Genomic DNA, 144,179 nt, shown 5'->3' with positions numbered 1-144,179 from the left:
TGAGGAATACAATTTACACATATTAGTTTCCTAAGATTCAGCCATCATCTTTAAGCACAGAAGATTAGTTTAACACCTTTGGCATGTATTCCAAGCAACAGAATATACTCTAATTAGAGCTGCAAAAGCTATTCCCTTGATTACCAGATATGCTAATTATCTTGTCAGTCATTGATCTTATAATTATACGGGAGGATGCTGTTATTTTCAAATGATCTGGACTAAATTCTGTCCTTGAGTTCAGGGGCCTTAATTGAGTCCTAGCCCAGTAGATGTTTACCTTATCCTTGTATACACAGTAATTAGCTGCAATTCTTTATCCTACAGGCTTTAAAATTAAATACTTTACAGTTATACCAAAAAGGTTCAAATCACATAATCCCACCACCCTAACATAATTATTTAAATTGAAATCCATAAGTGATGAGAAAAAGATTTATATTCAGTCCCTGATTAATTAAATTACCTTAATTTTAATCAGTATACATTATGTGTAGATTTTTCTTAATGTCTGTCACAATTTGTACCAAGGGTTCTATATTGTTGATTGAAATGATAATAATCTTTATTTTCCCTTGTACGGGCTAAATAAAGAAGTATATTTAACTCTATTTTGCTGTGTATTTGCTTTTAGAACATCACATGTGCAATCACTTTCTGTGGGTAAAGATTTTAACATTTTACCATATTCAGCTTCAAGGTAGCAGTTAGATCTTTTTCATCTTTGCAACATTCACAGGCCTTACGGCTGTACTTCACATTATTAGGTGCAACGCATATCTCCTACCTCTTTATAAAGCAGGAGTGATGACTGGACCCTTAGAGACAAGCTACTGCAATGGCACACCTAATCTTCTTATTCCTCAGTCATCTTCCCTGAGCTCCTTTCTCCTTTCTCCGGCCTACTGGCTTTCTGGTCACTATCAGTAAGCGGCCTATTGCAGGAAGACCTCTTGTTCAAGTCGTTTTTTTATGTTGAGCTGAAAATCTGATTTGCTACAACTTTTACCTGTTGGACTAATGAACCTAATATAACCCCAGTGGAAGGACACAGTTCAAGTCTAAATCCTCTTCATACTACATTGTTGGTGTAGAAAGGTCATGAATGTGCTTGTATTAGATTTTTAAAAATGTGATATTATGAACAAGCCTGAGATGAGGGTTCAGTGATCTGGACAGAAGCCCTGCCTCTGCCACTTCCCCCCTGGGGTGGTTAACAGACCATTTAGACATTTTTAGCCTCAATTTCCTTATCTGGATATTAAAGCAGTATGTCTTTTTTTTTTTTTTATCTTCTAGAGGTTTATTTTAACTCATGTTTATGGTTGTATAATTTTCATGCTGAAAATTTCACCCTCGAAAAGTAGAGTTTATCAACTTTTGACAACTGTAGAGCCATGTAACTGCCACCACAATCAATATATCATCTCAAAAAGTTCTCGTGTCCTTTGAAATCAATTCCCTCTACCAGCCTCAAGCCCATAGAAAAATGACTAGTTCTAGGGAAGGGACATTTTGGGGGGTGTGTGCGCCATAAAATAAGAAAGTTCTCAGAAAAATAAAGTTCTCAGAAAAATGTCAAAAGGGCACAGGAGCCAACATGGAGTGGCTCACTAAGGCCAAATCTGGGACCAATTTGTCATCTAAATGATGATAGAGAAGCATTATAAACCATTGAATAAAATAAAATTTGTGATTCCCACAAAGAAACACATACATACATACTTACTTACTTACTTACTTACTTACTTACTTAGGAAAAGCTCTTTTAACAGTAGAAAGCCAGCCAACAAGTGAGATATAGGGGCCCCTGGGTGACTCAGTCAGTTAAGCATCTGACTCTTGGTTTTGGTTCAGGCCAAGGTCTCGTGGTTTGTGAGTTCAAACCCCATGTGGGACTCTGTGGTGACAATGTGGAGCCTGCTTGAGATTCTCTCCCTCTCTCTGCCCCTCCCTTGCTCGCACACATTCTCTCTCTCAAAATAAATAAATATTAAGAAAAATCACCATTTGGCAATCTTCACAATAATATTTGACTCAGTCAAAAATCAGTTGATATTAATTAGTGGTTAAAAGTGTGAAAAGTACCAGGATATTTACAGAGCCTCAACTTATGTTCCCACAAGATATTTATTAATTAAAAGACCAAATATAGTAACTTTACACTGGGGAAACTCAACAGATACTACCTGAGGCAAATGAGAAAAATTAACATCATCAGCAATGGGACAAATTGACATCATACGCCTCTTCCTTTGTGTGTTGTACCTAAAAGAACAAAACACTTTTATGATATTCTGGCCCCAAAATACATGTGTTGAATCTAATCATAGAGAACTATTAGATAAACCGAATTTGAGGGGCATTTGTGAGACTGTACTTTTTTAAAATATCCCTGAAATGAAAGAAATATTACAACTGAATATAATATATAAACTGGGATTTTTCTTTTGCTGTAGGCAACATTGTTGAGATAACTGGTAGAACTGAATGAGTTCTATAGATTATATGATAGTATTTTATTGATGTCAATATCTTTACATTGATAATTGTACTGTGACTATGTAAGACAATAGTCTTGTTTTAGGATATACACAGTGAAATATTTAGGGGTATATACAATATCTTGTCTGAAACTTACCTTTAAGTAGTTCTAATACACCCATTAAGAGTTGGGACGATAAGGTAGATATGATAAAATGTTAATATTTAGACAATTTGGATGAAGGGTACATAGGAATTTTAACTCTAGCTACTATTCTTGAAACCTTTCTGTAAGCCTGAATTTATATAAAGAATGAACAAAGAAAAATTGTTTTCTGCCTAAAAGAATCTGGGAAACGCCTCTATTCTCTACATACGAAAGTAACAACAAAGAAAATACTCATGCTTTCTATTTATGCTTATGAAATAATAAAACACGTATATTATCAATATCCAATTAATGCAAAGTGGTATTTTAAAAAATAATCTCATTATAAAAGAATATTCATGTTATGTCTTTGCCACTTTTAATAGCATCATTAAGGAAAGACTGTATTTATTGCTTAATATATTTTCTATTTTCTTGACTCAACACATTTATTGTTTCATTTTATTCATACCTTTCAGTGATAGATATTGACATTGGGTCAAAAATCTATGGGTTTTTCTCTGAAAACTCTGGACTGTATTTTGAAAAATATATCAATTTAAGCACCAAGGAGGCAAATGGATTGCTTAGTTGTTAAATAATCTTAATGAGATGTCAACAGCAGAAAAATATTCTCAGTCCTCAGCAAGGTCTTCAGGTAATGAAACATTGATTTTTTTTTTAAACTCTACAGCCATTTTGCTTACTGTATGGGAAGTAAATGAAAAATAGTTATTTGTTTCCAAGAGCACAATACATTTTAGATACTTAATTTAATATTTAAAATTATTTCTAATATCTGTACCTTCATTAACTATATTTTTAGTTTACACCATTGCCTTTTTGATTAAACATCCTGAGTTCATTCTCAAAGCAAGTCTCAGACTAAGATCCTGTCTTAAATCATTAGGGAGATTATGCTTGTGGGGAAACATCTATATTTTAGTTAGAAAATGCTTTAGGAAACCAATAAACATGATGTAAGAATGTATTGTCCAAACTCATTTATTTTTCTTTCATGCACAACTGAAATTACTTTGATATGTGGATCAAAAGTTTATAGTATTCGCGAGAACTATTCAGCATCCAAGATCTCTTGTTTACCCCACTTGAATTTCTTAGCCTCTGTTCTAAGCATTAAAACAAAACAAAATAAAAAATATCCATTATTTAGTAATTTGGAAGGATAGTAGTTGTCTATTGACTATCTTGTCTATGTTGTTCAATAAGAATCACACATCTTATTTTTGGGCAATAGCATTGTGTCTAAGTGAAAGATGCATATTAGCTAAAACGGGTATTTTCAGAATGGTAAGGAGCCTCTGGTCTCTAGAGAAACATTTCCAGAGTATAAACTTTGGAACTACTACTTCAGCAGGGATGGGAAGCCATATTTTTCTCAGCAAACTCAACAAATGTGGACCATTTTCACCTACTCTCATTTCCAAATAGAAGCATTTTCCTCTGTATTTGAGGATGATAAGCACAGTAAAATATGGCAGTGTTTTGTTTGTTTGGTTTGGGGTTTTGCCTTGTTTTGGAGTCCAGGAGAAATCCCACATATATATTTTTAGCTAGTCTTGTTCCTCATTTTCACAATGAAAGGCCAATGAACCAGCTAGCTGTTGTTGAATGAGAACCTACTTCAAAATGCAGTGGCTTTAAACAAGAATCATTATCACCCCTGTGTCTCTAGGACTTTGGGAGTTTGGCTGATATAGGCTGGGTTTGGCTGGGCAACTCAGCTTCAGATTGCAGAACCAGAGCCTGCGACCCCACCCTCACTGTTTCTCTGTGGGTCAATGGGGGAGGTTCTGGTCTTACCACCTGTCACTCCTCTTCCTTACGTGGGCTAGCCAGAGCAAGCTCTTCTCATGGCAATGAAAAAAGTGGTAAAGAATGACTGGAAAATTGTTTTTACTCATATCACATTGGCTAAAATAAGTCACGTGGTCAAGGTCAAGGGGCAGAATTGCAAAATCACACGATAAACAGCATGGATACTGGAGGGATGAAGAATTGGAATAATAATGCAACCTATACTAACATGAAGAGATATCTGATACGCTGCTTTAGAAACTATTCCTGTTGCACATATTATTTCCTATCAGTGCTTTTTGATCATGAAAAAGGAGTTGCCTCACCAAGTTACAATTATGTCACCTTAAGAGAAAGATAAGCTTTTGTCTTATTTTAGGACTGTTAGGTATATCAGATTATTACTTCGTATTTGATATTGATTTGATGGCCACATTTTATGATAGATTCAGTTTTAATACTTTCAGAAGAAAGGATTTTATAATTCATTTGGAGCAAAGAATATCAAGAAATGGTGAATTGGCAGGAAAACCATCAGCTCTGTATTATAGAGGTGGTAGGCAACATGAGCTTCTAAAGAAGCTTTGTCTCCTTACATTTAGAACTCACACAGCCTGGTTCTTGTGATAAGAACTGTCCTCTGTTACCATGGGAGAGAGGAATATTCACTCCAGGGGAAACAGAAAGACAATGACAAAGTGAAATAGCTTCAGGGGGCAATAATTCTGATGGGTTGTTATATATACAGAGAGAATAAAACCATTCTTTCGGGATTTAGTGACGATTTTAAAATTTAAATATATTGCAAAATAATTTAAGAGTGATAAACATCCCCTTTCTTGTTTGATAAAATGTTGTAAGTGCCTGAGATGGTTTTGAATTATCAGCAAATCTTTCTAAATTCTTTTTATTGCTGAGCGTTTTTAATGCTTCAGATGTCTGAATATGAACAGAATGCTTATGAGCCTGTTATAAACACCTGAAGATAGAGTGTTTACAGTGACAACACCTAAGGAATCTTAACAAAGGGGCTAATATCCTGCAATGACAAAAAGCATCCATTTCCAGCAGTGGTGCCATAGTGATAGCATGAGTTCACAGGATCTGACTGGGGTAACTGCTAACATGTCATCTGTCAAATCTGAGTCACAGTTACAGTTATTCACAAGACATTGATTTTTCTCCTGTTGACAGAAGCATTTATCATTTTTCTCCCAGGATGGATCTGATTTAAGCACATACATTATATTCTTGATTATGCTGGAAATCAAGATCCTTGTGACCTGGGATCTACTCTTTACTTTCCCAGCATCTATCTATGTGACCTGTGGCAAGCCCAGTTTTCAGTTCCTTATCTAGCTAAGGACGGGATGGGAAAAGATCATTTTTTAGATCACTTTCAGCTGTAATATTTCTCTAAATCTGTGCGGGCTCAGTGTTCATGGAGGACTCCCTCTGGACCTACATGGGAAATCTTCCCTAGACCCTAAGTGCTTCCTCAAGTAATATGTAAATTGTGACAGAACTATGATCTATAAATGGGTTCTAGTGTCATGGAAATCCTATCGAGTTAATGTTTCAAACATTTGGGAAAAACATGAACTATATTTCTGATAATGAGAAAAATACAAGGAATATTCTTGTGGTCTTTGAACTCTAGTTTAATAATGCAAAACACCCTCTGTAGTAACTGATCACAAGGGGAAGGACTGAAGAGTCACTGAATTTCAGGATCAACTGAATCACTCCTCATTTGGGGGGGATGACAAAGGTAGTAGCTATGTTCTGTGACTTTATTTGCTAAAATGGAGAAGAATGTATTCTGTGTAACTGGTGTTCAGGGCTGGCACATGGGGATGTGCAGGTGGTATACCACAACATTCCCAGAGGATGCAGTTCTCTAGCCTGTGACATGCATGCCCTTTTGTTGTGTGTTCTGTTGAACTGAATGTGGAGGCCCTGCTGGGTAATAGCTGGAAATGGCATTTCTGTGCGCTTGACCTCACCAGACTCTATCCAAATAGGTGAAAGTGGAGCTGGCTTCATGACCAGGTAACACATAATTGCAGAGGCCCCTGACTTAGACGGGCTCCATAATTGGTTTGATGCTCTTTTGTCACCATCTTGAAATCTAGAAAAAGTTTTAAACAAAGAGCACCATATTTTCATTTTGTACTTGGTATAAAAAATTGAGGGGCGCCTGGGTGGCGCAGTCGGTTAAGCGTCCGACTTCAGCCAGGTCACGATCTCGCGGTCCGTGAGTTCGAGCCCCGTGTCAGGCTCTGGGCTGATGGCTCAGAACCTGGAGCCTGTTTCCGACTCTGTGTCTCCCTCTCTCTCTGCCCCTCCGCTGTTCATGCTCTGTCTCTCTTTGTCCCAAAAATAAATAAACGTTGAAAAAAAAATTTAAAAAAAAAAAATTGTGTAGCTGGTACCGAATGGTTGTAGGAGTGGGTTAAGACTGTAATAGCAGAATACAATTAGTAGCAGCAGAATACAATTTTAGGCTGTAAAGAGGAAGAAATAATTACTTTTCAACCTCTGCCATCCAAAGTAGAATTTTTCCACTGAGGCAATTGGCTCGAAAGCCAGGCTTTTTTGAGATAGTAAAATATTTTTCTAGTTTCCTTTAGTATGTCGTAGATTAAACATGCAGGATTCAGATTATAGAATCTCTTATAAATATAGAGAATATGCCCATTTCACATATGAGCCATGTCACAAATGTTAATTGTCAATGTTTACAATTATTTTATTTTATGTTTTAGTGTAAGTCGTAACTTACCTGGACCAGAGAATACCTTGTGTTTGCCTTTGTCACAAATTTACATATAGACTTATACTCTTGCAACTGGGCTCAGCTGAAATAATCCACAGATGTGAAACCCAATAAAAAATTTTCCTATATGATTCTTTGTATTCAAAAAATATAAGTACTGTAAATGTATTTTTTAAATGTTTATTTATTTTGAGAAACAGAGAGAGAGAGACGGAGAGAGAGAAAGAGAGAGAGAGAGAGAGAGAGAGAGAGAGAGAGAGAGAGAGAGAGAGAATATGAACCAGGGAGGGGCAGAGAGAGGGAGAGAGAAAAATCCCAAGAAGTTTCCATGCTGTCAGTGCAGAGCCTGACATGGGCTCAATCCCACAAACCATGAGATCATAACCTGATCTGAAATCAAGGGTCAGATGCTAACCGACTCAGCACCCAGGTGCCTCTGTAACTGTATTTTTTACATGTGTACAAAGAAACTAAAATCCATTTTCATTGTTGGCATGAACATTTTCTTTCTTTTGTTTTTTACCCGAAATGACTTGAAAGTGAGGGACTTAGGTTGATCATATTGAGTTGTGTAATAATATATTAATATGGCCAGCTCAAATAATTATGGCCCAAAGTGAAATTTTAATCTGCATTATTCACTTACCTTAATGACCCAACTCACAAGAAATTCAAATACTAAGACATTTTTAAAAAATGGCCAAAACTAGTCATATTTCTAAAGAGGACTTGGCTGTGATTGCAATATTTGAATCATTCCAGTTGGTAACTAAGTAGCCAGTCTTCCGTATTTAGAGCAAAGGAGTGAGGGAGGGATGAAGGGAGGAACACTGGGAGGGAGGGAGATTGGTGATGATAAAATTAAATATGTTGTTGGCCCTATACCTGTCAGTGACATTCCAGTCCTTGTGGGCTAGATCAACATTTCTGAACCTCTGCACAATTGACATATTGACAGTGAAACTGGACAATTCTTTGTTGAGAGGGAGTGTCTTCTGCATTATAGGATATTTAACAGCATCCTGGCTTCTACCCACTGGATGCCAATGGTATATCTTCTCTTCCTTCACTTGTGATAACCAGATATAAGTCTGGGCATTGCCTAATCACCTTCAGTTAGGAACCAATGGGCGAGATTTGACTAAGGATATCTTTGAGACGACTGCTTTTCTTTAATTAAAGTCCAAAAGCAGGTCAAGTAGTTGTCTTGGTTTCTTTCTCATAATCTCGTATCTTGATATTATACTTAAAATGTTGAGGAGGTAGCCCAAAGAAAAATAAATACATTTCCCTAAGACTTAGAACAGCTGATTAGCGCTGACTAATGATATGTAAAATTGCTGAATCACTATATCATACACCTGAAACTAATATAACACTGTATGTTAACTATAGTGGAATTAAAATTAAAAACTTAGGGGCGCCTGGGTGGCTCAGTTGGTTGAGCGGCTGACTTCAGCTCAGTTCATGATCTCACCATTCCCAAGTTGGAGCCCTGCGACAGGCTCTGGGCTGACAGCTCAGAGCCAGGAGCCTGTTTCAGATTCTTCGTCTTGGTCTCTCACGCACTCTCTCTGCCCCTCCCCCACTTATGCTCTGTCTTTCTCTCTCAAAAATAAGTAAACATTAAAAATAAAATAAAAAAACTTAATTTAAGAAACCCAGCTGAACTCGACTGGCTATCCCAGTCTGGGCTTTCCCAGAATACGTGTGTGTGTGTGTGTGTGTGTGTGTGTGGTCGCGCGAGCGCGCGGGCGCGCTTGTTGTAGGGAGGGTAAGAAATGACTCAAAGCTGCAGGCAGTCCCCGTCTACCTATTCCTACTTTATTTACACGGGAACAAGTGACCATATAAATGACCATGATCTTGAAGAGCACTCTGACCCAAAATGCACTGACTTAATACCATATTAACATAAGTTTTCAGCTTTGTTAGTGATTAAATAAAAAGATCAATTTCCTAGGGTTTTGGTTCTGCCTACATTGCCATCCTTTCTTTGCAGAATGCTTGGTTCATAATGTTTGGAAACATGTGAGTACTCCACAGACCTTGGGGTTCCTGAGAACTTGAAGATATAGCCTAAAAAAAAGTGAATCTTTCTTTCCCTAAGTCTTAGAACAGCCACAATCAATACTAACTGTGCTTAGTTACCTGGAAAATTTGAATTTTCTGCTCCACTTTAATTCATTCAAAGTCTAACAATTAGTTTGTTTTTTGATTAGTAGCATTACTATTAATTTTTAGGGCCTGTAATTATTTACTATTGGTTCTATGCTTCTCTGACATTGGGAAAATATACAGACCATGTCATATTAAAAAAAAAAAAAACCTGGGGCGCCTGGGTGGCGCAGTCGGTTAGCGTCCGACTTCAGCCAGGTCACGATCTCACGGTCCGTGAGTTCGAGCCCCACGTCAGGCTCTGGGCTGATGGCTCGGAACCTGGAGCCTGTTTCCGATTCTGTGTCTCCCTCTCTCTCTGCCCCTCCCCCGTTCATGCTCTGACTCTCTCTGTCCCAAAAATAAATAAACGTTGAAAAAAAAAAAAAACCTTCTGGCCAATAAAGAGAAGAGAGGAGGCATTGTGTATATCCCTTTAATGTCATAGGGTGTTCTAGAAAAATAACATTTTTCAGTGGTTTAATCTAGGAGTCGAAAGTGATTGTATACCACTTTATGAAGGAAGAATACATATCTTCAGTTGCTTAACCATTTGTTGTGAAATATTTGACTAACTGCTTGATGGATAAAAATACTGTTAAAATAGATATTGCAGGGTAATGCAACATAATTACTCAAATATTCCAGAAACAGATGAAAGCTTGCTATTAAGTAACAGCACATGCTATTAAGTTTCTGTTTTTTCTTATTTTATTTTCTTTGTGGGATATATTATTTTTAAATAAGGGTTTACTATCTAGAGGCTTGGCTAAAATTTGCTTCAAAACCTAGAATAAGCCTCCTTGTATGTGAAAGTTACTTTTCCATTTTACATATAAGGAAAGAAAATGCAAACAGGCAAGTGGAGAGATTTGCCTACATTTGTAGAGTGAGCTAGCGAGCTCTGTACCAGGCTGATGGCACCTTTCATGACCATTCTCCGTGTTTAATCTCATCACTTTGGCCCATGCCCTTATGGAAGCAACAGGAGAGGAGGGCATGTAAGAGTTCTACCCCTCTCCACTTGCTGAAACGCTGAGGTATTCCTCACATTTTACACTCCGTATTTGATCATACTGCCTACAATTAGGGTCATAGAAGAAACATCAGAATGCTAAGAGATTAAAAGTAACTAAGTTTGGCTGAAAGATAACAAAATTTTTATTTTGATAAAAAAATGAAAACTGTCACCCTAGGTCGTTTTCAGGTTGTGTCTTCACATGTTGTGTTCAGGTTGTGTTCGAACAAAGGAAATAAACATTGTGAATTAGAAATCCACAGTTCTACCCTATGACCCAGCAATAGCACTGCTAGGAATTTACCCAAGGGATACAGAAGTGCTGATGCATAGGGGCACTTGTACCCCAATGTTTATAGCAGCACTTTCAACAATAGCCAAATTATGGAAAGAGCCTAAATGTATATCAACTGATGAATGGATAAAGAAATTGTGTTCATATACACAATGGAATACTATTTGGCAATGAGAAAGAATGAAATAAGGCCTTTTGTAGCAACGTGGATGGAACTGGAGAGTGTTATGCTAAGTGAAATAAGTCACACAGAGAAAGACAGATACCATATGTTTTCAGTCTTATGTGGATCCTGAGAAACTTAACAGAAGACCATGGGGGAGGGGAAGGAAAAAAAAAGTTAGAGAGGGAGGGAGCCAAACCATAAGTGACTCTTAAAAACTGAGAATAAACTGAGGGTTGATGGAGGGTGGGAGGGAGGGGAAAGTGGGTGATGGGCATTGAGGACGCACCTTTTGGGATGAGCATGGGTGTTGTATGGAAACCAATTTGACAATAAATTTCATATTAAAAAAAATTAAAACATACATCCAAACAAAAACTTGTCCATGAATATTCATAGCAACATTATTCATAGTAGTCAAAAGTGAAAGCTACTCAGATGTCCATCAGCTTATGAGTGGGTAAATAAAATCTGAAAAAAAAAAAAAAGAAATCCACAATTATTTTACCTATTCTGGCTTTAATAAACTATGTGGTCCTAGGAAAACATTTATTATGGAGTGGTCTTTATTCTTCAGCCCTGTTTCTTCTGGAAAAAAATCCTAAAGCATATCATGGTTACTATCAGAATGTTCATAAGTGATCGTCTCTAGTGCTGGTGGGTCTGTGGGAAAAGAGATTCTTATTCACTGTTGGTTGGACCACAAACAACCTTCTTAGAAAGTTATCTGACAGAATTAATTAAACTTTAAAATATATGCCCATCTGAACAGCAATTCCACTTCTAACCACTTATTTACTAGATATAAAAATACCAAAGGAACATATATAAGAAATTAATAACATGGTTTTTGGCAATGAAGAATTGGAGGCAGCCTCAATTATTCTCAATAACTGGATAATTAAACAAATTAGGCAGTTCATATTTTGAATACTATGCATATTTTGAAGGGGATAGATACAGATTTATATAAATTGACTTGGAAAGATATCTATGATGCATTTATAAAGTGAAAAAACAATTTATAAAATACAATATAGTATCATCCCATTTGATATTAAATCCTTATATTTATGTATGTTTTATATTTGTGATTAAATAAGGAAAAAATGAATAAATACCTCCTAAATTAACAATAGATAAATCAAAGAAAAATTATCTTTTCTCAAGATGTATTAGTACTCTTTGTATATTTGCAAGAAGTATATTACCTTAAAATTTTTTTTAATGTTTATTTATTTTTGAGAGAGACAGACAGAACATGAGTGGGAGAGGAGCAGAGAGAGAGGAAGACACATAATCCAAAGCAGGCTCCAGGCTCCGAGCTGTCAGCACAGAGCCCGATGCAGGGCTGGAAATCATGAACCGTGAGATCATGACCTGAGCTGAAGTCGGACACTTAACTGACTGAGCCACCCAGGCACCCCAATAAGCATGTTACTTTTAATGAGCAATATTTTATCCAGCATTTTATTACAAAAAGTTTCAAGCATAGAGCAAAGCTGAAGTAATTTGACATTATGGAACCATATACAAATCTCTTGGAATCTATCCTGTTTATATTTACTATACTTACTTTATCATATATCTATCAATTTGTCTATTCTTCAATCCATTCCTCATTCTTTTTTATTTTCTTGATAGGTTTTGAAGTAAATTGCACACATTAGTCCATTTTCTCCTAAATTCTTCACCTTATATAATAATGGTATTTTGATTTAAATTTAAATACATTTTAAAGAAACTTGCCATGGAGCTCTGTTGTGGCTTCACTCACTAGGCATCTTGGATCCCTCCTCCCTGCCCCTGAGATAACATCTTCCTGGGGGTCTACAAAATAAACATCAATTAGGTATTGAGGTTTGAGAGGATGTTAGAAATATTAGAAAAATGAATACTCTTTCCTATGCTCTTTGGGGATCCATAGACTGTCACATCTCTTAGTAAATGTTCCTTGGAACTCAAGGTAAATTATATATGCATCACGAAAATGTAAGCCAGACATGTTCAAGGAGATTTCAGGCTTTTTGTGACATAGAAAGTGTATTGCTCATGAAACAAACCAGACATAGAAAGACAAACACTGCACAGTATCATTTATATGTGGAATCTAAAAATAAAAAAGTGAAGCTCAGAGAAACAGAAATTAGAAAAGTGGTTTCCAGAGGCTCAGGGTGGTGAAATAGGGAGAAGTTGGTAAAAGGGTACAGACTTTCAACTATAAGACGAATAAAGTCTGAAGATCTAATGTAAGCACATAGTGACTATGGTTGATAACACTGTATTGGATAATTGCAATTTGCTAAGAGGGTAGTACTTAAGTGTTCTGTCTTTCACACACACACATATAGAGATACACACACACACACATATGATAGGTACGTTAATTAACATAGATGGGGGAATCCTTTCACAATGTATATGTATATCAGATCACCACAACGTACATTTAAACATCTTACAATTTTATATTTCCATTATACCTGAATAAAGCTAAAATTAAAAAAGAAAAGAGTGTATTGCTTAGAATTCACTTGCCAAAGATAGAATCCATTCTATCTGAGCAGACAAGGAGTTATTATGTGGTACCATGTGACTTACAGAACCACTATATGGGCTGAAGAAAAACCCTATGTTGAGATCAGGAACCATTTCCAAATCCATGTGACAGAATCAGGCCAGGAGACATGTTGCTTCTGCCATGATCGGAAACTTCATTATACAATCAGAAATATGTTATTGTGATCATTGGTTCCAGAATGATACCTTAGTCTTTGCTAGAAATCTACCAAAGGAGGAAACTACCAGTGGAATCAGGAAATCATTGCTGTAGTTGCCTGTTCCAGAATTAGCCTGCCTTTGTCATACTCTATGTCAGCAACACAGAAAGATCTTTTCCTGAAATGAATCAGTATCCAGAGTAAGATAACAATCTGAAACCTTACTGTAAGGGACTGTAGGAAATGTTTTATGAAAAATATCATTCTTGATGAAAATAATTTTCTCCTTGAGTGCATGGCTAGACTATGTTTTTCTTTCTTTTTTTTTTTAATTTTAAAGTTTTTTTTATTTGAGAGAGAGAGCGAGCGAGCATATGAGTGGGGGAGATGGCCAGAAGGAGAGAGAGAGAGAATCCATGCTGAGCATGAGCCCAAGGTGGGACTTGATGCCACAACCCTAGGATCATGACCTAAGCCAAAATAAAGAGCTGGGTGCTCAACTGACTGAGCCACCCAGGCACCCCTAGACTGTTTTTCTTTTCTTTTCTTTTTTTTAATTTTTTTTTCAACGTTTATTTATTTTTGGGACAAAGAGAGACAGAGCATGAATGGGCGAGGGGCAGAGAGAGAGGGAGACACAGAATCGGAAACAGGCTCCAGGCTCTGAGCCATCAGCCCAGAGCCCGACGCGGGGCTCGAACTCACGGACCGCGAGATCATGACCTGGCTGAAGTCGGACGCCTAACCGACTGCGCCACCCAGGCGCCCCACCCCTAGACTGTTTTTCAATCTCCCCACCAGTTATGTGTGGCTGTGTGCCTATGTTCTTTTTTTTATGTTTATTTATTTTGAGAGAGTGCGTGTGTATACACATGTGACTGGGGTAGGGGCAGAGACAAAGGGAGAGAAGGAATCCCAAGCAGGCTCCCTGCTGTCAGCACTGAGCCCAACAGGGGGCTTGATCTCTCTAAGTGTGAGATCATGAGCTGAGCCAAAACCAAGAGTTGGAGGCTTAACTGACTGAGCCATCCAGGCGCCCCTGTATGTCTATGTTCTTGCCTAGAGAATATAAGTGGAGATAACATACACCTTAAGACAATGGTCATACCTTGTCCACATTTTTTCTCTTCATTGTTGGCTGGAAACTGACGCACCGTCAACTATGCAGGTGACAATGCCAGAGGGTGTGGAGTTACATCACTACCCTGGGTTCCTGGATGATTTTGTGGAGAAAAGTCCATTTAACCACTTTGGATGATTACACCAGTGAGAAAAAAACTTGAATCTTCTTTAAGTCCCTGGAGTATTGTTTGGTCTTTCAATTGTAACAGTCTAGTCTTACCCTACATAATGCATGTGGATTTTAGCTTCTTAGCTTCTGTACCTGGAAATGTTGATTGGGCTCAATGTTGAATAAGCCAGTTCACAGTGCCCTCCAAAACAGGACTCCTCTCCCTTCAAAACACACCCTGACTCTTCTTTTCTCTCTTTCCTGTCTCTCATCGCACATAATCACACACACACACACACACACACACACACACACACACACACACACACACACAATCTATCTTGTTCATTGTTGAATAGTTAGTGCCTAACACAGGACCTGGTATATCCTAGATGTTCCACAAATATTTGTTTGATGAATAAATAAAAAATCTTAACAATTTGAGAAATCATATGGGTCCAGTTTAAAATATTGCCTTTGATATACGGTGGGAAGTGTGATTTGAAGCTTGGAAAGGATTTCAGCATATAGAGATGGGGTAAAGGGCATCTGGGTAGCACAGAAGTATGCCTGGACTATGGCAGCACAGAGGGGTGAGGGGAACAGGGAGCTTGCCATTGTGTCTGATGGGAAGGCTGAAGAGAAGGGGCTTGGAATTGAGGTTAGATTCTGATTGGGTAAATTCTTGAATGCTATGCTTGGGTAATAGTAATTCTGTAAGCCAAGAAAATATCAAAGGTTTGTTTTGTCTCTGTTTTTGATTTTTGCTTTATTACTATATTAATACACTTGGCTCTGTCTTTTAGAAAACAAAGTGCTGGGAGTATGGAAGAGAAGATTGGAGGTGAGAGAGACAGAGGCTGTTTTAATTGCCAGGGAAGGAACCATAGATATTTAAATTAGGCAGAGGTGAAGGATAGATTTGAGGGATACTTTGGAGATAAAATTAAAAGGACAGGATGACTTCTTAGACAATGAAGAGAGCGAATCTCTTGTTTCTAGATTGAGATGACAATACGGTTTTGACATAAGACAGGAAATATAAGCAAAGAAGTAAAATGGGGGGATGAATTAAAACTTATCTTTCATACTGTTACGTCACATTTTCGGTAATGGGAATATTAAGTAGCTAGATGGAAATAAGGGTTTAGAAGTCAAGAGGCAGATTAGGATACCTTTGACTTGGAAGCCATGGGCAGGAGACATTAGTGTTTCTCAAGATGTGATCTGAGAACTTCTGCATGAGAAATACTTGTCTCAGGGTGCTTGTACAAATGAAGATTCCTGGGTCTTATCACAGAATACTTGATCACATTCTCTGGAGGATGGGGTCCTGGATCTGTTTTCTAGAAATATTCTTGGGTTATTTTAATGCATTACAATTTTTGAGAGCCATGGATAAGGACGACAACTGAAGCCTAATGGTATGTAAGATTATCTGGGAGAAAGTGAAGAGTGAAGAAGGAGCATGGGGCAGGACATGGATGAGAATGGTACTGGATTACAGAAACTGCAGAGTTAAAAATTCTGTTCAAAGAGGAGAAATGAGATTCTTGAGAGCATGAGAAGTAGCAGTGGGAAAATAAATGTTTTAGGGAGGTGAGGTGGGGGGCAGCTCCAAGGAGAGCAGCAATATCTGTAAAGATGTCACCTGGAATGAGATGGAGAGAGGGATATTGGTCCTGTCAATGTGTTGATCATCACTGATCCCTGAGGCAGCAATTTCAGTTCACTGATGAGAGTGGAGTCATATGACACCAACAAAGCATTGAAGGAACTGAGAATTCATATAGATAGACTACGTTGAGAGTATTTTCCTTTTATAAGGGGTAATATATATTATTTGTAACTCCGTGTAGTTTCTAGTTCAAATTCTCACGGATGAGAAAATGTCATATAAATTGTACCTCTTCCTCCTAGGATGTGCGACCTCCCACTTTGTGATCAGGTGGGTGCAGGCGGGTCATTGCTGAGATGTCTCTAGGTCCATCTTCAAGGACCTTCCAACCTGGCAGCTTTCTCTTTCCTCCTGGTCATACTTCAGTTGGGGAGTCTGTGGGGCAAGCACAGCCTGGAGTGCACAGTTGCACCAAACGGACATTTTGTCTCCAAGTGAAGCTTCTTTGGGGTTTCCTCTTGAGCATCACACACCCATCCTGGAATTCTGTTCTGCACCAGGGCTATGGTGAGACACATTTCCGACACCAGTCCTGGAGTGCCTGCTTCTTCCCTTGGAACCCTCCTCCTCTTCAGATGGCACTTCACATGTGTTACACACACTATTCACCACAGGATAGTTTCTATTATCAGTAATTTACATGTAGTGAGAGTCAATAGCCTTAAGCCAAATTAGGATTGAGAATTGTGTGTGCTGAGTGCACCTGGAAAATGAGGAGGTAGGCCTACTTACCAGGGGAAGGGTGAAGAGAGGGTCTCCTTTTAAGGGAAAAGAGTCAAAATGTAACTTGTGGAGAACACATGGGAATGATTCCAAGGACATCTTAGTGTCCGTCAGATGGTCCCCAGTTCAATCCCCATGCAGCCTTCCAAGTCCTAGAGTGAGGGGCATAATAACAGAGCTATGTAAATTAAAGAGTCATTTCTCTGGAATCCTCCTGGGACACTGATGTGCATATTGTCAACAACATTGGGAATCACTGGTCCCTGGAGAAGAAGCAGTAACATGGGAAGTAGCAGGTTGGCTGTGGTGATGGCAGTGACATTAGAGAAAAGTATCTTTCTCTTGATGTCTTCTGTGCCTTTGGCTTTGGCAATCAGCAGCCTTGCTACAGATATGGATGCTTTTGAGCCTTGGGCATTGGCAACCTTACAGGCTCTGGAAGGCAGCAGTGGCAGTGCTGGCATAGATGCCACCTTCAGAGTCCTCAGAGAACACAGATGCCACTCTGGCGGCTAGACAAGGAAGGGAGGGAGGATGTGAGTGCATGCCACAGGACAGGCAGGAGGAACAGGTCCCAGAACACTGCGCCACTTGTAGGACGATCCTGGAAGCGTTAGATACAGGATGGAGCTCTCACAAATCAGGTAAGGGGTGCCCTCACAGGGTTACTACGTTTTTTGTTTTTTGTTTTTTTTTACCAATTCTTTTCTCTTTTTACTCTGCTATTTACTTATCTAGGGTGTAGTGAACAAAATAGATTAAGTTGAGAAAACTGAAGTTCAGAGAAGTGAGATAACTTGTACTAAATTCTGTACACGGCCTTGGAGTTGTGGGATGATGTGACCACCCATGCTGCCATCTTCTATTTGGGACAAAGAGAATACAACAGGGGAGAAAAACAGGATTGCTGTTATCTGACAATAATCGATGCCAGGGTCTTGGATAAATTAGAAGAGGATAGGATTAAGAGTATTGCTGGAGGAATTAATTAAAGGCATTTAGTAAATGGGATGTAAGAAACTCAAGCAGAAATATTTCAGGCGGAAGATTATACACATATGGAATCAGATAATAAAGCTAACTGAATCAACGTGCAGACAAAGTAATTAGTTAAAGAAAGACATCTGTAAGAGGAGATAAATAAGAGAAGCAGTGGAAACCTACTGGTTTGAGGTAAACTAGAATATTTTGGTAAAGTCAGATGATTTTTTTCCTCCTTTGCTTTACATATATTATGCCTTTCTTAACCACAATCCCAAATATTACACAATTCAACATGTTATATTTTTTTTTCTGGAAATACCTAGGAACTGCATAAATACATCTGCCAAAGCAAATGATTCAAAGAAGATCAATGTTTTTCATGGCTAACTTAGCATGTGTATAGCTTCCCACAAAAGTTTAGATCTTATGTTTGTGATTACATATTTGGGGCCACAAAAATAACAAAAATAGCTACTTGACACCGTTTTCTATGGCAATAGGAAACCGTATCCAGTAAAGTCCCACTACAAATATCTTTCATCATGCTCTTCTCATCATGTTAAGACATGGAGCGAGGCGATTTTGATGATGAGGGATTGAGGTGCATTATCCTTTTGTTTTCTGTTACTCCGGGAGGTAATCACATCTGTATGAATGATGAGAATATCTCATTTTACATGCTTGCTTCTCATTTGCGTTTGAAGTGTAATTTCAGTGTATGGAATGTCTTTGGTCATAGCCCATGCTGTGTGGTGGCCAGGATGGCTGCAGATGTGATGTGACTGGGAGGAGGACTGAAGAAAGGCCTATGCCCCCAAACATTCTTCCCTCTAGCTGATGGGATTTCAGAATCACTGATTGTTGCCATTTTCCAAAAGGACAAGAGACACAGCAAATGAGTAGATCTTTATGATAAAATATATCCTATTTGCCCTGTTTAAGAATCTATTTTTGGGCACCTTGGTGGCTCAGTCGGTTAAGTGGCCTACTCTTGATTTTGCTCATGTCGTGATCTTATGGTTCATGAGTTTAAGCCCCACGTCATCAGGCTCTGCACTGACAGCAAGGAGATTGCTTGGGATGCTCTCTGCCTCTCTCTCTCTCTCTCTCTCTCTCTCTCTCAATAAACAAACAAACAAACAAACAAATAAATAAATAAATAAACATCTTAAAAAAGAGTCTGTTGTTGACTCACAGGGAGGTTGGGATACCAAGATTGGACGATTGTATAGCTAAATTTTCTTTGGCACAAAAAAGCAACAATACAGAATTACTCTGATCAGAGAAACAGGTTGGAACAAAGGGATCTGTGGTTGTGAGCTCTGTCATTTGCAAGGTTTATGATGAAGTATGTGTGGTACAAAAGGCTATGACTCTGAGCAAACTGTTGTCCTCAGATTGGTTTCTGAGGAAAACGATCTGCTCAAAGCATCCTTTATTGTGGATCAACACCAGATTGTTTTCTTTTTAACTTCTCAAAGACTGGATATCTTGAGAGAACTAAGAGTACTTCAAATTCACATTATTATAGCCTATAGTTGTGTATGTATATATACATACACACACATGCATATATATATATATATATATATATATATATATATATTCAGTAAGTACTTATTGAGCAATTACTAAGTGCCAGTCTCTATGCTAAGTAGTGGAAACATAAAGACAAAAAAAGCTGACTTCAGTTTTTGAAAATCTCAGAGTTTAATGGGAAAAGAAAGACATGCAAACCCCCAAAATAATTTTTAAAATAAAATAATAAAATAAAGTCTTATATGCAACAGCATAGACTACCTACACAAAGTATTATGGGAGCATAGAATAAAGGGTAATTATTCCTAGGAGGAATTCAGAAATCTTCAAAGAAATTAATTTGAGGTGGGTGAGTTTAATTTTTCAAAGGAGCGGAAAATGAAGAGCGTTCTAGTAAGAGAGAGAAAGAAAGCTCATTAAGATAGTTCAGTCTACTGAACTTTTGCGTTGCTCTTAAATTCATGTGTTAATCCCTAATGTGATGGTATTTGAAGGGGAGGCCCTTGGGAGTAACGAGGTCAAGAATGTGGAGCCCTTACAAGAGTAGAGAGATATTGCTTCCTCTCTCTTTTTCTCTGCTCTTTGCCATATGAAGATACAGCAAGAAGATGACCATTTACAAACTAGGAAGTGCCCTCACCGCATGCCAGATCTGTGGGTTACTTGACCTTGGAATTCCTAGCCTCCAGAACCATAAGAAATAAATGCCTGTCATTTAAGTTACATAGTCTATGGTATCTTGTTATAATAGCCTGAGCTGATTAAGACAAGTGCTTACTGGCCCATCAGAATGGGTGGTATAAATCATAGTGGTTAATCATTACTAAGCAAAGGCTGAGAGATGGCTACATTCAACAAATAAATCTCACAAGGCTAGAACATGAAGTATTTTCCAGGGAGGCTGGTCCAGCATTAATCGGGGCTCTAAACATGAAGGCATTAGGAAACCTGGTGGGTGAGAGCTGGCATAGGAGAAAAGATGCTGATGAAAAGATGGGGAAGGCCAATATAAATAAATTTTGCCTTCTTAATAATTTTTCTTAGCATCAGTCCTAATCAGTTTCAGCCCACAAGAGCCCATGTATCCAAATCAAGATGACATTAAAAATATGGAAAGATCAAAATCAATACCCATGGCTCTAATAAAGAGCTGAACTCAGCATGTACCATAGAGGGTGTCGAGATCTAACTCCAGGCCTTTTAAATTCTGCAAAGTGATGAGGTTTGAAAGCATGCTGTGTCTGCTCCAGAATTTCAAGTAACTGTTGTAAAAGTCAGAGCATGCTCCTACTACTCTAGTTTTGTCTAATTTCTCACAGACAGTGTTAGTTTATGAAGCTTTGTGTGTGTGTGTATACATGTATTTGCTTGCTTTGAGCTTTTTGGATTGTAATTGCTTATAGACATGAAAGGTCACATTGAGGCCATTGAAATTTTGTCTTAGAAAAGCAGCGACTGACTATGGACAAGCTCCCAGAGGACATCTAAACAGTAACACACTGTTAGGGTTTTGTGAGGCATCATAAAAATATGCCCCGAATTCTCTGTTTCAAAGGTGCTATTTAGATGCCAAAAGTAATACTGCATTTCTCAGAATTAACAGAATTGCTAGACACTTCTCTAAGATAATAGGTAGGTGTAAACTTTTTTTAATTAAAAAAAAGTCTTAACATGAGAATTTGGCTATGTATGTGGAAAGTAAATGAGGTATAAAATAGTAGTTTCATGAGAGGTAAAGGGATTTTTCAGGTAGAGAGCAAGAAACGGGCCTTTTGTTCAGAGACAGAGAATAAGTGTATATCACACAGTGCCCTGCTTTCTGAACAATTCAATTTCTATATATCCTGGGTATAAAGAGAACCTTTGATCATGTTATCATGGAATGAATCTTAGTTTCTGATAAAGGGATGTCTCTCTTTATTGAGCACTTTGAGGCGGAGAGGCTCTCCCTGGGCCCTAGAAGTTACACCATAAGGGCCAGGCCTCATTCTCCAATCTTTGCGACAATCCTATTCTAAATTTGAGACCACTGAGGTTCTGAGAGCTGGAATAACTTGGCAGATGTGGAGTCGAGCTGACCTCTGTCTGTCTAGTGCTCCAATTTTCTGCCCCATATTGCAACTTCCCTTGATGACTCACCCTTCTGCTTGGAAGCTGACCTTGCCATATGTCTTCTGTGTAGAACCCTGAGGATGCCAGAGGCCAGATTCTGGGGAGTGGAGAAAGAAAACCTGAGAAGTGAAAGCAAACTTCTCCCATGTGATTGAGGACTGTGATAGGTTCTTGAGGCACATGTCAATGTGCAATCTGTTTCAAATGCTTTACATATATCAGCTTGATTAATCTTCACCCAATCCTGTGAGGTAGGTGCTATGAGTATCACTCTCATTTTGAAGATAATTTTCCCAAGGCCGTACAATGAGTATTGGTGGTGGCGGCATTTGAAACCAGATAGTCTGAGTCCAAAGCATGTGATTTTCACCATCATGCAATACATACATACATATAGGCAGCGTGTTTTTATTTCCTTCTCCTGTAGAGTACGAAAAGGGCCATATAATGGTCTACATAAAGTCTAGAGTAGGGGCACCTGGGTGGCTCAGTCGGTTGTGTCCAACTTTGGCTCAGGTCATGATCTCACAGTTTGTGAGTTCGAGGCCCACATTGGGCTCTGTGCTGACAGCTCAGAGCCTGGACCCTGTTTCAGATTCTGTGTCTCCTCTCTCTGCCCCTCCCCCGCTCACACTCGGTCTCTCTCTCTCTCTCTGTCAAAAATAAATAAACATTGGGGCGCCTGGGTGGCGCAGTCGGTTAAGCGTCCGACTTCAGCCAGGTCACAATCTCGTGGTCCGTGAGTTCGAGCCCCGCGTCAGGCTCTGGGCTGATGGCTCAGAGCCTGGAGCCTGTTTCCGATTCTGTGTCTCCCTCTCTCTCTGCCCCTCCCCCGTTCATGCTCTGTCTCTCTCTGTCCCAAAAATAAATAAACGTTGAAAAAAAAAAAATAAATAAATAAACATTAAAAAAATGTTAAAAAAATAAAATAAAATCTAGAGTGGATCAACTGAGTGAGAATATCTTCTGTGAGATTAATATAAGGGCTAAGAAGGCTCTAGTGTATCAGAAAGATTTTGACAACAAGGAGGGCCTTGAATGCCAGAATGAAGTGGCTGTATTAAGTTAGAAGGGCTCTTGGGAAAAGACTACTAGAGGAGCAATGTGGACATTAGCTGAAAGCTCAGCAGGAGGCAGTGTAGAGGATGGGTTAACAAGGAACATCTATAGGGCTCCTAGTAGCCATATAAAGACTATTCAAAAACATAGTCCTTTCTCCTACTGTATCTGTATCAGACAGGCTTCTCCAGAGAAATAGAGTAGTAGAATATGTATAATATTTTAATTTCATTTTAATATATTTATATTACATGCAGTGTAAATATATTTTATATATATAAAAGAAATTTGTTATGATGAATTGGCTCACATGATTATGGAAGCTGAGAAGTCCCATTATCTGCCATCTGCAAGCTGGAGACCCAGGAAAACTGATGATGTAATTCAGCCTGAGTTTGAAGATCTGAGAAACCAGGGGAGCCAATGGTTTAAATCCTCAGAGCTGGAGAAAATGAGATGAGATGTCCCAACTCAAGCAGGGAGATAGGAAGCAAAAAGAGGCGACTTCCTCCTTTTTCCACCTTTTGTTCCATTCAGTCCTCAACAGATTGGATAATGCCTATCCATACTGCGGAAGGCAAACTACTTCACTGAGTCCAGTTCATATGCTTATCTCATCCAGAAACATTCTCACAGACACATCCAGAGATAATGTTGGACGCGGGCACCCTGTGGCCAGTCAAGTTGATACATAAAATTAACCATCACTACATTCTTTTTTTTTTATTTTTTTTATTTATTTATTTATTTATTTATTTATTTATTTTAACCATCACTACATTCTAAGTTTCCAAAAGATGAGGGCCATGTCAGAATATTCCCCATTCCCTTATCTTCATGCCATGTGGGTTGACTTACCTTCTATATAAATTTTCCAAAGACAAAAACTAGTAATCCCAACCACCTGTCACTTAAGTAGTGATTTATTTTTTATAACTAAGGAACCCTTGTTACAACAGGATACCAATTATGTCAAGGGGAGATAAGGAGCAAGCTGTGTCCTCAGCCGACTGTGCAGGACGCTCTGAGCATACCTCCTTTCCATCACTGTTGCATTATCATTGCTGCTCTGACATCTAAATTGCAGCCAAAAAAGGGCCTCATTGATAGGACCTCTGTTGGTGAAAACCCAAACTACAGAGACTCCAAGTCAGTTCTTCACTTCATGGTTCCAGTTCCTTTGAAGTTGACTCAATATGATTTCTGTCTACATATTCATTGGTCAGTGTAAGAATGGAATAATGTGCATTACTGTAATCCTAACAAGCATGGACGGAGGCCAAGCCTGCCCTCTTTTGAACTGAAGTCAGAATGGAAATCCAGAGATTGGATGCTGCCACTGTTATATCAGTTGCTGTCACAAGGAGGCATGGAAAGAGGCAGGAAGTGAAGGTTACATGAATTATACAATGACCGAAGGGCATAGGAGAACATTACAACTGTCAGCTTTATCATTTTCATTGATAATCTTCCCAATATCATTCGTCTGAGAGTTAGGGTTGATTTTTTGTTTATAAAGACTATTTGCTAGGGTAAAGGTTACAGAAGAAAAGTACCCCTGCAGGCACTGAAAATGGCAAATTGCAAAATGGTGAGGCTATGAGTGTGCCAGGAATTTAAAACATTCCTTATAGACCATTACTAAAAAAATGAGAAACTGAAGACATAAAGGCAAATTAAGAGCTTATGCCAGTAAATAACAGCTCGTATGGGGATGACAACTGTGAGCATGGAAAGGAAGAGGCATATGTGAAGATGCTCGTTGAGACAGAGCAGGCAAGATTTGCCAAATGGTATAACGTGGCAAACAAAAGAATTGAAGGATGCAAAGGTGATTCTAACATTCTGAGCCGGGAGAAGGTGATAACTTTGATAGGAAGTAAGACCAAAGAAGGAGCAAATTGAGATGAGAATGCTGACACCAGAATGAGACTGATTAAGTTCAAGGTCGTGAAGAGAAATCCAGGGACAAATGCCTACGAGGGGCTGGCAGTGTGACTCTGGGCTTGAGAAGGAGATTCTCTCTGTAAGGAAATTAGAGCGTTTTGGAAAAGCCTTGGGAAGAGACTGGAATCTAGATCATTTGATGCCATGATATTAATGAGGAATGGACAATTTAAGCAAGATGTCAATAACCTCAAATCCTGCAGACAAATAAGGGCCTCTGAGGGGATAGGAAACCTTACTGGATTTGATCACAATAAAAGAGGTATCTGCGTGGAACTAAAACCAGACTATAAGGGGTTAAGGAGTGAAACCAAAGCCTCAGGGGCCATAGGTGTAGACTAATTTTCAATATTTTGACAGTGAAGGAAAGGAGGGTTGTTAGGGTGACTGCTTGATGGGCCAGCTCTACAGAGGGAAAGATTTTAGATAAAGATCTAAACATAAGAGGATGGGACTATAGAGATGAAAAAACAAGAACATCCAAAATACACACAAAGAGAGGGGAGCCTGGGTGGCTCAGTCAGTTGAGTGTCTGACTCTTGATTTCGGGTCAGGTCATGATCACATGGTCATGGGATAGAGCTCCGCACCAGGCTCTGCACTGACACCAGAGCCTGTTTGGGATTCTCTCTCTCTCCCCGTCTCTCTCTGCCCCTCCCCCACTTATGCACGTGTGCTCTGTCTAAAAATAAATCAACATTTAAAAAATATATACATGAAAAGAGAGAATTATTCATGAAAGTTGCTTTAGAATTGGCATTAAAGCAGTAAGATAAAGACCAATATTCACAATTAGAGTAGAGTTGATTCTTCCTCTGAGTCAGGAGACATGAGATAAAATTGAAGGAAGATACAAAAGAGTTGGCAGAGAAGAAAAGTAATATGAAAAAGTTTGCACTCAATTGTCTCAATCATATCAGTAATAGTAATCAAAACCATTTTTTCACAGCAAACAAATGCATTTCATGCTTTTAGTAAAGATGGGTGAATAGTTGCCTTAACCACATCTTTTATTTTCTGTATTGTAATGCTTTGACATCAGAGCTTTGCTGACCCCGGAGGGACTTCCTTTCTCAGGGTTAGCTAATTCCTAATAAAGATATTCCTAGACATAGATATATATAAGCCAGTGTGAGTGCTTTTCAAATGCAAATCAACCAATCCAGAGCCAGCATCCCAGCCATCCTTTATCAGGCTCTCATCCACCTGCCCTAAGCATTGCAGGGCCAGATACCACACAATTAGGGATAGCCACCATGCTTCAGAGCCCACTAAAATTATTCAAACTAGCCAATTGCAAGCCTGTTTACCCTGCTTCATTCACAACCTTCCTGTGGAAGCCACCAAAAAGGCTCTTGCCTCCTGACTCACTCTGGCTTCTCCTCCTTTCCCATGTGGTCCCCTGTGGTGTTCTGTGCCCCTTCCACTTGGGAACTGTGATCAACAAATGGAAATCCTTAGTTGATCTCTTAGCCTTACCATATCTAAATCATAAATCCAGTTTAAAAAATGCCTTGTGAAGTGCCTGGGTGACTCAGGCAGTTGAGCGTCTGACTCTTGATTTTGGCTCAAGTCATGATCCCAGCATTGTGGGACTCAGCTCCTCCTCAAGCTCTGCACTAAGCATGGAGCCTACTTAAGATTCTGACTCTCCTCTCTTTCTCTCTCTCTCCCCCCCCCCGTCCCTCTCCCCTGCTCTCTCTCAAAAAATACCTTGTAATTATGTACATTATACTAATATTTGATGCACTTAAGTTATAAAGCAGGTAGGCTTAAACAGTGGCTTGCAAAAGGATGAGGAATAATTGTTCCCCAATTTAGGTTTTAAGAATTGTATTATATCATTGTGGGCATCTTCCTGGTTGTTTGAACAATCATAAATAACATCAATTTGAGATGAAACATATACACATTTTGAATTCAGGAGTTACAGCATGTGCTAAATTGGGAAATATCCATGCAATCCATGCATCACAGTTCTTAGGTTTGCAAGAGAGTAGTTGTACTAATGGTAACAAGGAAGCTAGATGTGACTTTCTACATAAAATAGGACATCATTTCCACCAACCCCCCTGTGTACAGAGTCAACAATTGAGCAGGGAGGCCATCAGTGGGCCTCTCAAATTACAGCAACATCCTTTCTCTCCACTTCCATTTGCTCTTAATTCATGGCACCAACCCCATTTTGAAAGCAATCTTCTTTTTGATGGATTGAAACACAAACTTGTTTCACACTGATTCTGAGTAAGGGTCTACGGATGTTACTTTTTCTATTGCATCTGACATCATCAACTGGTTGTCTTAGACAGACCTGAACTAGCAGTGAAGATGTAAGCACTCAGTAAATGATGAGCTTTAGACTGAACTGAAGCATTGCTTAGTGTTCTGCAAATGGTAACAGAAGTGATATGGCCAAGCCATTTATACAATCAGCCTATTATATTATGTTACATGTATTCCCTGTCTCCTCTGAGTAGCTTTGTCATAATGAGTGGAGACTTCTATAAATTATATAATTACTGCTTACTTTAAAATATTGTACCAATTACACAAAAGGTTACCCCCAAAGCTCTAATTGGAAGGTTAGTGGTTAATGGGGTGACTCAGCTTGCAGCAGTATTGTATTTTGAAGCTATATGGGTGAGACACAGCATCTGAACCTTTCACTTTAGCTTCACTCATGGTTTTTATAATTCTGATTATTTTTATATTGTTTAATAATTGCTATTTTACTTACCTAAATGCTCTAAGGGATGGGTTCTGTGGAGTAATCTGTTTAGAAAACAAACAAATGCACTGAGAGAAAAAATGTCTTTGGCTTTCATTTTCCAGTATCAACCTCATGCTTCAATTTCCATTGTTTATAGAAACAATAGTCTCATCTACATAAAACCCAATAAATGTGAATATAGAAAAGAAAGCTTTACAAAGGCTGCTGAGAAGGTATTTGATGCTATAGTTGTGTTGAATCTTTACCATTTCAAAAAAAAAGAAATATTACTTCTATATTTTTCTAGTTGAACTTATATGCTGAGTTAATGAGATTTCCTGTATAATTCATAAAGTAAATTTTAGTGAAGTGTTCAGTTAGGCTTTTGGAAAAGACTGTAATTTTAAGTGTACATTATTTCTGTGATTTCTGAAATCTTCTTCCTATGCTTGTAAACTATATGAAAATCACATGGCTAAGCAACATTTTTTCCAAGTTATTTATCTTCTGTTTTGGAAATTCTACAAAAACTTTTTGGGTTGAAATTGTAGCTGCTTTACCTGGCAATGCCTCCTGCTATGAGCATCAGAATTATTCCCAAGGTGGGGCTCCTGGTGGCTCAATTGGTTAAGGGTCTGACTTTGGCTCAAGTCATGATCTCGCGGTTCATGAGTTACAGCCCCGCGTCAGGCTCTGTGCTGACAGTTCAAAGCCTGGAGCCTGCTTCAGATCCTGTGCCTCCCTCTCTCTCTGCCCCTCCCCCACTCACACTCTGTCTCTGTCTCTCTCAAAAATAAATAAACATTAAAAAAAAAAAAAAAAGAATTATTCCAGGGGTGCCTGAGTGGCTCAGTCAGTTGAGCATCTGACTTTGGCTCAGGTCATGATCTCACAGTTTGTGGGTTCAGGGCCCCGTGTCAGACTCTGTGCTGACAGCTCGGAGCCTGGAGCCTGCTTCAGATTCTGTGTCTCCCTCTCTCTCTCTGCCCCTCCCCTACTCACGCTCTGTTTCTCTCTCTCTCAAAAATAAGTAAACATTTAAAAAAATAATAATAAAAAAGAATTATTCCAAAGGTAAGCATGAAGATCTCAAGGCATTTGTGAAAGCTCTCATGTATTTTCATTTAGCATAATGTTTTGCTTAATATCCAGAAAGGGCTTTAGTCATTCAAGAAAATTTAAAATATAAGCTGAATAATTAAGTCTTAATTGTATTCCTGCCTTGGGTGTTTATCTGAAGAAGATGGTTTTTCCTTTGGTTTGGTGATGTATCAGTCTCTAGAAATGTTAAGTGTAAACACGAGAAGCAAAAATGAAATATCTTTGGCATTTAAAGTGGTTTATTATTCACTCACTCATTTACCACTTTTTTTTGTAACCAAATAGAGATGAAATAACAGCAGGATGATGGTCTGGGTGCTGTTGTTTATAGGTCAAAGAAAATCTTTAAGAAATAAAAAGTCAGACTAATGCATCATAGACTACTTAGGTTCTGGAACAGCACTATAATGGGGCAAAGACAGTAAGGAATCTAAGGCGGGGCACTGGAAGAGTGACATCCTGACTCTTTGGAAATACCCTATATCTTTCAGACCATGAGGATCAGTGTAGGGAAAAGCACTTTTCTCTTTTAATAAGCAATTCTCTAAGTCAGGGTTTGGCAAACTTCCTGGAATGGGCCAGATGGCGAATATGCTGCATTCAGTGGGCCATACAGTCTCTCTTGCTACACGGAACAACTCCACCATTGCAGAGTGAAAGCAGCCATGGATAATACATAAATGAGTGGTGTCACTCTTTCTCAATAAAACCTTATTTTTGGACTCCGAGATTTAGATTTCAGGTACCACAAATATTATTTTTAAAATTTTCTTCAATCATTTAAATACATAAAAACTATTTTTAGCTCACTGGCTATACAAAAACAGGGAGTACTGGATTTGACCCTTGGGCTGTAATTGTATGACCTCTGCCCTAAAAAATAATCTTATTTTTATTTGTTGTTATTATTTTTAGAGAGAGAGAGTGCACGCAAGCGGGGGAGAGGGACAGAGGGAGAAGGCAGAGAGGATCCCACACAGACTCTACGCCCAGTGTGGGCTCGATACCATGACCAACTGTAAGATCATGACCTGAGCCAAAACCAGGAGTCAGATGCTCAGCTGACTGAGCCACCCAGGCACCCCAATAATCTTATATTTAAGACTTCCAAATATATCTACACATGTATACATATATATTTGCACGTTCTAAGATTATGATTTTGTGAAGAGATTCAATCCTAATGACACATCTGCTTTTGTTAAACACATGCTTGTGAACATGTTCAACTCTCAGCTGGAATAACGACTCTAAGTCTTTCACTGTGTGGTGCAAGGCAAACAAGGAGCAATGGATTAAACTAGTGTTTGGGAGTTCCCCAAGCCCTACCTGAGTTTCTGTGTGTTATGCATGCGTAAGATTTATTTGTAGTTTCAAATTCTTAATTCACTAGAGGTATGTGCTATAATTCCGCATCCTCTTTACCTCTTCCCTCCCCCTTCTTCCTTTCCAAAGCTTCTTTCTTTCCCTATTTATGTCTTATTTAGGTTTCACAGGACAAAAGGGATTTTGATTTGATGCAACACAGCAAGAGAGACAATGGCAGAGAGAAGGGAACTAATGCGGCCAGAAAAGTGAGAGATGAAATAGAGACGAGCCCAAAAGGGTTTGTTGCATCAGGAAAGGATGTGTGATTAGTGGGGGATCACTTCGCTCCTCACACTTTCCTCTCCCCATTTCTCCTGTTTCACCCCCACGGGCTCAGTTGCCCATTTCTTGCCTGCATCTAATTCCCTGCTTCTTTCTGACCTTCTTACCAGACTCTTTCATTTCTACTTCCTCCTTTACTGTTTGCTTCCCAGCACAAACCTTGGGCTCATCTCCTTCAAAGTACCGCTACAACTTGCCTTTCACCTTGTTACTTCCAGGCACTGCAGATAGCTACCCTCAGCCTCCACAGGTGTGATGGCGCTCTGCAGACCAGTGTCCACACTCTTGAGCCAGGCCTCCCACTTACTGAGGCATCATGGTGGCAGGGAGAATCTTCCCTTGTGCATTTGCAGAAGAAATAGTACAACTGAGCTGAGGCATTTAGGAGGCAGAGTACTATTCTGCTCCACTAATTTGCTTTTTAAATGCAGAATTTAGCTCTTAAAACCTTTTCCCACATACTTTACTGGCGTGTCTGAATATTGGAGAACTTGCATGCATTTTTGGTACCACTTTAGAACTCAAATTCATGGTTTCAGTTATACTAATTTCTTTAAATAAATGGACTCACTAATGAGGATTTCTATTTTACTTTATTTTAAAAACTATTAGGCCTCAAGTAAACATACATTGCTCACTGTAAAAAATTTAGGGCATAAATATTGGCAAAAAAATGTCAACAATCACTGCAAACTGCATTTCTCAGACGCAAATGTTAAGTATATGCCATTTAACATTTTGGCATATACTCTTCCAGAGTTTTATATAACCCTAAACATGGCTTACACATCTATTAGTCACAGTTTGATCAGAGAAGCAAAACCATTTGGAGATATACATAAAATAAGGGATTTGACCTTTTTCAATAATGACAGCTGATGAAATACTCTCCCTATGCTGGTGTTTTTGTGTCTAGTGCTAGAGTTTGAAGACCTTTATCAAGCTAGATACAATCTCTGAACTTCAATTTTTTCATTTGTACAAATGGAGATAGTAATACTTACCTAATGGGGCTATTATCAATATTAATATCATTATTAAATGAAATGATAGAGTAATACGCTTTACCCTAGTTCCTAGTTTGCAGAAAGAGCTCAGTAAATTTTATCGATGATGATGATGATGACGATTTTTAACTTTTAATGTTTTTTTTTTTTTTTTTTTTTTTTTGATGGGGAGAGAGACAGAGTGCAAGCAGGGGTGGGACAGAGAGAGAGAGAGAGGGAGACACAGAATCCGAAGCAGGCTCCAGGCTCTGAGCTATCCACACAGAGCCCAATGCGGGGCCCAAACCCACAAACTGTGAGATCATGACCTGAGCCCAAGTTGGATGCTCAACCGACTGAGCCACCTAGGTGGACTTATCAATGATTATTATTATTTTTTTTTTAATTTTTTTTTCAACGTTTATTTATTTTGGGGACAGAGAGAGACAGAGCATGAACGGGGGAGGGGCAGAGAGAGAGGGAGACACAGAATCGGAAACAGGCCCCAGAGCCTGACGCGGGGCTCGAACTCCCAGACCGCGAGATCGTGACCTGGCTGAAGTCGGACGCTTAACCGACTGCGCCACCCAGGCGCCCCTCAATGATTATTATTAATAATAATTATTTTTATCATGTTTTCCATCCCTGACACTATCTGTGAACCAGTTATGTAGGTTTTCTGGTGCTCAGTTTCATCACCAGTGAAATGGAACAGTTAATACTTCAAAGTGCTATTGTGAGGGCTTAGTGGGAAAGTAAATCTAAAAATACCTAAGACAGGGGCGCGTGGGTGGCTCAGTCCATTGATTGGAGTCAGGAGTCTGACTCCTGATTTGGGCTCAGGTCATTATCTCACAGTTCGTGGGGCTGAGCCCCACGTTGGGCTCTGTGCTAATAGTGCTAAGAGTGTGAAGCCTGCTTGGGATTCTCTCTCTCCTTTCTCTCTCTGTCCCTCCCCTGCTCATGCCTTCTCTCTCAAAATTAATTAATAATTAATTAATTAATTAATTAATTAAAATAAACAAATACACAATTAAAATTCCTAAGCGTACTCAGTGAACATCTGTGGTTCTGCTAATGCTAAGATTATTTTAGCATTCATTAGCAGCACCTCCGTGTCAGTATCTAATGTTGAGCTTGTTGTCATTTAGATGGTTGGGAGTGTCACCTGCCCGGTAAAATATCTCTGGCATTCTATACGTAAAAAATGTTGTTTATCCTGGTCAATATAAGGTTTTACATGTATCTTTGTTCTCTTTCATTACAATAAATTTCTGTCCCATACCTCAGAATGCCTGGATATCTTTCAAACTTGTTTCTGGGTCCAACATATTATTCTTCCTAGTTTTTCATGCTTCCTACCAATTGGTCTAAGATATTAGGCTGAGTCTTGTATATATTGCTGTTTTTGTAGGTCAAAAATGCTACACAGTGGCAGTTGTATATGGTGCAACCTAATATTTATTACAAAGTTGAATAGAATCAAGCACATGAGTGTGAACTAACTCTTTATTAGTAGTTTTGACCTTTTTTGGGGTCATAAATCTCTGAGAATCTTATGAAAGCTATTTGTTTATTTTCTGGAAAAAGACACACACACACATACTGTCTTTTATTGCATTGGATATTCATTTCCTTCATGGAGACAGAATGTAAAATAAATTTTCTTAAAAAAAGGCTCTAATTCTCAACCTTAAAATTTTTTAAAAATGTTTTTTATTTATTTTGAGAGAGAGAGAGAGAGAGAGAGAGAGAAAACGCATGAGAAGGAGAAGGACAGAGAGAGAGGGAGACAGAATCTGAAGCAGGCTCCAGGCTTTGTGCTGTCAGTGCAGAACCTGATACGGAGCTCAAACCACAAACCATGAGATCATGACCTGAGCCGAAATCAGACCCTTAATTGACTGATACACCCAGGTACCCCCTTTTTAAAAATTTTTAATTTTTTAAAAAATTTTTGTAAGAGAGAGAGAGAGAGAGAGCGTGAATGAGGGAGGGGTAGAGTTTATTTTCAACTTAATGTGAAAAATATTACTTGCTTTAAAAATTATAGCAATACAAATTGTGTATAAAACTAAAATGTAAACTCTAATCATGTTTAAATTTCAATGAGAACACAGTTTTGTTTTGTTTTTTTTTTTTTTGGTTTGAATAAATAATGAACTTGAATGAACTTGTATGACTGTAAAAAGCATCTTTTGGTAACCATTTCTGAGTTTTCATTTCTGTGCTTACAAATGCTGGAAACTCTGACTGAAAAATATCTGGAATAGCAAAACAATGGAATCAGAAATCCCATTACTTGTTTTGCTAGATGAGGGGTGCCTGGGTGGCTCAGTCAGTTGAACGTCTGGCTTCGGCTCAGATCATGATCTCACAGTTCGTGGGCTCAAGCCCCGCGTCGGGCTCTGTGCTGACAGCTCAGAACCTGAAGCCTGCTTTGGATTCTGTGTCTCCCTCTCTCTCTGCCCCTCCCCCACTCATACTCTGTCTCTCTCTGCCTCAAAAATAAACATTAAAAAAAAAATCAAACACTAGTTTTGCTAGATGAAAGTAGCCTTGTTTCAATGAGGAGCAGAATTTCCAAGGTCTTCAGGTAGAATTTATATCATATCTCGTCCTTTGTCTCAGGTCAAGGAGATGCCTACAAGTCAGCAAAATAAGGATTATGAATCCACATTTCATTTTTAGGTTATTTGAAGGGATGTAGCCTTCTAAAATCTCTGTGGTATTTCCAAGTGTCTATAGGTTTTGGTTTGCTTAAAAATTGACAGGGCTTTGTTGGTTTTGATTTTAGCCTACAGCATCACTTCCTCCAGCCAAGGGAAGTTTTCAGAATTGTCTGTCTCCAATCTTTTGTTCCAGAATGTGTGTTTGGCTGAAATGTCACATAGTTTCAAAACAGTATTTATAATGCTGAATATAGGGCCTTAATGTAAAGGTTTACATTATTCCTGTGGCTGAAAATATTTGTCAGTTGAGCCAATCTAGAAATCCATGCTCTGTGCCAAATGATCTTATGAGTGGATTTCTTCTATCACATAAAAAGAGCAGTGGGTGGGTAGAGGTTGGAGGCTCTATCCAAAGTTAATCAAGCTCATATTAAAAACACTTTCTTCCGTATCATAAAGAACTCCATATTCTGTTCCTCTGTCTTGGCAAAACTTTTTGGCAAAGTGATTCACTTTCCTGGCATTATCCAAATATTTTAGGCTGTTGACCAATTCTGTTACATTAATGCATCCTGATGTGCAACACTACGATTGTTATTATTGGTAGAATTTATTTTGTTGTTCCTTTTTTAATCAACTCACCTGCTAAGTGCTGCTGAAAGACTCTCAAGGACAAGTATCATGCAGAAGTGACATTGACTTGCCCTTATTTGTTACTTTTCATAGAGAGAGATGACCATGACTCACCTTCTCAGGACACAAGGATAGCATAATTATTATGTATGTTATCATAGTACTTGAAAGATGAGCAGCAGCATGCATGTTTTAAGTAAAAATCTTTAATTGATAAAACATAATCATATTTCATTATTAATAACAGGTTAGTTTGCAAATACTTCCATTAACTGTCTTATCATTATTATAAATTATCGTGATTATTGGTTAAAAAATTATGGCAACTTTGTTCAAAATGTATCCTTTAAATTCCCACAATCAATGGCACTTAGCCAATTCCCCAGTTGGTTTAGCCTTCACCAAGATAGTTCTTCTTCCATTCTATATTCATTTTTATTTATGATCCCGGCTTATATTGTGGTTATATGTCTTGTTCCAAATTCTTTCCCATAGGCCAAGCTAATCTTAATATGGTTATTATTTCCATCTGGTTCTTACCTTCATTGGACATCTCCCATTGTAGAATTTATCCTCTTTCCAGGCTTCTTCCTCCTCCTCATTCAAATGTATTATTATCTTTGTCTAACCACCCCAAAAAGGACATTGATCAAGGCTTCTATCTGGCCAACTGCCTGTAGTACACTTTCACAAGATACTCTGTTCATGAATTTCCATTATCAAGTTCAGACATTTTTCTTGAGAATAGAATTTGATGTATAGTACCATTTTTTAAGTTTTTGTTTTGTTTTGTTTTGTTTGAGAGAGACAGAGACGGTATGACTGGGGGATGGACAGAGAGAGGGGAGAGAGAGGGAATCCCAAGCAGGCTCTGCACTGCCAGAGCAGAGTTCGATGAGGGGCTTGAACTCACAAAGCAGCAAGATCATGACCTGAGCCAAAACCAAGAATCGAATGCTTAACTGACTGAGCTACCCAGGAGCCCCTGGTGTATAGTGCTATTAATTACTCCCCCATTAGTAGATATGTTTGTGTCTAAAAATGATTCTCTCTTATTCTGCATTCTTATCCATGAATGCCTACTATAAAGAATGAGTGTTACATAAGATCATATTTACTTGTTAGTATCTAAAATTTAATTTTGACTATTTAAAATATTTATTCAGTGAGTAGCTTCTAAAAATTAGAGACAATGAGCATTTCTTATTTTCTGTTACTATAAATCTCCAAGTAATCATCTTTATTTATATATCATTCTTGTTGCTCACCATAATATTTCTTTTTTCTCTCTGTCCTGAAAATATTACTTTAATGCTGTCTTAATCAAGTTAGTGAATTTCCTGGAACCACAATTTTCTTAGAAATTTTAAAATGTTCTTTGTCCCTTTTTAGGGGATCAAATTTAATTATTGTAAGAATACAATTTTCAAAAGTTTTAAGTCATGGAAACCTTAGTTCCTTTAAAGGAAATCTCATTCGGGCCCTTACATATAAAATATATAGAAGTGCAGTTCTTCTAGTTGGAGGGGGTACGTGTGTGGGGAAGATACGGGGAAGGTATGGGGAAGGAGGCCTTCTCTAGGTGACACTTCTGTGGCTCCAGATCCAGATCCAGAGCACAGCTTGAAAACCAGCGTTGCAAGCCATGGTCAAGTTAAGCAAAATCTTTTTTAATGTCAATTCCTTTCTTCTCTGAATATTTACTGAGCACCCACCATTTGCAAAGCACTGTCCTATGCGTTACTTATATCCTACTCTCATTTCCAAAGCGATACTTTTTATTTTTCTTCTTCTTTTTCTTCTTTTTCTTTTTTGGGAGAGAGACCAAGGGGGAGAGGGGCAGAGGGATAGATAGTAAGAATCCCAAGCAGGCTCTACACTCAGCATGAAGCCCGATGCGAGGCTTGATCCCAGGTCGATCTCATGCCAGATCATGACCTGAGCTGAAATCAAAAGTCAGGCACTCAATCGACTGAGCCACCCAGGTGCCCCTGAAGTGATACCTTTCTATCAAGAGTAAATGAAGACACAATCTACATCAAGTATCTCAGAAATCATCAGGAATATGGGGCATCTAGGTGGCACAGTTGGTTAAGCGCCTGACTTCAGCTCAGGTCAAGATCTCACAATTTGTGGGTTCAAGCCCCACATCAGACTCTGTGCTGACAGCTCAGAGCCTGGAGCTTGCCTCAGATTCTATGTCTCCCTCTCTCTCTTCCCCTCCCCAACTCATGCTCTGTCTCTCTCTCTCTCTCTCTCTCTCTCTCTCTCTCTCTCTCTCACACACACACACACACACACACACACAAAATAAATAAAAACATTAAATAAGACAGAGAGAGAGAGAGAGAGAGAGAGAGAGAGAGAGAGAGATAGCACCCAGGAACCTATTCTGGGAAGCTTCTGGTGATTACAGTGTTTTCAATATAGATAAGCACACATGAAAACCTATTTTTCCCTTTTAAAGATTTTGGATACTAACCATCAAGTATCAGTTCCATTGAGCTGGAGGCATGGCACCAAATGTAGTGAATATAACTGTCACAGAGGAAAGCTCAGGTTCTCTAGTCATATTTCCTTCAGTGACCAAGATCCCATATAAGAGGACTCATGTGCCCTTTATACACTGCACATCCCACCTCTGTTTCTTTATTCTGTTGTCCATTCTAGTCCACTCTCAATGGGCTGCTGGTTCACTTTTCTTTGTTTAGTACATTTCTGGCTTTCAAATCTTCAACCCAGTCTGCCAAAAATAGTTGTTTCCTCTTCTGTACCACAAATTGCATGTCTATTTTAAAATCACACATCAGTCCTTTTATTACAATTATTTTTATATTTGTTACACCTGTCTTCCTACAAGATGATAAATGTCCCAAGAACAGAAGGCCCTCCCTCTAGGACCTAACTGTCAGAATCAAGTTAAATAGGGACCTTGTTTATTTCTTTTAACTAAAGAAATTAGGGGAAATAAAAAGGTGCACAGAAAGAAGAAAAATAAGGCCAATGTAGGTATCATGTTTGGGGTTTCTGGATGAAATAGTGGGTGTCAATAATACAGAGAACCGTATCCTTTTTACCAAATGCCAACATACTCCAAGCACTGCAAGGATGGAAAATTTGGGGTCCGTTGGCAGCGTAGTCTCAGCATAGCACTTGCATTCTCCTGGCAGGCTACACAAGCAATGGCAGAGATCAGGCATGCCAGAGTCTCAGGAGGAAGAGATATTGACTGAGAAGAATTAGGCGAGGGCAGGAGGAATGCAGAAAACACCACATGGTCCAGTGTTACTGTGGCCGATGGCCCAGTTCACGAACACATAGGAAAATCTGCTAGAGCTGATAGGGCAGATGGAGAAGAATCTGCAGGAGATCACAATCCTGGTTAGCAGATGAGGACAAGACATGTCCTCAAATTAATGATTAATTTGCCCTACATCCCAAAGCTGGTGAGGTCCAGAGATATTTGTATATTAAATGCAAAGCCATTTAATTTACAATTATTTAAAGGCTTTTAAATGCAAACATCCATTAAGGCTAAGATATAAGTGACTTATGTAATTGTATATACACACTATATGCATATTATACACGTGTGTGTCTCTGTACTTCTTTCCTCAAGAAGAGGTTTTGCTAAGAGGGCAAAACTGGCTAGCCAAAATGGAAAGAAGACACAGAAGAGAAAAACAATGGATTTTCTGGGGACTCTGAAGAAAGGGAATGAATCCTATGTTTCAGTTTTGACCATGATTACCTATCTTAGTGAGCAATTTGTTTCATATTAACTTAGCACTTTGCCCAGCTCTCTACAAAATATAGATTGGAAGGAAGAAAATATATTTTGGCCCCCAAATTTAAAGTAGTTGTTCTAAACCTATAAAAATAGTGAGTCTATAAGGATGACTATAAGCAGATGTCTCTGAAAAAAAAGTGTAAAACCCACAAAAATTCTAATTTCCTTATATCACTGGAAAACTCCCTTTTGGTTTTTAGGCTGTCATCTTTAGACAGCCAGGTGGACTTGGAGAAATGGCACATATAGATTTTCCATTTGTTTAAGTGCAAGTATTTGGAAGCTAGTGAACATCTGAATCATCCCTAAACCATCTTTCACCCAATAAGTTTTTGGATCATGTTAAGCCAATTTCTGCAATCTATTGTCCATGGAAGTTATTTCTGGCCCTGAAATTTTATTGAACTATGCAGATCATCTTGCATTTCAAACTGAAATATCAACTTATTATTGCCTTATTCTTCTCTTTGATTCCATCATTTTCGGACACTTGGACATTCACTTTCGGACGTTTGGAGGGGACTGACTTAAATCAGTGTTATCTATGCTCTCAGTGACTGCTTTGACAAAATATAATATACAAAGATGTCTGAGCCAATAAAACCATCTGGGGCTTTCATGTTTTTAAGACTCAAAATCTTTTAGGTTTGTGAATTGTGCCAATAAATTTCAAGGCATTTGAATTGAACCAGGTAATAAATGGCCTGTCTCTGGGTCACATTTTTTCTTTTCTTTTCTTTTTAAATTTTATTTAAATCCAAGTTAGTTAACATATAGTGTGATAATGGTCAGGAGTAGAATTTAGTGATTCACACTTACACATAACAGCCAGTACTCATTCTAATAAGTGCCCTCCTTAATGCCCATCACTCATTTTAGCCCATCCCCACCTAACACCCCTCCAAAAACCCTCAGTTTGTTCTCTGTATTTAAAAGTCTGTTATGGTTTGCCTCCCTCTCTGTTTTTATCTTATTTTTCCTTCCCTTCCCCTATGTTCATCTTTTTTTTCTTAAATTCCACATATGAGTGAAATCATACGATATTTATCTTTCTCTAAGTGACTTATGTTGCTTAGCATAATACATTCTAGTTCCATCCACGTTGTTGCAAAATGGCAAGATTTCATTCTTTTTGATTGCCACATAATATTCCAGTGTGTGTGTGTATGTGTGTGTGTGTGTGTGTGTGTGTGTGTGTGTGTGTGTGTGTACACACCATGTCTTCTTTATCCATTTATCAACATATGGAAATTTGGGCTTTTTCCATAATTTGGCTATTGTTGACAGCGCTGCTATAAACATTGGGTGCATGTGCCCCTTCAAATCAACATTTTTGTGCCCTTTGGATAAATACCAAAAAGTGCAATTGTTGGGTCATAGGGTAGCTCTATTTCTAATTTTTTGAGGAAGCTCCATATTCTTTTCCAGAGTGGCTACACCAGTTTGCCTTTCCACCAGCAGTGCAAAAGCATTCCCCTTTCTCTGCATCCTTGCCAACATCTGTTGTTTCTTGAGTTGTCAATTTTAGCCATTCTGACAGATGTGAGGTGGTATCTCATTGTGTTTTTGATTCGTATTTTCCTGATGATGAGCAATGTTGAGTATCTTTTCATGTGTCTGTTAGCCATCTGGATGTCTTTTTTGGAAAAGTGTCTGTTCATGTCTTTTGCCCATTTCTTCACTATTTTGTTTGTTTTCTGCGTGTTGAGTTTGGTAAGTTCTTTATAGATTTTGGATACTAACCTTTATCTGATATGTCATTTGCAAATATCTTCTCTTATTCTTTTGGTTTCTTTTTAGTTTTGTGGATTGTTTCCTTCTCTGTGCAGAAGCTTTTTATCTTGATGAGGTTCCAATAGTTCATTTTTCTTTTTTAAATATATATTTTAAACTACAAATATTTAGGTTGGATATTCTTTCATGAAGTAACTCTTATTTATAACTTCACAGCATTTGATATTTGCACAATTAAAGCTAATGTTATTTAACCCCCAAGGGAATAATGGCAATATAAATATGTACTAGTAGTTTTTAATGGTATTCTAATTCTAATGGGCCAGCAGTTGTTCTTGGAGTTCCTTGTTGCTGGGGCCCTAGAAAGGTAACACTATTCTCTCATTACCAAGTAGTCAGTTGAGCTCAAGGTGGTATACAGAAGTATAGATGGGTGGGTATGACCAAGGAACCAATTAACTGTGTGCTTAATACTCAGATGGTAGGATACTTAGAGCAAGTATTATTGGATGCTGACCAAACAGCCATTCCTCATTTCTTTCTTGCTGAGGTGGCCCCAGTTCTGTTTGTGCTCCATAATTTACTCAGAAATTAGACCACAGACTAAGAATTTTAGACCTTATTGTTTATTAAGAATTCATTGTGGGAAGGATGAAGGGAAATGTTAAACTAGCCAGTAGCTGGGCATTCATCAAGTACACTTCTTTTAAGACATCAAAATTACAGACTTTCTTTTGTACACTGGTACAAGCTAAGACCTCCTCTGTGAATTGTCTTATGGTCAATGCCAGTGAAGAGCTTTGTGGCACTCAGATAGGAGAAAGTAGAAACTTGTGGCAGGAGGGGTGAGGACAGACCTTGTAGTGATAATTAAGAAGATTTTAAAAAATAATATTTGAATAACATGATTAGAAAAATGTGAAAGGAATTGGCCCTCAATTGGCTCAGTAAGATATTAAGAATCAATTATTTTCCTGAGATTTGAACTTTTCTCCTTCAATTACAAAGTTGTAGTAATAGCCGATTATGGAAGGTCTGATTTTTTCATGACAGGAGGACTTTTTCTTCTTTTATTATATGATGTCATATCTGCACGGCATATGTATGACCCTCAGATCAGCTGGCCTTTGACAAAGTGGCAACGCTGAAGATGGAATAACAGCAAGATGGAAAGATTCCAGATTGTTGATGATGTCATAGAGCTGAAGAATTAATCATGACTAGAATCACTCTGCCTCAGGATTTCTTGCTTTGTGGGGTAATAAAAATTCCTTAATTGCTTAGGCCACTGTGAGTTGAGATTTTTCTTATTTACAGTCAAAAACTCTGTAGCCAACACATTGTTTAACCCAAATTTCTTTGTTTAGTGGAAACAATACCTGGTATATATAATGTCTGGTATGTAAAACATGTGGATCGGATGAGACTAAACATTTCAGGTAGAGAAATTATTTTCTGAAGGAGTGGGTAAGGGATATGGGATTGTAAGGCAGGAAATATTTACAATGAGTCAGTGCTGCCTTTGTATTAGACAAATGTTTCCAGGCATGGATGGTTTAGGATGTTAATATGCACTAACATTCTAGATTCCAGAGATTCCAGCATCAGTCAAACAGACTTAGTAAATAATGGTTTAAATAAACTTACATTTGTTTGTGGCAAAACCACTTGGAGCCTAGACTATGCTTATGTGTTCTTTGATCTTCCAAGAGGGAGTATAATATGTTCTGTTTACCCATTTAAAAGTCAGAATATTTTATTTTCAAAATCTGTATGGAGATAAAATTATTCATTTCCTTTAGTGAAGAGAATTAAAAATATCTAAAGGTACAGTGTTTGTACCCACTGAGATTATTGAAATGTATGTTACCAGGAGCTCCCTGTTTTCTGCTCCAATTTCTTCTTTGGTCCTATGTATGGAGAAAGGAAGCTTCTGGGAGAAGTGTGTATACATATATAAAATGCAGAAAATGGGAAAAATCAGAATAGCTTTTGAGACATTCCAGTCTCAGGATACAAAAGAAAAGCTAGAATCTAACTGGATTCAACTTAATTGGAAACAGGACTTGGGAGAATTTTGTAAGGTTCTGGAATTTAATACTTCCTCATATTCGTCCTCTTTGTTTTCTTAAAAGCAAAGTTAATGGCGATGTGGGGAATGCTGAAATACTGTGGCAAAGTTTTGAGAAACGCAAAAACCAAAGGACAGGGAAGGGTGGGAGCAGATTTGAGGAGGGCAGAAGAACAGGACAAAAGTAGGAAAAAGATGGATTCCATACAAAGAGTTGCTCTGGGTGCTTCTCAGGAGAATAACCTGTGTAGTTCCTAGAAGAGAAGACATGATGGGATTTCTGGGTTTATCAGTTTAGATACAAGAGAAGATGAGAGAAAGCTGAATGTATGGGACATAATAGGAACCTAGAAGCTCTGTGCCCATAGTGTTCATCAAGAGTGATCAGGGAATGCTACAAAAAGCTGCATCAGCAGGGAGGGACAAGTTTGTGACATAGTCTACCGAAACAATCTGGATCTGTCTGGATGGAGAATGGGCTTTCTAGGACCTTGGCATCTCAAAGCAGTTCTGTTCCTAATAATTGTCTGACTATGTTGAGGGTAAATCTTTATCCTTCCTGAATTTTAGACTCTTAGATGAGAAGTCTCCAGGACTCTTTCCAACACCTAATGGTCTGTGATACCCCTACTTCCCTTAAAACAGAAGTTGGCAAGGGGATTATGGAGAAAAAAAAAAAAAACAAAGACAAATGGCTATGGGAACACAATTATATAAATTATCCTGGAGACAGCAAGATTTCTTTTGTCCCTGTACAGACTAAGATTGCACTTTAATGATAGAAATAAGAAAGAAATAATTTTGAGTCTGCTGTATGCTTGATGAAGCAATTTGGGACTACACAAAAGCACTTCGCTTTAGGGTAGAATAAGATCAGAAGTTTCCACTGGAGAGATTGGTCAAGGCTGGGGAAAGGGAAGAAAATCTAACATACATGACTGTCCTTGACGTATGACACAGGTTTAGATGTTGGTCTTTGACTGAACCAGGAATTGAAAGGGTGGATGGAAGAATCTCAGATCACTCCATTTGTCTGAAAGAAGAAGGAAATGTGAGTGCAGAGCATAGGTGCCTGGTGACAGCCTTCCCTGGGACCTCTTCTGATGCTTTCATTGAGTTTTCAATAAAGATTTATTTTCTTTTTTTAAATTGTGGTAAAAACATTTAACATGAGATCTATCCTCAAATTTTTAAGTGTACAATACAGTACTGTTAATGATAGGCACGATGTTGTACAGCAGATTTCTGGACTTATGTAACCTAAACTATACCTCTTGATTAACAATCCCCAATATCCACTTCCACCCAGCTCCTGGCAACCACCATTCCACTCTACGTCCATATAGTGTTTATTTTTGGGAGGGGGTATGTTAAACTTAATTTGCTTCAGTTTTCTCTTCCTTTGATATCTTCAGTTATAGGTGCCAATACATTCATTTGGGGCTAGGTTTAAGGCCACTTGCTGCTAGAAGATTCCTTAGTGGAACAGGCCCTTTAAAGCCTCTCCAAGTCCTATAGGACCATCCAGAATCTCATCAGTGGCTCCAAGAGTTGGTCGTTCAACCTCCATGCCTCCGCCCCTATCCCACGCTCCACGTGAGCACCAGGAAGTCCCCTGGAGAGCTTTGCCATCAGACGGTTCTCACTTCCTCGCCTTTCTTATGTTGTCTCCAGGCCAATAGTTCCCTTTACTCTTCATCACCGCCTTAGTTCTTATGCATCTTCAAGTTCCATCTAGTGCATTGTCTAGCAAAACACTGAGGGCTGGACTGGCTGTGGTTTACTGAGTTCAAATTGGACTCTGTGAACCCTCATGGGACCTCATTGTGTTTATGTGGTATGTCCTATTAGTCTGCCCTGGAAAGTGACTTCATGGAGAACAGGATCCTTGCCTTTCCTCAGAGCCACACATAGGGCTAGGTGCTAGGCAGGCATATAATAAGGAATACTCCATTAAAGGCTGAATGCTCTTCTGTGTTGTTTCCCTGTTTTTACACCATTTACCATTCTGGTTTGAATACCATATCCCACCCATAGCCTGATAGTCTATAAGTGGCCAACACTTGATTTGTAACTTCCATAACAAATGATTAGCAAATATTATGTCTCTTTGAAAACCATCCCTTCTACCATAGTCCCCTTTATCTTTTTTTTTTTTTTAGCTTCATTGAGGTATAATTGACAAAACTGTAAGATATTTAAAGTATACCATGTGAAGATTTGGTATCTGTTAACATTGTGAAAGGGTTTTCTTCCATCAAGTTATTTAACACATCCATCACCTCACATATTTACCTTTTTTTCCCTTGGTGAGAACACTTAAGTTCTACTTTCCCTGCAAATTTCAGTTATATTATATAGTGTGATCATAGTCACCACGTTATACATCAGGTCCTCAGACCTTATGCATTTTATAACTGAAAAGTTTGTGCCCTTCTACCAACTTCTCTTTATTTTCCCATCCCCATCCCTGGCAATCACTTCTCTTCTCTATTTCTATGAATTCAACTTTGTTTTTTAAAGGTTTCACATATAAGTGATGCCATGCAGTATTTGTCTTTCTCTGTCTGCTTATTTCACATAGCAGAATACCCTCCAGTTTCATCTGAGCTGTCACAAATGTCAGGATTTCCATCTTTCTTAAGGCTGAATAGTATCCTATTGTATACGGTTGCCACATTTTCTTTATCCATTTATTTGTTGACAGACACTTAGGCTGTTTTCATACTTGGCTATTGTAAATAACACTGCCATGAACATGGCAGTATATATATATCTTCAAGTTGATGGTTTTGTTTCCTTTGGATATATACCCAGAAGTTGGATTACTGGATCATATAGTAGTTCTGTTTTTAATTTCTTGGGAGTATCCATATGTTTTCCATAGTGGCTACACCAGTTTACATTTCCACCAACAACATATAAGAGTTTCCTTTACTCCACATCTTCACCAGAATTTGTTCTCTTTTGCTTTTTGATAATATAACAGGTGTGAGATGACATCTCATTGTGGTTTTGGTTTATATTTCCCTGATGATTAGTGACTTTGAGCACCTTTTCATGTACTTCTTGGCCATTTGTATATCTTCTTTGGAAAAATGTCTGTTCAGGTACTTTGCTAATTTTATATTGGGTTATTCGTTTATTTATTTTGCTATATGAGTTCCTTGTATATTTTGGATATTAACCTATTATCAAATATGTGGTTTACAAATATTATTCCTCATTCCATAGGTTGCCTTTTCATTTTGTTGATTGTTTCCCTTGCTGTATAGAAGCATTTTAGTTTGATATAATCCTACATGTTTATTTTTGCTTTTGTAGCCTTTATCTTCTATGTGTTTGACTACTTTAGATACCTCGTATAAATGGAACCCATGTTGTTGCACACTGCAGGATGTCCTTCTTTTTTAAGGTTGTGTAAATCTGTTGTATGTATATACCACATTTTCTTTAAAAAAATGTTTTAATGTTTATTCATTTTTGAGAGACAGAGAGAGACAGAGAGTAAGTGGGTCAGGGGCAGAGAAACAGAGAAAGACAGAGACAGGATCTAAAGCAGATTCCAGGCTCTGAGCTGTCAGCACAGAGCTGGACGTGGGGCTCGAACCTACAAACCATGAGATCATGACCTGAGCCGAAGTCAGACGCTTAACTGACTGAGCCACCCAGGCACACCTATGCCACATTTTCTTTATTCATTTTCCAACTGATGAACATTTGTTTCCACATCTTGGCTATTGTGAATAATGCTGCAAAGATATGGGTCTTCTGGAAGACAGGGATGAACCAGGAACCATATCTTCACTCTCCTGCCTGTCACACTATTGCTGAAAGTCATTAACACAGAGGCCATCTACTTTTCATGAGGCTGCCCGTATAATTCATATAGAGACCCTGAACTTGTTCTCCGTGTAATGTTTTGTTCTAAGCCCTTAATGCAATTGAGAGTAAAACAAATGACTTTTTTTAATGCTTCATACTCTAAGCAACAACCTTCACCCCCAATTAAGCAATTTTCTACAGGAAATATCTGATTATTCAACCCCAACCTCAACTCAATCCAGTTAATAAAATCCAGACTATTTTGAACAAAAAAAAATGAGGTCTGAGGATCAACTAGCCAGAAGCTATAGAACAGACTCAAGAGACTGGTTTTGAAGGGAATATAACAGTTTGGACTGTTCTGTGAATACTTTGGCTTCCTTTGCATTGAAGCCTTGCTATAGTCAAGGCACAGGAAATACTCCACCTAATGTGCTGCTGAATCCATGAGCATTTCATCTCTGCTAGTATGTTCTTAATTTAAGGGAAAGTTTTTAGTTCTGTTGGCCAACTGAATTAACTCAAGAATGGTTCATGTCTATATCGTTCCAGGAGCAAATAGGGTTATGGTTAGATGGATACAAGTCTTAGTTCAATTTAAGGGAACATATTCTAACACCAGAACTTTGTGGAGGTGGAATGGGGCCTGCTGTCACCTTCTCAAAGTCGAAAAATTAAAGGAGTCTTCCATTTGTATGTATGCAAAAGAGATTGAGTGAAAGAGTGAATGTGAAGACATTCATGCTAAGGATGTACAGCCACTTTTCCTTCACATGTGGAGAGTATTTGTGTCATCAATGAAAGGACAGGGAGCTGACACCTATTATGTGCTTCAAGTGTGCTAGGTGATTTCTTATATTATGCATTTAATCCCCCTGGAAATCCAGTCATGCTAATATTGTCTCCACTTTACTGTAAAGAGCTTAGGGTCACCTGCCCAAGGACAAAAAATAGAACTAGGTGAGCCTTTCCAACTCCTGAAACCATGTTTTTCATAAAAATGAACATTTATGAAGCACTTACTCTATGCTAGCATCATGTCTGAGCACTCCTCACATGCAATGCCCTTTAATCTCCAAAAGCCTGATAAAGCAACTTCCAACCTCATTCCTATTTATAGATGAGGGTATTTAGGTGTACAAAATTAATCACATTGTCCATTGAAAAACATTTTGTTACTAGCAAAACCAGGATTTGACCCCAGGCAATTTAACTGCACACTATTAATCATTAGTATACACTGCCTTACTTCTATATCAGTCTGCTTGCTAGCTTCTACTACAGTAATGATTTTTGGCATATTTTTCTAGCAAGCAGTAGACCTTCCTATAGGCCAATTTAGAAACAACCCAAATTTATTCACAGATTAGTGTTTAAAACTCTGAAGTAATTATGAAGCCGGAACTTGTAAATTCTAAATCATTTCTAATTGCCACAACTATCATCAGAACCATAGTAAGAATATCTAAGGGTGAATTGTAGCAGAAATAAGGCAGTTCTGGGCACTTGGGGGTTGTCAGTTAAGCATCCAACTCTTGATCTTGGTTCAGGTCATAATCTCATGGATTGTGAGACTGAGCCCTCATCAAGCTCTTTGCTGATAGCATGGAACCTGCTTGGGATTCTCTCTTTCCCTCTCTCTCTGCCTCTCCCCTGCTCGCTCTCTCTCTCTCTCTCTCTCTTTCTCTCAAAATAAATAAACTTTTAAAAAAAGGTTTAAAAAAAAGAAATAAGGCAGTCCTGAGGTACATGGCATTCTGAGTTCCAGTTGTATTTCCAACCCTTTCTTTTCCAGTAAAGAAAGCACATGAGATTGCTAGTAAGAGTGACATTATTTATTATAGGGATAACCTTAAATTCTAAACAAATTAGTTAAAAAACTCTTTACATTTCCATCCACATTGCTGCAAATGGCATGATTTCATTCTTTCCCATTGCCAAGTAGTATTCCATTGTATATATAAACCACATCTTCTTTATCCATTCATCTGTTGATGGGCATTCGGGCCTTTCCATAATTTGGCTATTGTTGAAAGTGCTTCTATAAACATTAAGATAAAAATGGAGAGGGAGGCAAGCCATAAGAGACTCTTAAATACAGAGAAAACTAAGGGTTGCTGCAGGAGAGGTGGGTGGAGGGGTGGGTTAAATGGGTGATGGGCATTAAGGAGGGCACTTGTTGGGATGAGCACTGGGTGTTATATGTAAGTGACAAATCACTGGGTTCTACTCCTGAAGCCAAGACTACACTGCCTGATAACTAACTTGAATTGAAATAAATTTTTAAAAAGCTAAAACAAAACAAAAAAACCTCTTTACAAATTTTTGTGCTTTATTATTGGTAATGTCATGTATGCATGTATATATGTGTGTGTGTGTGTGTGTGTGTATGCATGGGACAGAGCTTACAGCTAATCAAGGTATGCCATGGTCTGGCATTCCCCAAGTACTCTCCCACTCTAACATTCTATGACTGTGTGTAGTCCTTAACTTTGATGCTCCATCCAGATCCTCTTGGATCTCACTTTTACAATTTCTGTTTCCCCATGGTAAGAGTGCCTGTGGGCTCCTGGAACCCTCTTTTTCAGGGCAGAGAGCCAGAAGTTCTGGGTATTTGAATCCCCCAAGGGTGGCCCTTAACCGGTGACTCCCAGGTGTGGGAGTATGACAGCCCCCATTCCCTTGACTGGGATGGGGACTATCAGAGGCAGAACCCACAGTCTGTAGTTTTCTGCATGATTAGGCTGAAACTAACCCCTGGGAGACCATCCTTGAGATCACCCCCTTGCTCGGCTTCTTCTTCTTCCCTGTCCTGCTTTCCCCATTCTTTTTCCCATTCCCTGACTGGCTTCCCCTGGAAGCACTTTGTTAATAAATCACTTAAACTGGAATCATCCCCTCAGATTTGCTTCTGGGGAACCAATCTGAGATAATGTATTTCCTGGTTCCTCTAACAGACTTCAAGTCCTAGCAGTGACAATGAGAAAGTCTTTCTTGAAAGACTTGAAGTTAAATGTTTATGGACACATATATCAGAAGGTAAGAAAAATGAAAGGAAGAAAGGAAGGAGAGAAGGAAGAAAGGAAAGAAGGAAATTATATATGGTTCTACACAGTAAGTTACAGCTGTGAAACACTTTCCCCCAATCATTGCTTTCAGTTGTACATGGGCAAATCCTTGTTCTTTTCCCTTAACATCTTGGACACTTATCAACACTCAGTCTAGTTGAAAATGCATCTCTTCTCCCATCTCCAGGACAGGTTTCAGCTGGGATGATGACTGCTTGGGGAGCGTGTGTGTGTGTGTGTGTGTGTGTGTGTGTGTGTGTGTTTGCGTGTGTGTGTCAGTGGATGTTTTTGAGACACGTCTTCCACCCTTTGCTACAAAGTACAGTTCTTTCTCTATGTTGATGCTGTTGGGGAGGAGAATGAGAGAAAATAGTGAATATTCCCAACTTAACTGTCTCCTGTTGTGGTCCTCATTCTGTCAGTAGCCACCTCTTCTCTCACTAGCCCAGATCAGGTGTCAGGACTATGGCACCAGCCAGATTATAGTGGCACTCATGGATACAAGGGTGAGTTCTTTGGAAGCCATTGCAAGACCTCTAACTGCATACCGATTTTTCCACTTCATTTCCTCCCCCCGTAAGTATACCCCATAAATTCTTACTCTTAGGTCCTAGATGGAGTGTCAGCATGCTGGCTCAAACCCAACTACATTTCATGGCATTCCATGGAAATTTCACCCTTACCCCCCCCCCCCACACACACACACTAATTCTCTTCTCTTCTTCCTATAGGGTCAGGATGTAAGTCTACCATCAAAGCAGATACCCAAATGGAAAATAAGATGCAGTCTTCCTTTTTGAAAGCATCTTTCAGTCTCTGTGGGAAATTCCCTTGGAATTCCATGTCCACACAACCCCTCACACTTTAGAGAAGGTATGAAATAATCTTTGAAGACTAATAGAACATTTCTCATGAGGCCTAGGCCAAAGAAGCTAATGATCCCTTCTCTCTTCATGCCTGAATCTTTAGATAGAAATAGACAGATGGAGACATGATAAATGTTAGATAATTGAATTGTTCTCAATTTCAGATGTTCAATGAGAAGTAGATAAATGATACATAGATTATTGGTTGTTAAATCATAGATAGGTAGATAGATAGATAGATAGTTGATTGAGTAGATTTTTCTCCCTTCAGTTAAGCTCTGAAGAAATCAGTCTGTCCCCAGTGTTGGTGAAAAATTTTACTAATCCGTGCTCTAGAGCCATTTCAAGAAAATAGGGAAAGTTCCTCTCAGCATCCCATTACACATTTTCCCCACTATTCCAAATAAGAAGAGTGAGGATTGATCATATCTCTTTTGCCCACTCAAAAAGATGAAATTTTAATTGTTATTTACTAGGCATATACTGTGAAATTAGGATTGTGTTGGTGACTGAGTGGTAGAAAAGAATATAAGTTATAGGACCTGACCTCAAGGAACTTGCAATCTAGGAATACTTAAATTTCCTATGTAAACTGTTAAGTGATAATAGGAAGCAGTCTCTGATTAAGTATTTTAACGAAATGGCACTAGTAGTTATGGCTGTGGGAATAAGACAATTACAAAGCCTGTGCAGGTTGAAGTAACCAGTGAAGAATAAACTTTGATTTATACTTCAAAACATGTCTAGAGAGGTATAAATTACAAAGAATGGAGCCAAGATTCAAGTGCCTGTGATTTCCTGGCACTTGGGAATATCAGAATTCAGTGACCTATTCAAACATTATTTATATTTGTTTATTGTTTATTTATATTATTTATTTAGGAGTCTCAACTCCAGGACACCTAAACAGTGAATATTATTCATAATGGATTTTGTAAATGATTACCAGCAATACTACTTTTAAACACGATTTTCTATATAGTTCATGGAGTAGTAATCTGAACTGCATGCAATTTTGGTGATACTGTAAGGGACCAGTCCCAATGCTGCCGACAGGATTCTGAGGATCAAAAAGTATGATCACAGAGCTATTGAGCCTTCATATAATTTGGGGGGTAACAACTGCTATTCAGTGTTAAATATTGGCAAAACTGTTAATCCACCTAATTAAAAAAATGCAATGGTATTATGAGTGCATCCACAAGATGCTAGGGCTATATGGAGTCTGTTTTAATCGCATGCTGGATGAAGTCAGGTCCTAGATGTGCTCAACATAACATCTTCTTCTTTTTTTATTTTTTATTTTTTTTAACGTTTATTTATTGTTGAGAGACAGAGACACAGAGCGTGAGCAGGGAAGGGGCAGAGAGAGAGGGAGACACAGAATCCAAAGTAGGCTCCAGGCTGTGAGCTGTCAGCACAGAGCCCAACGCGGGGCTTGAAATCACGAACCGTGAGATCATGACCTGAGCTGAAGTTGGCTGCCCAACCGACTGAGCCACCCAGGCGCCCCTTATAAGATCTTCTTAATTGGTGACCAGCTTCATTAGCTATTTATATGAAAATTTTCAGAGGTAAATGCCATCTATTGTACTTTTATCTAACGAGGTGCCAGGAATGTCCAGTACTTACCATCTACCAATTGTGGGAACATAAAGATTAATTTCTGAAGTGTTGGATGAAAAATAATTGTCAAATGCTTCCCTGTATACTTTTATCACTGTGTTTTTCAACAAAGGAATTGACATATGGGAATATTTGATGGACTTATCAACCTCACTGAGGTTCTAGGATTCTTATTCTAGGGCCATTTCATCCTGAACATGATCGAGGAGTCATTTTTATAGACACCTATGGAATCACCCTTTATCATCTTAAAGCAGGTGCATGCCTTGGCTAGTTTAGAAATGCCAGTACTGTTGTTTTTGAAAGTAAGAAGTAAATTCCAAATTATTGGACCTATTTGTGTGTGTGTGTGTGTGTGTGTGTGTGTGTGTGTGTGTGATATCTGTATCAGTATCTAATTCTACATCTGCATTGATATCTATATCTCCACCTCTACCTGTGTCTGTATCTATCATTATATAGATATAATTTTAATACTGCTTTGGTAGTTTTTAAAGATTTTTTAGAAGGTGCTGTAGTGAATCACCACTTAAGAAAACTTGGGGATGGGGCGCCTGGGTGGCGCAGTCGGTTAAGCATCCGACTTCAGCCAGGTCATGATCTCGCGGTCCGTGAGTTCGAGCCCCGCGTCGGGCTCTGGGCTGATGGCTCAGAGCCTGGAGCCTGTTTCTGATTCTGTGTCTCCCTCTCTCTCTGCCCCTCCCCCGTTCATGCTCTGTCTCTCTCTGTCCCAAAAATAAATAAAACGTTGAAAAAAAAATTAAAAAAAAGAAAAGAAAACTTGGGGGATGGGTGCCTGGGTGGCTTAGTCAGTTAAGCAACTGACTCTTGGTCTTGGCTCAAGTCGTGACTCGCGGTGTGTGAAATCAAGCCCCTGGTAGGGCTCTGTGCTGACAGCATGGAACCTCCTTGGGATTCTCTCTCTCCCACTCTCTGTACCCCTTCCCTGATTGTGCTCTCTCACATGCTTTCTCAAAATAAACAAATAAACTTTAAAAAAAAAAGATAACTTGAGTGAAATTTTTCTTTTGGCCAAATATACATTTTTCTGAGACCTCTCTGGAGGGAGGTAGAGCACTACAACCAGAACCAGGCTCTGGCAAATATGACCATGTCTGTATTTCATAATCGTTTCGAGCCTAGATTCTAGTTGTAGGGATTTTGTCTATTCTTCCAGGGGTATTACCATACTAACTTCTTGTTTAAAAAAAACAACAACCTGAAAAACACTTGGCAAAGCTAAGCAGACTAGCTTTCTTTATTTGCTTGGCTTTTAAAACATTCTTCTGAAACCCTGAATTGACCATTGTCTTACTTGTTTGTAATCAAACACAAATGGTTGAACCATGTTCTGCTAGCACAGCTTCAAAAAAGCAAAAGACAAAAAGCTAACGAAGGGGATCAGAACATGCCACCCCAAAATACGCGGCTTTGGCATATTGACCGTTTTGAGCTGAAGGTACTTGAGAAACTGCAGATGCAGAAAGGCTCTCTGATTTACCCCTTTCTACCTAAAAGCAGGTTGATCACCTGCTTTCTCCCACGAGAAAGTTGCCTTCCCTGTTCCAGAAAGAGAACATCTTATCATCCGAGACTAGGAGTCAACACTGCAAGGGACCTGCACAAACAAACCTACTAAAATGACCCTTGAACTTCTATTAGTTTCCCTCATTCATTTCCTGTTTACTGTCCCACAGTTGACTGCCCCAAACCCAAGCCCCTTTGTCTTGTCACATCCCCACAATCTCTTGTTCTGTGTGTAAAAAGGTACATAGGCTTTTAAGCCTAACAGCTTCTTCAGGTTTTTATTTCTCTTCTGAGGACTCTCATATACACATCAAAAATATTAAATAAGGGGTGCCTGGGTGGCTTAGTCAGTTGGGCGTCCTATTTTGGCTCAGGTCATGATCTCACAGTTGCTGAGTTGGAGCCCCACATCAGGCTCTGTGCTGACAGCTCAAAGCCTGGAGCCTGCTTTGGTTTCTGTGTCTCCCTTCTCTCTGCCCCTCCCTCGCTCATGCTCTGTGTCTGTCTCTCAAAAAAGGAATAAACATTAAAAAAATTTTTTTTAAATGTGTGTGCTTTTTTTTTCCTGCTAATGTGTCATATGTCAGTTGAAATCTCAGGTCCTGCCACAGAACTCAAGAGGATAGAAGGCAGTTGTTAGTCCCTTCCACCAGAAACACTTCTAGAACATTCACTTGGGAAAGTGTAGCTTAAAGCAGCAGATGAGATAGGCACCTGATTTTTACTGGCTATTCAAATCCTAACACTTAAGAAAAAACAACTCAGCATGATATACTTTCCAAAATATTGACACGATACATGTGAAAAGGGGTTCAGAAATTGATCTCACATTTCTGAACAAAGGATTTGGTTTCTTAATTTAGAACAGGTTTTCAATAGATTTCAGTCAAGGAAGCTTGATAACATGAAAACGTGTATGGGTTTTGTAATTAGATAGACCTGGAATTGAATCTTGTTTCTGCCATGTAGTTGCTGTTTGACCTTGGGCAAGTTATTTGACTGCCTTGATCTTATTTCCTCATTTATAAAATTAGGGTAATGGTCTTACCAAGTGGGACTGTTCTGAATATTAAAGGAAGTAGTATAGATAAAAATTTAGGGCACAGCAGATATTCAATAAGAATTAGCTCTTCTTTTCCCCCTCAAATTAGTTGCCATATGTAGTAATTTAATCTGGAAGCAGTGCTCAGAATACATCCTAGATTTTATCCAATGAATTCAAAAACCACATGGGGTCATATATATTTCAAAACAATTTATGCATGTAACCTCACCATCCCTATGCAAATGAACTTTTCTTCCAACTAATGCGAATAACGTTAGACTGGCAGATCATCTGGCCTTTGTTATAGAGAATCTTTTCTTTGTTTATTGAATTTTAATGTTTGAAGCAGGCTAGGTAAGAAGCAAAGACCATGAGTTAGGAGTTCACTTTGTTGAGCTTCCTTTGGCCCTTATGTTTTATGTCTGTTGGGATTAAGTTGTCTCAGGAATATTGCCTGTGTTCCTGCAGAGAAACACAACCTTTTACGAATGCCACCAGGCGTTGCTTCTTTCACCTAGAAATAGAAAGTAAGGAAACTCACAAAAATATTAAAGCAAACCAGTTTCCCCTCCCCTACCACAGGAACCCTCTGGTGTTCGGTGTGAACGTGAATTATACCACTCCAGAGGAAGTTTGGGGGAAAACAGAGATCTGAAAATGTAACATTATGCAGTTTCTTCAGGAGCACTTCTCAGCCATGAGGCCTTCCCTGACATATTTCTGTGAATCCTGATGTGACCAGAGGCTCTTGTATCTTCTACCCAGAGAGAGATTTACTAGTAACACCCCAAGGCACCTGGGGGGGAGGAGAAAAGTAAGTGATAATCCCTCTGTTTCAAATACAACACTGGAAAAGGAGGTTTATTTTTAAATATTGATTTTAAAATAATTATAGTTATATATGTAGTATATGTAATATAACTTCATAAGAGAAAATTTAGAAGAAAGGAAACAATGACCATTAATCCCGCTACCTTAACACAACTGTGACAATATTAATGAACTAATGCTTTTTACAGTTCAAATAGCTATAATCATATTATAAATATCCTACTTCTTTTAGTACATCTCACACTTTCCATCTTGAATCTAGATTTCATAACTATTGCATTTAATACCAGTGTGATATTCCATTTGATGTATGTAACATACTTAACTACTTTCTACTTTTAGACATTTAGGTTATTTCCAAAGAAGTTGTTTGGGGGTTATTGACAGATAGTTCTAAATAAAAGAGTATTTAAAAAAAATAAAAGAATTTTAAAGCAAAAAATTAAAAACCACAGCAAGAAATCGAGGCTAACTTAATGACAGAAGTGGAAGGGTCATCTAGGGCAGCCACTTACCTAGAACAACATCTGTGGTCCTCTGGTCCAGGGTCACCCCACCTCTGATTAAAACATTTCAATTGGATGACAAGCATTAAGCCCAAGATACGGTCCTGAAGCAGAGGGGCCCGTGGCTTCCTGGGGATGACTGTCTTCCAAATGGCATCCAAAGATGAGTCTTCCACATGTGTTCTTCTAAGGAACTGTTGAATTCTGCCTTCTGTTTTAGGAAAATCTAGTATTTGGGTTGTTGAAAAACATTTTTTTTTTTTAATCCCAAGGACAGTTGTTTTCTCTTTATCAGCAGTTTCCATAGTATATAGATAGAGCAGAAATCTCCAACTGGCAGCCCAGGGGCTAATTATGGTTGTGGAAATGTTTGCTTTAGCCCAAGCAGGGTTAAGATGATACGCTAAATTAGTTGCCAACTTTTGAAATCAAGAGATTTAACATACAGATCTGCAAATTTTGTATCTTTGAACAATTGGAGGATCTAGTAACACAGAACCTGTATTTTTACTTTCCAAAATCAGCCTGGACCAGACTAGTGTCTGCCTAGAAGAAGACACATAAATTTTCCATTTTTTGCTTTACCTCTGGCCTGCATCATTTATTTAAGTTATTTGCCTGGCCTTTGTGACATGTGAATTTGCAGTTCTCTTGTGCTGGATATCTTTGTCTTTGTGCCTTTGTATCTGCACAAAGACAGAAATACAAATGAGGAACAAGCAACGGGGGCACAGATTGATTTTCATTTAGGTTGGAAAGCTATTAAACATTCATAACCAGACTGTTAGTAAATGCAATAGTCATGTGTGATCTTTACAAGCACAGAGCATAAAAGAAATATGCTGAGGGTGATAGAAGATGATACAGAGCCACAAATGAGACACTGGCTCAGCCCACAGCTAGGGCAAATTTGCCTTTCTACAGACAGAAGGGATGGGTGGTCAAGGTGGGTATGTGTTTATATGTCTGCACATCCAAATTAGCATAAACGATTTGCTGAAGAATGCTCATCCTATGAAGGGCTTAGCTCTTCTCAACTGTTTTCGTTTGTTTGTTTGTTTGTTTGTTTAAGATTTTTAGCATTTGGATTAATCTCCACTCAGGCACTCTCCATCTGTAAGAAAAGAAAAAGCAAAAAACAACTAGTATTAAGTCTCATATGCACCTTAATAGAAAATATGGAGACTGATGTGCCATTTTTACTGGACTTTATAAAACTAGTCCTAACACTAGTGTAATCAAACACTGGATTCAGCAGATTTTTATGAATTATTTCATATATATGTGCACAAAAAATGAACATAGACTAATGTGATAAACTCCAGTGTACCCAACCACCTAGCTTAAGAAATAATCCATTTAATGAAACAGTTGAAGCCCTCTGTGCACCCCTCTTCTATTATATTTTCTTCCTTACACTGGCCCCAAGGTAATCACTATCCTATATTTAGTTTTTATTACTTTTAAGGATGTCTCTTTATTAGATAGAGTCACTAATCAAATATATTTCTTCTCATACTTTAAAGTTCATATAAATGGCATCATACTTATTGTTCTGCACCTTGCTTTTTTTTCACTCAACTTTTGAGATTCAACCATGTTAATACATGGAGCTCTAGATCATTCATTTTGGCTGTTGTGTTATTATTATAAGAATATACTATATGTAATATAGTATATATAATAAATATATACAGTATTTTTCTATTTTTTTTTGCTAAGTGCACATATTTCTGCATTGAATATTTGTGTCCCTTTTTATGCATTCCCTAAACCTAGGAGGGTATTTACTGCTGGATCATAGGATATGTATCTATTCTGCATCACTAGATTTTGCCAGATTCTTTTCAATGAAGTATATCAATTTATACTGCCCCTACTATTGGAAGACAGTTGTTTTTGCTATATCCTTGCCAATTCTTAAAAAACAAATTATTTTTAAAAACTGATGGGTTCAAAGTGCTATTTCAGTGTTGATTTAATTTGCATTACTGGGAAACTTAGCATTATTTTGTATATTTGGGGTTTTATTTTATTTTTTGAATTGTTGCTTCAAACCCTTTGTCCAATTATTTTTTTTCTCCTGGATTGTTAATTTGTAAAAGAGATTAACTGGGGCACCTGGGTGGCTCAGTTAGTGAAGCGTCTGACTTCGGCTCAGGTCATGATCTCACCATCCATGGGGTTGAGCTCTGTGTCAGGGTCAGATCCTAGAGCGCATTTCGGATCCTCTACCTTTCTCTCTCTGCCCTCCCCCGTTCATTCTCTGTCTCTCTCTCTCTCTCTCAAAAATAAACATAAAAAAAAAAAAAAGAGATCAATGGACTTTTCAAGAGTGGTATATTTTATGTCAATAAGCTAGCTGTGTGCACTGACATAGTATCAGGTTCCTAGGTCACACATTTTGAGAATGATTTCAAAAAGCAAACTTTAGAAATATATCTTTGATGCCATGAACACATACACAAGCTAATAGGTCTGGTTGCCAATTATGTTTTTTAAAATCATCACTGAATTTCTCTTCGCATATGCTAATACCACCCTGATTTTTAAAACTGGTCTCAGTGCCATTAAAAGATGTTTCACCCAGTTTGCCATTGGAAATTTCTGAAGCAAAATTACAGTTTAGACTGATTTATGTAACTATAGTAAATGTAACAAAAACTTATTTGGATTCATCGCTGATGGTTTACAAATTTTGTTCACATTATGCTTTTGTAAATTAATACCTCACTGATTATAGATGGAGATAGATCTCTTTACTTTTTGACATCAGCTTTCTGCATCAGCCATTACTTTTAAAGAGCATTCTCTCTGTTATAAGTCATTTATTTTTGTCATAGATGAAAATTTCTTTCTTGCTTTTCCTTTTTTCCCCTTGTTTTTAAATTGTGGAAGGCAGTGCTTGCCATGACAGATAAAGTCATGTTTCTCGATTGTATTCTGCATTTCAGCAAAGCCATTCAGCTTCAAGAAGTCATAAATCACCTCCAATTCTTCCCTTGATATAATTTTGAATGGCACAGACACAATTCCCTTTCATTGTTACTGTGTACGTAGAGAGATAGCCCGGAGGTAGTTTGGATAAGTACACAAGTACTGCATTTAGGGTATTTTCTTTGTTTATAGATACACTTTGAGACCGAGCATATCTATCAAGATCTTCTTGATAGTAGGAATTCAGTAAACATCAAGTGCTAACATTTCCTTGAGTTTTACAAATAGCAAGGACAACTGGAAGTCAAATCCAAAGTAAACATGATCAAACACAGACACAGGGCAAATTGAAAAGATTTTGAAGCAGATGCGAAGGTGTGAGTCTATTTTAGAGGCAAATCTAAAATGTAAAATGCACAGAAATCAAGAGTAGTTACAAAGAAAAGGAGCTGTCTAAAGTCATTTTTTGGAACAAGACAAAAGATGCGTAAATATAACTAACACAACAACAGTGTGTCCTCAAGATGCTTGAGGGTCAGTGATTAAGAATCATAGTCATATCGCTGAGGTGAAAACAGAAAGTCTTTCTGATCCAGTAGAACCTAGACTGAAATCACTACAGCAAACAATGAAGATGAAATGTGAATGACAGAAAGCTGCAAATCACCATCAGTCTGAGTGCTTTTGGAAACAAAGAAGGAATTCCTTAGTGAATTTGCAAAATGCCTCGAGCTATCTGGTCAGAGAAAGGGAGACAAATAGGTGACTGTGCTTTACATAGGTTATGGCAGAGGACTAATTTTTGGTTAGGAATTTGCCATAGTACATTGAAGTGGCATAACAAAGGAGAAATGTTCAGAGAGTTCCGGAAGATCAATGTGGGATATATCTGTTAGCATTAGCAGGAGCACTTAACCATTGAAACAGAATTTAGAGCAAGTCATTGAGATATTATTCCTGAATCTAGACACAAGTATATATTTTTAAAACATCAGTGCAGGGTCAAGAGAGCTGACCCAGGAGACCTTAGGAGCTCCTACCATCTGCAACTAATTTTGTGAAACATTAAGCAGCTCTTTTCCCAATCTCCTCTTATAAATTAAAAGCCTTCACATTTTACATTTTATAGTCTCTGTAAAGCTGCACTTATATGGTCCCTATACTTTGTCTAATTTCCCTTTGTTTGGATTTTAAGAGGAAACAGTAGAAACAATTTCTGTATGACCTCTTAATCATCCTTGAACTTGGACATACATTTCTTTATATGGATTTGTGAATAAATGTAAGTGTCTTCTGTATTTCCTTTCTGGCATCTGATAGCACCTAGTATAATAGGGACAACCCAGATTTAACATAGATCCTTGGGGAAAGTGAGGGAGGATCGTGCCTAAAGAAATCCCTTTCACTTTAACATTTATGTGAATTTTGCTCTCCTTTTCTGCAAAAAAAAAAAAAAGTTTGTTTTAACATCACAGCATATTTTAAATTTTGCTCACGTTTATTTATTTTTGAGAGAGAAGGACAGAGCATGAGAGGGGGAGGGGCAGAGAGAGAGGGAGACAAAGAATCCAAAGCAGGCTCCAGGTTCTGAGCTGTCAGCACAGAGCCCAACATGGGGCTCGAACCCAGGGCTCAAACCCAGGAACCAGGAGATCATGACCTGAGCTGTAATCAGATGCTCAACCAGCTGAGCCACCTGGGTGCCCCAACATCACAGCATGTTTTAAATTTTACAGTAGGTAAAATTTGTGCTTGAGTGAGATGCATGTGTTTATCCCGTGTTTTCTTGTAAGCCCAAGCATGTGTGGCAACATCCCAGGGGGCTGTTCTACCAGTTTGAGAAGCAGAGGAGTAAAAGACCTGGTTGAGCTGCATCAGATCATTCACTTCACAAAATCCTTAAAAGGGGACTCACCCTGTGCCTGCCACAAGGTGAGGTTGGGGATACAACAGTGAACAAGACCCAGACTGGAGTTTAGTAGTCAGTAGTTAGTACCTGTAAACATTTCTTCCCTGAGCATAAACACTAAGGCAAATAGATCAATGAATGTGCTAACTACTGAAAGGGATGAGAACTGGTTTGGGAGGAGGAGATCTCCAAGTAGGAATAGAAACTTAGTGACATGTTAATTGAAAAGCTGTATGTGACTATCCATTACAAATAGGGTTGATACGGCAGTACAGTTCTTTTTAGGACTTTAAGTTTCTCCAAGCACTAGCTTCTCCTATTGGACAATGTGATGGACCAAATTCAGTTTTTCCCACATTTGTATTGAAGTCGTATCCCTTAATGTGATCGTATTAGGAGGAGATAGGGCCTGTAGGGAGGTAATTAAGGTTAGATGAAGTCATAAATATGAGACGCTAATCCCATAGGGTTGGTGTCTTTAATAGAAGAGGAAGAAACACCAGAGATCTTTTTCTCTCCACATAAGCACAGAAGAAAGGCCATAAGAGGAATGAGAAGTGAGAGGTGTCCAAGGATGCAAGGATAGAGAAGAAAAGAAATACAAGGATTGAGTTCTAAGATTCCAATCTTGTTCCAAATATCTGAGGAGTTGAGGGGGTATGAGCAAAAAAGACGGAGCATGCAGTCTAGAAACGAAAAAAGGGACATGTATCAAACATAAGGGGTGAGGTCCTATGAAAAGGAATTGGAATCATAGGATTGCAGGTCTCAGTAGGGTTGAAGGATTACTGGAATCAGGATACAATAACAAGGCAGAAGGAAACTAGATGAATGCATTAAGAAATTAGGGTGCTTGAAATTGAGTTGATAGAGAGGTTGCAGTTAGTTCTTGGTTATGACAGAGCACAAGTATGAGCATGGGAGTGAGTAGCTGAAGTTGGGTAGAGGACAGAGTATGCCTTCTTGGACATTGCAGACCAGGGGTAAATGATCTGAAAGTTCAGAATATTGGAATGCAGGTAGTGAAGGAACTGAAGTGTATGTAATATTTAACAATCTGATAGTGCGCCAGCAGGTAAAATCATCAGAAGTGAGGGGGATAAGAAGGTGGGAGAGAAAACAGCTGTCGCTTTAGGGGATCAAAGAGAGTCAGAGTCCTCTATGGGAGCCAGATCTCCATTAGAGTAAGGAGGTGAAGAGGACCTTCAGAAGAATTTGAGGATATGAGGGTTTTATTGATCACTAAAGTGAGGGTTCTGCAGAAAGTACTGGAAAGGTTTAAAGAGTTGGAGAGTTGAGGAGGGGAATATATAGAGCCTGGCATGGATTTGATTCTGGGTGTCGAGGGGTGTGTTCAAAGTGCAAGGTTTCCTCAGGTGGCTAACATTACAACAGTGGAAAACATAAAAGATTATCAGATTATCTCAAAGCAGATAGTGGAGTCTGGTAGTCTGGGGAAGAAAAGCAGGTGGGACGAGGCAGAATCTTGCCCAAAGCCCCCTAACTTTCTTATAAGGACACTTGTGATGGCATTTAGGATCCACATAGATAATCTAGGGTAAGCTTCTCCTCTCCTCTCAACCCTTAACCTCATCACATTCCCCCTCCTCCCCCCCCCCCCCCCCATAAAACACAATATTCACTGTTTTGCCATGTAAGGTTACATTCATAGGTTCAAGGATCAGGAAGTGAATATATCTTCAGGGGATCATTTTTCAGCTTACTAGAGTTCTGGCACCCAAAGATTTACATTCATCCTGGATGCAACATACAAGCCCTCTATTCCAATATCTTCAAAATTTACAACCCATTTTGCCATCCACTTAAGTCCAAAATCTCATCTAAATATCTGGCCAAAAGTCCCAAGTCTTAGCCATCTTAATCGTTTAAACCAGATTTAGGTGAGAATCTGGATATTATTCATCCTGGAGCAAAATTAATTTCCATCTGTGTATGTGTGAAACCAGAAAACAATCTGTTTCCAAACTACAGTGGTGGGATAGGTATAAGGTAACAGTTATAGACATGTTCATTCTAAAAAGAAAAAATGGAAAGAATAAAGGGATTACCAGTTCTAAGTAAGTTCACAGTCCTGAAGGGCAAATTTTACCAGGTTTCAAGGCCTGGGAATAATCCTATGTAACACAACTGTGTAGCCTTCTGCACCCATGGCTCCACCCTTGGAGTGGTTCTTCTTCTTTCTTGAAGGGTAGCACATGTTTGCAGCTGACTAGTTTTATCAGCCTGTTTCCTGCTCGTAGAATTTTGGGAATCCAGCAGCCTTCTTTCATGTTGTCATAATTCTATCTCTTTCAGGCCAAGCTGACAGCATTTCTCCTGATATAATCTTCTCAAAAGCTTTGTGGGTCTTCAGTGTATTCATACCATTTAACAAGAGGGCCTTCCATGGATCTAGACCTTTCCTGGGTGGTTCCATCTTGATTCCCAGCTTCCTTGAGATGATTGAGTGGTTCCATGAGTCACACACCTAATCTCTTCATCTTCAACTAAACATTACCCAAATACATCTTTAGCCTTCTCTCCAGAGCATGCTTTTCTGACAACGAATCTCCCAATTTTTGGCACCATTTATATTCAGGATAGGCTGAGAATTTCTCAAATCATCAAGTGCTGGTTCCTTTCTGCTTAATAGCTTTTTCCTTAATTTATCTATTTCCTCTCTCATTTAACTCTAAGCAGCAAGAAGAAACCAGGCCACATCTTCAACATTTTTCTTGGGTGTCCAAGTTTATGACTTATAAATTCTGCTTTCCATGTAACTCTAGGATGCTATTCAGCCAAGTTTTTGGAAACTATGTAATAGGGATCATTTTTACCCATATTTCCAATAACATACTCCTCATTTCCTTCTGAATCCTTGCCAGCAGTGCCTTTAATGTTCATATTCCTACCAACGTCCTGTTCATGATGATATGTGGAAACTTTCTCTGTGGTGCTTCTTACTTCCTTCTGAGTGCTCACCAGCAGTGTCTTTAATGTACATATTTCTACCAAGAGCCTGTTCAAGTCAACTTAGAATTTTTCCATCATGCACTCATAATCTTCCAGCCTTTACCAATTATCCAATTCCAAAGGCACTTTCAAATTTCTCAGTATTGTTATAGTAGCACTTCACTTCTGTTACCAAAATCTGTATTAGTTTCCTGGAGTTGCTGCAACAAATTACCACAAACTGGGTGGCTTTAAACAACAGGAATTTATTCTCTCACAGTTCTGGAGGCTAGAAATCCAAAATCAAGGAACAGCAGGAGCACATCCCCTACAGAGGCTCTAGGGGAGAATCCATTATTTATTTCTTCCAGCTTCTGATGGCTGTTGGCATTCTTTGATTATAGCCACATCACTCTAATCTCTGCTTATGTGCTCATATCCCCTCCTCTTCTTTTGTGTCTGTGTCCGATTTTTGTCTGCCTCTCTCTTATAAGGACGCTGTGATGACATTTAGGGCCCTCCTAGATACAATCCAAGGTAAGTTCCAACTTTCAATATTCTTGACTTAATCACATCTTTTGCCATTTAAAGTAAACGGGGTTTTTGTTTTGTTTTGTTTTGTTGTCATATAAAGTAGTATTCATAGGTTAGGAATTAGGAAACAATCAGATCTTGGGACAGCATATTTTCAGTCTGCTATATACCGTACAACATTATCACCCTTCAGAGAAAAAGCGTTTCTTGTTAAGACTGTGCCACCTGAGGTAGATTCAGTCTACCTGATCATTGTCTCTTGTTTAAAAAAGAGGTTTTGGGGGCACCTGGGTGGCTCAGTCAGTTGAACGTCCGACTTCGGCTCAGGTTATGATCTCGCAGTGTGTGAGTTCGAGCCCCGCGTTGGGCTCTGTGCTGACAGCTCGGAGCCTGGAGCCTGTTTCGGATTCTGTGTCTCCCTCCCTCTCTGCCCCTTCTCTGCTCATGCTATGTCTCTCTCTGTCTCAAAACTAAATTAAAACATTTAAATAAAAAAAATTTTTTTTAAAAGAGGTTTTGATTTTGGATCTAAAAGATATTCCACACAGATTCCAATAGAATAGGAGAGAAAGGAAAGTGTGGTTATTATTTCATAATGAGGTTCGTGCTTATTTATACAAGGGACATCTAAGGATCTGAACAACGAGGGCTAGTGTAAGGAAGAGGCAGAATTAGGCAGACTGTTGCTATGGTGATACAATTAGTATTTCCTTTGACTTCCCTAAGAAACCCTGCAGCCCACTTTTCTACATAGAGATATTTAGCACAGTTTGAATCCTCTTCAGCTTCCTTTGTTCAAACAAAACTTATTCCCTTTCTCAGCAGAGAAGCATGTATTGAAGTTATTCTGCTTAGCGAAGGTCTGCTCAGTTTCTTCTCTCAACACATACGCATACCGATACTCCTGCCTGGTAATAATCTGCTTGCCTTTAGCTTTCCATTCTTATAATCCAATAATTTCAAATAATGGGTACACATTATAATACCTCACTGAGTTCTTTAAGAATGTAAGTGTCCAGGCTAGCCAGGAAACAGCTACATCAGAATCTCTGGAAATGAGGTCCAGGCACAAGTGTGTGAAGAAGCTTCTCAGGAGGTTGTGATGTCCATCAAAATATGATAACTTTTTGTCCTGTCAACCTTGAGTCACTGTCTGAAGTCGTTACTTAATACTCTTTCTCTCCTATTTCTTTTGAACCTGATTGTCAACCCCTAAAATTGTGGTTCTCAAACCGGAGGCCTGCTCCTGCCTTACTCTGAAGCCAGCTTCCTGATCATACCTAATACCTGCTGGCAAATTGCCCTGGTGGCGGAACCTGATCCACTGGTGGAGTGTCCCTACTCTGCCTGGTCTGTATCCTGCAGGCTGCTGAATGCTCAGTGCCTGAATTCCTCCTATTGCTTAATAATACACCTTCCTCTAACCATCTATGAACTTTGGGAACTGAGTATTAATTCTGACTCAGGGTGATATCTGATACTGTCAATAAGGGCTGCCCTGTATTAAGGAAGCACTGGCTGGAAAGTAAACAGTGTTTCAACCATAATGGCTCCAACAAAAACCACCAAGCCCAGAACTCTGAGCTCATCATTGTCAGCCATCTACACTATCCTTTCTACAAAGGAGATACTGACTGGGATAAGTGTCCAATGAAGCCACATATCATTATTCCAGCTCTGTTTCCCATTAGACTGTAAGCCCTAAGGATCATGTTTACTGTTATTCCCTGCATCTCACATAGTGCTCAGCATAAAATTGTCAAATAATAACCATAATTTTGATAAATAAATGAATTTATTTGATAAATAAATAAATGAATAAATGAATTTATTCTTAGTATTTGTAGTAAGACTCTTCATGATCCCTGCTTCCCTATGAGGTACTTAACTTCCCTCCCCAGTAACTGCATCACATGAATTCAGGGAATAAAATTCCTGCAGTCTATGGCCTCTGCATATAATATAGTTCCAGGAACCAAGACTTTTCATATCTTATTGGTTCTATAATGCCCAAACGTAGATTTTCTGTGGTCCATGGAGCCTTCCATATCCTATCACACTAGGCTGTATTCTCTCCAGGGGATGGGCTACCACAATCTAGAACCTGAGTAGTGTCATTCAAAAAGGGCAGCATTTCTCCCATTGAGACTGCCACTAACTCCTGTAGGTCCGTATTTATTTACTAGGGCAGCCATAAGAAAGTACCACAGACTGAGTGAGTAGCTTAGAGAACACATTTATTTTCTCACAGTTCTCGATGGTAGAAGTCTGAAATCAAGCTGTCAGCCGGGTTCATTTCTTGTGAGGCCTCTTTCCATGGCTTGCACTTACTTGTCTTCTCCTTGTGTCTTCACACGGTCTTCCATCTGCTCATGTCTGTGTCCTAACCTCTTTTATGAGGACACTGATTATATTGCATTAGGATCCACCCTAATTGCCTCATTTTAACTTAATTACCTCTTTAATCACCCCATCTTCAAACACAGCCGAATTCACAATTCACGACTTCAGCGTATGAATTTCAGAGAGTGCACAATTCAAACCATAACATCTCCAAATGCCACGCCACCATCTTCACTCTGTGATCAGCATGAAACAGTTGTTGAGCCTATCCTGGTCCCTGCCCTGGAATAAGGATCTAGTTTACCAGAAGAAATAGAACACATAATGAGTTTTTAGTTCAGTCAGCCAAAGCTCTGTCTGTAGGCACTTACATTTAAGATAATTTTGAAGAGGTCAGAATCAGTGGGCTTTCCCAATGCTTTTTGCTAATTATTGGTGGCAATAATTGCTAGACTCTAGTCTTTGAAGATTCTCTAAAGATTTCAGTGGAATCATTAAACTTTAGTTTATTTGAATTCCATAAATAATGAAATACTGTTTTGCAAATCCCCAAGAACTTTCATTAAAATTTTTGTTGGTACCCCGAATCCACAGAACTCTCTCACAGGGCTTCACCAGTGTTGACTTCACTTAACTCAAATTCTAAATATTCCCACCATTGCCAGTCATGTAGGATACAAATGGACACAATTTTCAAGTTCCTTGACCCATCCCTACCACTGTTCCTGTCTCTATAGACCTGGTGGCCATTCATCTACCAGGGGCAAATTCTGACTTATCAAAGCCAAAGATAATCCTATTACTCCCACTACTGATTTATTTAAAGCTGGGCACATGTCCTAGTTCCAGCCAATAAGGGTCGAGGGGAAAACCACTAAGAGCTTGGGGAAAATAATGCTTACTCTTATCTTCTGAGAGATAAACATTGAAGACATAGCACTTTTTCTGCCTCTGGACATTGTCATCTCTGAAATATAGTACATATATTGCTACAGGCCTCAAGCCAAGGCCAACAAATTATGAAAGAAAGTACAAGATAATAGAGAAGCAGCATGGGAGTCCTAACATAACAGGTCTGAGGCTGCCCTATATCCTGCTTTCTTAGAATATTAAATTATACACTTACAGATGGGTTCAGCCAATTTCCTTCATACTTTCTGGGTTTTGTCTGTTTGCTTCGTGTGTTTGTTTTTTGTTTTGTTTTTCAGTTGATGACATCTTAAGTGATTTGTTAACTAACATAAACCTAGAAGCTACGATGTGAGAGAAATTCGGATGGGTTGAGGAAATACTGTGAGGACAAGACAAGGTCTATCAGAAAGACTGACATTAAACAAATCAATTGTATTATTTAAATTTAACTCATTCTCGGAGTGCCTGATCAGCTCAGTCGATTAAGCGACTGACTTCGGCTCAGATCCTGATCTCGCGGTTCGTGAGTTTGAGCCCTGCATCGGGCTCTGTGCTGACAGCTCACAGCCTGGAGCCTGCTTTGGATTCTGTGTCTCCCTCTCTCTCTGCCCCTCCCCTGCTCATGCTCTGTCTCTCTCTGTCTCTCAATAACAAATAAACGTTAATTTTTTTTTAATTTAACTAATTCTTATTGAAAAATACTACTAGATAGATATACAGAATAAGATGAGAGTATAACAGAGAGGAGATTACCAGCAGCTGAGCTAAGGTGTGGTGTCAATGAAAGCTTCTCTGAGAAAGTTAATTGTCCCTGATGATTAACCTTAGATAAAAATACAGCATGTTTTCAGGATTCCTATTTAGGAGTGATTCTTTTCCTTTCCGGAAAGAGCAGTATTCTCCCCTTTAACAAAGTGGATTCACGGGGAGTTCCTACTGTCCTTCTGTTGTCAAATTCTGAGCAAAAATAAAAAGAAGTGAGGTATGTTTTGAGTGAGTATTCAAGACCAAATAATTGGTATTGAGAAGATCTGGGTTAATGTCCTGGCTCTGTCATTTAACTGGCGGGCACTATAGACGAATTTTAACACAGTGACAAGCCTTAGTTCTTTATTCTGTAAACGGGTATGAAAATACATGACACAGTATACCTATCTCTGAATATGGAAAATTTTGGAACAGAAATCACATTTGAGATAAGAAAGTTGAATGAAAACTGCAGTTTTCCCTAACTCACTCTAGTGATCTTACCATATTATTTTTCAGCCCATAACTGGTATCACCATCATTCAAAGATGATTAACAGCTAAAAAAAAAAAAAATTGCCTATATATAGAAACTTGAGGGAAAGAGTGACAGAGTAGATATGAATCAGAAAAGTTGACTGAGATTATATAAGTAATTATCATAGGGAAGAGAGGAAATGTTTTGACAGTTTTCTATAGTTTCAAAACATCATTATAGTCTAGTGCCGGCCAAGCTTGAGTGAGCCCATCACACCCTCTCTCACTGATGACAACTAAAAACTGGACAAACCACAAAGCTGAAGAGTTACCTAGAAGAGAGGCTGAGAAGGGGCCAGATTTGAAGAACAACATTTAGGAGGTGAGGGTCTAGATGTGACTAAAGGGGATAGACTTGACTAAATGTAAAAAATTAACTTGAAAACAGTTGAAAAAGTGATGAAGTGACCGGAAGCCAGGTAATAGTTATTGAATAAAATGAAACCTGTATAATCTATAGATATTTGGAAGAAACATAAACTATTTTTAAAATATTTAAAGATAAAAGTAGAAGAAATCTTTCCTGAAATGAAGGAAATTTAGAAGTGAGAGTTAAAGAACACAATGGTAACAGGAATATTCGCACAAAATGATCAAAACCAAGATATCATTGCAGTAAAATTTCTGAACTGTAAGGATTAGGAGAGGCTCAAGGCATCTAGGCAGAGATGAAAGGTGTCATTTAAATAGGAGGAAAGATCTGGGGGGCCCTGGGTGGCTCAGTCAGGTAAGTGTCTGACTCTTGGTTTCAGCTCAGGTCATGATCTCACAGTTATGTGGGTTTGGGCCTTGTGTCAGGCTCTGTGCTGATGGTGTGGAGCCTGCTTGGAATTCTCTCTATCCCTCTCTGTCTCTGCCCCTCCCCTACTTGTGCTCTCTCTGTCTCTCTTAAAATAAATAAATAAACTTCAAAAAAAGGGGGTGGTACCTGGGTGGCTCAGTCTGACTTCAGCTCAGGTCATGAGCTCACATTTCATGAGTTCGAGCCCTGCATGGGGCTCTGTGCTGACAGCTCAGAGCCTGGAGCCTACTTTGGATTCTGTGGCTCCCTCTCTCTCTGCCCCTCATCTCCTTGTGCTCTGTCTGTCTGTCTCTCTCTCAAAAAATAAATAAAACATTAATTCTTTTTTTTTTTAAAGGGAGAGGCTTGACAAAAAATAGAGAATTTTTGTAAAACTGTGAGGAAAATTGTATGTGATAGAAATACTTTATATTCTGGCTATCCTGTCCTTCAGAGAAAACTATCTTTTAAAAAAAATAATGTTTATTTATTTTGAAAGAGAGAGAGATAGAGCAGGAGCTGGGAAAGGGTAGAGTGAGAGGGAGACACAGAATCCGAATCAGTGGCTGTAAGACAGTTTCCTAAAGATGAAATGTTTTCTAAGTTCTAAGATTAGACCATCTAAGATGTTAATGTCTATCAACTTACAATGTCATTAACAGGGAATGTTTGAGGTTGCCTATTTTCCTCATGGCTTTCATAATGTGAACATACAGTCCTATGTGGTTGGAAGCTCCTGGGCGGGTGGGGGGTGGGGGGGAAGGTGTGCAACATGGAAAACATGGTGGCCCTGATTTCTAAAAACTCTAAAATCAGACTGAGTTAGTAGACTATTAAGTAGAAAGTAGTAGCCTTTTTTCATTTTAATTTGCATCCATTTAATTATAAGGGTGTTTCAGCATGTTTTTATGTTAATAATCCACTTATAGATGTATGTGTGTCTATAGTCTTATTCATGCTGTTTCCCTATTTGTTTTCCTGATGGATTATAGGTCGAAACTCTTTATACATTAAGGACTTAAAGATTAAAAATAATTATTATTTTAAATGTGCTGCATGTAATTTATCAGTTGCGTGTCACTCTATTGATCATGAAAAATTTAATACAGTTTGAGTTGAGTGTCTTTTCTATGGTAATAAAATGTCATCCGTGATTTCTTTTTCATCCTCTTTAGCTTTTGAAGTAACTTAAGGAGTGTTGTCGGTATCCAACTTTTTCTTTTTACTTCAAATGGCTTGTTGTTTTCTGCCACCATTTATTTAATAACATATGTTTTCGTACTGACTAGAAGTGCACTTTTACTGGATGCTAAGTTCCCATGGGTGTTGAATTGGTGACACCTTTATAACTGAACTGGAAGAGCAAGCTGGGTACAAAATATATACAAAATGGGGTGGAGGAAGAATAAAGAAGTCTTTTGGAGATATGTTCATCTGAATTATATTTAAAACAAACAGGTGAAGATTCATGAGGTGGTTGGGATTTCTGTGTTCAGCCTCTATTTTTCCTTCCAAATTTTTATTTAAATTTTAACTAACATATAGTGTAATATTGATTTTCGGAGTAGAATTCAGTGATTCATCACTTACATATAACACCCAGTGCTCATCCCAACAAGTGCCCTCCTTAATGCCCATCGCCATTTAGCCCATCCCCCCACCCAACGCCCCTCCAGCAACCCTCAGTTTGTTCTCTGTGTTTAAGAGTCTCTTATGGTTTGTTTCCCTCTCTCTTTTCTCCTCACTCCATTCTCATATGTTCATCTGTTTTATTTCTTAAGTTCACTCACTACACATGAGTGAAATCATATGGTAGTTGTCTTTCTTTGACTTACTTCCCTTAGCAAAATACACTCTAGCTCCATCCGTGTCATTGCAAATGGCAAGAATTCATTATTTTTTGATGGCTGAGTAGTATTACATTGTATAAATATACCACATCTTTTTTATCCATTCATCAGTCGATTCAGCCTCATTTTAAATCAGACTCCGACAGGAATTTAGTTGCCATTGCTTGCTTGGTCAAACCAGACTGCCTCCCAAATATTTAATCTTCTGTTTCACCTTGGTTTGTCTTGCATGGATGGGACTTTCAGTCTTGGAACTCACAGTTTAGAAAAATAAGATCGTTCCAACTCCAAGTGAGTGGGCAGATAACTCATCCGTTACTTTTATGTTTTGATTTTATGTAAAGAGGTGGATAGTAATGTGCCTTTTATGACTAGACAGTTCAGGTACCTTTGTTATTAAAAGTATAGCTTTATTTAATAGTAAATGGCTGAATTCTTTTTGAAGTCTTAAATTGTTCCATGCAAATAACCTGTCCAGAAGGTAGCTATTTGTGGAGAATACATGTAAAGAGTTGTCTTTTTGTAAACTCATTAATTTTCAGAATTCACAGACTTGGTCTTCACAAATTTGTTTTTATAAAGTTAGCAATGAGACTGTCCTTAGGAAAAAAATGTTAGGAACTTCAGCCAAGAATCCTATTGGAGAAAACATTCCCTGAAGAAACCAAAAAAGGTTATTGACTGTCTACTTCCAATTTAATTTGGACTGAGTCAGAACGTTGGATGATTGTAATCTTCTGAAGCCTTTTCATTTTTAGTTAACGTTTAGCTGAATCTTTCTTTTGTATTTCCCCTGTCCATTTTGAGGTACAATCCAATATCTAGCCAATTCATTTCTAAATTTTAATTAGATTACCACCTGTCCTTATCACATTTACATGAGTCATTTTGGAATGGATGTGTACATACTGAGCCAATTTGAATGAGAGATAATAGTATGCAACAATCAAGATGTAGAGTATTGCTAGGTTATAATTTTCACTTCTACTCAAATTTTCCAGGCATCTAGATTTTATGACTGGACTTTAGATTCATCCAGGAGGGATCCCAGTACTTGAAATTATTTGAACCTAAGTATATGATAGAATGAGATGGAATGAATTACAGACAAAACTCTCATCCAATGTCCAGAAGGCTGGGCCTTTGGCAAAACATTAGAAGGTTATGAATAAACTCAGAATGAAACATGTTTTGTTCATTATTTTCAAGGCACTAACAAAAGAAAACATTTTAAGCAGCAGGCTTTAGGGGCTCAGACACAGAATACTAAAAACAAGGTGTAAAATATTAAATATGAAATTAGCCATCTGTGAAATGATTATAATTTATAGATTTTTAGCTTAAACTGGGTCTTCCTTCCAGGATGTATTTATACAGGTTGCTAACTGAACCACCTGCCCATTGGCACATCAGACCAGGAGAGCCTATACGAAGACCTTTAAGAACAGGCACCCTAGACTTGTAATGCTAGGACTCAGTAGCAGCAGCCAAAAGAACACTTGGAACTGTACCCAATAGTATACCTTTAAGGTAGTTTCCAATCGTGAAATGTTATCATCTCAGAAAATAAGATGATTCTCTGAACAAACAGCCCATGGGCCAAATAGATGAAATTCCAAACTTCAAACAATAGCTGTTTCTAAAAATTGTGTTGTCTGAAATTCAAAACCTTCAAATTCTTGATGAGACCTACCACTGTGGAAAGTTCAGGAGGAAGGTTCCTAGAGTAGACAATCAATGCAATGTATACTTTCATTATAGTTATCAGACTTGGGTCCATGGCAAGCTGGCTTGGGCACATGAACTCTGTTTGAACATCTGGCTGAAGGTATAGGCTACAACAGAATTGGTACCATTTAAAAAATTTTGCCACCTTGGACCATATTCTCCTAGGACCATATTCTCAAGCTTTTTATCACTCCCATAGTAAGGAAAAGTCCAGAACATTTCATTCTCAGGGGGTAATACAACAGAAATAAGTATTTTTGCCCAATATGTACAGTGTTTAAAGAAACCTGTCCATCTGTATGCCTTCCTGGAGGGTTTTTATTTTGTTTTGATTTTTTTCTTGAAGCAAATCTAAACCAACTCTAAAGTTGGTTGTGATTACAAGTTACAGTAGGGCGGGAGTGCCTGGCTCAGTCTGTTAAGCGTCTGACTCTTGATTTTGGCTCAGGTCATGATCTCATGGTTTCTAAGATGGAGCCCTGCATTGGGCTCTGCACTGAAGGTGCATAGACTGCTTGGGATTCTCTCTCCCTCTCACTCTGCCCCTCCCCTGCTCACGCTCTCCCTCTGTCTCAAAAATAAATAAATAAACTTTAGGGGAAAAAAAAGTTATACAAGGACATCTGCCAGAGGCCATGCTTCACTCTCTTTGTGAGTCAGTTCTCACCTGCACAGTCAGATCTTCCCCTTTTCCTCAAGTCCAGCCCTCAAGTCCTTGGTGGGCAGGGGTTTGCTTGTTGATAATGGTGGGACTCTCCTGGCTGAGTTCTGAGGAGCCAGGAGCCACTGTTATGAATTCTTCCTGAGATAACATGGATTTGGAGAGCCAGAGGGCCAGCCACAGTAGAATCTGTGGGCAAAGTTTAGATTTACAACACAAATACCAACCCCACAGGGCCAGGGGCCTGATCCAGTTCTAGCTGAAGATCTAAGACTTTGAGGCCAGACAGAACTCAGACCTGAGTAGCAACTTGTTGAGACCGAGAGACAAGACCCTCAGCAACTGTTGCATGTAGCTTTGGGTGTCTGTGGCTGATATTTATTGCTATTTTCAGTGTGTGGGGAGGTTGGACTTGTTTAAGGACTCTGTGACAATGCAGAACAGGGCTGCTGTTGCCCAATTGTATAAAGGACAAGATGAATGGGGTAGGTTTAAAAATATATAATAATAATGGTAATGATAACCACACTTATTTAGAATTTATTATGTGACAAACATTATTCCCAGCAATTTTGACATATATACACTGATTTTAATCTTCACAGCAAATCTCTTGAGGCTGTACTATTAATATCTCTCATTTACTGATTCACACAGAGGCATAAAAAGTATGTGGCAGGGTCCAGATTAGTCAAAATGCCCTGGATGTGTACTTTTAACCCCTGTGCTATACTGCCTCCCATGCATTGCCAAGGTAATGGGTAGTGGTGCTCTCACAGGGAATGGGTATTGGTGGTCAGTTATAGGTAACTTTACCAGATGACTCTCGACAGACTGGATAGTATCCTTCAAAACCTCCCCTGCAAAGAAACTGCAAAGTAGTTAGAATGGGCTGTTTGTCATTTGTAAAATGCTCTTTCTGGCTAGTTAGATTACTAAGTAGACACAGGAAACTGGCTCAACTAGACCACTGGATGCATTGCCTTGTGTATCCAAATCAGGTCCTTAAAAAGTCTGAATTGTTTCTATTAAAAATTTTTTTTTTACTGTTTACTTATTTGTGAGAGAGCACGAGTGGGAGAGGGAGAGGGGCAGAGACAGAGAGGGAGACACAGAATCCAAAGCAGGCTCCAGGCTCTAAGCTGTCAGCACGGAGCCTGACGCAGGGCTTGAACTCACAAACCAAGAGATCATAACCTGAACCAAAGTCAGGCCTGACTGAGCCACCAAGGTGGCCCTGAATTGTTTTTATTTAATGAACTGTTCTCTTGCTCGCTTGAGGAGAGATGGATGCTGCATTCATTCATTCAACAACGTGCATTGAACCTCACGCTGTGCCTGCAATATTCAAGCTGGGGATAAAAAATGGAAAGATGTGGTCCCTGCCCTTGAGTAACTTAAACAGTGTGAAACCATAAGATGCTTCCTTTAAAATCTAAGCACATACTCAAGTGAGATCACCAGAGCAGTGCACAGCAGGCTTTTTTGGGAAGTCAAAGAAGCCTTCTCAGAAGAGGCAGCATGTTAACTGAAGCTTGCGGAAAGAATGACTGTCAGTCACACAGGCAGGGGAGGCTGTTCCAGGGAGAGCATGTGTAAAGGCAGGGTGCCAGCACAGAGCTTGGTGCATTTAGAGAACTCTAAGTAGTTCAATATTGCTGGCTTGCAAAGAGCAAGGCAGGAAATGACAGATGAGACTTGACATTTAGGCAGTGGCCAGATCTTGAAGTTCTTTGTATGCCAAGGAAAGGAGTTTACAGTTTACTCTGTAGACACTAGGGAAGCATTTTAAGGGTTTTAAGCCAAGGTTTCACGGTTAGATTTTTCATATTGGAACCATCACTTTGGCAGCAAGTATAGAAGATGGATTGGAGGGAGCTGAGAGTAGAGGCAGGGGTCCAGGAGGCATGTTAGGCTGCCCTACTTTGGGGAGTTTCTTGGCATTGGAATAGCAATAGCCTTGAGCTTTCCCAATGGGTTGGGTCAGACCTCATGGAATTGCAGAGATCAGTGTTGGGTGGGATCAGGAGAGAGGTACAAGGAAACAAGGGGGACTCAGTCTGAGCCAAGGGTGCACAGTGTAATACGCAGAGTTTGGAATTTGAGCCAAATGCGTTTGCAATGTAGAATGTCTTCTTCATCATCCCCACACATTCAGGTGACTGAAGTGTCATCCTCAAATGTACCATTTCACTTTAGAAGCCCTGTCATTTTCATCATGATGCCATAGATTGTACACGGAGGCCAAACGGATTGGGAATGCAGTTATGTTTTCTAACTTCAGCAAGTCAACTCTCTCGGATTGTGTCCAAGTTGGATTTAGAAATAAGATCTACATTGCAGGGAGTGTGTTTGTGTTGCTCATCTTAGTGTGAAATGTATTCTTATTTATTGCAGAGAATTATTGATCAGATTATCTGTAGCTTGGTAACATTTATGCCATTGTTTCCCTCAGTTGGTTGACAGGAGGTTTACTCCTCTCTTCTCTTAGAGGATATTTTTCATACACACCCCCACACAATATACCCACACGCATCTCAAAAGTATAGCCATCCTGGAGCTGGACAGTATAATGCTGAGTGAAACAAGTCCGTCAGAGAAAGACAAATACCGTATAATTTCACTCATATGTGGAATTTAAGAAACAAAACAAAAGAAGAAAAGAAAAAAAAAAAAAAAAAAGCAAGAGAGAGACAAACCAGGAAATAGAATCTCACTATAGAGAACAAACTGATGGTTACCAGAGGGAAGAGAGGAGAGGTGAAGTAAGCAATGGGGATTGAGGAGTATGCTTATCATGATAAACACCCGAGTAATGCGCAGAATTGTTGAGTCACTGTAATGTGCACCTAAAACTAATATAACACTGCGTGTTAGCTACACTAAAAATAAAAGACTTAATAACTAAAAAAAAACAAAAACAAAAACAAAAACAAAAACACATTACATCCACACATATAAAAGGTAAAATGTTGTCTGTGGGGTTTTCAACAGTCTCTGGAAGGCAAAACCTTGATTTGCTGACCTTATTAAGTCGTAACTTAAAATTCTCCCTCTCTAATAAGTTTTCCAAAATATTTAAAATACAAGGCTTATTTTCACGCCAGTCTCATTCCGGTTGCATTTGTGCTGTATTTTTTACTTGTCATCCTGCAATAGTATTTCTGCCAGAGGAGTCCGTATTAAAGTAAGGACCATCAATAAATGCACTTGAAAGGGGCTGGGACCCTGGCTGGTTTTCCTACATGAGTCGTTTCATCAGCATCTAACCTGACACAGCCGAATCTGAATCATTGGCACTGTAGAGGTGGTGCTGTTAATTGGCAGACTTCTTCTAAGTGGTATGCATTGTCTTGATGTTTTTACACGTGGGTTCTGTGTATCTGTGGACCCACGCATGGGCCACATAAAGACTTCTGTAACGCAGACAGCTGCCAGGTTCTGTTTTCATGTTATTGGTCACACATTCAGGCATCTCCCCTAATAAAACAAGCCCATCTGCCATGAGGTGAGCAAAATGGAAAACATATAGGATGGCTGGGTGCCAGGAAGCTTATATGTACATTCCAGTAAGTTAATGCCTCACATACGGTATTGTGTTGGCTGTCACAACTCATGAACCTCAATTGGCATCACCTGGTGCTGTTTTTTCCTGAATGTTCTACGTCATTCATTGTCTTTGAAGCTAATCTGAGCTTGTGGTAATTTTGCAATGTAATCATTTCAGAAGACTGAGATGTATGTGTAACTGGTACACGGTGGGGGGGGGGGAATTTTTAGATAATGGAAGTAATGTGATTCTGATGTATACTGACTACCACAGAGCTGTAAGTAGAGATTTTAGGTTTCGACTCTCTGGGAGGTTCAGATTCCCTCCACTTATTAACTATGTGACCTGAGCAAGTTGTTTAACTTTTCTGTGCCTCAGTTTGCTTGCTCATAAAAATAGAGATAAAATAGTTCCTTTCTGGTAGGTTATTATGAGGACTAAGAAAATATATGTAAAGTGTTCGGCACAGAATTTAAGTGTTTAATAGATATTTTCTTACTACTCAGTTATCAGTGTTTCATTATCCTTCGGCCCTCTGTGAACACTAATGCCACTTAGTTTATGCAGGCTAATTAATTATCTGAGTTATCACAGATCATGAAAGTGGAAAAGCTGTCTTCTAGAAAGGATTACTTGAATGAACTTGACTGAGATAATGTCTTTCCCCCCTCCAAACAAGCCCCCAAACCCTACTCAAGCTGATTCTACTCATTTGTGCTTTTGGCAACCAGTGGATACTAATAGAAAACATGTAAAATATGAGACCTATGCAAAAAAACAGCTATTCTTACAGCTACCAGGAGTTGATGGTAATTGTAATGGAGAAGGGTAGAGCCGGGATTTCTCCTTAAGCACCTTGTAAATATGCAATTAACTGTTCTTTATCTCATAAAGTCATCATAAAGCACATTCTTCAAATGTGAGAAAAAGGCCATATAAATACTAAATAATTATTCCCAGGACAGAGTAATGTTTTTGGGAGCTGCAAATGCCAGCAGATCCTAAGGAATTTATCTATTCACTAAAGAATGTTTTTACATATGAACTAATTCCAGACAGACATAACTCAATTCAGATGATTGAAACAAAGTAAAAGTTTCTGCTGCATCTAACTAGAGAATTTAATTTTGTTTTGAGATGGTGTGAACTGTGTTGTGATTAGGTTTCTATTCCTCATTTCACTTGTGGTGCTTTTCAGAATTTTGGTAGCTGTCCCAGAAGAAAGCTGGAACTAAATTTTACATGGCAGGGCTGCCCAAATGCTTTGTATGTGTCTTAAAAATAAAAACGGGCATCCGAAAATATGCCGCTGATTAGAAGGCTTGAACAAGAGTGAACCACTGCTAATGCATGCAGAGCAAAATGTGATAGACCTCCCTCGCCTTCACCCCCTCAGAGTTAACAAATGTGGTCTATTTCATTTTAATTTATTTTCTGTTTCCTCTTCTCCTTGAATTTGGTAATTTGTATCTAGCTGTAACCTCATGCAGTTCATGTTCATTCACGGATTATATGAGTGAACAGCAATCACTTCCAATTTCTTATAATCTCTGCCATCTTATGATTTTATCATCTTTTCATTCCTAATGTTTTTGTGTTTTCTCTGTGTTTTAGCTTGGTCAAACATGTCTGAAATTTGTGTACATTATTGCCCTTGCCCAAGAACATGATCTGGGCATGGCCAATCTATTTTTTTGGCATTTTCTATTAGTAATAATAATGAAAATGCTGTTATAGACGTGTCTGAAGGTTAATGAAATAATGTATATAATGGCTTGCATGAACAGAGCACTTAAGGAAGGCTAGTTCCTTTTATTAGTAGTACTATACATCTGACTTTATTCATGCCTTATAGTTTCAACACTTGCAATTGATATAATACTTTGGAGTTTATAAAGCCCTTTCACATATTTATTGCACAATAGCCTTCTGCTACGAACTGAATGGTTATTCCCTCCTTCACCCCCAAAATTCATACGTTGAAATTCTAATCCCCAATATGAAAGTATTTGGAGATGGCACCTTTGGGAGGTGATTCGTCATGAAGGTGGAGCTCTCATGTTGCGATTAGCACCCTTCTAAGAAGAGACACCAGAGAGCTTGATGTCTCTCAATCTGTCTCTGCCATGTAAAGATATGAGAAGACAGCAGCCATCTGCAAGCCAGGTAGAGGGCCCTCATCAGAAGTTGAATTGACTGACTTTGATCTTTGATTTCCTAGTCTCCACAACCATAAAAATACATTTTTGTTGTTCATGCCACCCAGTCTATGATATTCTTTTATGGAAGCCTGAACTGAATGACGGCTTCAGAATTTGCAATATTAGTTCCATTTTTCAGATGGAAGAAATTAACAAATGTGGCTAGGACAATAGGATTTTTTGTGAAAGAGAATTTTTATTATTGACGTATATAGGAGTAGATGGTGATCTTTCTAAGAGCATAACACCCTGACAGACTAGTCATCATGCTGGTTAATGAATAATAGTAATGCTGCCCTTTAAAAAATAAATAAGAAAAGAAGAAAAAAAATACTTAAGGACATAGGTAATAAAGGCTTAGAAGACATAAGGATAATGCTTGAATAATATAATAAAATCACCCATCTATTTGTACTGTCTTTCCATTTTATTTCATTTAGCATAGAGATGAGAAAAGGAAATTTCCAGGGAAAGTGCTTTAGTCATTGAAAATGCCATCCTTTATGTCCACTGTTGAATGATAAGGTGGTTGTCTGGTCCTCCTAAGTGACCTCTCTCTGGAATGAAGATTTTCATTGAAAGGAGTGAAATTCTTGGAAAATGTATGTTTGGGGAAGAGAATGAAAGGTCGTTGGTTTATTCTCTGAGTTGTTTCTGAACTTTGTTTTGAGTTCAGTTATTCCTAATATGTTTTGGTCTTTAAATTTTTTGAGAATTTGACAGATGCTATTATCTTTTTCCAGAAAAGCAACAGAGATATGCAAAATTTGCTTACTATCTCAGAGGGATAAGGAAACCTAGCCTTGGGCCCCCAAGACTAAGAAACACAGTTTAGAGTTTTTAAAAATACCTGTTTTTATAAAATAACTTGTTTTTTAAATTCCAAGTCCCATTTTTTTCTGTCTTTTAGGTGCTCAGTGAGCTCGCTTACCTGCAAAATGGACCATTTTTTAAATATAAACTCTCATCTGTACATAAAAGTATATTAGGCTTTAAAAGTCTCTACATGTTGATGGTTAAATTATTTTGAAGTATTTCAACTAAGCATGGGCATGAATTAATGCTAATATATTGATTGTATCAGCCACTAACAAGGTTGCCAGATAAGGTGCAGAAAAGCCAATTACATTTGAAATTTAGATAAACAAAAAATAATTTTTCAGTGTGAGTATTTAATGCATTGGGAATTTCCTAAAATTCAATTATCCTCCCCCCCCCCCCCATGAATGGGCCATACTTATACTAAATAATAAATAATTATCTGGGATTCAAATGTAACTGGCTATCTTAATTTTTTTTTAATCTGGAACTCTAGACTAACAAAGTATTTTTTCAGTTGTTACAATAATAGGTTTACATACCTGTTTCTCTCATGATTCCTGTTCCTTCCCAAAAGCAGGCATAAATTATTTATGTTTCATTCCCTGCCCCCACTGTCTGTTAAAGGCCCGAGAACATAAAAGTCATAAAACTTGCTAAATGAAGAAAATGATTCAATTTCTAAGTAAAAGAGACTTGGTATTTAGTTCAAGTATTTCAAGGGACTTTATACTATAGAGTAGAACTCCAAGCCAGTCTTAATTTGGATACCTTGCCCAAAGTCCAACTTAAAATTACAACTCAGCTCTTCCTAACTCAAAAGCCTATATTATTAACCTCTATTAGTGGTTCTCAAAGGAGATAATACTGTATTCTAAAAAGCATGTAAGTAATAGAAGCAGTGTGAGGGGTAGGGGTTTGGAGGAAAAACCTCCCAGAATTTAGTGGGTGGGAGTCAGTGATGCTACGTATCCAGCAACATGTGGGAATAATCCCACACAACAAAGAATTATTCTGGGTCCCCCAAGACTTTTGAGATTACTTCCAGGTATCCAAATGGGGAATAAAATCTTATAAATTGTCTCAAGCTAGAACCTAACTCCAGTGACACATATACATAAAGTTTTGTAGTGCCTTAATACACATTGAATTTTCCAAGAATTAAACTAACACATAAATCAAGAGGAGATTACATAAAGCTCCATAGTAATTGATAAGTAGGGTCTAAAAAATCTGATAGTGTGTAGAATGCTTGCTGATGTTTTTGCAAATTAAATGACCAAGGTGAAACTGTACAGTCAGCTGGGAAATAATGGTTCCACTGACTTAAATGCAAGACACACAGTCCAAATATATACGGGTCTCAGATGCAGTATGCTCCTACTTTCAAGCATTTGTCTGCTCCAGCTTAGTATTTTTGGAGACAATTCTGGGTTCAGTGACTGACTGAACTCCCAGAACAGCAGCAGCATTCCAGAAATCTCCTGAGCAGTTGGTTCATGACCCCAGTAGAATAATCCACCTTTCCCCACTACTTCCCTAAATAAAGCTGCCTGCTATATTTATGCCTGCCTTTGCTCTTGCATCTATGTCTTCAACCATCAACAAGAGAAGAACATCAGCCCACCTTCAGCTGAGGAGGGGATTGGGCAGAAAACGGGGGCAAATTGCCTATGCTGTTTTATCCATGTCTGCTAATTAAGGAATGAGTTATCTTGTGTTTTATAGTTCTTTGTTTCATTTTGGAACTTGACTATTTTAGAAAACTCCATCACTGATGATAATCCCTTTACAGTAGTGGGTTCTTCAATTCAACACATTTGTATCTGTCAAATTCATGGCAATTTTATGGAGAGAAGGAAACATCTGTTTCATTTTGCTTTCTATCGAAATCACATTGAGATATTAATTATATTATTAGAGATTAAACAAATTCTTCTTTTAATATAGATGTGACATTATATTCATTTCTGAGATTATACTTATAGGTAAAATTTATATTATTTATAAATCTCATTCAAAAAATATATACTGAGTGGTACTGCTATATCTGATGGGAACATATATTTCAAAAACATCAGCCGAGCTGAGCAATGTCCAACATTCAATTAAAGCACGCCATGATTCACATGTTGTCACATTACCCAATATCAAATCATATCTGAGAAAAAAAAATGCCAAAAGATAATAGTGACTAATATTTCTTAACACAGATTTCCCAAGGAAACTCACTATGCATTTATTTTTTATGAATTTTACCTTTTATACGTTTTTTAAAAAAGTATTCTTAAGTAAGAGAAAACTCCATATCATTTCACTGTTTCCAACTTGGATAACATTTGGACAAAGTATACAAGAAAAGGTAAAGATTTCTTATGGAAGCCTTGATGTTGCATTGGTAAAATGCCAGCCCTTCAGTTTTTGTAAAGGCCAACAGACACATCTAGGCCACATTTTACAGGGAAAGAGAGCACCTTCTTTGAACACCGTAGGACACCTTGGTGCATTTGAGTAAATATAGGATGTGACAAAGACTCGTGTTGAATCAGACTGCACTAGGTTCAAATCTCCCATGTGTCTGTCCCTTCATGGGAGCTTAAACATTTTGCTTAATCGCTCTGCAGTTCTACTTTCTTTTTTGTAAACAAAGGTAATTATAGGCCCTTTTGTCTCTTTGTAAAATAGCACAGGTAGGTGTTGTATAAGTCTGATCCAGCTGCCGGAACAAAATACCAAGGACTGAGTGGTTTCAAGGATAGAAATTTTCTTACAGGTCTGAGACTGAGAAATCTAAAATTGAGGTACCAGTGGATTTGATTTCTTGTGAGGGCTTTGTTGGCTTGCGGATGGTTGCCATCTTGCTGTGTGCTCACGTGACCTCTTCTTTGTGTGCACTAGAGAACCAGGGACTTTCTTCCTACAAGGACACTACTTCCATTGGATCAGGCTTTACCCTTATGACCTTACTTAACATTAATTACCTCTTTAAAGGCCTTATGACCAAATACATCAGACTGGGGGCTAGGGCTTCAACGTGTAGTCCCTAGCACAGTGTCAGATCCTTAGTAGCACTGGTGAACATTGGTTATTACTAGCATCATATATTGAGTATGATCTTCAAAAAACCATGCTGTGAAGTAAGCATGATTATTTTCATTTTATCTCCACTTTAGCTATAAGAAAACTAAGGCTCAGAAAGCATGGGTCACATAACTTAGTATAAGCATTCAGGAAGTGGTAATACCAGAATTTAAACTTGGTTCAGGCTGACAGCAATACACAGGCTGATTGTATTCCATACAACACTGCTTCTCAGAATAATGACATTTTAATTCATTATTAGCAACTCACATTCTTACAGTACTTTATAAATTGTAAAGTACTCTCCCAGCCTTTAACTGTTGCACTGGAGAATGTTAGGAGACTAGTTAAAAGGGACAGAAAGGGCAGACTAGGGGAGAAAGGAGCCAACAGCAACAAAGGTGTTCCAAAAGAAGATCCCATTTGAAGGTGGAAGGGAAAGCAGAACTCAGATGACTTTTCAAGACCAGAGATATAGGCCAAAGGTGCAGGAAGGTGAAAGCGAAGAAAGGGCACACCTTAAGGAAAACAGCAAAGCCAGAGATGAGAGGGGAGTTGGCATCACTGACAACTTGGAGCCACGGAAGGTACCACAGTCAGCCAGCTGCCTCAGATAACGCTAACAGGCTGGGAACAGTTCAGCGCTAATTACTGTTGCTATAGTCCAGGAGTGGGAGGAAGCAGGATGGTTTCTCTGTGTGAAAGAGAAGTTCATGGTTGCTAAGAGTGCAGTGGTTTAAGGTTCTATATCTGGAGGTGGAGTGCCTGTGTGAGCTTGGGGAAAATGTAGGCTTCATTGTGATATGGGAATGATGATACTCCCTGTCTCATGGTGTTGATGTATTAAATAATATATTGGATGCCGTGTGCTTAACACTGCGCCTCGGACTCAGTAAAATGTTAGCGATGATGATGATGATGATGATGATGATAGGGTTATTTTATCCCCAGACTAATTACATTTTGGCTAACTATGTAAGTTGAAATCATGACTGCGTCTCTTATACTCAGGATGAGAGAGGTTGGAAGGTGTAATATTCCTATAAAATGATGTTTTATAGGAAATCCTCAGGAAATCCTCAGGAAGACTTAGCACACAGAGTGCCTGAGGTAGTGAAACCAGGATCCATCAAAACCTCAGGTGAATGGAGCAGTCAGACTTATCTCGGGGTTAGGTTGAGTTAAGTATCGAAGCTCTGGGGACATATTAGCAGGATGGTTTCCTAAGGAACATCTCCTGCTATACTGTTAGGTCTATCCATACACTCTCACTCCATGATCCCTAGCCAGGAGGTGGTGGCTGAAAGCTTCCAGTGAGGAACCCCTTGCTGCCCTCAGAATATTGGTCCCAAGGAGAATGAAAGAACAAGTGAGAGAACAAAAGTGACAAGAAGAAAGGAGAAGAGGAAGACAGTGAATAAGGCAGAGATCACTCAGAAAGTTACTCACAGCCAGCACCTTAGGAGAAAGGTGTTATGAGTCCCATTTTATAGTTGGAGAGATTGAACAGGGCAGGAAATGGATTGTCCACATGGATCTACTAACTCAGAATTTCTTTCCCATTGTACTAAATTCTGCTTTCCTTCCCACAAAGCAATGGGGCTACCTAAAATGCCAGATAGATCATGGGTCTCTGAACTACCAGCTACTACACAAAGAAAAAAATAGCCCTATGGTTGATCCAGTGTGGTTGTTTAGGTGGCTAAAAGTTTTCCTTGGAAAAAAGGGTATTTGTAGTCTCATGTAGTATTATCTTACAAGTGAAACTCATTTATTGAACAACAAAACTGTATGGCTAAACATGAAAGATCATCCGCAAAATAAAGAGATAAACTTCGTGGCTTTTTCTGTTTCCCTTTGTGTATATGTGCATAAAATGTTCTACATATATCCATACCATTTTTTCCTAATTGTGCATCCGGGAAACTGCAAACTCTGATACTTCATTCTGTGTGTAATTGAGGTCAGCCTCTGCAGAAAACTGGGACATCTCAATTATATAATCCCTGTTCAGTGCACACCATCCTTATTATTTACAGCTTCGATCTTATTCTGTATTGGCCGTTTCTAAAATAAGAGATCTTATATGTACTTGTTCTTAGATGAACTTTGATGATTTGTTACTTTAATTAGAAGAACTTTGAAGTGTCGATGCAAGATAACATGAATGATTTCAAACAAAATATAATTCCTGAATAAAGCCAGCATACACCTCACAGGAGACTATCTTTAGGAAACAACTATTTTGATCATATATCCTCTAGTAAGATGTTCACTTTTAATTCAGGTGGTCAAGAAGTCTGAGCGTCTTTTATTTCCTCGAGGGATGTTTATATTTGAAATCTGGCACAATCCACTGAATGGCAGTGCATTAGATATAGGGGGAGGAACAATGAAGAAAAAGAAAATATATGAAAATAGACAGATGAATTTGGGAACCTTACTTGCCTTAGGGGAAAAGAGCCATGAAATAGCTGCGAGCACCCTTGAAAATACTGTGTATGTGCCTCATTATGCCACCTAGATTTCCAGCCTGTCACATTCAATGAGGTCTTTGCAAGCCAATGACGCTAGGGCTGTCAGCGTGATATTCTCTAACTTGGGATGGCTCCCACTCTCACCCTTTTGTGAAACTTCCTGAAAAGCAATGGAGGGAGCCTTGCCAGATATTCTTTCTAACTCCATTTAATAAGAGTATTTTCAGATTTCAGTAAGAACAGCTCTATACTACTGATGTGCGGGGGCATCCCCACATTTTCAGTACCATTCAATTTTTTTCCGCGGAAATTACATTTGATTCAACTCAGAGTCACTATAGTGCCTTCATATTCACCACCCTAGTTGCAACTTCTGCATTCTGCTTGATCCGTTTTCCCAGTTAGGTTGTCTCTTTGGCGAGATTCTGACTGCCCATATTACTATTAATAATTAATACCAATAGCCCCCCTTTTTTTGAAAGTTGAGAGAGCCTTCTTAGAGGAAGTGCGCATTGTTTAGAAACAGGGCAGCAGCTGCCTTGGAGCATCTTGAGTTCTTCACGAAATGCTGAGGATTCTGTGTAGTCCTGGAAGGAACAGGGAGCTTTTTTCTTTCTCTTAGTCTGTGTGCTCCCTGCTGCGGAAGTGGGTGGAGGTGGTTTCCCTGAGCCCTTCCCAAATTCTGTGCCTTCCTTGGCTTGAGTGCAAAATCACCGACAACAGGACTCGGACCACTCAGTAATATGTCCATTGAAGCCTCCAAAAGCCTGGTAGGGAAACACAGTCATTAGGGGAATAAAGTGGTGTGATGGCTCCTGCTGACATAGCTAGAACGCCAAACCGTCGGAATCAGTGAGGCAGAGACCACTTAGAGGGCTACTCCCCTAAGGAAGAGGACCAATCACCTTTCTTCCTTTAACCCCCTCCCCCAATTTCTCTCCAATTTGAAAGGACAGCCACCTGCTACTTACCACCCACTTCCTTCAAGGACCATAAAATTGGATTTTCTATTTTTAATGGATCTAGAGAAACTATTTTGTACATAGAGCTGATCTTCTCACCTCTTATTTTGGCCAATATGATGTATGTTTTTCATGGGGATAAATTGAGATTTAAATCTTTGAAGTGACGCTGATGGGATCACAACAGAGTGACGACAGAGGAAGGAAAGGGAAGACAAGAGAGTCTGAATACAGCACTCTAGTCATGGCACCAAATTATTTTGGGAACAGTATCTTCCTCTTCCTGCCTCTTCTCTCACTCAATGTGTGTCCTTGTTTTCTTGCCTCACACAAATATTCAGATGCTCTCAGTGCCCTCCATTCATTTATTTTCATAGCTATTCAAGGGCAATTATTTCTGTTCACATTTTCCTCTTACTGTTGCTTCTCTCACACCATTAGTTTATGCTATTACATTCCAAGGACCGTGCACTTGGTTTAGGTATATTTTCTGGCAGTATTGTTCTTACTGCTTGATCTCAGAAAAGTCTCTCATTTGCTCTCTGGCTTTCTTTCTCACTTTCTCCCTTCAGTTTAGTACAAAGACTCTGCAATCTGCTTTCAGTCATCACTGTTGACACATCAAAGAAATATGACTTTAATTTTTCAAAGAAAATATGAATCATGTAGTGTTTCCCACACAGACAGTACCCTCCTCTGTTAGCTAGCTGTACAATCTAAAATTCTTAGCTTTATTTTATACACAAGCAATGGTCATATTATTGGGACTGTACCATGCAGAGCACCACCCCACCAGGATATGAGCTCATCTTCTCTGAGAAACTAAGTGGGGTTGAGCTGGGTCAGTGTTTGGAGGAACTCACTTCCAATGAAATCCAAGAGAATCTCAGGAAGGGACAATTCCCTATTCTGGACAATGACCTCCTTCTTTGATGAGAACATTTCAGTTGAAAATGAAAAAGCAATGATAGACCCATGATTGTCACACAAAAACCACTTAATTGAAAATAAGTTCCCATTTTATATGGTAACCAAACAAGAAACATCAACTAAGTTGCATAGAAAGTAGGTTCATTAATAGTTCAATTTGTGTGAATGACACAAAGTGAATTAACATTATTAAGATTTTTTTTCCAAATTAACTATTTCTAAGGTATGTGCTATGGTCAGAACAGTTTCAGTTTGTTTTCTGTGTAGTACTTGACACGAAGTGTTGGTTTTCCTAAGGACGCCCCTCTCATTGCAAGACTTTAAATATCTTTGTGATTCAGCCAGGTATGTATTTCCAAAGACTTAGAGTAAAATGCAGAATATCTGTGAATCAAAATTAACTATTAAACTATTGTGGCAGTACCCAGGAAACAGAACATTTGATGAACTGTAGTATTCCCTTTTCTAGTTACTCAAATAAAAGAGTTTATTGTCTGGTGATGATGAGACAAAGGAAGGAGGTAAGAAGTGGCCAAAAATGAATAATCAAGAGCAACATGTAAGCCTGAATCCTGTAATTACACTATGCCCAAGGTTCCTGTAAATATCACTTGGCTTCAACTCTCTCAATCTCTCATTACTTATGATTGTGTCCCCTGAAGGCTTGTTATCCGACCCACAGTGAGGGGGATGTATTCCAAAGCTGGGGGAATTATTTCTATTGAGTTATGCAGGTGGGTGGGTAAGTTTACAGTTGCAGGCATCCAAGAATGTATCAGTGACAGCAAGATTCCTGCAGTTTCATTTCAGCTGCCAAAGAAATGACTCTGCTGAATATTGATTCTGCTCTGCTTTAGGTATTGCCCTTGGAGGCAGTCACCGTTAAACACACACGCGGATTCCTACTCATGCATCCCACACAGCAACTGCACATTGCTCTCAAATAAAGTCAGGCAGCTATGTTTTCTGGAATCGTCTCTGGACAGAGAACTATTCTAGATTGTGTGTGTTCTGGTGGTGGAGGATGGAGAATTGTTTCATAAAAAGTAGAGAACATGTTTTATTAACCTAAAGATAATAATGATTTAGTGAGAAACATAAAATAAAAATAAAAACCTACTAATAAATACAACAAAATGACCAATAAAATATATACAGAAATAATTGAACTGGTACAGTGAAGACATAAATCCCAAGTATTTTCATATGAAGAGAAGGATGAAGAAGGAGAAAGTAAAGGGTGGTTTAGAAAAGATAGTAAATAGCATGACAGGCTTATAGTTAATCTCAAAATAGATTATGGAAAAGCAGACTTTTTACTCATCTTAGAAGAGTGACATGAAATCAATGTTTTTAAGGCAAATGGATGTGCTGGGGTAGCATGTTTAAATTGGTCATTCTTTTTTAAAAGTTTTTTAATGTTTATTTTTTAGACAGACAGAGAGAGAGAGAGAGAGAGAGAGAGAGAGAGAGAGAATGAGTGGGGGAGGGTCAGAAAGAAAGGGAGACACAGAATCTGAAGCAGGCTTCAAGCTGTCAGCACAGAGCCCGACATGGGGCTCGAACTCATGAACTGTGAGATCATGACCTAAAGTGAAGTCGGATGCTTAACTGACTGAGCCCCCCAAGTGCCCCAAAATTGGTCATTCTTAAAATCTGTGCAATGTTCAACGAGGAGAGGGTTCAAGATGGTGGTTTAGAAAGACCTTGAACTCACCTCCACCATGGACCTACCAGATATAGCTGCTTATAGAACAGTTCTCTCTGAAAAAGACCTGAAAACTAGCTGAACAGCTCCTCCACAACAAAGAATAAAAAAGCCACATCAAGATAAGTAGGAGAGGCAGAGACATAGTTTCACCAAAAACCCCACCCCTGGTGGAACAACCCACATGTGAAAGGGATTTCACAAATATGGAATGTGTCCCCAAGGAGCAAGTGGTTAGAGTCCCACATCAGGCATCCCAACCCCTGAACTTGTGGTTCTATTCCTAGTAATTAATTTTATGAAACTGTTCCTAAAAGTGTGTTTAAATGTGTGCAGAAATATATAAAGATGTTCCCTGCAGCATTATTGTAACAGTGAAAAATTAGGAACAATCTAAATGCCTATCAGTGAAAAATTACTGAATAAATTGTGGTTCATTCATACAGTAAGAATATCAATAAGCCATTAGAAGAATGAGGATCTTTGGGTCTTGACAAGGAAACATGTTTATGACCTGTTGCTAAGTGTAAATCACAAGTGGCAAAACAGTCCATATAATATGATTATATATATATATATATATTATATATATATTTTTTACGTTTATTTATTTTTGAGACAGGGAGAGACAGAGCATGAATGGGAGAGGGTCAGAGAGAGAGGGAGACACAGAATCTGAAACAGGCTCCAGGCTCTGAGCGGTCAGCACAGAGCCCGACGCGGGGCTCGAACTCACGGACCCCGAGATCATGACCTGAGCCGAAGTCGGATGTTTAACTGACTGAGCCACCCAAGCACCCCATGATTTTATACTTTAGATAAATACATGTGTAAGTGTGTATCTAAATGATGTCATTTTTTTTCTTTTTTTTTTCTACGCACATTTGTATTTTTAAACTTTTTAAAAATTAAAAGCAACATAAAATACTCAAAAACATCTCGGATGAAGTTGTGACCAAAGACATACCATTTGGCTATACTTATGCCTTTTTAAAGTAGTTTTCCAAGTCAAGCAGTGGACAGACTGTAGCAGATTTAAGGTAGATTAGCTCCAAAACGCCATTTTGTAATCACCATCCTCCATCAATAGCTCTCGTGCATCCCCTGGATTACTGCCTTGACCTTCAAACTGGTCTCCCTGCTTCTACTGCTGACCTACTACAACACCCATTTTCAACACAGCAGTCTGAGTAGTCTTTACAACATTTAAATGATATTCATATCACCACCTACAATGGCTTCCTGTCATACTCAATACGAACCCCCAAATCCCTAGCCTGGCCTGAAAGACTTATGTCCTCTTATCTTCCTCTGATGGCATGCCATCCCTGCCTCACTGTGCCACAGCCACCCTGGACCCTTTCATTTGTTCAAAGGCACTGAGTTCTTTCCTTCCACAAGAGCTTTGCACATGCTTTCCACTTCTTCTGGAATGCCCTTTTCCTGCCTCCAAATCTACCCCACTCTTCCCTTTTTCTTGGCTAAGGCACAGCCAGTCTTCCAGGTTCAACTTAAATAAGTACCCTCAGAGTAGATTTTCCTGATCATCTTTATTAATTAAATTAAATCTTTACCTGTTTTTCATATTTTCTCATATTTCAGTTTACTCATTATAATTTGTAATCTTATTTTTATACTGTTCTTTATTTAGTGTTTACTTCTGTATCAGAGCAAGATTCATGCAAGCAAGAACTGCATCCTTAAAACAAACAACCTATAAAACCACTTTCTAGCAGGATACCCGGAAGCATAATAAATATTTTTGAATGAATGAACAAATGAAGGAATAGAACTAGCCCCCTCTTATTGATTCTTACTTTTAAAAGAGCGTTTTTTGGTGAACTTCTGTGAGCATATCAAACTATTCTGAAGTAAACTAGAACATAAAACCAATAAACCATAACATAAAAGTATTTGTGTTAATGAACTAAAGTACTGAACTAAGTAGAAACCTCCTTGGGTGTCACTTACAAAAATAGACTGCTCTTTTCATATGCTTTCAACCTGTAGGAGAGTGGGTGTTGTAACCCAGCTAAGCATTTGTGCAGTTAGAATCCCAATTGCCAGGGGAAGCCAGCAGTACCTTTGGTTAAGCTGATCTGTCTCAACTCACATGTTATTTCTGGTAATTTAACCTACCCTGTGGGAACTTATGTCATCTTTTCTCCCCAGTTTATCAGCTTCCTCGAATGGCACACCACCCTTATACCTTTTTAAATAGGACCACAGCCGATCTGTTCTACATCCTCCAAGTTTAGAATTTTCCCTTTGAGGAAGGAGGTGATGAGATGGAGAAATGCAAGAAAATCTCCTACCAAAAATATCAGTTCTCTGGGAGGAGAAAGACGAGCAGAAATCTAATCCTGTGTTCATGAGTCAAGTGATGCTTGCCTTTCTTAGATGAATCTTGTGAAGAGTTTTATTAATGTGCAAACTTTCTTTCCAACCTCCAAAGTTACATTTATCTTGCCCTCATTTACCATTTCCACTAGAAACATCTGCATCTATAATTGATACTGTTCTGAAAGTGTTTTTACTCTAGGAATTGATTAGATTTCTTTGAGTTATATGCAATAGAAACCTGAAGATGATTTTTTGAAAGATAAGAAAATACAAAAGAAATGTGTTGAATAGATTCTAAGACATTAGAGAAGACTTGGACAATGAAGCATTCAAAAAGATGAAGACAAATCTGGTCTAAATTCATGAGCTGTTTCCTCTAACCTTCCAGAATCAACATACGTCAGTTCCTTTCTCCTTATTGTCTGCTGGCTATGAGTCTTAAGGCAGGTTTCTGATTGGACTGGTTTGAGTTAGGTATCCACTTCAGTGTCCAATCAGGTATTACCAGACAGAACCTCTTCTGTGAATGGAGTGGGCACAGAAAAGGTGCTTGGAAGACATCTTACTGGGTGCTCATCATACACAGCGTACTGTTGAAACATTTTGTTGACAGATAATAAAAAACAACTATAAATATACATGGGTAACTCACTGAGAGACTTTGACAGAGCCATATTTTTTACTTATTAAGTTCTTATTTTTGATTCCAGTATAGTTAACATATAGTGGTGTGTTAGTTGCAGGTGTACAATATAGTGATTCAACAATTCCATACATCACCCCGTGCTCATCATGACAAGTGCTGGCTTTAATCCCCATCATCTGTTTCATCCATCCCTCCCCCACCAACCCTCTGATAACCATCAGTTTTTTTAAGAGCCATATTTTAATAACAGGGTTCTAGAGTGACATACTTTGATTTTGTCCAAATATAGAGAAAGACATAGGAAACTGAGCACATAGGAAGTCCTTATGTTTGGGTATAGAATGCTGACCTTTAAGCAGTATGGTTTCACATTTCTTCAGTTTCCTGTTGGATAGAAGTGTTTTCTAGTGCACATGGTGTATTCGTAGTTTTAATTGCCTTTCTCCTTTCTCACTCATCCAAATTCTCATCAATAGTTCTGTTTGTCCTCTTTGGTTCACAGTTTTCCTCCCCATTATCTTTGTAACTTCACACTCTGGCTCTTATAATATCACCTATTCCCAAAGATTGACATTGGCTACAAGTCTTCTTGCCTAGGGTTATTTACCTCCTTTATTTCACCCAAATCTTCCTAAAACACTACTTTTGTCATGATGTCTATCTCCTCCAAAACATTTAAACCCTCTGTTTTCCTACTTAATGAATTCTCATCTCCTCTGCTAATCTGTTCAAGTCCTTTGATAATTTAGCCATTCTTTACCACACTGTGGCTTCTATTCTTCCTCAGTCTGAATGCTGGGGTCTATCATTTTGACTTCCTTAATGTCCTCCTCCAACTATATTCACCCACCTATTCATACTCATGGCTCGCTTTTGGTCTTTTATTTCCCTAGAATGCTATCTTTCATCTCTCTGTTCATCTATTGAAATTCGCATTTTTATTCTAAGCTTATCTCGAGTCTCAGCCTCTTGTGACCATCTACCCAATGCCTGTTGTCCATCTCATTTTTTTTAATGTTTTTATTTATTTTTGAGAGAGAGAGAGAGAGAGAGAGAGGGCACACAACCTGGGGAGGGGCAGAGATAGAGGAGGACACAAGATCTGAAGTGGGCTCCGTGTTGACAGCAGAGAGCCCAATGTGGGGTTCAAACGCATAAACCAGGAGATCATGACCTGAGCCTAAGTTGGATGCGTAACTGACTGAGCTACCCAGGTGCCCCGTCCATCTAATTTTTAAGAAATAATTGTTTAAATTTATTATGTATGGCAGCCTTATGAAAGACTATCCTATTCTTTGATGTCTGCACACAGTTTGCAAACTTAACATATCAAAATATGGAAAGGATATAATACTCTCCTATTCATTCATTATTTTCAAGAAATGCTAACTATGTACCTGCAATATGCCTGACATTTTTGTAAACAACACTGATACAAAGAGCAAGATGAGTAAGTGCACCTACTCTCACTGACCCTAATTCTGGTGGGAGAATATAGCTTGCACCCTGGACAAGGGAGGAAGTATAGGAGGTGATGTAAGAGAGGCAGGCCCAGACTGTGTACTACCTTTTTAATTTTTTAAATGTTTATTTATTTTTGAGGGACAGAGAAAACCAGAGCATGAGTAGGGGAGGGGCAGAGAGAGAGGGAGACACAGAATCGGTAGCAGCCTCCAGGCTCTGAGGTGTCAGCACAGAGCCTGACATGGGGCTTGAACTCATGAACCACCAGATCATGACCTGAGCAGAAGTCGGACACTTAATCAACTGAGCCACCCAGGCACCTCAGAACTGGAGGAATTGTTATATGTGTTTATGTGTGACCTCTCCTACCATATTAAAAAACCACCAGAGACAAGTGGTGTATCTTAACCCAGGAGGTACTATACAGGTAAAAGCACATAGCAAATGTTCCATGTAGAGCTGTTGGCAAAATGGTTGAATTTAATTTTATTGTCGCTTATTTGAAAGAATGATTTGTAAGAGAGAATGCCGATGATATATACTGGATGAATTGACCATTCTTTTCATTGAATATTTCCCTTCATCATCATGATGGGTACCTGACTATTTATTTGTTAAATTTTTCAGGTACAGTGATATTTAGCCAAGACAGACCCAGACTACTAAACCGAAACTTCCCTAACCTTTTCAAATTTTAGATGTGTCCTCAGTGTTTCACAATAATTTAAGGACTTTTAACAAGAAAATCTCAGGCAATGCTAGATATTTTGTCATCCCACAAGTATGTTTCTTTTTAGCCCAATGTGTTTGCTTATGTATATCTAAATACCATGGTAATGTTGCAAATAATTATATACTCCCCAATGTATAGTTGTTGAGTAGGATGTGCCAATGATTAAAAATCTATATATGGAAATAAAACTGCTGCTTATGAAGACTGCTAAGTCTCAAGACCGTGCTTGGGTGTGTAATTCATATTTCTTTTTATAACTGGCTCTTTGAAAATGAACTTTCCCCAAGTAACTTTTAAAAAAAATTAAATGCTCACAAGAGAAAGACATTCATATAAGTAAGTTGACCCAAACATCTAGGTACTCTGTTCCTCAGAGAGCAATGATATGGCTGGTAGAAAACCTGGAATATCCGGTTTCTAGTGCAGAGCTCTTCTGCAAAAGTTACAGTTAAGGCAGAGAAAATGAAATAATAGATACAAAACCACTTTGAAGAATTAAAAAAATTGTATACACATTTGGCACTCTTTATCAGAACAGCTTTTCAATTCTTCATTTAGACTATGTCCAAGCTCTTGGATTCTAAAGAGTTTATTTGGAACTGTCCATTAAATATCAAAATTCATTTCACCAGCCTGAACATCTTCTACTACCTTGTTTTCATGGATAGAAGTAATTTTCAGGGGGAGGAATTTCCTTCAACTATGTCTACAGATACCATTTTCAAAAAATACTTTTCTAACTAAGGGGTTCACTATCAAAACATTTCCCAGGCCTGAATTATGATCCTGTTGAAATCACAGTGTCACACAATTTTAGAGGTGAACAGGGCGCTGGTGACCATGTAGTTCAAGTCCTTCATTTGTCATTGAGTAGCGGAAAGCAGGATGTGTTCGTATAATAGAGGGAGTGGATAATTGAAAGGGGATCTGTGTGCTCTGTCTTCACAGTAAAAATAAACCCAGTTTACTGACCTACCTGGACTCTTTGGCAGCAGTGCTGAGATTCAACCTCAGGTCTCCTGAAACTGAGGCCAGTTCTTCTCACCCACAACCTGCTTGTTTACCCTCATTTTATTGTATTGTTGAAATCATGTCTTAACTATAAAAAAAATCGGGGTGCCTGGGTGGCTCAGTCTGTTAAGTGTCCGACTTTGGCTCAGGTCATGATCTCTCGGCTTGTGAGTTGAGCCCAGCATTGGGCTCTGTGCTGACAGCTTAGAGCCTGGAGCCTGATTCAGATTCTGTGGCTCCCTCTCTCTCTGTTCCTCCTCCGCTCACACTCTGACTCTCTCTCTCTCTCTCTCTCAAAAAAAAAAAATAATAAACATTAAAAATTTTTTTTAAAGAAGGAAAACACTCACTGTTTAAAAAAATCAAATAAAAATGTTTCTGTGAATTTACTCTGTTCCAGGAGCTGTTCCAGGCACTCTGTCTATTAAATTGTTTAATCATCACCCTACAACCTGTGAAGTACATACCATTATTACCATTGTACAGATGAGAAAACTGAGGCATAGAGATGTCTGGTTATTCATCAAAAGCTACTGAGTGATAAAGTATAAATATGAGTCCACACAATACAGAGACTAAATACTTGTCCATTATTTTATTTATGGCTATACAAATTGGTTAACTCAAAATTATAATAAGACTTAAGGAATCAAACAAATTATGTTCTTAAAAATGAACTGTCTATGAAATTCTGATAATGGCTGCTTCTTGTTTTAGAATAATAATTTATCTTTCAGCATTAAAAGTTTAAATATATCATCAAAGAGGAGAGATACTTTGCTAACCTTGGGAACATATTTCTTAATTCACAGATTTTTGTGAAGGCTTCATCTGTTCCAGTCTTGTCATTGACCCTACTTATCAACACAGTATTTAGAACATGATAGGAGCTCAATAATATCTGTTGGATAAATGAAGGATTTAAGTGTTGAATGAATTATTTAATTACAAATAAGTTTTATGCCTAAAATTGTTAAAGATCTTTATTAAGGCCAATCTGGGACCTGAAATGACATATGTAGCCTCCCCAAATATTACCTAATTACTAAAACATACTTAACAGAATAAGCTTAAGCATTATAGATATTATTAAATGAGTTTATAAGTAATTTTATTGTCTTTCTATAAGTCTTATATGCGTTGAGCTATACTTTTTATATTTGGAACATCATGAGAACTTACTATGAGAAATGGAATTTTTTAAATCAAGTTTGTACTATCAACATATTTTTCTTAATAAATCAGTTTTCCACCTTTGAAATCAAGCATATTTAATAAATACAGATCAATTTAATCCACAGATTGAGAAATGTTTGCCAAGGGAAATATAAACAAGATAGTTCTCTCTCTTCTTCCTCTCCCACTCCAACCCCTCCTCGGTCTTTCTTGAAAGCCAGAGTGATAACGTAGGGAACAAATAAATAGCTTTATCACGGTTTGTTCTATGTTCTCCCCAGAATATTTAAAATTTAATTATTGACTGAAAAAGAGCCTTCACCAGGAATTAGTTCAGAACCCTTATAGATGCTCTGGACTGAGGCCCTATTAGCCTTCATTGGATCCTTTTTGTCAGAGTTTCTTTCTCCCATTCTTAGAAAGTGATTTTCTGGTTTCTTTGAAACACGTGGTGTGCAGTTTTTTAAAAGTGAATTTTGCAACCATTTCTCTTCTTCCTCCATGATACAGGAAGGGCTTCCCATGTTTCAGAGAAGGATCTGTCAGATGACACCATGAAGGCCAACCTTTTTCTCCTGGTGGGCCTTCTGAGGGCACCTTGGTGCTGTTGAGAAGTACACACTCCACAGATGACACCATTTTCTCTTCCAGAAACTCCTGACCCTAGTATCACTGGGTTGTAACCTTACAGAAATAGAAAAAGTGTGAACATCCTTCCTCTGATCAGCAGTGTGGCATGCTGCACAGGCTCTCAGAGCTCGTAAAAGATGTCTGCTGGCCAGTTCATCACAGTGTCTGTGTGCACTCCATTAGCTATGCTGTAAAGAATTTCTGCTTGCTCTTTGTGTTCTGTGAAGCAGAACAATAGGCCACTCTCCTCTGGAATAGCTGCTGATGCCTTCAAAGTTCAGTCAAAGCCCACATTTTTTCCCCTCTGAATAATGTATGAGCATGGTTCACCCACGTGCTGCTAATCTAGTAGGGAGGAAACTTCCAACAGCTTTCAGCCGTCTTGTCTGATGTCACTGAACAAACTCACTGGTTCAAACGGGAAGACCTGTGGTCTGACTTGGTTTGGCAGACAGCTGTGATGAAAAAGTGGAAGCGGGAGAAACCTAGATGCATATCCATGGGCATGCAGCAGTCAGGAATGCTGACCTTTAAGACAACATCCAATCTAATATCACTTACCTAATATCACAGGCTCTTTTCAGATGGAAAGGTGAGCCCTGCTCCCCCCCACAGAGCAGTGAGTAGATGGTCTGTTGAGGAAGGACCTCCTCCATTTCCCTTTCTGAAATCCAAGGCCCAGTCAATGGTCAGCTCTCAAGCCTTATCATTCTACCTGGTCAGTGGCCCCAGTGAGAGGCAACCTCCATCATTTACCTGTGTATTTGTTTCCTAAGGCCACCATAACAAATTACCACAAACTGGGTGGGTCGAAACAACAGAAATTTATTCTCTCACAGTTCTGGAAGCTGTAAGTTCAAGATCAGGTTGTTGACGGGGCCATGCTCCCTCTGAAGGCCCTAAGAAATATTTCTTCCTTGCCTTTTCCAGCTTCTGGTGATTTCTGATATTCCATGGCTTGTGACAGCATAACTCCAGTCTCTGCCTCCATCCTCAAGTTTCCATCTTCCCTGTGTGTCTTCACATACCTTCTCATAAGGATACCCATCATTGGATTTGGGTCTACTAGAATCCAGTATGTTCTCATCTTAACTAAGTACATTTATATCTAAATAGGCCACATTCTGAGTTTCTGTGATGACATAAATTATATGGGGATGCTATTCAACCCAGCATAACCTATAAAAGTAGAAAAGTGACCCACAATTTGTAGACCCTGCTCTCATCCCTAGAAATGTCTAAAAAGCATGCTTAATACCTAACCATTCCTGAGAAGGGAGGTGAAGAGACTTCTAAGGGTTATATCCCCCTTCCTCAGGCAGAGGGAAGCACACCCATCCATGCCTGCACACCTGCTGACCTTCTAGATAGAGTGCCTTTCCATCCAGATAGGTTATCAAACCACATCCTTCAAAGTCCCTCTCATACCTTTTCCATGAAGCTGTTTTTTTTCAGAGGGTATTTATTCTTCTTACAAACCCATAATTCAAGGAAGAGCTTTATGGATTTGGAACTTCTTGAAGTCCCCCAAAAATCTACTTTCCCAGGATTTTTATGTAGGAGGGCCACAGAGCATCCAATGAAGAATCATAAAAACTCAAAGTTTGAAGGAACTTTAGGGGCCAGACAGTCAAAACTTTATGTAAAATGTCACCGTGAATTTTTAGTTAGTACCTTAAGTAGGAATAACCAAGAATAGAATCTAAGATATTTATGTAGGGAAGAGTCTCTAAAGATAAAAAAAAAAAAAACTCTATCATAAGGAGAGTAGGCAAGCCTAAAACAAGCCTCATCTATTTTATAATTTTGCCTCAAATTGTTCCTAAAGCTCACAGTGACCTCTTTCCATTATCTCCATTCTTGTGCACCTAAAACTCGATGTGGGTGTTTATCTCCTGTGTCATAGTTTGCCAATATCTGCCCTACTTAAACTTGTTAAGTCTTCTAAGAGTGAAGGAATGTGAGGGGGTGGGGTGTGAGGGCACTGCCTGTGTTTGGGCTCCAATGCACACACAGGCTCTCTCATGCCCTGCAGAGTGATTGGAGAAAAGCAAGAACTGCATTCTCTAGAACAGTGGCTATAAATTTGAATGTCAGAGCAAAATTCCTCTAGCTTAACAGCTTTCTAGTCCCTTTGTAGACTTCTTTCATCATTATGTAATTTTTCCTGGGGCATCTGGGTGACTCAGTCTGTTGAGCATCTGACTCTTGATTTCTGCTCAGGTCATGATCTCAAGGTTCATGGGATCTAACCCTGCATCAGGCACTGTTAGCACAGAGCCTGCTTAGGATTCTCTCTCTTTCTCTCTCTCAAAATAAATAAATAAACTTTAAAAAATGTGTAATTGGGGCACCTGGGTGGCTCAGTCAGTTAAGCTTCCGACTTCGGCTCAGGTCATGATCTCACGGTCCATGAGTTTGAGCCCTGATTTGGACTCTGTGCTGACAGCTCAGAGCTGGGAGTCTGCTCTGGATTCTGTGTCTCCCTCTCTCTCTGCCCCTCCCCTGCTCTCTCTCTCTCTCTCTCTCAAAAATAAAAGAAAAAATTTAACGTGTAATTTTTCCTATCAGTTAGAATACTTTCAATTGTGAAACTAATGAAAGACCCAAGTAAAAGTGGCCTATAAAACAAGGGATATAAAACAAGGGATTCTTATATAGCAAGAATTCTTGAGACTGGACAGTTTTCAAGGTTGGTTAATTTAGTAGCTTAATAACCTTAAAGACCTGGGTGCTTTTTGTCTTCCTTCTTTAGCTTGTTCCCCTTTCTTCTTTAGCCATGTTCCCCTTGTGGTTTCAAGATGGGTGAGGCAGATTCAGGTAACACATGCAGACATGAAGACAAGGGCCAGCTTCATGGGTATGCAGTCAGTATGCTTGTTTGTGGCCCCAGGCTCATAATAGTGCCATGCATGAGGGCTAATGCTCTATGGTTGCCATCTTGAAATTCTTAATAGTTTTACTTTGGATTTGTGTTTTGTAAGTGAAGTTCAATGGGACAAAGGAGCAAAAGACCAAGAGTTTGGAGCCTTGACTCATGTGCAGTCCTGCCTTACCATGTGGGTTGAACCAGTTTTAGATCACCTGCTCCCTGACCCCTGCCCCAAATACTTCCACCCCTTGCCTCCGGTGGGGTTCTGAGTATTGATGTGGGTAGGGTCAGGTAATGTGAGTTCTGCATGCTGAGTTGCTGGGTGAGGCGCCTATGAGGTTACCCATCCCTAAATAGCAAGTAAAAAAATACCATGGCAGGTAGAGAGAGACAGTAGAAGAACGAGGATCTTCATATTTTAAGTCTTTACTGAGCCCCACAAATTAGATAGCTGCTCCTAGTGCAGAGATCCAGCAAAAGAAACAGACCACTATGTATCTCTTTTTCTAGCAAAGGAAGTCTTTTGGAGACACTCCAAATAGATTCTAGTTCTCCAAAGCCCAGAGTAAGAGCATATGTTCACACCTAAACCAATGACTGTCTGGTGATTAAGACTACTGTGATTGGCATAGACCAATTGAGATTCACCTTTCGGCCAGGGATGGTCTCTATCTCTGAACCCATGGCTGTTCCAAATCTCAGAACAAAGTCAGAGATCTGTAAGCAAGGAAATATAAGAGTGAGGTGAAGTGGAAGGTGAGATCTACATAAAAACCGATAGTGTCTGTCACACTCTTCCCTTCCTGATTCAGCTCTCTTCTCATTCTATCATATCAACTATGGAGGCCATAAGGATCCTCAGAAATAAATAAATCCAATGCTTTTCTATTTGTTTGAACAGTAGGAACTATTTTTATCCATGAAGTCACTCCGTGACCCTCAACATCAGGAGGCATTAAGAATAGTAAAAGGGAGCTACTTTGGTTGAAACAGATGAGTGTTGCTTGGGTCCTTATAAATTAGGAAATTATTATCCCTAAATGAAAGTCTATCAGACCAATTCAGTGGTGTCTACTTAAATGTTGTGCTCTGAAACATCCTTCTGTGCTACTTAAGTTTAGTCTCCTAAGGTCTCAAAAATATTCTAAAAATTGGTGTTTGGCAAGATACATGTGCACTGCAGCTTATTTTCTGACTGAAGTGCAACATTTTTCCTCTTTCAAGGCATATGAAATGAACTAACCTATTAGGAAGTGCTATGATAACAATAAATGTTTTTCTAGTTTAATTCTTCTTTTATCTAGGAGTTAGCATCTCATCATGCCTTCTGATAGTTGGCCTCTGTACTTAATTTCTAAAACTCCAGAATTACATTAAAATCATTAAATGTTCAGGTTTGGGTGACTTCTTTGACCAGCACAGGCAGGAAACTGAGCTGGCAATTGATTTTCTTTTCCTTTCTTTCCACATCAAACTCAGCTTCTGGGAAGGGAGATCGTATATCTTTCTTTCATCATTGTCCGGGAAGATTTTTACGCCAACTATTCAGTACCCAGCCACTCAGGTACACTCCCACAGAAGTACAAACGCAACCAGCTGAAAATGTCGGGAAAGGAAATCCAAACCTGACGGCACACTTGGGCTTCACAGGAAACATTTGGCAACTTGGAACGGCTTCAACAGAGTGCGTCCTAGCCCTTCCACATTCCATCCGTCACTTAAACACCGTACAAATTCACACACCGCAAGCCTCACCCGAAAAATACACACTGTAATCCACAAAACTGCACCCCTGTGTCCACAGAGTCAGAGACAGAGTGGATTTCATCTGCACAAAAATTCTGAAAACAAAGGCCAGAGTCTGAGGTTTTCACCACAAAGTCTCCACCAGGATTAACACAGCCCACCTGAGAAAGAAATGCCTCACACAAGATTCACTAAGCACAGCTAGTGGAAGGGGAGGAAGGCCCCTAAGACTCACGCAGGCCGCAGTGTCTTACTGGCCATTTAGTAATTCTCGGAATTAGACTTTAGTTCCGTGAGGCGTGGTGTACCGAGGCTGGAAATCTTTTTATGGTGTCTGCTAGGGTTTCTTAGCTTTGCTCTAATCGTAGCCCAATGGCATCAACTAACCAAGGCTGGTTATCTGGAAGGAGTGGACAAAGAGAACAGGGCACAGGTTAGTACTGGAAAACAAAGAAAATGTAAACCCCTAACGTACTTTATTGCTTGAGCAACACTTTTATTATAAAGAAGGATATGGTGGAAAACAAGAAACACACTTTGACCTGCTTTTTTCTAGACCATCACAAGACTGCCAAGCTGGTTCCAGCATTTCCAATAGCACTTAAGTATGGCGGAGATGCATACATTTCAAATCATAAAATAACAATATAGGATCACACCCGCAAAACTGCTTTGTAAACTAGGAAGATCGTTTTCTTGTTATTTGGTCCAAACTCCTCATTTCCAGAGTCAAACTGAAACCCAAACTGAGACTTGACTTCCAGTCTCCTGGCCTTCAGTCTAGTCACCACAAAGCAGACAGATCTAAAAACAATAATGCAGAGCTTAGCTAACCCTGTCAAACACATTATTATGCATATAATATTGGTAATTACAATCTGTCCGGAAACCAAACATCATTAACTACAGTAAATTGTGGACGGGCGTTCTTTGAAATAGTCATTTTCCTTGGATCATTCAAGTGATTTTGGAACTCGTAGAACAGAGATGTATATCATTCGCCTTCTGTGTCCACTCAGCATCTGCCTGATTCTCTGTAAGACAAAGGGATAGTAGTAGTCACAGACTGGTGAGGCACATGTGATCCAAAGCTTGAGGAAGCTTGTTACTGTTGCCCTTTAAAGGGCATGTTTACCATGGGCCCTCAACCTTCCCAGGTAGTCTGAGCTGTGCCAGTGGCATGGTCATCTTGGCCCCCAGCCATCAAGTGTGGGGTGACAAGTCCAGCAAGAAACCATGGCGTGAATAAAGAGGATGAGTCACAGAGAAATTAAAGTTCTATGTTATTTCATTGTTAGTGTTGAGAGCGATCATGGGTCAACAGGGAACAGTTTCTAGTCAAAGAGAGGACTACTTTATGGAGGGGTATTTCTTTGATTTTTATATTTTTATATTTAAAAAATAAATAAATGAGGTGTGCATATTTGGCTCCCAGTTTTGCTGATTCCCTGGGATAGCCTTGGTTATAAATTGAACATAAGTATGTTTTTGACCTGATATTTCTTGGCTATAGCATGTAATCTAGTCAGTCCTTCAAGCTATGGGATTTCTAGTACCAAGGGGTCAGCTTACTTGTTTAGTAAAGGGCCAGACAATAAATATTTTAGGCTTTCGGTCCCTAGTACTACTGTACTACTCAAACTTATCGTTCTAGCATGAAAACAGCCACAGACAATTTGTATACAAATGAGCATTGTTGGGGCATCTGCGTGGCTCAGTCAGTTAAGCATCCAACTTCAGCTCAGGTCATGATCTCAGCGTTTGTGAGTTGGAGCCCCACTTTGGCTCTGTGCCAGCTCAGAGCCTGGAGCCTGCTTTGGATTCTGTGTCTCTGTCTTTCTCTGCCCTTCCCTCGTGCACACTCTGTCTCTCTCTGTCTCTCTCAAAAATAAATAAACATTAAAAATTAAAAAAAAAAAATAAATGAGCATTTCTGTGTTCCAATAAAATTTTATTTGCAAATCAGGCAGCTGGTTGGATTTGGCCAGCTTGGAGTTATCATTTGACAACCTCTGCTATAATAGGTCTGAAGTTTCTAGACTCACTATAGGGAGTGAGAAGACAGATCTTGACTCAAGACAGGTCCTGAAAGGCTTTCAACCTGGAAGAGAACCATGGAAGTGTGGAAAAAAGAGGTCAGAGTTCTATGCTTTAGTCATCATTAGGAGTCTGGGGAAGGAGATATTTGGGAAGTTCTAGTCACAGCAACAGTCCACCGAGGTCCCCCTAGAAAGGTTCCAAATCCTCCATGTATGAGAGAATTGGTTGAGCCGATCCTTTTACCACATTCTGTGAGTTCTTTTTACCAAAAATAGAAATCATTTGAAGGAAGTTTCACCTACTTTCTCTGTCCCACTGCCAGTTTGAAAACAAGCTGAACCTCACTTGACATGGTTGTAGATGCCAATGAACATGTATATTTTGAGTTTATACCCCAGAGTGTGATTCAATATAATTCTGGCCAGGGCAATGTAACTTGTAGGCATGGAGACCTAGAGTTTGAATGGCTCGAGCTTCTGCTTTGTGCATGTGCGCGGGCGCATATGTAACAGAAAGCAATACCATCTGACTAAATGGTAGGCTTAGTGCCAGATGCCACTCCAGCTGAGACAGGCACACAAGCCAGCAAGCTAACCTCAGCCTCCACTTCCTCCTCCTCCAAGAATCTATTAAAAGACAGAAAAGGACTGTTTAGCATCAGAGAGTGGGACATGAAGCTCAAGAGTACGTTCTCCAGTGTCAGAAACACAGCAGCTGCAGCCCCATTTGAATGACAATCCTTGCTGCTGCGGGGGGTGGGGGGGGGTGCAGCACATCCCAGAAGTCAGAGAGGGAAATGGCAGGACTTCCAGGATGTGGAGATGAGACAGAAGTGGGACAAGGCGCTCATTATAGAGCCTGGAGACAGCTGCAGGGAGGAGGAAACCTTCTATGCTGCTGTTGGTCCGTGTCTGTCCTCTGTCTATCTCTGAAAATGTATAGCTTGATGCTGTTAGGTAAAACTTAGAAAAAGTAAGTGAAGTGACAAGGACGAAGGCTTTGAGCCATGCTGCAGAGGAGGCAAAAGTCCCAGGGGCTCCAAAGTTTGCCAGTTCTTCCTAATGTTTGCCTTTATAGACACAAAGTGAATTGTTTATCAAGTGAGGAGTATCTTTACATTAAATATACATTATAGAAATTTTCACACTTAAAAGCACATACTAGAATGTATAACAAACTTCTGTGTATCCACTATGCAAACCTACTGAGTACTTGCACATCTACCATACTTGTGTCATTTTTTTAGAAGAAATAAATATTAGAGATACAGTTCAAGCCCCCTGTGTATCACGTCTCCTCTGCTGTGTTCTCAGAGGCAACTGCAATAGTTCCTGCATTTGGTGTGTATCTTTCCCAAGCACACTTTAAGCTTTTATACATGCTTAATATACACAAATAATCTATAGACAGTTTTGCATGTTTTTACTTTTTATAAAAATAGTATTATAGCATATATGATATATATGTATATTTTATATATGTTTATATATATATAAATGGTTTTCATATATATATATGGTTTTCAACCTGCTTTTTTGTATCTTATGTTTTGAGAAACTTCCTGTATTGGTATCTAGAACCTTAATTCCTACATTTTAACTTTTGTATGGTATTCTGTTTTATGAATATACACAGTTAAACTGGAGAATGGACATTCATTAAATATTGAAAAAGGTATTTTACTGTTGGGGCACCTGGATGGCTCAGTCAGTTAAGAATCCAACACTTGATTTCGAATCTGGTCATAATCCCACAGTTTGTGAGTTTGAGCTCCACATCGGGCTTTGCATGGAGTGTGGAGCCTGTTTGAAATTCTCTCTCTCTCACTCTCTCTCCCCTCTCTCCTCTCTCTCTCTCTATCCCTCCCCCACTTATGCTTTCTCTCTCTCAAAAATAAATAAACTTTAAAAATTTGTTTTTTTTTTACTGTATTTTACTGTTTCCTATGCTTCATACTGTTTTATGCTCTGAGTATATAGAAGTGAATAAATAGACAGTTTTCTGCTCTCATGGAATTGACCCTCATGGAAGGGGAGAGTGAAGAGGAGAGGAGATGTAAATTTAGAAAGCCTCTTGGGGGCACCTGGGTAGCTCAGTCAGTTAAGCATCCTACTTTGGCTCAGGTCATGATCTCGTGGTTCATGAGTTTGAACCTTGCCTTGGGCTCTGTGCTGACAACTCAGAGCCTGGAGCCTACTTCAGATTCTGTGTCTCCCTCTCTGTCTGCATCTCACCTGCTCACCCTCTGTCTCTCTCTCTCTCTCTCTCTCAAAAATAAATAAACAATAAAAAATTAAAAAAAAAAAAGAAAGCCTCTTGGAGGAAGGCCTTTCTGAGTTGGAAAGTTTTGAATGAAACAAAGTGGTTTCTAAGTTTTTGTCACCATAAAAAATGCTGTAGTCATGTGGTCTGACACAGCATAGACAATGCTGTAGGCACATATCTGTGACCACTGTGGGTATCTCTTTGTGAAAGTAAAGGCACACATTCCTGGGCAGGGTTGTGTAACATTTTTTGTGTATAGAAAATGAAAAAATATATATGGCATACTTATGGAATCAGGTGAGTATCCAGAAAGAACCAACACAAGACTTCAAGCCACTGTCAGCCCCTCCCTCCCCACCTGTCCCCAAGGCTCCAGGATCAAAGTCCCAGCACACAAGTGACCTGTGCAGAGCTCACAGTGCCATCTGTGGGAAGTCCTGCTCTAGGATGGGAATCCTGGACAAAGGAGTGGAAGTATCTTCAACCTTAGGAGATAATGCCAACTATGTCTTCCCCAAAGTGGCTTTACCAATTTACACTGCCCTTCAACAGCACACAAAACTTTCCATTTCATCATTTCACCAGAAGGTGACATTATGAACTTTTAAAATTTTGCCAAATCTGTTTATATTTGCTTCTCCATAATTATTTTTCACCTTGAACACCCTTTTTTTTAAAGTTTATTTATTTATTTTGAGAGAGAGAGAGAGAGAGAGAGAGAGAGAGAGAGCATGTGTGCTCACACATGCAAGTGGGGGAGGGGAGGGGCAGAGAGAGAGGTAGAGAGAATCCAAAGTAGGCTCCACACTGTCTGTGCAGAGCCCAACAAGGAGGTTCATTCTCATGGAACCATGAGATCATGACCTGAGCTGAAATCAAGAGTTGGACGCTTTAATCAACTGAGCTACCCAGGAGTCCCTGAACATCTTTTCGTAAAGTGATTGGTCAATGTTATTTCCTGTTCTGGTATTTATATCTTTTTTCTCCATTTTTCTACTGTGCCATTAGTTTTTTTCTTATTAATGTCTGGAACTACTTTATATAATCCAGTTACTAATCTTTGTCAGTTGTATGCAGATATCACCTCCCAGTCTGTGGCTTGTCTTCTAATTCTGCTTATTAGTACTTTTTGTTCTGTGGACATCTTAAACTTTGTTGTAAAATCTGGTCATATTTTCTTTTAGGGTTTGTGCATTTTTGTCCTGTTTAAGACTCCTTCCCTGTCTTGAGGTCATGTGGTAGTCTTGCATATTTTCTTATGAAAATTTTCCTGTTTGCATCGAAGGCTTAACTTTGTCTGGCATTGATTTCCTGAGATTCACATTAATGAGGTTTATTTATTTATTTTTTTGTGTTGACTACTGGTCCTGGGACCACTTACTGAATTGTCCTTCATTTCCCCATTGGCTTACAGACCACCTTCACAGGCATGCAAGCCTTCCTTTTGCAATGTATGCTCCTTTATTTGAGAAAAAGGTCCTGAGAGCAACATGTAGCACCTTGATATGAGGTTTCTTGATGGCCTGTGAGTTGGCTCTTGTGCTGCCCGACACAACAGCCAGGAGAAATGCCAGTGCTGGAGGGAATCTCTCTTTGAGCATTTATGACTTGTGGTGATTTAACTTTGGGAGAACTTTTTGACTCAAGACCTATTTAAAAAATTTAAGTGAATTAGTCATACCAAAGCTCACGTGCTATTATCACGAGCTCCAGCCTCAGAACTTCAGAATGAATCTCAGCCAAGATACAGTGCGTGCCCTGTAGTTCTCTACAGACTAGAGCCAACCATCAAATTTCATATATTCCAGGTTTGAGAAATGTAATTAGTTGACCTACAGTAAACACACTTTATCACTTATGGGTGTTTTGCTCTGTTTCCTGCAAACTGTGAGACACGTGCATTATAATCCTCATACATTATTAAAACAGTTTGTTTTCTTAAAAAAAATAGCTTGCCAGAATAATATTGGAATTAAACCAGAAATTCAACTTTCTGGACTTAAAAATGGCACAAATCCAACCAAGATTCAGAAAAAAAAAATAAATGAAATAACAACCCTCAGCTATTTAAATTAATATACCACCACCACAACAAATTAGCAATTTGACGAAAAACTTCACAATAACCTTACAGTAGAGGTTTCTGTTAGTGGAAATACCATGGAAATGGTAACAAAGGAAAAGAGAGTGGAATCAATCCTTTACTGGACACCTAGTATCAATCAGTCACCACAGAAAGCACTTCTATATATCCTGTGCCATTGAAAACTTATCACAGCCCTCAGACAAATTTTAAATTTTCCACTTTAAGGATGAGAAGATAATATTTAAAAATCTTGGTAAACCCGTCAAAGGTGCAGAGCTGGTAAGCAGTAGTGTAGGGATCCAGATTCAGATCCAGTGTTGCCCAATGGCTTTGCTCATCCATTCTCCACCATGGTTTCTGATTCTAGCCCTTGGCTGTGTTACTGTGAGGAGAGTCATTCAAATAGCCTCATTCGTTTCAGGACCAGGAATCAAGTTGAAGCTTGGGACTGGAAATGCATGACATCTCCGAGGCTTTCCTAAGTTTCCTCTGGAGTAGACCCAACCTCTGGCTGACCTCAGAACCACCCAGCCTCTGACCTGACACTCAAAATTCACCCAGAATTGTGGCATCCTGTCATCTGGTCATCTTTAAGCTGGGTCAGTGTGACTCCGTTCCATATTATAAGCCCCATGATCCTCCCCAAATCTCAAGGGCCAGATATACATTGGGATATAGGATGTTGAGTTGTAGGAAAATAACATAAATAATAAAAATAATAAATAACGAAAAATAATACCAATTATTGCAGAAGACGTCTACAGGTGTGAGGCAGCAACTTGTAACCTTATAATTATATTGGTATTTCTGATGTGGAAGAAATGAATATTCGTATTAAATAGGGTAAAACAAGAAAGTAAATAGGACTGTCAGTTCAGGTAAGACTTTGCTGCTATATGAGTTAGAAAGACTTTTGGTGTAGAGTTTTGAGGATTTCAGAATTACAGATTCTGTGCCTGTTTTGTTTTTTTTGTTTTTTTTTTAAACAGGATGCTTCTGGAAAACTATATTGCTACCATTTGCAGGGGAGTAAAAGAGTAAATATGACATAAACCTTAAATCATTATTTTGCTGTCAACAAAACTTTTCACACATTATTTCACCCCCAGAGTAACAATGTGAGAGATTTTTATTCTGTTTTATTGATGAGGCTGTTCAAGTTCAAAGAGCTTGAGAGTCTTGAAGAAAGTCACATAGCCAGAAAATAGTAGGACTGGAAAACACTTACATCCTCTGAACTCTATATGAAATCTGACCAAATCTATAGGTTCTATTTCCAATTTCGCCCCTTTCTGCTGTGGGACCTTGCAAGCCACTCAAGCAGGAAAAACCCAGTCTCCCTCCCAGATTCCTTCTTTACTCTCACATGACTGCCACAGTCACAACACTTCTGAAGCCAGCTATGCAGGGTCTCTTCCCACACTAAGCAATTCTGGAGATAACATCTGATCTCACATGTTAAGGGCCCAGTTAAAGGGGGTTAAGTATTCCCCCCAGTTCCAATACCAATTGCAAGTCTAGGTTGTTACCTGTGCTTCTGACTGATCAGCTATGAATTAGAGGTTCCTACTACCCCCTCTTTATATTTGATTAATTTGCTAGAGGGGCTCACAGAACTCAATAAAACAATTTAATTACTATTTATAAGCTTCTTATAAAAGTATATGATAAAAAGATACATATGATGGTAGAGATGCAGAGCAAGGTCGGTAGAAAGAGACCTAGAACTTCCATGCCATCTCCCGGCACCTCCGTGTGTTCACCAACCCGGAAGCAGACTCACTTCCAACCACATACATTTGGGATTTTTATGAAGGCTTCATCATGTAAACATGATCTATCATGAACGTCTTTTGCAACCCCGCTTCCCTCTCTGGAGAATGTGGGGGTGTGGCTGGAAGTTCCAAGCCTCTTTTTTTTTTTTTTCCAAGCCTCTAATCATGGCTTGGTCTTTCTGTTGATCAATGCCATCCAGGAGTCTACTCAGAGTCACCTCATTAGAACAAGAGACCCCTATCATCAAGGAAATTCCAAGGGACTTAGGAGCCCTGTGTCAGGAAAGACCAAACATTAGAACAATGGATGGTCCCTGTGCTCTTATCACTTAGGAAATTACAACGGTTTTAGGAGCTCTGTCAGAAACTAGGAACAGAGACCAGTTATGTGTTTTCTATTATCTCATACCCCTAACCCTCACCAAAGTTTGGTTTCCTTGTCTATAACCTAGAGACAATTAGCTTTCTGCCTAATTCAAAAGATTATATAGCACAATATAATCTGTTGTGCTATGCAAATGTAAGATCTTATTACTGTACACCTGCACAGTTTGGCTCAAAATCTGCATATGGCTTTGTCAGGACAAGGAGTATTATCTGTGACTCCCTGGGGAACTCATCGGAACTTATAGAATGGCCCAAAGGGGGCCTGTCCTCTCCTGCTGAGCCTAAGCCTGTAGCCACAGCTGCAAAGTTCTCATGTTTTTTAAACTTTCAGCTGATCCCTGAGCACATTCCATTCCCATGATGTGCAAATTTTAAAGGACATTTGCCTTCAAGCATGCTGGAAAAAATAGATTGAAGCCTCTTTTTTCAGCCTTTGGACCTTGGAATATATAATTCAGGTAATAATATATCACATGTTTTACTGTACATTTCTGTGTAATACAGCAATAGATATTTGGGTGGAAGTTATCTTTCTTTTCAATACAGTTTTCTCAGGACCACATGTGAAAGCAGCTGTCCCAAAACCTGCTTCGTGGAAAAACTCTTTAAAGGGGTGTCCAGAAAAATGCAAGAAAGATCATTATTATTCCAGAAATTCAATTGAAATATTGACCAAACCAGTTTCCACCTACATATTTTACAAGTTACCACTTGTCCTATAACATCACAGGACAAATTGGGCATGGCTTTATTATCTCAACACTGGAATGATGGAAATATTACACTACACTTGTCATTCACTTCCTTCTAATTTTACACACACACCAAATTTCACATAAACAAATAATCAATAACTCATGTGTATGTGTGTGTGTTTCTATATATCTATAGTACATATACATATATATGTATTGCATACATGTATCTATTATACATAGATATATGTGTGTAGGTATACATACATTATATGAGTGGTTATTTATTCAACAAACATGTATTAATTACCTCATGTGAATCAACTACTTATATGAGGCATTGGGTATAGAAAAAGAGAATATAACCTAAAATCCTAACCTCCAGCAGACATTCATGAAAATGAATAATTTGATTAGTAGAAGAGCATTATCACTGTTTTATTGAGAGCTCAAGGAAATCACTTATATAGGTATATACAGAATCTAGGACTATAGAGATACTACTTTATTTTAAAATATGGAATATTGTTTTGTATATAGTATATGCTTAATTTCTATTTTGTTGATTAATACTGGTTGGTTTAAAAAGTCTGGAATGTGTTCATCTGGAAAAGTGATCAAACTTTGCATTTGCATATCATCCTGGTGCAGGAGCCATGCTAATGCTCTCCGTGTCATTCCAACTTTAGTTAGACGTGCTGCCAAACGAGCATTCAAACTTTATGTTTGAAGGTAATGCTTCCTGGAGCGATTTCTGTATAAGACCAATCTAAATTAATGCTTTTTTTTTTTTTTTTTTTTGAGAAAGAGAGAGGAGAATGCAAGCTAGGGAGAGGGGCAGAAGGAGAGGGAGAGTGAATCTCAAGTAGGCTCCACTCCCAGTGTGGAGCCCAAGGGGAAGCGTGATCATAACCCTGGGATCATGACTTGAGCCCAGGTCAAGAGTTGGCCACTCAACTGACTGAGCCACCCAAGTGCCCCTCCCCTGCAAATTAATGTTTTTTAAATCCAGATTGTGCAGACATTATATTGTCTTTTCATTTATTAATAACTTCTTAAATTCCCAAAAAATAGCAATTATAATTGGCTCACACATGTGAAAGTTTAAATAAAAAGAAAGAAAAGTTACCAATTAAAAATATAGATGTGATTTCAAAATGTTTCGGTCATTTCTTTGCTAACATTCTCACATTCCCAGCCAGTCTTTTGTCTTTGGGGCTGGATATACCAACTCATATCTCTCTTGCTTATTGGAAATTTTTATAGGAGATAAGATGGGAAGAGAGGTTGCAATTCTTTAAAAAAATATTTAAGTGGAGGATTATCTGTGGATTTTAGTGAACCTTGGGTAACTGAAGTTGGCTCTGATGGCTGAGACAAAAAAGGCCAGGAGTGTACCTTGAATGGGATAATAGGGAGAGGAACTCTTGAAAGTATTCAGTTAGTGGCCTTGGCTTTTCTTAGCATTATGTGTTGGTAGGGTTGTGTACAGAGACAGAGTTGTCACTATTAATTTCTGTTTATGAGACATTCCAAAGATATTGTCGAATAAAAATAATAAACCAACATTGTTATTTTCAGGTATGTGAGCTGTAAAGCTGACACTTTAGCCCTCTGGCCATTTTTCAAGACATTACCTAATACATAACCTCATAATGATGACTAGAGGGAAACATTTTCAAAAGCACAGTCATAAAGTGCTTCGATAAAGCCCACCCTAGGTCTTGTAGCAAAACCTAGACGTGAATGCCTCCTAAAAGGAGTTGGGGGCACCAGATGTGTCTGCCATTGCAGCAGTATCATTTATATCCTTCAAGATTCTCCATTCCACTTTGGGACAGACATCCTGGCAGGTAAACTATGTGACACAAGTTTTACCTAATCCTGCCCCAGGGAAGAAAGAGCCTGTTGAGTAGTTACAGCAGATAAAACACTGTTGCCCTCTTTATCTTTATGCAGGAGGAAAACTACCAGCCAATAACCTCACTCTTGCTTTGTGCCTGCCAGAGGTCCAATCCCCTAGAAAGGGGCAGGGGTGGGACACATGGACCCCAGAATGAAAGAATGGCCTGTCAGGAGACACTGGGCAACTGCAGAGGGCTGCATTGCTGGCACTTCTGCCAGAATCAGATGTAAAAGAGAGCTGGAGAAGGGACTGTAACTGGCAAGTGCTGGTGTGCGCCTATTTTCTACTTGTACTCAGAGAGTAAAAACTCTATCTGCCTCATAACAATGGCATCCGCAAGAAACATCTCTATGGGCTCAATTTTCTTCAGTTGTGACTGCTCTTCTTTTTCTTGCTTGCTCATTTCTTATCCTACATCCCACACTTCTGCCCCTGCCATTTCCGATCCGAAGCTCCTGAAGTTATCCAAGATGGTGGTTCTTGACACCAGTTGTACATTAGAATCACCCGAAGAGCCTTAAAAAGAATACCTACACCTGGACCTCATTGTGTACCACTTCTAATTCAGATGGTCCAGGCATATGTAAAAAATCCACCAATGTGTAGCCAACATTAACAACCATTGACCTAAGGAGTTAGGGCTTTTTAAAGTAAACAATTAGTGGATAGTAATGTTTCTGGATTTGGGAGTGTGTGAGATAGATAAATCTGGTGACATTTTGCAGGGTATATTGGAAGGGGAGAAACTGGAGGTGGAAACCATGGGTTTATCAATTCCATCAACATTCGAAGGAGAATCACTCATGGTGGCTGAAATGTCAATGCTGATGAAATGGTTCCACTCAAAATCTTTGTTTAAGCCATATTAGACATTGTGTTTAAATGTCATTTAAAATGTCTTTTACTTTAAAAGGTAAAATACTCTTGGAATGCATTTCTATTGAGGAGGTTGTATAATTGACAATGATTTGTACTTGTAGCTAAGGGAAAGTACTTTGTCTATAAATTCTGGGATTAACTTTCTTTCAAACTAAGGAAAGATGCAGATAGCCTCAAACTTATTCTCCATTTTTATGTTAGATGGTGAGTTTCTCCCTCACATTGTCTGACTGGAGGCTAGTGAGGCTTGTTTTAGTCAGGTTGAAGATGGGGAATATAGAGAATAATCCCATCCATTCACACGGGATCAGAAGCTGTCAGGTTGTGGAAGACACCACTCTGCAAAGGTAGAGAAGTTAGAGAAATTGGGAGAAGTTAGTTACAGAACATATTCATGCTGCTGATATGGAAATACAATTACATGTTCATATTGCTCTCCTCTGCAAAATTGAAGCAGAGAGAAAGAAGTGATTCTAATTTGTCAGCCAAGTGCTAGGAAGGTATAATCATTCATTCAATCAATTCATTCTTTTAACAAATTTTTATTGATGTGAAATTTCAGCAACATAAAATTAACCATTTAAAAGAGACAGTAAAAATGTCATTTACTGCATTCAAAATATTGTGCAATAACTACTGCTATCTAATTCTAAAACATTTTTTAGCATCTAAACATTAAGTTACTCTTCAAATATTTAATCATTACCCTATATACAACCCTTTTTGCACCAAGTATAAGAGACTACATAAAGAAAAATAAAACATGGCTTGTGCCCTTAAGACGAAAATTTTTAGTAGGGAGCTTGGCTATTTTCCTCCTAAAATAGAAGACAATATATGATAATTTATATAAAAGACATGACACTAACTAAAGGAGAGTTAATTTCTGATTTGTGGATGTCAGTGGGTTTGAGTGTGAAAAACGGTTTGAAGGAGACAGTATTAGAGATAGGCTTCAAATGATGGGTGGAAGGAGGCAGCATACTTCTGGTAACAGGAAAATCATGAGCCAAGGAAAGAAAGGAGAGGCATAAGAAATACTCAGGGAGTGTTGAATGACTACACCTGGATGGGACAGGAGGAACAGAATTTCAGACTGGAAAAGCAGGTTGAGCCAGTATCATTCATAGGGACCTTTGAAGAACTGACAGAGTTTTAGATTTTATTTGCTAAGCAATGAACAGCTATTGAATACTTTTTAAGCAGGAAGAAATATAGACAATGCAGTATTTTAGGGAGATAAATGTGATGACTGGGTAAGGATGGATTAGAGAGAAAGAAATTGTCCCTTTAGGTACTTCTAGCCATGCCAAGGGCACTGTTCTATCAGTATGTAAATTAGAGGATAGAGGCTCCCAAGCACCCAAAAGTAAGCTGGTGGTAGCCATAAAAGGTGAAGTTGTTTGTTTGTTTGTTTAAGTAGTGTCCACACCTAACACGGGGCTTGAATTCATGTCCCCAAGATCAAAAGTCACATTTCCTACTGACTGAGGCAGCCAAGCACCCCAAGGATGAGGTTTTAAGGAAGCTCAACCACCACATGTGCTTCTAGTCTAAGAACCAACCTTGGTTGCCTTGTCTTAGAGACTGTCTAAATACTAGGCCAGTTTTATTGGTAAATCACAGGGCCAGCTTTATAGGTAAATCATGGTCAGGAAGTTAGTAATTGTCCTTTAGTGATACCTCCTCTAGAGAGTCTAGTCTGGGGAAACATGGGTCTCTACTCAACAGGACCTATCTGAACTTTATGCATGTCATACTATTGGTAGTTATGGTTATTCAATTGATAAATCAAAAGCTTGTGGTCAGGTGTTCAAAGAATCCTTTAGAACATGGGGTACATAGATTTGCTCCACTGGTCATGTTATTTTCATTCAACAAAAATTTACTGAATACCTACAACGTGTTAGCCCCTCTCCCATACTCACTCAAAAGGCTCTCACAGGGCAGAGAGAGAATATCAAGTCCATTTGCACCATTTCCCTAAACTACAGATGACAGATACATGGCATATTTGCCTCCACCACTGAGCCCGGGTGGTCATCGCACAGCTTCCCACTCACAATCTTCCTCAACACAGAGCTGCAGGCAGCCTCCACATACACTGAGTAGAGGGGGCCTATGGTATGTAATCACTTATTCACATGCCTTCCTTGAAATGAGTAATCTTTTCTTGCTTCTAATGTTAAAATGCCTAAACCAGAGCAATACTGCTTTATCCCTGCCTTCAATGTTAAGTGTTTGCCTTGTCTGGGCCTCCTTTAAGCTAAGAGACTTGCCAGAAAAAACCATATATTTAGTCTCTCTTTGATATCCTTGCTAAATACTCCATGTTTATCTACTATTTTTTAGGGTCAATAAAATGTGTAGGATTAGAAAGGGTCTTATGTGACTGAAAAGTTTCACTGGAGACTTCTAGATGCAATGATATTCGAAGATGAGTTTCACCTGGGTATTTTTATGACTCATCCTCTTACCAGCTGGCAGACCTCAGGCTTCAAATGGTCCTTCTCTCTTCCACAGGTGTCCTCAGCCCTCAAAGTCCCTCTCAAGGACACCCTTCCCAAAGTTTGGCATCTGGGCCACAAGGAAAATTTTATCTTTGCCCTTCAGTTGTGGAAGTATAGGCTTGTCTTACCTCAAATCTGTCCCTTCCCTCTGCCACCAAAAAGAAGAAACTCCAGATATAGCCTTGTTCGTTGACATTCTTCTTCTTCTTCTACTTCTACTTCTTCTTCTGCTTCTGCTTCTTCTGCTTCTCCTCCTCCTTCTTATTCTTCTTTTTTTAAGTAGGTTTCATGCCCAGCATGGGGTCCAATGTGGGGCTTGAACTCATGACCCTGAGATCAAGACCTGAGCTGAGATCAAGAGTTGGACACTTAACCGACTGAGCCATCCAGGTGCCCCTGACATTATTTTGGAAAGAGTCAAATTCCAGTCCTCCCTTCTTCTATGTGTTCATAGGTCAGATTCTCTCAGAGTTCCTCCTGAAGCCATCCCTCATCTGGATCAAGATGAAGAGTTAAGTGCCCCTGATGTCCTCCACGAGTGGGGAAGGATGAATGTTCAGTACACCAATAATCACCCCTTTAAAGTCTTATCATTAAGCCTTTTAGCCCCCAAATGAATTCTTGGCCATATCTTCTATAGACTGGAGGTAGATGAGGGCTGATCTTGGCAGAATAAGTATTACAGTCTCCAAGTGTGTGTCCTGCAGAGGTGGTTTAGCATCTGCTTTAGGCTACTGTATTTTTACCTCTGAAAATTCAAGACAACAGGAAAAGTTATGTCCCATTACATTTCTAATTTTTGTGTGAATTAAAGTTCACACAAAATTTGCAAACTACATGTCTACAGTCCCTTACTTGAAACTTCTTGGAACAGGTAAGTTTCAGAGCTCATGATTTTTCATATTTGATAAAGGCAGTATGAGACACATCATAGATTATGCCACACCCCCCGTAGGATCAGGGGCAGCAGTACTCCATAATCAAATTCAGCAAAATATGTACATATTCACTCAAAGTAGGGTGAATCAAAATGACAGAAGGCCTCTTGTTAGTTCTAGTCAAGTTTGGGCACCAAATGACTTGTTGCCTGAATGAAATCATGCTCTGGTTTCTCTCTTCCTTCTATTCTCCAGCTTTCCACCAATGACTTCCATTGGCCACTAACCAGCATGTGAGAGAGCTTGAGAAGTCTAGCCCTATGGAGTGAGCCTCCCTAGGGAGAGAGCAGAGGAGGGAAGGGCCAGAAAAAATGATGTGAGGCAAGCAAGTCTGGGAAGGCACACTTACCTATTTCATTCAGGCCTTCCCTTTCAGGTGTCTGCCATCCCTGATTTTATGATCCATCCCTCTGCCCTTTCTGTCACCAACATCTCTTCTCAGCTAACTCTAAATAGAGACCAGCACTGAATTGAAAACTAGATAATCTGGGTTCTTATTAGGTGTCTTCAATCATCTCTTACTGTAACTAAAGTGTCTACAATGAGTGGGAGTGCTTTTAGAAAATGCACATAATAATTTTACATCATAAGAAATGTCAGAGGATTGAATCTATATGAATCAAGTATATCTAGTAAAGGTTTGACTCAAAGATTCAATGTGAATCAGAATGAAGGATATATTAAGTAGTAATTGATAATTTAGAGATTACTGGAAAAAAGTACCATGACCTCTCTAAGCATTTGGTTAAGTCCTTATATGACAAAGACAAAAAAAATCACTAATAAATGCATATTCATAATGTCCTTCCACCAAAAGAGGCCATGCTGTTCTTGGCCTTCTGCTGTTCAAATCTTGTGTAAAGTGATGCAGAACTGACATAGCTGAAAAGACTAAACTAATTTCCTTTAGGAGTCATATGACATTTCATTATGAAGAATAATTAATATTCTTGGTCCTGGGTGTAAATTAGTGAGAAAGCATAAAGGGAAGTTGGGGAGAGAAGGGCCAACACCAGCTCAATGGGGCAAGAGGAAGTCTGACTTTGTGTGGAGAAAACTATGTAGGGCATCAGTTCTGCTCTGTGAACTCTTGGGAAAGAATTGTTAGGAAGTTTTGGTTTTGTATTGTGAATGGCAGAACTCTTTGCTCTCTCCTCATGAGACTTCCCTGTGTTTCCAATTGCTTTTCAATACCCCTTGAGATGTTTCTTTTGTGTATGACACATGCTGAGATAGGTCACCGAATGATCCGGTTTTATTAGTTACATTTTTTTTTTCAACATTTATTTATTTTTGGGACAGAGAGAGACAGAGCATGAATGGGGGAGGGGCAGAGAGAGAGGGAGACACAGAATCGGAAACAGGCTCCGGGCTCTGAGCCATCAGCCCAGAGCCTGACACGGGGCTCGAACTCACGGACCGCGAGATCGTGACCTGGCTGAAGTCGGACGCTTAACCGACTGCGCCACCCAGGCGCCCCATTAGTTACATTTTTATAACATCTTTTTAAAGTGCTCTTTAGTGCTGCTGTTTAACTTTATCAAATAATTATTCTTTTGAATTTTAAGCAGTGAGTAAAAAAAGCTTTCTCTCCCTTAACCAAGGCTCCATTGGAATCCTGCCAATTCCAAACATGTAGGTAGAACCAAAGCAGAACACCTAAGGCAGTCTTTGAGCAGTAAACTTGAAACTGAAACCTACAATGTTCTAGCATGAAAAATCCCAACAAAAAATGTATTTTATTTTCTAGTTGGTGAACATTCTGTGTTCTTAACTTGGAAACAGGCACACTGAGGTTTTACAGGCCATTCCCACGGATGCATTTCAGTAAAATTTCCTCATTGTTTGTGATGAAGTGTGTGAATGATTCTGGCATCGATGCCTATTAATTTCACACACTCTCCCCTTCAAGTCTGTATGGTCCCAGCCCCAAATCCCATCACAGAACGGCATTGCACCTGGCCCCTCTCTGCAGACTTCACCATGCTGCGTCTTTGACACGTGTCTTTGTTCTGAGTGAATGTGTAGTACATCTTCTCCTTTTTTTCAACACTTTCAAACATAGATGTTAATTTCCCATCCTTTTTCCAGTTCATTTTGTTTATAGGAAAGCATTTCTGGTTATTTTCTAGACTTTGACTGCTGGGTGATGGACTGATAGGTTCTGCTGGCAAATTTGAACAATTTTCTGTGTTTACATCTGTTTCTTCTCAGGAGCACCCAATGCTAAACTGGCTATTGGCATGCTGCCGATTTCCTTCTCTTTGGCCAGGTCTCTATTTTAAAATAATACGACCTCCACAATTGGCCCTGGAGTAATAATCAACACTTCTCCCAGGTGCATGATAACAGGAGTATGGTAAGGATTTCTTTCTGCTGGAGGTTACCTTCCCAATAGACGTAAGGCATTTTCCTTTCTCCGAAATGACTTAAAATATCTCTGTCATTGCTTTCATTGTCTTGAACCAATGCTGTGGCTTGGATTGGTTTATCAGCCTTTGCTTTGTTCTTTTCATTGTCTATGCATGAGACCCTGTCAGTTTAGTTGTACTTATGATTCCCTTTGTGTCATCATACTTTTTCAAAAGGTAGTTCTAAATGGACTCCTAAGGATACAACAAGTCATGTCTTGGTGTGTGTTTATGTTTATGGTTTTTCACCAAAAAAAAAAAAAAAAAAAAAAAAGAAAAGCCAAACAAACGAAAACACAAAACCTGAGGTTGTTGGCAAATAGTACTGATTAAAAGTTATTTGTCATCTACTAAAAAGGCATATTACTTAAAGACAGAATATTATTAATGGACAAACTTTGTCAAATTCTAATAATTCTTTATTTTCCATTATCAGTTATAGAGAACCCATGCAGTTTAGTAAGGCTTTAAGATGGCCAAGTTTGAATACTTAACTTCAAGAGGCAGTGTTGCAGAATGGAAAGTACACAGACTCTAGACTGGACAGACTTAGATTCACTTAATATCTCTCATGGGCTCATCTCTCCTTTTATAAAATGAGAACAATAATATTTACTGTGCAATATGTAGTTAAGATACATTCATACATAAAAATGCTTGGAATAGAGTTAAGTACCTCTCAAAATGGTAGCCACTTCTACTTTTATTATTGATTTTTCTGAAAATGTCCTCAGTCAGCCTCACTCAGGTGCTCTCCCTGGCATGATTAATTATTATTCTCAAATTTCATAAACCACATTTGGCTTTAATGAAACAATGCATATGTCCATCTGGAAAGCAAGTTAAAAAAATAAATATAATTCTATGGAATGACTAATAGCCCCTTGGGAAGAGCAAAACACTTGGCAGGCTGAGGATTTTTAGGTATAGGACATAGAAATTTTGTCTGGGAATAAACAATCAACGCCTACTTTCTCATTAAAAATGCCAGGAGAAATACATTAATATGTTCAGAGTCTATATTTCCAAGGGTTTGTTTCTGCAACTCCTCCACAGTAAACTTTATTGTACTCAATTTATCTCCTTGGAAAACCAACCCAGTTTGGGGATATGATAGGCCTGAAGGAATATTCCACTTGCTGATTCAACTCTCAAAACTTTTCTAAGATGTATTGTGAATGAGCTTTAAAGAATTTAATTTCTCAGGAAACATAATCATTCTTGCTTGTCTGGATCAAAAACAAAAAGGTGTAAATGGGATTAGGGTCTGTCAATTTGGCAACAGAAGAAACTTACAGAACTCTGTTAGGAATTCCTATAAGACAAATGGTTTCACATCAGCATTGGTCTGACCCTAGGAAAGCAGAGAAAAAATTGAGACAAAAAGAGCTTTATAAGAAATATAATAGAAAATTAAGTTTTATGAGTTATAATAAAGATATTCATGGATGGTTCAATTTTCTGGCAATTCTGCTATTTAAAAATTTTGCATTTTGTGATTAAAATCAAAGCACGTATAAAAAGGTACCTATTTTTAAAAAAATGTATTTTTCATGTTTAAAGCAAATCTTCTAAACCAAATACTCTTTTGATGCTTCATTATGCATGGGGCTAGAATGGAGCATTGTGTAATTCATAATTATTACATCCAAGACTGTGTGTTCTTTTCTTAATCCTTCCCCATTTACTCTGGGTAAGCACTTTAAACTACTTCACCAACATTTTAATAAGTTGTACGTAAGTCATTCTACATAAAGCTTCTAATCAGAACAACAGCCCAATGTCTTCTTTTAAAATTTTTAAGTGTTTTTTTTGTTGTTGTTTTTGAGAGACAGAGAGAGAGAGACAGAGTGTGAGCAGGGAGGGGCAGAGAGAGGGAGACACAGAATCTGAAGCAGGCTTCAGGCTCTGAGCTATCGGCACAGAGCCCGATGTGGGGCTCGAACCCACAAACTGTGAGATCATGACCTGAGCCGAAGTCAGATGCTCAACCAACTGAGCCATTCAGGCACCCCCTACAGCCCATGTCTTAACATGATCTGAAATTTTGCTGTGACATTTTTAATGAAAAGTAGAACTCTTCCAATGGGCAGAATTAATTTTCAGACTTCATTTTCAAGGCTCCCAGAGACAAAATATAGATTCACCATTGGTTTTAATGAATGGACATGAGAGTTTCTCTCGAAATATGGGGTAAAACTGGTGCTGAAGGCAGGGAAGAGATTCGGCCCTGGGCAACTGAGAACGCCTAGCTGTGTCAAGGATCATCAACTTTGACATTTAACTACACATTTTCTCCAGAAGGTGGTGCTTGTCAGTCACTCCTGGATGGTTGTTAGCAAGGACTAAAATATATCCTGATTGTTTAAGATTTCCCCTCACTAATAGAAGCTCATGAATACAGAAGCATTGCTAATATGGGAAGAAGATCTAATGTTTCAGCATATCCACAACTCCTATGTAATGAGCACCAAGAAAACTTGTGCTGGACGAACAGGTAGGGGTAGACCAGCCCTTCAGCTTTGGAAAGGGAAAATTCCTGGAATCATAACATTTCAAAATGAACAAGTCTTTAAAGATCATCTGTCCAAAGAGTTCCTAGCAAAACCCTAAGAGGTGTGCGGAAGATTTTGAGTTTGCGGTTATTATATTATTTTGGAATCATTTGCAGAGTTCTTATATGTATGTACTGAGGACAGGGTTGATAGCTTTCATTATATTCCCAGCAATGTCTAAAAAATAGGATTAAGCAATGCTCATTTTAAAGTGGGAGGAAGCTGAATCGCTACATGGTTAAATGATCTGTTTGTGTCTCTTTCAGAATAGCAGTGGCAGAACTAGATGCAGACCCCCGTTGATGTTGCAACTACACAAAATTCCAACAAGTTTCCCTTATTTTTTATAAGTAGAAGCGTTCACAGGGTACTCTGCTAAGTTTGTTTCTGTGTCCCCTCAAAATAAGTGTAAGGTTAGTTAAATATTCAAAGCTGTTCGCCTTATGCTAATCATTTAAAAAAATGCTTAACTGACCAAATGTTTCCGTTTTGATTGATTACGTTGGCATTATCCAGACATAGTCCAAATAACAGCACACTCCCATGACCATGATCCTGTAAATATTCTGGCATCTCCCCCATTACCAATAAAACTATTCAGCACAAGTATGCGGCATAAAAGGGAGAAAAATGGGAAACATATGTCTGAGTTCTCCATGTGAAATCTATAGCCGTTAAGGGAATGATTTGCATTATGTGACCTAAGCATGCAGTTAGCAACCATGGGACCCAGCGAAGTGAAAAAGAAGGAGCAAAGTTGGAAGAGGTATTTCCAAAGGAGACAGGATTACAACTCTTTTTTCTAAACCAAAACAACCCAGAAGCAAAACTAGTGCGAAAGCGTATAGGACAAAAGAAATAGAGTATCTTGTACTCCTGTGGTATGATATAGTTCCTAAGATTAAGGGTAGGCTGACAAAAAGGCAAATATTCTGAGAAAACCTAGAGACTAATAATTGTTACAAAGTATCTTTAATAATTTGGCCCAAACCTATATGAACAAAAAACTCTCTACAACATTACCCACAAAATAACACCTAAGATCCCACCCAAGTATCACAGGATAACAATTATTAGCTTGAATGGGGTTCATATCTTTCCTCACCTCTGAGTACTTCACTTCTCCTACCACCAAGAAAGTTTACCCTGTGCTGACTGCATGGAGGAGGAGCCTGGGAATGTGGGCTCACATGATAACATGCATTCGGGGCATGGAAACTCAAGATGGCAAGGTAGATGGAAAGGAGAAGAGAATGCTGTGGGGTAGAAGAAGGAAGGAAAGACTCTGGGGGTGGGGCTGCTAAAAAACAGAAAATGAGATAGATTAATAAGATTGACATGAGCCAGTATAATGGAAACTCTGATAATCTTGAGAGAAATTCTATTAATGCTTGACAATTCCACATTGGGGGATGCTTCCCTAAATGTGACACTCTGGAGGAGGAGGCAAGGGCAGAAAGTAATCAAGGCTTTATGAAAGATTTACACAGGCAAAAAATAAAAGAAACAATATTGTCTAATTGTGACCTAATTTTCGCAATGGGTCACTTCAGCCACAAATGTGATGGCTATATTTGTCACCACACTTGCCAAAAAGGGAGGTGGTCAATGTACAGTGGAATCACATCATATTGATGATGATAAGGACTGGGCTAGAAGGAAGTGAAGGGTGGAAGACAAAGGCTACATAGTCAAAACTTAACCATACGTCAATGGTAATTGCAAGTTTCAATGCTTGGTAATACCAGGAAGTGAGTTAAGTTAGTAAATCCCTTCTATATTTGGAATCCCTGCTGCTACATTAGTCAACTATGAAAACAAACTAGACTGATTCTTCATGCTTGTGAAGGTGTGGAGCATAGCAGGTTATAGAGAGTGTCCATGGCCATAAGGGACTGGCTCAATCCTGCCATAAATAGGCAGAGTCTTTGGATGCTCTATTCCCTTTCTTCTCCCGTGTCCTGAAACTACTTACTTTAGTGACTTGCTTGCTAGGAAAGGTTTTAAATCAGGGATCACCAAAACAAACAAACAAATAAACAAAAAATTCAGATTGTGAGTCAGTGGAAATGGCTCGTAAGGAAGGACTTTATTGTTGAATAAGCTTATCAGCTTGTCATTTAGTGAAACAGTCTCCAGGTTTATGTGGCCAGCTGTCCAGAAAATATCCTTCCTGTGGGGCATTCATGCTTAATTGTCAGAAATGAGTTTTAATTACTTGCCACTTTACCGTAACTCCAGTAAGCCATATTGTCTGCTAGGCAGTGGGTGTTATTTACTTACTGTTCACTATCTGCCAGTGTCTTCGTGATTCAGGTCAAATCCCACCCAGGTTTGCTTGTGTGGGTTGTTTTCATTCTGTTCAATATTCTGGAATTCCCGACAAATCAGAAACCTATTTCATTGCTTAGGGACTAAATCGATAGTCACATTTCCTGGCTATCAGATACTCTTTTTTTCCTCAAAATTTATAGGAGAGTGCCCCAATCTACAGCAGGTTTTTTTTTTAATTGAGATATAATTAACATATTTATATTAGTTTCAGGTATACAACATAATGATTTGATTTTTGTATGTATTGTGAAATGGTTACTACAGTAAGTCAACATCCATCACCACACATAATTACAATTCTTTTTCTTATCATGAAAGCTTTTAAGATCTATTCTGTTAGTAACTTTCAAATGTATAATGCAGTATTATTAACTATAGTCATCATGTTGTACATTACATCCCCAGGACTTACTTATTTTATAACTGGACATCTGTAACTTTTGACCTCCTTCACCCATTTTGTCCACTTCCCACCCCCTGCTTCTGGCAACCACCAATCTGTTCTCTGTATCTTTGAGTTCATTTGTTTTGTTTTGTTTTGTTTTGTTTTGTTTTGTTTGTTTGCTTTAAGATTCTACATATAAGAGAGATCATACGGTATTTTTCTCTGTCTGACTTATGTCACCATAATGCCCTCAAGATACATCCATATTGTCACAAATGGCGCGATTTCCTTCTTTTGTATGAATGGATAATATTCCATTGTATATATACCACATTTTCTTTATCGATTCAACTATCCATGGGCACTTTGGTTGTTTCCATACCTTAGCTATTGTAAATAATGCTTCAATGAATATGGGAGAGCATGTCTTTGTTTTTGTTTCCTTTGGATAAATACCCGGAAGTGGCTTTGCTGGATCACATGGTAATTCTATTTTTAATTTTTTTGAAGAACCTCCATACTATTTTCCATAGAAGCGGCACCAATTTACATTCCCACCAGCAGTACCCAAGGGTTCCCTTTTCTTCACATCCTTGCCAACACTTATTCCCTGTCTTTTTGGTAATAGCCATTTTATTTTTATTTTATTTATTTTTTTAATTTTTTAAATATTTTTATTTATTTTTGAGAAAGAGCACAAGTAGAGGAGGGGCAGAGAGAGGGAGACACATAATCTGAAGTAGGCTGCAGGTTCTGAGCTGTCAGCACAGAGCCCAACGTGGGGCTCAAACTTGTGAACCGTGAGATCATGACCTGAGCTGAAGTCAGATGCTTAACCGACTGAGCCACTCAGGCACCCCTGATAGTAACCATTTTAAAGGTGTGAGGCAATAGCTCGCTGTGGTTTTGATTTGCATTTCACTGATGATTAGTAATGTTGAGCATCTTTTCATGTACCTGTTTGCCATCTGTATGTCTTCTTTGGAAAATGTTACTTTAGATCCTCTGCAGGGCATTTTTTGTACCTTCAAAAATCCCACCATGAAAAATGTATCTGGAGTATCCTATTTCACAATGTGGTTTAGGAATAATTTGCTCCAGAGTGCATCAGTTAGTGGCCACTAGTGCAGATTAGCAGACACCCCAGTCTCCCTCCCCTACAGACATATCCCCCTTCAGTATTTCCAAGTATTACCCAGGGGGTATTTACATGTATCCAAAGATATTGTCCTGTTTGTACCCAATCACCCCTGGAATGTGATTCCCACACACCATCCTGGATTTGGAGAACATCAGCCAACTCTACAGACCAGCTGAAACGGAGGGCATCCTGCCCATCTTATCACAACTGTTGTCAACAAACTAGAGAACTGCCAGCATCTAAAGACCCAGACAAAAGAGATCTGCCATGTCTCAATAGCATGTCAGTGTGTGTCATTCATACCTGAAGCAGAATTGGTTGGGTCTGAAACTCATATTTAGTCACTTCCACTAGCGCAAGTCTTTGCCCAGGCCCAAAAGATTTCAATACTGGAAATTTAATCCAAGGGCAATCCATTCCAAGGTAGCGTCTGCTCCCAAAGTCTCTATATTCAAAGAATCATTTTCCAACTACACGAGTAGGACCAAGGGAAATTCTGGTGTTCAGGTCCTCAGCACATGGGTCAGACCACTGACCTTATTTTTTCTTAGTATCAAGAAACTATTTTTCTCTGGAATTTTGTTGCTCTTCCCAGACACTGGGCATTGGTAAAGATCCAGGCTACAGAAGCTTTGAAATTGAGGAGAAACTTAAGAAGAGCTGTGGCTCTGTGCAAATTTGCCAGAGATCTCTCTAGTCATCCTAAAAGTTCAAATATCAATAGTAGTTTTCTTACTCCAGTCACTCGATACTCCCACTCCCCTGAGTATAAATAGAGGCAAAGTGTGAACATTCAAATTAGGAAGTCCTGGCTTATAATATGAACTCCATTCTAGACAGTTGTCCTTGAGGGAGTTACTGAGCCTTCTTAACTTCTTTCCTTATCTGCACACTGAAAATAATAAAGAGCATAATAATCTTATGTGGTGGTTAATGAGTTTCAAATTAGTCAGTTAAATAAAGAGCTTAGAGCAGCATGCACCACATAGTAAGTACACAATGAAGGGTAGATCTTATGAATATCAGTTATAGCCTCTAATAAATGTCTACGGTAAGTTGAAGGTGTGGTCCACCCAGTCGCAAATGGGGCTTATGAAAGAATCATATTGTAGGGGGACTTCTCTGTTCTTCCCCTCTTGAGCAACAGAATCTCAACCACAATTGGCAGGTGGGGTCCTCTTATTCCAGATACCTATCTATAATAATGCCTGGCATGATCCTTAAGTGACGACTTCATGAAGATAACAAAATTGTTAGCTGAAAATGACTGGGCTCACCCACTGGAATGAAAATTATAGACAAGTCACTACACAGTTAACTCAAACATATTAAGACACAGTAAGCGTGCAACTACGATATTGGTGTCTAGTCTGTCCTCACTAAAGAAGCTGTGGAATGATTCTGGCTTTTCTTCTATTATTTTTATTATTCTCTTCCTTTTTTTCCTGGAAATGTTTCAGAATTTTTTAAAGTTATTATGTTATAAAACAAATGCTCAGTGTTAAAAAAAATCATGAATCTAAAATTATCTCGAATAATAAAAAGCTAAGTTTTAAAAATCCAAAAGTATGAAATTGCATGAAGTAAAAAATAGAAGTCCCTATGAACCTTGTTTCCCTACTGTTTATCATCTCCCTCCAGAGAAGTAGACACTATAAAGAGATTGGTATATGCACTTCTATACGTTTTCTATCCAGGTATAAACATGCATATATATGGCTATATTATACTTTTTTCTTTGCATAAACTATCTCATACTACACATGCTGTTCTATGGCTTGCTTTTTCCCTTAGCATGTATTTTGGGCAGCTTCCCACATGAAGACATTTAAATTTTCTTAATTTTTAACCATTGTACAATTTAGGCTGAACTTACTTGTTTAAAAGACTTAGGCAATGTGGTTCATTATGTTTATTTATGAGCAAGTCTGTGCAATTTCCATGGTTTTTTTGGTGCCTTGTACTTCTTTCCATGTGGTCTGCATGCTTATATCCTTTATCAAACTTCCTACAGGATGATTTTCCTCCTTCTTATTGATTTATAAGAACGTTCCATTTATTAATTTAAGCCTTTAAGAGTCTCATGTGTGGCAACTATATTTATCCAGGCTATTATGTTACTGTTTTACTTTATGTTTTATTTTAAATAACTGCTTCAAAATTTTAGTGGTCAATTTATCTAGGTTTTGGCTTATTTACAAATTTGTTGTCACACTAAGAAATGTGTTTCCTAGTTTAAGATTACCAAAAAGAGTTCATTTTTTTCCTCAGGTGTTTTGCACTTTTAAAACGTGTTTAAACTTTTACTCTGTCTAGAATTTGTTATGACATAAGAAGCAAGCATTGGATCTTGTTCAAGTGCCTACACATTTGAACCAACAACATTTACTAAATAGTACATCTTTACCCAACTGTTTGGAAAATCCATTGTAACTTATGTAAAAATTTTCATTTTTCCATGAATATAATTCTGAATATCCTATTCTCTCTCATTGATCTCCTTGTTTATTTCTGTTTATTCCTTGTTTATTTTAAATATTATCTCTTTTTAACATATTTTAACATTTTGCATATTATTCTTCCCCTTATTAGTGTTTTTTTACATTTTTCCTTACTTCCCATTAGTTTATTCTTTCTAATAAATTTTTTTAAAAGATTTTTACATTTATCTATTTTTGAGAGACAGAGAGAGACAGAGCCCAAGTGGGGGAGGGGCAGAAAGAGAATGAGACACAGAATTGGAAACAGGCTCCAGGCTCTGAGCTGTCAGCACAGAGCCTGATGCAGGGCTTGAACCCACAAACCATGAGATCATGACCTGAGCTGAAGTCGGGCGCTTAACCGACTGAGCCATCCAGGTGCCCCTCTAATAAATTTTAAAATATTTTGATAAACATAATTCATTCTCTTAACCAAGATTACAAATAATTTCAATATTATTTTAGGGTCAATTTGCATCTTTGTACTGTAGAGTGTTTTTTTCCCCCAAGAAAAGGTGTATGCTTTTTTTTTTTTTTGCTCAGTAAAAGGTAAATATTGCTCTTCACATGTATCCTGTGAATTTCTTGTTGATTTCTTGACATTTTAACACTTATTTTGAATGGGATCTGACGTTTAATTTTATGTCTTTTTTTAACCAAAGGACAATTATTTATTGTATTCATTTTTCAAACTGCCACCTTTAGTGATTTCTCATCGTTTCTCTAATGTTTTCTCATGCTTCTTTTAGGCATAAAATCATATTATTTGATAGAATTTAGATGATGAGTATATAAGTATTCTCTCTACAAGTCTTTCAGTTTTTTTGTGTGTGTGTTTAAACAATTTCCATATTTTTGAAATTTTTTGTAATAAAATGTGGAACTGAAATAATTTTACCTGAATACACTAGCCCAAGGTTTGACTATTTCCCTATAACCTACTTATATTTATTTAGCTACAGAAGATATTATTCATCTCAGATTATATTTGGCAAAATATTATTAACCTACTAATTGTTCTTGCTATTGAATACATTTTCTTATTCTTTATATCTCTAATTCCCCTTCCCACCTTTGTCAATCAGGGTGGTGGTTAATGAACCCAATGACTAGGACTTACTTTATCATTTCTTACATTGAGAAAATTTTAAAAAGACAATCATTGTGGTTTTAACTGATTTAGCATAATTCATTATTTGTATTATTAATTGTTATTATCATTTGTAAGCACATGCTGCACAAGGTCTCTGCCCTGGGGAGCATATCAAAGCTCACATTTAATTATTATCTTGAATTTTCATGGTATTGCACGTAACAACAAAAGCTACGAGAACCTAGAAATAATTAAAGTATATAATTAATATTACCAGTTTAATGTTACCATACACAATCTTCAATCAACCAAATAAATAATTATTAAAATCTCTAAGATTATTAAAATTTACTAACATCTGTTGGGACAATTTGGCAATAACCTCGAGTCATGAGGCCTTATCATCCACATTCCATTAATTTTATTGCTTTTATGCTTCAATGTTCAAATAGAATAAAAGGATTAACTCTGGTTGAGGTTTTATATGAGAATAAGTACACAAATGCCTAGTTTATAAACTGATTCATTTATTCTATTCTATTGTACATTTTCCTGAGAGGTTTACAGAGGGGGTTTATATATTAGGCAAACCCAAACACATGGACTTACATGATGACCTTCTTAGGAAATCAAATGTTCACATGTACATATGCTGTGTATCATTGAGATGATTTTAGTAAAAGGACATATTTGAGTTATGATATACTATAACCCTTCTTTAATTGCATGACAGTAATGTCTTTCCCATGAGATATTAAGCTTCTACAGGACAAAAACATGTTCTTCCTTTGTTATTTTTACCTCCCTACATGAACTGGGGTGCTGCTTTGTTCATAGAGGACTCTCAACAAATTGTTCTATGAATGACAGAGCTTATAGGAAGAGTAGACTTTCTTATTATAAACATTAAATGCCCTCCCCATTTTTAGCCAAGGCAGAACGTTAATAAGACCCTATGTGTTTTTGGACATCTGTCACTTGAAGACTTACGGACAGAGCAAGTGCTATATTGGGGCCAGATTGGTTTCTTCTGCCCCCAATTCTGTCCCTGAACGGGAACTTTGATTTATTGTTGCACTTGCCTTGCAACATAGAATAGTCACTGATGCAGTATAGATTTTGCTTTTTAAGTGAACAAATAATAGGGGCCCCAAGGAAAATTGTTTATAAATTACAAAAACCGAAATGAAGAATATGGTTCAAACTACCCCCAACTGTACACCATCCATTCCTCAAATGATCTGAATCCTCCCTCTGTGGTACAGATGCTGCTGGGAAGTGCCCTTTGAAATGCTCTAGAGAGCGGAAGGAAAGCCAGGAACCTATGCCTTAACAAAACTAGAAAAGTAATGTCTGTCAAATTTTCATACGGTCTTACTTTCCTTCTGACTACATAATTTGTCTCTTCTAGTTTTGTATTTACAATCTAGTTCCATTTTGATACTCTCCCCTCCCGACAATATCTACCTGAAGTACTTTTTATCACTGAGTGTGGTTTCTCCTCCAATTTCTATCTTTGCCTTTCAGACTCACCGGATGGTTTTAGTGCCATCTCTGGGACTGGCTCCTTCTCTGATCAGAGTGGCCACCATGAGACCCAGCCTCTCACATAGTACTTAAAAGTTGTAAGTCATGGCCAATTCACAGGCTACCTGTTGTTCTGGAATCTTGGAATTTGGCTACGGTCTTTCTTCTGGACCAGTATTTTTATAGAAATAGATTTCTAAATTGTTGTGCACCTTACTAATAATCCCAAATCTTCTCTGTCAGTTACCTTTCAATTCAGCGTACATTTCCAAAGTCCATTGACTGGAGCCCCATGCACTATTCTACTCCAAGGCACCAAGTCATTTTATAAGGGATGTACAATGTTTTCTGATGATACCCAGCACTTTGCTCATATTTTTGGCTTCAGCAGCCCAGTGAGCTGATATCTTCAGACAACAGTCTACTGTTGCCTGAGAGCTCTTTTACCTGTCATGTTAGAATTCGGAAAGCAATGCTTTCCTTCAGAATTTTTGAGTGTTTCTTGTTTTGGGTCCAGCTTTTGTCAAATCTTGAGATGTTCAAGCTGTTGCAGTTTTTTTGTAGGAAGCAATTTAATCGCAGATAATCAGGTAAAAACCTCACATAGAATGGCAGAATTTTCCACTCTTAGTCTGCCAGATGGACCTGTAGCAGATGAACAATATTCATATTTTCTTATGTCCTATTTCTCTTAATCTATAATAGGTTGTTTCAGAACTGGAGTTGATGTATTTTGCCTTTTTCTTTACATATTACTATTTGTTACTTTTTAATTTATTTATTTATTTTATTATATATTAAACTATTATATATTTAATATTTGATAAATATATATAAAACATATTTATATATTTAAATTTTTATTTTGGATAAAACACTTGACAGTCATAGATGATTTGGGAAGTATATGAAAGGATGTAAGGTCTCTTAATTAATTGCTCATCCTATAGTGGTTCTCTTCTTCCTCTACAACCTTGATTCCTGCCCCCCGCCCCTCAAGTGGCTATGTGCTTAAGCTTCCGGGGATGAATCATAATTGATCTATACCACATGTGATAATCTTATGTTCATTGAAGGACATGTGACCCAGTTTGCACATATATGAAATAGGGGTGAGGTATTTAAAATACCCCATGGAGCCCCTGTGAATTCCCTTTTGTGACTCTGGGGTACCTCAGTGCAGTTTGGGAACAATAGCTTAAGGCAAAATTGCCACTTGTGTTCAGGGCCCAGTAGGGGAATGAATTGTGATTACTTTTAATTAAAACAAAACAAAACAAAACAACTCCTGTTTAAAAGTTATATCCAACATTTCCAGCTTGGTTATTCAAAGCTTTATATATATTTAATTGAGGGATTCTTTCACGTGTTTCACTTGGCTTAGTATTCCTTCGAGATGAGTGTTAGGAATCAGTGGAAATGGAATGAAGTCGAAGCCATTTTGAGTCTCAGCCATTTGGGGGCATCTTCTACAGAAAAACGTGAAATGACACTAAATGGTTTCCAAACTTTGATCATTAGAATTTATACGCTCAGTTCTTTTCTTTCCACATGTGAGCATAGCATTGTTGTTTCACACACCATTTTTTTCTCCCAATTTCCTTAAGCATTTGAGCCATAGGCCATGATAGAGTAAATTGTTTCTAGATCAAAGTGGGCAGACTTCTTGGATTCTACTTTGATCTCCTCAGTACACCATCTCCAAGACTTTGGGCAAACCTCACCTTTCTGCACCTCATTCTTTTCATCTGTAAAATAAGGACAACAGTGTCTGTCTCACCAAATTGTGGTAGGGCTAGAACAGTTAGTGTTACATTGTAAAGCATTATATGGCTCTGTTATGAAGATGGTGAGTACAGGTTTATAGTCTAGGAGTGTTAACTTCTGTCCAGATTAGGTGTGGGCTGTGGTAATAATTACAAGGTTTTTAAGGGAAAATGGTTGTTAAGCTTTCTTACTTTATTATCTATATAATCCCACACCATAATTTTGCCTATCTATGATCATTTTAATGTTGGGTTGGTTAAGTAAGTAGTTTCAATGCAATATATCTTCAACCTATTTTGGTTTATCTTGGTGCCTGATCATTTTGATAGTGGCCAACAAATTTTTGAATATTTTGAACATTTTTTAAAAAATTTTTAATGTTTATTTATTTTTGAGAGACAGAGACAGAACGCGAGTGGCGGAGGGGCAGAGATAGAGGGAGACAGAATATGAAGCAGGCTTCAGGCTCCGAGCTGCCAGCACAGATCCTGATGTGGGGCTTGAACTCACAAACAGTGAGATCATGACCTGAGCCAAAGTCAGTTGCTCAACCGACTGAGCCACCCAGGCAACTGAACATATTTTTTAAACAAAAAATGGACACTCATCATATTACTCCAAACTTGCTCATCATTGTAAGTTAGAGTCCATTAAAAGTTAGCATCCCTAACCATCCGCTCCTGCCCTCCTTCCCCCTAAAGTTAAAAACAGGTCTTTATTAGTAGACTGTGTACAGATTTTTCTTAGAAAAAATCATAGAGGTCGGGCAGTTGCATTTTGATGTTTGGGAAATAAAGCATTATAAAAATATTTTGATATGATTCATTAAGCCATTGAGAATGTGGTTAGAGATGTCATTTACTGCATTGTAGTTTCCTCTTTTTCAAATTTGTTTAGTGTTTATTTATTGAGAGAGAGAGAGAGAGAGCGAGCAAGCAGAGGAGGGACAGAGAGAGAAGGAGACAGAGAATCCCAAGCAGGCTCCACGGTGTCAGCACAGGACCCAACATGTGGCTCGAATTCATGAACTATGAGATCATGACCTGAGCTGAAATCGAGTCAGATGCTTAATTGACTGAGCCACCCAGGCACCCTAATTTCCTCTTTTTCTTACTGGAATTTTCTCTGTTCTTGGTATTAAGAATGTTGTGTTCTGTAACATTTTTATTTTTTTTCCCTATGCTTTGGCTACTAGTAAGTTCAAAAACAAGTTTTGCATATGCGTAGGCTTTCATTTATGATTTCCATTTAAATGCTAATATAGCTCCTGATCCAAAGAACTCCTTGCCTCTTTTTTCCCTTTGCCTCATTTTATTTTAACAATATTCATTTTATTTTATATTGTCTATTTGATGCATTATTTTAAAATACACCAAAACCTTTGGAGAAAGATTCATGGAATAGATAAAGGTTGTTTATCATATATTTTTCAAGTATTCAAACAAATGAAAATACACCAGCCTGATTCTCTATCAGTCCAGGTCCTAATGAAAAAGAATGTCACATCCCAAGGAAAACAAGGACCTTAACTTTGCTTTTGTATTTGTATTTGTTTTGTTTTTGGCTTCTTGATCTCCTGCTAACATTCAAACCCAATAGGAAGATGGTTGGAGGGCAAGGGAGCCCTGATGTAGTCCAAATAGACCAACCTCTGCCAAGGGGTAGAGAGTAAGGTGGAGAGGAGTGATGAGTGGTTCTGTATGTACAAATGACAGATTTACAACATATCTAGCAATGGGTAGTAATGGAGATAAATAATAAAACTAGATGAATCTATAGACTGGAGAGAATAATAAATGGCACCTACTGTTCCCATAGATCAGTATTTCAAAAGCAATATTCAAGAAATCCATGTCGTCTAATAATACAGGATCTAATATGCTAGAGAAAATTCAACACTGGATGCATATAATTTCATCTTTTAAACTAAAATTAAAATTACAGCGCATTCTCAAGACCAAAATTTGTAAAAATAGGAATTACATATATGTTTTGCTCATTACTAACTGCACTCAAATTAAATAGAAAATTCTGTGTTGAAATTCAGAACATCTATGTATTCTTTGTTGTCTTTTCATGACAAATGCTCAGAGCAATAATTGCAGAAATAACAAAACAAAGATGAAATACATTTGGAATAGTAAAATTCAGCACATAAAACGTTAGCAGAATATGGGGCACCTGGATGACTCAGTTGGTTAAGTGTCCTACTTCGGCTCAGGTCATGATCTCACGGTTTGTGAGTTTGAGCCTCGTGTCAGGCTCTGTGCTGACAGCTCAGAGCCTGGAACCTGCTTCAGATTCTGTGTCTCCCTTTCTCTCGGCCCCTCCCCCACTCACACTCTGTCTCTCTCCCTCTCTAAAAAATAAATAAACATTAGGAAAAAAATTTAAAAAACATTAGCAGAATAATTTCAGACATGCGGATGTGGACATGAAAAGAGTCTTGGCAAAATACATTTGCCAGCCAACATGTTACATGCAAATAAGAATTTAATAAGGAAGAAAACATATGAACTAACATTTTAAGATGTTTTCTATCCCCTGTTCAACACTCCTCTCCCCCAAGCCCAAGTGAGTTGTTAAAATTATTATCCTTTCCCTCAATCTGGTTTCTTTGCTTTAGTCTGGAGATGAAATAATTCCTTTATTTCTCAAGGTAAAAAGAAAGAAAGAAGGGAAAAAATAAATGAAAAAGAAGAGAAAAGAAAAGAATGCAGGATATTTTGAGGAGACAGGATGAATTTAAATGATTGGAATAGCTTGAACTGGGTGTAGTCAGGAAAATAACCCCTTGCTGTTATGTCACTGAAATATTTACCATTGTCACTTGCTTTGATAATTACTGTGGGTCTTTGTGGGTTTTAAATTAGTTTTGCCAATTGTGCCTGTTCATGTTCTCTGCTCATTTAGATCTAAACATTTATCAGCGAGTTAAATAATAAATTTTGCTTGATTTGAAAAATTGGACTGTTGTTCTTTCCATCAGTCACTTGGTGAATTAAATCAGATTCCAAATGCTACTTAATAGCAACTAAGCCTACTGAGTATTGACTTTAATTAATTTTCTGCCTCTGCCTCTGACAAGCAATCAACAATTAAACCAAATTTAACCTCTTTTGGGGTGTTAGCTGCTTGAAATGCAATCTCCTTCCTTGGTATATCTTCAAATCTCCATTAATATAATAGCTTAAACCCATTCCTTGTTCTTACAGTGAAAACTCTGTGTAGGTGGCGATTTTTTTTTTAATTGAGTTCTCCATCTTGAATGCATCAAGTTGCTGAAATTCTTGATCAAAAACGCAGGCATTTTAGAAACATTAGTTAAGTCCTATCTCCTAACTAAACAATACTCTTAATTTTCTGATAGTCTTCAAGGCATGTCTACCAAACCATTTACTCCATTCCTGAGAAGCTTCAGTTTCTGAAATGAGCTTTCACTTCTTCCTGATAAAATAACAGCTTTGTTGGACACGCCACCAGATACTTATACGTTAGCCTTCAACCGGATTGTCTTACATCCCAGAAGAAGTGTGTATGGGAACAAATAAATGGGGGTGACTCCAAGGGTCATGGGAAATTTCCCTGGCATACAAAGCAATGTGAGATATGTCTAAGGAAAATATTTAGTTTCATAATTTGGGAATAGGATTTCATTTAGCACTTTTGGAACATGTGTTTAGATCAGTAGGCAGTAAGCTCAGGAAAATAGTACTGAAGTGCACTGAGATTTCTGTCATTTCACCGTTAGCTCTGATGACATACAAACAGTGACAGACCACTGAAGCAACATGGCCCTTAGAAACATATCCACCCCATTTCCTAGGTATTGCATGTAAATGTGTCTTGGGGTTGTTTTTGTTGTTTCTGTTGTGTTATGCCCAGAATTCATCACATTGTTACCTTAATTCTCCATTTCCATTTCGGCTGAAAGGGAGCTTTGAGGCTGTTTTTTCCAATCTACCATCTGGTGCCAAGTTTGTGTACCCCCTTTGTGTTTTCCAGTCTCCCCAGCAAGTAGCAGATGTTAAAGGAAACACATTCAATGAGCTATAAAGTTCTGTGTTATTTGCTTACCTTGGACTTGCCAATTATCAGTAAGTCAGGCAAAAGGGGGCCCAGATTGAGGCTAACTAGAAATGTATGGCTTTGATATTCAGAGAACCCTTTTCCAATCTCTGTAGGTTTCTATCCCCTCCAGTTTTTTGGCCCTCACAGAGGTTCATTTCTGCAGTTCCCACCAAGCCATTTGCCAAAAGCAAACAAAACAAGACAAGGTTTGAACCTCATAGGATCACCCTGACCCAAGGTGCTGGCCAACTGGTGGGCACAGAGCAGACTCTGCCACCCCAGCCCAGCAGAATAATACAAACGCTGGCCACCACTGTCTATTTCACTCGAACAGGTTATAATCTGAAAAGTGATTTACTGTGATTTTGGAACTGATCTGATTCTGTTGGGACACATGTCTCTTTTAGGACCACATTAGCACTATTTAAAATACTAGTCATTGTATTTGTATAGGAGGCAGAATTGTAGAGCAGTGTGAAGTCAGAACTGTGGATGTGAGTTCGAATGCTGCATCCATCACTTGCTGGCTGCATTGCATGACAGTGCTTGCCTAGAGTCAGTGTGAAGTGAATATTAGCTACTATTGTTAATAGTTTTGGATAAACTCTGTGGAGGTCATCTTTAACCAGTGCCAGGCCAGTGGTGATATACTAAGCCCAGGCAGAACTCTTGACATTTTCTGTACTTACTTTAGATGCTGCAGACATTTCAAGGAATTGTCACCCTACATCACCCAAACTTTAGGCAAGTTTACTGTGCTTCACTCTCAAAAGTGGGTGACAAAGAATTCTATCTTAAAAAAGAGATCTGAGAAGGGATATTCCACAACTCCCTCTTGTGACAAGTAGATGCCGCCACCAGGAAATTGCCTTGCATCTTACTTAAATCTTTTGTGTTGCTGTTTGGACCTATTTCCTTACTCTTTTCTTGGTTAAGAGGAAAACCCCCTGCTCACTAGATTTTGGAAATTGTAAGTAGGTGGGGAAAAAGAGGGAGGAAATGAGAATGCCCAACTCTTGGTAGGAGATCATTATTCTGGACCCAGTTTTGTCCTAACCAGCAAGATGAGCCTGGGAAAGTCACTGGTTTTCTCACCTGTAGATGATTTTTCAGGTTTATTTCACCTTCAGTCAGCTATGACTCTCATAAATATCTTGAGAGGTGAATCCTGCTTTGAAATCACCTTTTGGTATAACACAAATAAGTTGTCTACTACTGGGTCTGGTTTATAGTCAGAATGCAATATATTTTCGCTCCCGTTTCTTCCTTGTTTCCCCCTTTGTGTACCCCTTAGGATTAAGGGGCATCCCATTATTGAAGAATGTTTCTGCAATGACAGTTTATTGTAATTCTTAGATCACTCACATATTGTGACTTAATTAAGAACCTTTTAACAATAAACATTGGAAAAGAAATAGGGCTTGTTCATTAAAGTTAATGAACTAAAAGGAAATAACGATATCAACTGCCCTTTGCCTTCTTGGTCAGGGTGCTCTTCATATAGGATTGTTGATGGTGTTAAAGACTCTTTTTATTCTAGGACTGCCCTATGGTTAGTCCCAGACACCCATTTTGAGTTGTTTTGCTTATTCTTATGGCAGAAATTAAGGAGTCTGGTTTTAAAATACATTTAAACCCAAGAGCTACCCTACACCCACTTATAGGGGGACTCTATTTTCATTTTTTGTGCACTTACTTTTTAACTATCAGAGCAAAACTAGTTTCTCCCAAGTCATTTATTTTACTGATTACATTAAGTGTGTGTGTGTGTGTGTGTGTGTGTGTGTGTGTGTGTGTGTGTGTGAAGGGAACAGGAAGAATAGAGCTTTCACCTTTAACGAACTCCATTATTTTCTGCAATATGAGATGTCAAAATATTTCTCCAGCCAGATTTTGCTGACTGGTACTAAATTATATCTGATTCACTCTCGCCATTTAAACCCCGAACATGAGTATATCCAGGAGTGGAAACATAATATTTTGCAAAAAAGAATGCCTCCTGTGGAGAGCATAACACATGCCTTACCTTTCCAAGGCAAATAAGAGCAACCAAGTTTAATTAATTACAAACAGAACTCGAAAAATACTCTGTATGAGTGGTTCTCAAGCTTGGCTGCACCTTGGAAGTACCTGAAGAGTTTGTAAAATACTGAGTTCTGGGGCCTGCTTCCTAAGGTTCGGATGGAAGTTGTCTGAGGTGCAACCTGGGCATTAGATTTTTAAAAGCTCTCCAGGTGACTTTAACATGTAGCCAAGCTTGAGGATCCCTGATTTACATTTGTGCATCTCAAAATCCACTTCTCAAAAAATTTCTGTGAAGGGAGAGGCAGCTTTAAATTTAGATCCCTTAATGACAAGTCAGTTGTTTCTGAATTGTGAACATAAATAATTTCCCTCTTTAGATTTCTGCATTACAGAAAATAATTAAAGGTAAGGTATGGGAATTGTGTCTCCTTTAGTAACCCCAGTGGGGATGAAGGGATGTAAATGAAGTAAAGGGATAGAAATTATGCTGTTCTTATGTAACATGCACAGAGATGTGTAGACCCATGACCATAGTGTGGCTCCAAGGATCATAGGGATACTCTCTCCCATCTTGTTGCCTTTCTGTTTTTAGTAATGTGCTTCCTCATATTTGTCCAAATTAGCCACAGCAGGAAAAAGATCCCTTCAGCTCACTGGTTCTCAGCTGGGGACAGTTTTGGCCCTCAGGGCATATTTGGAAATGTCTCAAGGCATTTTTGGTTGTCCCAACTGGGCTAGAGTGAAGGTTGGGGGTACTGGTATCTGGTAGGTAGGGGCCAGAGATGCTGCTGAACATTGCATACTGCCCAAGACAGCTCCACAACGGTGAATTATTTGACCTAAATTGACAATGGCCGAAATGTTGAGAAACCCTACAAAGTTTAGCTATAAACTGGTCGTATGGCTATACACACATACAAGGAAGATAGAAATTGTAGTCTATATTCTGAGGTTATAAGCCCACTTAAAAATCAGGGATTCTAGGGGCGCCTGGGTGGCGTAGTCGGTTAAGCGTCCGACTTCAGCCAGGTCATGATCTTGCGGTCCGTGAGTTCGAGCCCCGCGTCAGGCTCTGGGCTGATGGCTCAGAGCCTGGAGCCTGTTTCCGATTCTGTGTCTTCCTCTTTCTCTGCCCCTCCCCCGTTCATGCTCTGTCTCTCTCTGTCCCAAAAATAAATAAACGTTGAAAAAAAATTAAAAAAAAAATCAGGGATTCTATTACTAACAAGGGTAGAATGGACATAGTGGCAGGGCCAACTATTTCTCTGTACCATATTGTCCTGTAACTTCCAACTCTGGCCAGAGAGGTTTGAAAGTTGAAATTCATTCCCTATCCATGATTCATCATTTAGCCATGGTGCAAACTCATACCCTGCACTGATGGGCCAATTTTTGAAGCAAAACCAGCCATTCACATAAATAGAAATGCAATTTTAATGAGGGCTTTTCTGGCTACTGTTCCTGAGAAGCTGGGGTTATATTTTCATGAGTTAATCTCTCATGAATATTCAATAGAAGCCTGCTGGGCATTGACTACAGCAGTAGTGGGTTACAAAAGGAGTTGCCAGTACATAGTGTGCACTTTGCATTTTCATTTTCCTTCCCCCTCCCCTTAGATAGCAAAACGAGGTAGAGCAGGCGTGCCGTAGATATTCACCTTCTGTGGTCTCGTCCAGTGCTGAATGTGTACAGAAACAATATAATAGAATAAAGCTAACCTTCAAGAACATCCAAGCCACCTCTTTATTTTATGGATGAGAACAGTAGGTCCTGGAGACTGAGCTTCTAGTCCTAGCCCTTCTTCAAAGTAAATGTGTGATTTCAGGCAAGCTCCTTGTCGACTCTCAGCATCAGTGTTCTTATCTCTTAACTGGAAGGCATCCAGCAGACAATGTTTTGGGTCCCTTGTTGCACCAAGTTATGTGGTGCCATGAAGCTCTGATTCTAGGAGGTGATCTAGGAGTTTCACCTAGACTTACAGCATGAGGAGTGAAAGAGACTAGAACCTGCTTTCTGCATCTGAGCTCCCTTGTGGATTTTGTACTTTTGCTTTTGCTCTCAGGTTTATACTGGCTATCAGTCAGCATAATGGGGATATGAATATCCTGAGACGCCAGCCTTTCCATGAAGACAAAGTTGTTAAAAAATGTTAAAACTGGTACATTCCAAAGACGTTTTTGGTTCTATTTCAATTCAATTCAATTTCAATTCTAGGACAGTAACACAGATAATGAATAAAGTTGTCTGAACTTTGGAAGAAACATAATGAGATCATGTCTATAAAGCAGTTCTTCTTGAAGGTCCATGTCTTTTTATAATGACTTTATACATAATTCAAATAAACTTTCTGTTTTTTAGTAATGAGGCAAACTATAATATTTGATCTGGGTTTATATCGGGTTTAAAAATTAAAAGAAAAGACATCAAGATAGTATTAGCAGATTGCCATTAAGTTTTTCTCAGATGGGGAAAGTTTCTCCCCAGTGAACTTTTTTCATCTGATTAATATACTTATATACATACAGCAAGCTCTATCTACTGTACAGAAAGCTTCACAAAAATACTCTTCTTGGGGCACCTGGGTGGCTCCATTGGTTAACCATCTGACTTTGGCTCGGGTCATGATCTCATAGTTCATGAGTTCGGGCCCCACACTGGTCTCTGTGCTGACAGTATGAAGCCTGCCTGGGATTCTCTCTCTCCCTCTCTCTGCCCCTCCCCCACTTGGCATTCTCTCTCTCTCTCTCTCTCATCTCTCTCAAAATAAATAAATAAATTTAAAAATACTCTTCTTCAGAAAATTATGGAGTATGGAGACTACTTCGTTTTCTGGAATATTTTTTCTTGGGCTTGATACCTTGTGAACTTTGGAGGCAAACATAGACATATTGGGGGAATGACATCATACCGAATGCTCCCTCTCCTAACTATTCAAAGGGATGAGAAATTTTTATTGAAAGAGGTGAGAAAGAAGGCTCCCACTGCACAGATAGTGGACTGTGCCATCAGAGGATACTGACCAGCTCCACTGTGGCACATGTGGATCAATAGTTTCCTTATAATTTTTATATTCTGTTGTCTCTTCCCAAAATTTTTCTTTGCTTTCAGAGGAAAAGCCATGGGTCGGAGCTAATCTGTCTTGTAGATGAAACTACCTTAAAAAACTTAATATAAGCCCTACGAGTTAACATGTATGGGACATGTTTCGCAGTATAGAATCCAGAATAATGTTGGCCTTAATTGCATCATAATCTCAATGTTGACGTAATGTTTTCCAACATTTCACATTTTATTTCTCACAACACTGCTATATTTGGGTTTTTTTTTCATCCCATAGAGTGTAACCTCTATAAAACCAGTTGACAAAACATAGCATGAACTGGAATGTTTTTTAACAGCTAGATAAAAACATGCCTAGTGCATATCAGAGAGTTTTGGAAAAGTTAGTAAATTTTTAAAGAGATCTCAGTAAATCCAAATATTTTGAAAAGTGAGTTCCTTGGAAGTTGCCATAGCAGCAGGTATTTGAGGCTAGAAATATCTTTGAGATTATATGTTATGTCAGTGTTGAAATTGTCTTATTATAGAAAATGTCACAGATTTTCGGTTCAACATTACTTGGTAACAGTCACCGCAGGTAAGAAAAATCTGAGAAAGTAGTAGGGAATGCAGCCGTTGCTAATACTTCATTTAACTTAGCCTTCCTAGACAATTCAAAAAGAACGAAATACCTTACCTTGTGTATATTTCTTTCATTCAGAATAACTCCGTTTCTTTGATAATGAAATCCAGCACATATCAATAACCAGGTGTAGTTATCTGCCAAAGATGCAGGTGGCATTTCACATAATATGTCCAATTTTAGTTGTGTAAACAGAAGATGATTACTTATTCAACAGGGATCAGACAAAGTAAAAGAGCAAAAATGTGAGGTGTTGCCTCCATGATGACATCCGGGGAGTCTCCTTCAGGGTTGATTAACTTTACATGGGAATCTGAAATAATTATGACTACACATGCTGGAGAATGAAATGTTCCCATTAGGCAATGATTGCAACCAGCATCAAGAAAAAATTTCAGGGAGGCAATCAGAAATCACCAATTATGCAGAGTATCTGCAAGAGATGATGTTAGCTCATAAAAGTGCTGAAGGGAGTAACTCGATAAGATTTTAAAGGAAGCAGATGGGCCCATTTTGGCTCCTTACACTTGACTTATCCAAACTATATACACAAGTTCAAACAGATTATGACCCAAGGTAACAGCCAACTTGTATTGTTACATTCATTGTTTCCCACACTCCTTTGCAAAATGCTCTTCAACCACAGTGATGGTAAACAAAGCAGAGCAATGATTGTTTAAACTGATTCTCTTGTACTTTGGCTGCCCAAGCCCCATGTTTTGTCTCAAAATATGAATTTCTTTTTTTAATTTTTTAAATGTTTATTTACTTTTTGAGAGAGAGATGGAGAGAAAGAGAGAGAGAGAGAGCCAGCAGGTGAGGGGCAGAGAGATAGAGACATAGAATCTGAAATAGGCTCCAGGCTCTGGGCTGTCAGCACAGAGCCCGATGTGGGGTTCAAACTTGTGAACCATGAAATCATGACCTGAGCCAAAGTCGGATGCCTAATTGACTGAACCACCTAGGCGGCCTCCAAATATGAATTTCCAATTTACATTTCAATGAGGCACAAAGTAACTATTTTTTTTTTTGTTTGCCTACATGTGAGGCATGTTGTTCTACCACAAGGTTGCCACTTTGTCTATCCATCTTAAAGATTTGTCCTGTTGGTCATTCTTAATGAAACAACTTTATAGCCTTCTGCCAGCTGAGAGATTCAAGTTGCAGATTTGACGAAAGTTCCCACAACACTGGAGCAAGAAGGGCCTTCAGCTTTACATAATTCACATTGCCACATTTTAAATGTGAGGTCGCGAAAGTACATAGAATCAAGTATCTTGCCCAAATGACACAACTAATTAGTGGCAAGGTCAAAACCAGAACAGAGATTTCCATTATCTATTGCTGATTAAAAAAGCACCCCACAACTTAAGGACTGAAAACCACAATGATTCATTTCTCTCGAGTTTTTTGTTTTGTTTTTAGTTAACCAGAAGGGTTTTCTGCTTGTATGCATGATTGCATTCATGGAATGTTATGTGGGCTGAAAGGA

At 38.6% G+C, this 144,179-nt stretch overlaps 1 non-coding gene across 1 annotated transcript; it reads right to left on the bottom strand.

Annotated features, from left to right (window-relative positions):
• Window positions 1–111,591: 111,591 nt before the first annotated feature.
• On the bottom strand, window positions 111,592–111,696 carry LOC121031153 (U6 spliceosomal RNA). Its single transcript, XR_005790584.1, has one exon. It is a non-coding gene; the product is annotated as a U6 spliceosomal RNA (small nuclear RNA).
• Between the last annotated feature and the right edge of the window lie 32,483 nt (window positions 111,697–144,179).

Source organism: Herpailurus yagouaroundi, unplaced genomic scaffold (genome assembly GCF_014898765.1).
Source record: "Herpailurus yagouaroundi ecotype Mexico unplaced genomic scaffold, PumYag 140, whole genome shotgun sequence".
NCBI lineage: Eukaryota > Metazoa > Chordata > Mammalia > Carnivora > Felidae > Herpailurus > Herpailurus yagouaroundi.
This window is presented reverse-complemented; position numbering and strand designations above follow the sequence as displayed.